The sequence below is a fragment of the Pseudophryne corroboree genome, chromosome 10 (assembly GCF_028390025.1).
Source record: "Pseudophryne corroboree isolate aPseCor3 chromosome 10, aPseCor3.hap2, whole genome shotgun sequence".
NCBI classification, from domain to species: domain Eukaryota; kingdom Metazoa; phylum Chordata; class Amphibia; order Anura; family Myobatrachidae; genus Pseudophryne; species Pseudophryne corroboree.
In genome coordinates, this window is record NC_086453.1 from 314092443 (window position 1) to 314221553 (window position 129111).

The following is a 129111-nucleotide window of genomic DNA, read 5'->3' on the forward strand; positions in this document are numbered from 1 at the left end:
CTGGCAAAGGTGGCCGCAGCATGGACCAATTGCGTATTGGTTTTTTCCCTGATGGTGCCAAGGTTGAGTTGGCGCGGTGTGGAGTACGGACGCGTAATAGATGAGGCCAGGATAAAGGTGAATGGGGCGGTGGCGAAGTGGGTCTTGGCCCACGGAGGCAAAGTGGTTCGCCACCCTAGGATTCGGTTCCGAGACAAACACCTTTTTCGGCCTGATGGTGTACATCTATCCAATGAGGGGATGATGTTTTTCCTGGAGGATCTGTTCCTAGTGTTGCAGGAGTTAGGTTAGGTTATGGTGGCGGTGCGAGGACTCTGGGAGGGAGTCCTTCGCTTTTGGCGGAAAAGAACGGCAGTTTGTAGTTGTATCGCTTATATAGGTAGTAAGTTTCAGTTTATTTGGTTTAGGTGCACTCACCTCCATCGACTTAATGGCCGCTCGACCACCCATCCGGGAGGCAGCGGCAGGGCACCCAGGAGCGGTGGGAAGTCACTGTGGGGGTTGTGTTGACACCTATTACCGGTTTTGATAAGGTGTTGGACGGTTTCGGTCAGTTTACCAATTTAAGTTTACCAATAGTTTAATAGAGCCGTTCTTTTTTCTGCCACCATTTTGCCGGGTGATTCGGCAGCTTAACAAATTTTTCCATTTACAGGTTTGCTATGGTTAGGGTCAAATAAATAGCTAGCAATTTTTCTGCCAAAATCATGTCTCCGTGTCTTTATTTACTGGTATTAGAAGGTAACTAAGGTTTACTTTAATAAAGGGGGTCCACCAAATATCACTAGGATGTTTATGCACCATGATCCCTATGGCTACATGCATTTTATATAAGGTTTCTCCAGTGACGTGCAGTGGGGTGAGGCATGTGAGGCAGAGCCTTTCCTGTCATACTAACGTATAAACCAGAGTTTTGACTATATATATGAAAAATACAAAGAATATATTAGAAATATCTTCTTTGCATTATTCTAATCACTTTTATAGTCAAAACTCTGCAGTAAATAGTAATAGAGTCCACCTGCCTATCTTTTCCACACATCTCTGACCAAAACTCAGCAAATTTCCAGCAGCATGTACTGCTGCACCTGTGTATACTGCCCACATGTATATACTGCTGCACCTGTGTATACTGCCCACATGTATATACTGCTGCACCTGTGTATATTGCCCACATATATATACCGCTGCACCTGTGTATAATGCCCACATATATATACCGCTGCACCTGTGTATAATGTCCACATGAACCCTTTGGCTCATATATTGTGTGTAAATATGGCTCTGGTACTGCCCAGTGCCTCCTGAGAAATTTACCACATCGCACTTACCTGGGTTTCTCGTGGCCACTTACAGTATATGCATACCTCCCAACTGTCCCAATTTTCGCTGGACAGTCCAGTTTTTTTGGGACTGTCCCGCTGTCCCACCCGAGGGCCGCAGTGTCCCGTGGTGGTGTTGGTGGCCAGCTAGCAGAGCATGGGTGAATAGACGCTGTGCTCATGCACACACTGTCTATTCACAGGAGCCAGCAGCTCACAAAGCACTGCCCATGCCCCCACTGTGACGAAAACGGAGGCGTGGCAGGCGGTTGCGGCATTGGCGCGAAGCCATGTCCCCTTTTCGGGTGGGCGCGACTTCGCCGGGCACAAGACTCCCAAGTGTCATATTTTAAAAGTTGGGAGGTATGGTATATGTAACCTCTTGTAAAACACAATACACGAACAAATCCTGAAAAATATCAGTGTCTTTTCTTTAACAGGTAGATCTTACTAACTTTGGGGCTCATTTACATTTGGATGTAAGTCATTTTTATGACAGGCCTCTTAGATGTAGCAGAACATGTCCGCGCTGATAGGTGTTACTGTCACAGTCTCCCTGAAATGCTTTTTTAACAGTAGTCAAGTATGGGTTTATTTGCAGTTTCGCCTGAAAGATATAAAACAGCAGTAACAACTGAATGCAAAACCAAGCCAGCTGTACATTCTAGATACTGCTCAGGGCCGTAACTAGGGGGGGGCCTAAGGGGGCATGCGCCCCGGGTGCAGGATTTGAGGGGGCACCAAGGAGTTACAGAGGAGCAGAGTTTTTTGTTTTGTTTTTTACCGGCAGTGCTGTGCTGCTCCAGTGAGACAGCAGACAGCTCCCAGGGCAATGTCTCTGAACCACCTGTCTGCATGCAGCTGGCTCCAACGCTGTGCGGGTGGGCTCCAGTACCTGGGATCTCTTCTATGCCGGCTACTGTCTTAAATTCTCTTCTTTGCCATGCAGTGCTGCGACTAGCGTGCGGTGCACCGTACAAGCTATAGAAGCGCACTGTGCTCCCAGTTAGCAGTATCAACCTCTGCTTTGCCTCCCAGATGGGGGGATTTGGTGTAGTTTATAAGGGGGTGTAGTGTAGTGATGTAGTGTACCATATAGGGTATTTAGTGTGGTCATGTATTGCAATATATAGGGGCATGTAGTGCACTGATGTGGTGTAGCATATAAGCGGATGTAGCGTAGTGATGTAGTGTAGCATATAGGGTTTGTAGTGCAGTGCATAGGGGCATGTAGTGTAGTGATGTAGTTCAGCGTTTAGCGGATGTAGTATAGTAATGTAGTGCAGTGATGAAGTGTTATGATATAGTGCAATGTATGGGGACACACAGAGGAGCATGTAGTTGAACACGCTGGCGGGGAATGTGATGCACAGGGCATTTGAGGCACATAGGTGAATATTGTCCAATAGTGTTCCCTTTTTAAAAAATTTTGACAATCTGATTATTTAAGTATAACAGGGCTTGTTTGTTTGTTTTGATGTTTATTTATTTATTTTTTGAGGGGGTGCTAAATTACTGCCTTGCCCCGGGTGGCGAAAGTCCTAGTTTCGGCCCTGACTGCCTGCAGGCAAAACTGCTGAAAATTGGTGTCTTTGAATCCCAACACTTAGTAAATACACTCCTTTATCAGTTTAGCCAAGACACTGCTTATCTAATCTGATACTTTGACGCAAGAAGGTTTCGATGAGCGCCACTGGAATTTGAGGAGAATCTGCCCAGCTGAGGAATTGAAAGCTTATTTATTAAAAATGGGAATTAACTACTTTTACAGTATGAGAGAATCTTGTTTGATTGCATGTGCTTAGTGTAAACACACAAATATCAACCTTTATTTAATTTGATTTACATATTTGATTTCATTTATCGGAATAATATTCATATTTATTTACACTGTTATCATAGTTTGGCATTATACAGTATATTTTTAAGGGTTTTTGTAAGTTTATGCTAAACCAGCATTGACCCCTTCACCACTGAGGCTTTTCTCACCCTGGGGCAGACGTATTAAGCCTAGAGAAGTGATAAAGCGGTGATAAGTGCAAGGTGATAACGCACCAGCCAATCCGCTCCTAACTGTCACTTTTCAAACATGTAATGATTGGCTGGTGCGTTATCCCCTTCCACTTATCACTTCTCCAGGCTTAATACATCGGCCCCAGAGCAGATGAGCCTAATTCATGCCCACCGTAGCCATTGCAAATTCATTTGCAATTACGTACACATATGCTGCCTATATGCAAACACGAGGAACATCGGGGCTAAGGGTTATCCTATGGCTACACAGACTGGACACGCCAGAAGCAACGCAGGTGCCATGTTTTTGAATGTATGAGCTTGCAGCTGACGGCAGATATATGCACCGAAAATGCCCATAAGACGTCTGCGTTTTTGCAACCATTCCCCGTTAATGCCTCCACACGATCACTTCCTGTCAATCACCGTGTCATGAAATTCTCATTGCAGATGCATCTGGCTACGTGCGCAGTGCAATCGCAGCACATGCGTGGTCTGCTGTTAAGCGCTCCGTTGCGTGAACATCAGCCATTGCATACAAACATGGATTAGGCCCCCTGTGCTGAGGGGGTATGGGACTCAGGGTCGACAGTGTCTAGGTCGACACCCATTAGGTCGACACCTATCGGTCGACAGTGGCTAGGTCAACACTAGAAATAGGCCGACACGGCCATTAGGTCAACATGAACAAGGTCAACATAAAAAAAAGGTTGACACGAGTTTGACTTTTTGGGTTCTGTTCACACTCCATTATCCATGCCACTACATATTTTTCTTTTTAGCAATACTCGCTAAAATTCTAACTTTTTTTCTTCTTTAATATCTTGAATTTTCAGAAAATACCATTAGTCTGTTTTTTTTCCCTTCTGATTCCACAACATGGCTAAGATAGTCTCTTAACCACTTAACTGATGATTTATTTCACCAAAAACTGCTCCGAAATTGTCTGGGTTTTTTAATGAGTGATTTAGGTGAAGAACATAAATTTAACCCTATCCCAAATGATTTTAGTAAAAAAAAAAGGACATTTTGTAAATAATATTTTTCAAACATCGGAACATCAATCAGGAACATCGCGACCATCGGAACATTGGGAACATTGTGACCATTGCAGCTTTCATTTTGAAAGCCGGGACAGCCTGCATGTATACGGGGAGGGGGGGGGGGGGGGGGTTTCTGGGGGTGGCTTGGGAGGGTTCATTTACACTCCCCAGTGGCTGCCATTGTCTGCAGCCGCTGGAGGGGAAGATCCTGCCGTGCTGACCGATCAGCAGTGATCGGCATCAAGGCAATCAGTGGGCGAGAGTGCAGGGAGGCAGAGGGACCTTACGGTCCCTCTGACAGCAGCAACGGAGGGAAGTTTCCTTTTATGATTGTCCCAGTGAATGTGGTCTTAACTGAATCCTTTCAGATATGAAATAGCTATCAAGGTGAACAAGTCCTACCAGGCAAAACGCGCATCCTCCCTTGGACACACTAGGTCCTAGGGCACAGGACAAGGTCCCAGAAAATACCGGCAGCTCGATAAGTATTATATAATTTTATTTAAATTGTATCAATTTATTTGTGTTATATCTGTGACTCTATATGTATTGCACACACCCTATATCTTTAACCTTAGTGATTTAAGTACCCATATAGAATTGACTCCCTATTGACATTTTACTTTCAGTGTACGGTGCTCTCCTCATTCCCCTGTGCTGGTTATACCAACAGGTCAGTGAGTGTGAGCTGCCCCGCAACAGCACATTCCCCTACGTTTATCTTTCTCTCACCTCTGGCCCATCCTTTCACACTCTCATCCTCCTGTTCACTGTCCTATTTGGACACACAGGAGGACTTAAGAAGTGAGGGTGGACCATATGAGCCTGTCACATACTTCTTTGCTCTTTCAATTAACAAATACTGGGCCTAATTAAGATCTGATTGCTGTTGTGCGAAATCGCACAGTGGCCGATTATCGAATGACTGCGCATGTGTATAGATCGTAATGCACAGTCACTAGGCCAAACTGCAAAAAAATCCTGCATATTTTTATCGCTAGGCGAACGTTGGCTGATTTACAAGAAGCGGGCGTTTGGGGGTGGCAACTGCCCATTTCCTGGGAATGTCTGGAAAAACGCAGACGTTCCCAAGCATTTTAAGGGCAGGTGTGTGACGTCAGCTCCGGGCCGAATAGCCTGTTTGTATCATACTGCAGGAGTAAGTCCTGTGCTACACACAGACTGAAAAAATAATTTGATGGTGAGTTGCGAATGGATTTGCAGATGTCCGCTGTCTGGCAAAGTATTCACATGGCGTACGCATGCATTTGCACACTTGCACGGGGCAGGTTTTCACTCTGTCTGGGCAGCAGCTATCTGATCGCAGACCTCTGCAATATCACAGAAGAGCGATCAGGTCTGAATTAGGCCCCTAGATTGATACATGGCTTCATCGTAGCATAGCGCGGTTTTTCATTTTATTTGGACAATTAAGAAACATTCCTGACATTTGCATGTAGATTGTTGACATAAAAATTCACTTATATCTGTATAATTATTATTATTGTGATTTATTGTTCTACTTACATGCACTGTTCAAATCCAATTGTATATTTTCGCCTATGTTCAAGCACTTATGATGTCTTGTCTCATCTTTGGAATTTTATATTTCTTCCAATAAAAACAGCTTTGAAGAAAGGGCCTAATTCAGAGTTGATCGCAGCAGCAAATTTGTTAGCAGTTGAGCAAAACCATGTGCACTGCAGGTGGGGCAGATGTAACATGTGCAGAGAGAGTTAGATTTGGGTGGGGTGTGTTCAAACTGAAATCTAAATTGCAGTGTAAAAATAAAGCAGCCAGTATTTACCCTGCACAGAAACAAGATATACCCACCCAAAGCTCACGCTCTCTGCACATGTTATATCTGCCCCCCTGCAGTGCACATGGTTTTGCCCTACTACTAACAAATTTGCTGCTGCGATCAACTCTGAATTACCCCCAATAAGTGGTTAACCGGACAATGAACTAGTCCAATATTGAAAATCACTAACATCATTGGTTGGCACATACATGCGGGATGTAGTTGTGTGACCGGCGGTCAGGAGACAGCTGGTCACATTACCGACACCTGCATCCCGCTACCCTAAATCCCAATAGTCTACATGCCGACTAGCAGGGACTATTCCAACTCGTGGGTGTCCATGACACCCAGAGAGTGGGAATAGAACCTGTGGCGAGCGCAGCTGGTCACTGTGCCCGCAACGAGCCCGCAAGGGGCTTCGTTGCCCCCTCTGCGGGCATTCTGCTACCGGGACCCCACGTTTGGTACTCTGACCGCTCGGATCCCCAGTGCCGGTACAGCACACCCAACCCATATATGAAGACAGACTTTGAACCTTCAATCAGGATCTGTATTGGAAACTCTGTAAACCATTTATTGTGTATGTTGCTTTGACAACACTAGGGGGGGAATGTAATAGGGTTTGAGAATCAGAAAGTGAGAGATTTTGGGAGAGTTCTCCTGTTCTGTTTTTTTTGGGTGTTTTTTTTTTTTTAAGTGGCAGTCATTTACCTGACAAGACCAGGTTGATTTTGCCATGTAAATTATTGCCACTTTAAAAAACAAACAAAAAAAAACAGGTGAACTTTCCCAACATCTCTCACTTTCTGATTCTCACACCCTATTACATTCCCCCTATATGTCTTTCCATATTGTACTACCTTGCACTGTATGTTTTGTGAGTACTGAGAGATGACACTTTGCAATTTTTCATGTATATCAATAAAAAAAATTTTGATCAAACTAAGAGTGCCCCAGCCAAAAGAGTCTTCTTTTCTGTCCACAGTTAGCTGTGCAATAATTAGACACCACCAACTTTGTTTAGTTGATCTAATTAGTAATTACATGGTTATGTTGGTTACAGATATCCTATAACATATCAGGTAAATATATTTGAGAATATATCTGTGCGGAATCAACTCCATATCATGTAAGATATGAAATGGTACAAGGCAAGGCTGCCTTTTATTGTAATTAATATTCGTCCAGTGCATGTAAGCATTAGCTATGTTGAACTCTTATATATAGAGATGTGCAGCGGGCATTTTTCGTGTTTTGTGTTTTGGTTTTGGATTCGGTTCCGCGGTCGTGTTTTGGATTCGGTCGCGTTTTGCCAAAACCACCCTTTCGGATTTTTGTCGGATTCGGATGCGTTTTGGATTCTGGTGTTTTTTTAAAAAAAAACCTCAAAAACAGCTTAAATCATAGCATTTGGGGGTAATTTTGATCCTATAGTATTATTATTAACCTCAATAACCATAATTTCCACTCATTTCCAGTCTATTCTGAACACCTCACACCTCACAATATTATTTTTAGTCCTAAAATTTGCACCGAGGTCGCTGGATGACTAAGCTAAGCGACCCAAGTGGGTGGCACAAACACCTGGCCCATCTAGGAGTGGCACTGCAGTGTCAGACAGGATGGCACTTAAAAAAATAGTCCCCAAACAGCACATGATACAAAGAAAAATAAAAAAAAGAGGTGCAAGATGGAATTGTCCTTGGGCCCTCCCACCCACCCTTATGTTGTATAAACAGGACATGCACACTTTAACAAATGAATCATTTCAGTGTCAGGGTCTGCCACACGACTGTGACTGAAATGACTGGTTGGTTTGGGCCCCTACCAAAAAAGAAACAATCAATCTCTCCTTGCACAAACTGGCTCTACAGAGGCAACTTAGGTAAAATAAAGCCAGTTTGTGCAAGGGCCTCCAAATTGCCTCTTTTTCCTGCCAGTATACGTACCGACTGTCTGACATGCCTACACTGATGCTGTCACTCCACCATTCTTTCAATGGTGACAGAGTCATATGCAGTGACAGTAGACGACATGTCAGTAATCGTTGGCAGGTCCTTCAGTCCGGACCAGATTTCAGCACTTGCTCCTGACTGCCCTGCATCACCGCCAGCGGTGGTTTTGGAAATGTTATCCTTTTCCTGGCAGCTCCAATGGCGGTAGAAAATGAAGGAGGAGCTGTTGGCGGGTCACGTTCCGCTTGACTTGACAATTGTCTCACCAGCAGGTCTTTGAACCTCTGCAGACTTGTGTCTGCCGGAAAGAGAGATACAACGTAGGCTTTAAACCTAGGATCGAGCATGGTGGCCAAAATGTAGTGCTCTGATTTCAACAGATTGACCACCCGTGAATCCTGGTTAAGCGAATGAAGGGCTCCATCCACAAGTCCCACATGCCTAGTGGAATCGCTCCGTTTTAGCTCCTCCTTCAATCTCTCCAGCTGCTTCTGCAAAAGCCTGATGAGGGGAATGACCTGACTTAGGCTGACAGTGTCTGAACTGACTTCACGTGTGGCAAGTTCAAAGGGTTGCAGAACCTTGCACAACATGGAAATCATTCTCCGCTGCGCTTGAGTCAGGTGCATTCCCCCTCCATTGCCTATATCGTAGGCAGATTTATAGGCTTGAATGGCCTTTTGCTGCTCCTCCATCCTCTGAAGCATATAGAGTGTTGAATTCCACCTCGTTAGCACCTCTTGCTTCAGCTCATGGCAGGGCATGTTCATGAGTGTTTGCTGGCGCTCCAGTCTTCGGCACATGGTGGCTGAATGCCGAAAGTGGCCCGCAATTTTTCAAGCCACCGACAGCATCTCCTGCACACCCCTCACGTTTTTCAAAAAATTATGCACCACCAAATTAATTGTATGTGCAAAACATGGGACGTGCTAGAATTTGCCCACATGTAATGCACGCACAATATTGGTGGCGTTGTCCGATATCACAAATCCTCAGGAGAGTCCAATTGGGGTAAGCCGATCTGCGATGATGTTCCTCAGTTTCCGTAAGAGGTTATCAGCTGTGTGCCTCTTATGGAAAGCGGTGATACAAAGCAGAGCCTGCCTAGGAACGAGTTGGCGTTTGCGAGATGCTGCTACTGGTGCCGCCACTGTTGTTGCTGCGGGAGGCAATACATCTACCCAGTGGGCTGTCACAGTCATATAGTCCTGAGTCTGCCCTGCTCCACTTGTCCACATTCCGTGGCTAAGTGGACAGTGGGTACAACTGCATTTTTTAGGACACTGAGGACACTTTTTCTGACGTCTGTGTACATTCTCGGTATCGCCTGCCTAGAGAAGTGGAACCTAGATGGGATTTGGTACCGGGGACACACTACCTCAAGCAATTCTCTAAGTCCCTGTGACCTAACGGTGGATACCGGACGCACGTCCAACACCAACATAGTTGTCAAGGCCTGAGTTATCCGCTTTGCAACAGGATGACTGCTGTGATATTTCATCTTCCTCGCAAAGGACTGTTGGACAGTCAATTGCTTATTGGAAGTAATACAAGTGGTCTTCCGACTTCCCCTCTGGGAGGACGATCGACTCCCAGCAGCAACAACAGCGGCGCCAGCAGCAACAGCAGCAATAGACGTTACACTCAAGGATCCATCGGAGGAATCCCAGTTAGGAGAGGACTCGTCAGACTTTCCAGTGACATGGCCTGCAGGACTATTGGCGTTCCTGTCTAAGGAGGAAATTGACATTGAGGGAGTTGGTGGTGTGGTTTGCAGGAGCTTGGGTACAAGAGGAAGAAGGGATTTAGTTGTCAGTGGACTGCTTCCCCTGTCACCCAAAGTTTTTGAACTTGTCAATGACTTCTGATGAATGCGCTCCAGGTGACGTATAAGGGAGGATGTTCCTAGGTGGTTAACGTCCTTACCCCTACTTATTACAGCTTGACAAAAGCAACACACGGCTTGACACCTGTTGTCCGCATTTCTGTTGAAATAATAATAATTCCACACAGAAGAGGTGATTTTATTTGTATTTTGACCAGGCATGTCAATGGCCATATTCATCCCATGGACAACAGGTGTCTCCCCGGGTGCCTGACTTAAACAAACCACCTCTCCATCAGAATCCTCCTTGTCAATTTCCTCCTCAGCGCCAGCAACACCCATATCCTCATCCTGGTGTACTTCAACAGTGACATCTTCAATTTGAATATCAGGAACTGGACTGTGGGTGCTCCTTCTAACACTTGCAGGGGGCGTGCAAATGATGGAAGGAGCCACCTCTTCCCGTCCAGTGTTAGGAAGGTCAGGCATCGCAACCGACACAATTGGACTCTCCTTGGGGATTTGTGATTTAGAAGAACGCACAGTTCTTTGCTGTGCTTTTGCCAGCTTAACTTTTTTCATTTTTCTAGCGGGAGGATGAGTGCTTCCATCGTCATGTGAAGCTGAACCACTAGTCATGAGGAACATAGGAGAGGGCCTTAGCAGTTCCTTGCCACTCCGTGTCGTAAATGGCATATTGGCAAGTTTAAGCTTCTCCTCAGACGATTTTAATTTAGATTTTTGGGTCATTTTACTGAACTTTTGCTTTTTGGATTTTACATGCTCTCTACTATGACATTGGGCATTGGCCTTGGCAGACGACGTTGATGGCATTTCATCGTATCTGCCATGACTAGTGGCAGCAGCTTCAGCACTAGGTGGAAGTGGATCTTGATCTTTCCCTATTTTACCCTCCAAATTTTTGTTTTCCATTTTTTAATGTGTGGCATTATATGCCAGTAATATATCTGGAATTAGATGGCAGTAATGTCTGGAATTAGATACCACTAGATAGAAACCATATACCACTCTGACTGGAATAATGATGACCTATGCTCAGTGACAGGACACTACCACAGCACCCTACAGCAGCAAGATGCAGCACAAGACACTGTACTAGTATTAGTAATGTAGTATTACTGAGCACCACAAGACACTGAGCACTGATTATACTGAGCACTGATTATACTGAGCACTGATTATACTGAGCACTGATGATACTGAGCACTGATGATACTCAGCACTGATACTGAGCACATATGATACTGAGCACTGATTATACTGAGCACTGATTATACTGAGCACTGATGATACTTAGCACTGATACTGAGCACTGATGATACTGAGCACTGATGATACTGAGCACTGATTATCCTGAGCACTGATTATCCTGAGCACTGATTGTACTGAGCACTGATACTGAGCACTGATGATACTGAGCACTGATGATACTGAGCACTGATATTGAGCACTGATGATACTGAGCACTGATGATACTGAGCACTGATACTGAGCACGGATGATACGGAGTACTGATGATACTGAGCACTGATTATACTGAGCACTGATGATACTGAGCACTGATTATACTGAGCACTGATTATACTGAGCACTGATACTGAGCACAGATGATACTGAGCACTGATACTGAGCACTGATTATACTGAGCACTGATTATACTGAGCACTGATTATACTGAGCACTGATACTGAGCACTGATGATACTGAGCACTGATTGTACTGAGCACTGATACTGAGCACTGATGATACTGAGCACTGATACTGAGCACTGATGATACTGAGCACTGATGATACTGAGCACTGATGATACTATGGAGAACTGACACTGAGCAGCACGATTAGTATTAGTAATGTAGTATTACTGAGGAGCACTGATTATACTGAGCACTGATGATACTGAGCACTGATTATACTGAGCACTGATTATACTGAGCACTGATGATACTGAGCACTGATACTGAGCACTGATGATACTGAGCACTGATGATACTGAGCACTGATTGTACTGAGCACTGATGATACTGAGCACTGATGATACTGAGCACTGATGACACTGAGCACTGATACTGAGCACGGATGATACTGAGCACTGATGATACTGAGCACTTGAGCACTGATGATACTACGGAGAACTGACACTGAGCAGCACGATTAGCACAAGACACTGTACTAGTATTAGTGAGCAGCACAAAAGCACTCTGGAATTGTCACCCCCCCAGATACCACTGTGACTGGAATGATGATGACCGATACACAGTCACAGGACACTACTACCACAGCACCCTACAGCAGCAAGATGCAGCACAAGAGAGACAATGGGGGTAATTCCAAGTTGATCGCAGCAGGAATTTTTTTTAGCAGTTGGGCAAAACCATGTGCACTGCAGGGGAGGCAGATATAACATGTGCAGAGAGAGTTAGATTTGGGTGGGTTATTTTGTTTCTGTGCAGGGTAAATACTGTCTGCTTTATTTTTACACTGCAATTTAGATTGCAGATTGAACACACCACACCCAAATCTAACTCTCTCTGCACATGTTATATCTGCCCCACCTGCAGTGCACATGGTTTCGCCCAACTGCTAACAAAATTCCTGCTGCGATCAACTTGGAATTAGGCCCTCTGTACTAGTGTTACTGTGCAGCAATAAGCACTGATACTGAGCAGTGATACTGAGATTTGACACTGAGAGAACGTAGCCACATCCTCTCTGTACCCTCTACAATGCACGAGTGAAAATGGCGGCGACGCACGGCTCTTTATATGGAATCCGAATCTCGTGAGAATCCGACAGCGGGATGATGACGTTTTGCCTCGTTCGGGTTTTCCGAGTCAGGCGGAACAAAACACGTGGAGTTCGGGGGGGTTCGGTTCTTGGAGAACTGAACCCGCTCATCTCTACTTATATACATGGTGTTTCGGTTGAAGGGATGGAACATAAACTAGCTTAACCTACAATCTCTTTTCCAAATCTTTCCTGGGAGTTTTAGAGATTTGGCTGTTTATCGAATTTTAAGATTCATTTTTCCAAATCGGTAGCTATAAGTCACCAACACACATTTCCTTATATGTTGCACCCCTCCCAACAGAGATACTTGGGTGTGGTGCTCACCAAGCGCCTAATTCAGACCTGATCACTAGCAAGCGATTTCTCTTACATCCTAGAGGATGCTGGGGACTCCGTAAGGACCATGGGGTATAGACGGGCTCCGCAGGAGATAGGGCACCTAAAAAGAACTTTGACTATGGGTGTGCACTGGCTCCTCCCTCTATGCCCCTCCTGCAGACCTCAGTTAGATCTTGTGCCCAGAGGAGAATGGGTGCACTGCAGAGAGCTCTCCAGAGTTTTCTGTGGAAAAAGAATTTTGTTAGGTTTTTTATTTTCAGGGAGTCCTGTTGGCAACAGGCTCCCTGCATCGTGGGACCGAGGAGAGAGAAGCAGAGCTGGCTTGTAAAGTTGGGCACTGTTTCTAGGCTACTGGACACCATTAGCTCCAGAGGGAGTCGGAACACAGGTCTCACCTGGGGTTCGTCCCGGGGCCACGCCGCCACCGTCCTCCTCACAGATGCCGAAGATAGAAGCCGGGTGAGTATTGAGGAAAAGACTTCAGGCGGCAGAAGACATCAGATCTTCATGAGGTAAGCGCGCAGCAGTAAGCTGCGCGCCATTGCTCCCAGTCACACACACAAAGCAGGCACTGAAGGGTGCAGGGCGCAGGGGGGGGGGGGGGGGGGGGGGCGCCCTGGGCAGCAATAAACCTCGTTTTGGCCATAAATAAGGTGGATTAGGCTGGGGGACAGTAAATCCGCGGACCCCCGCCATTTTATTAATATATGATGAAGGGACCGAAGCCCGTCGTCGGGTGGGCGGGGCTTGATCCTCAGCACTAACCAGCGCCATTTTCTCCACAGAGGCTGCATGAGAAAACGCTGGCTCCCTGTTCTCTCCCCTGCTGAGCTTCACAGGTTGGAAAAAGGAGGAGGGGGCACTTTGAGACGCAGTGAGTGGAGATTACGATTATAAACATATAAAAGCGCTATCTGGTCATATATTCCAGTGTTTTTAAGCGCTGGGTGTGTGCTGGCATACTCTATCTCTCTGTCTCTCCTTAGGGGCCTGGTTGGGGTTTTGTCCCCTTATAGGTAAATCCCTGTGTGTGTGGGGTGTCGGTACGTGTGTGTCGACATGTCTGAGGCGGAAGGCTTCTCCAAGGAGGAGGTGGAGCAAATGAGTGGTGTGTCCCCGTCGGTTGTGCCGACTCCTGATTGGATGGACATGTGGCATACGTTGCATGCAAGTGTGGCATCTTTACATAAAAGGCTTGATAAGGCTGGTTTAGGGGGGACATCAGGCGGTCAATCCTCAGATTGGACCGACTCACAGGGCCCGTTGGGGTCTCAAAAGCGTCCCTTAACACAAGACACTACTACCGACACGGATTCTGATTCCAGTGTCGACTATGACAAAGTAAAATTGCACCCTAGGGTGACTAAAACTATTCAGTGTATGATTGTGGCAATAAGGGATGTGTTGCATATTGTGGATGAACCCTCAGTCCCCGACACAAGGGTACACATGTTTAAGGAAAAGAAACAGATTATTAATTTTCCCACATCTCATGAATTAAATTAGTTCTTTGGAAAAGCTTTGGAGACTCCGGATAAGAGACCGCAGATCCCCAAAAGAATTTTTATGGCATACCCTTTCCCTAAGCAGGACAGGGAGAGTTGGGAATTACCCCCCACTGTGGACAAGGCCCTGACGCGCTTATCCAAGAAAGTGGCGCTACAGTCTCCTGACACAGCGGCCCTTAAAGACCCAGCAGATCGCAGGCAAGAAACTACCTTAAAAGGTATTTATTCTCATACGGGTGCTGTGCTAAGACCGACGTTTGCGTCGGCATGGGTGTGTAGCGCAATTGCAGCTTGGACAGATGAGCTGACAGATCAATTTGATACTATGGATAAGGATACTATATTCCTAACTCTAGCCCATATAAAAGACGCAGCCTTATTTATGAGGGATGCTCAAAGGGACATTGGTTTGCTAGCTTCTAGGGCCAATGCCATGGCTGTCTCAGCGAGAAGATCCTTATGGACTCGCCAATGGACGGGTGATGCGGATTCCAAGAAACATATGGAAGTACTACCCTATAAGGGTGATGTATTGTTTGGGGATGGGCTGACGGACCTGGTTTCCACAGCTACAGCAGGTAAATCAAATTTTTTACCATATATTCCCCAACAGCAAAAGAAAGTAACACCCTATCAGATGCCGTCCTTTCGGTCGCACAAGTCCAAAGGAGGTCGGGGATCCTCTTTCCTCGCCAGAGGTAAGGGCAGAGGCAAGAGAGCACCTGCTGCGGCAGGTGCCCAGGAACAAAAGTCCTCCCCGGCTGCTCCAAAACCCACAGCATGACGCTGGGGCTCCCCTGAGGGAGTCCGCACCGGTGGGGGCACGTCTTCGACTTTTCAGTCAGACCTGGGTCAGTTCGGACCTGAATCCCTGGGTGTTGGAAATAGTTTCCCAGGGTTACAAACTGGAATTCAAGGAGGTGCCCCCGCGCCGATTTTTCAAATCGGCCCTACCAGCTTCCACATCGGAAAGGGATGTAGTGTTAGCTGCAATTCAAACGCTGTGTATACAGCAAGTGATAATCAAGGTTCCCCTGCACCAGCAGGGAAGAGGTTACTACTCAATTTTATTTGTGGTCCCGAAACCGGACGGTTCGGTCAGACCGATTTTGAATCTGAAATCCCTAAACCTGTACATAAAAAAGATTCAAATTTAAAATGGAATCACTCAGAGCGATAATAGCCAACATGGAGGAGGGGGAGTTTATGGTGTCTCTGGACATAAAGGATGCGTACCTTCATGTCCCCATATATGCCCCCCATCAGGAATACCTGAGATTCGCTGTACAGGATTGTCATTACCAATTTCAGACGTTGCCGTTTGGACTTTCCACGGCCCCGAGGATTTTCACCAAAATAATGGCGGAAATGATGGTGGTCCTGCACAAGCATGGAGTCACAATTATCCCATACTTGGACGGACGATCTCCTGATAAAAGCGAGATCAAGGGAGAAATTGCTGAGCAGTGTGGCGCTCTCTCTGAGAGTGCTCCAGCAACACGGTTGGATTCTAAATCTGCCACAGTCACAGTTGATTCCGACAACTCGACTACCGTTCCTAGGTATGATACTGGATACGGAACAAATGAAGGTCTTTCTCCCAATAGAGAAGGCCCAAGACATCCAGAACATGGTCAGAGAACTGCTAAAACCGAAAAGGGTGTCAGTTCACCAATGCACTCGAGTTCTGGGAAAAATGGTGGCGGCCTACGAGGCCATTCCCTTCGGAAGGTTCCATGCACGGACTTTTCAATGGGACCTTCTGGACAAGTGGTCAGGGTCCCATCTGCACTTACATCGGAAAATAACTCTGTCCCCAGGAACCAGAGTGTCCCTCCTGTGGTGGTTGCAAAGTGCTCACCTACTGGAGGGTCACCGGTTCGGGATTCAGGACTGGATCCTGGTTACCACAGACGCGAGCCTCCGAGGATGGGGAGCAGTCACACAGGGAAAGACTTTTCAGGGTCTTTGGTCAGACCAGGAGTCCTGTCTACACATCAATGTGTTGGAACTCAGGGCCATTTACAACGGCCTTCGACAAGCGGAGAGTTTTCTTCGAAACCTACCGGTTCTGATTCAATCAGACAATGTCACAGCAGTGGCTCATGTGAACCGCCAAGGCGGGACAAGAAGCAGAGTCGCGATGACGGAAGCCACAAGGATTCTTCGCTGGGCGGAAAATCATGTAAGCGCTCTGTCGGCTGTCTTCATTCCGGGAGTAGACAACTGGGAAGCAGACTTCCTCAGCAGACACGATCTCCATCCAGGAGAGTGGGGACTTCATCAAGAAGTCTTTGCAGACGTGACACATCTTTGGGGAACCCCTCAAATAGACATGATGGCGTCACGCCTCAACAAAAAACTTCGGAGGTATTGCGCAAGGTCTCGGGACCCTCAGGCAGTAGCAGTAGACGCACTGGTAACACCGTGGGTGTTCGAATCGGTCTACGTGTTCCCTCCTCTTCCTCTCATCACGAAAGTGTTGAGGATCATAAGACGAAGAAGAGTACAGACGATACTCGTTGTCCCAGACTGGCCTCGAAGGGCCTGGTACTCGGATCTACAAGAGATGCTCACAGGAGACCCCTGGCCTCTTCCTCTGAGGGAAGACCTGTTGCAGCAGGGGCCATGTGTATTTCAAGACTTACCGCGGTTACGTTTGACGGCATGGCGGTTGAACGCAGAATCCTAGCAAAAAAGGGGATTCCGGAAGAGGTCATCCCTACTTTAATAAAGGCTAGGAAGGAGGTGACGATAAAACATTATCACCGTATCTGGCGAAAGTATGTGTCTTGGTGTGAGACCAAGAATGCACCTACGGAAGATTTTCATCTGGGTCGTTTTCTCCACTTCCAACAGACAGGAGTGGATATGGGCCTGAAATTAGGCTCGGTTAAGGTACAGATTTCGGCCCTCTCGATTTTCTTTCAGAAGGAATTGGCTTCTCTTCCAGAAGTCCAGACGTTTGTAAAGGGAGTGCTACACATCCAGCCCCCTTTTGTGCCTCCAGTGGCACCATGGGACCTGAACGTGGTGTTGCAGTTCCTAAAATCACACTGGTTTGAACCGCTTAACAAGGTTGAGTTGAAATTTCTTACTTGGAAGGTGGTCATGTTGTTGGCCTTAGCATCAGCAAGGCGAGTGTCAGAATTGGCGGCTCTCTCACACAAGAGCCCCTGCTTGATTTTTCATGTGGATCGAGCTGAATTGAGGACACGTCCGCAATTTTTGCCTAAAGTGGTTTCTCCGTTCCATATGAATCAACCTATTGTGGTGCCTGTGGCTACCGGTGACCTGGGAGATTCCAGATCCCTAGACGTAGTCAGGGCCTTAAAGATTTATGTAGCCAGGACGGCTAGAATTAGGAAAACAGAGGCTCTGTTTGTCCTGTATGCGGCCAATAAGATTGGCGTGCCTGCTTCGAAGCAGACTATTGCTCGCTGGATCTGTAATAGATTCAGCAGGCTCACTCTACGGCTGGATTGCCGGTACCAAATTCGGTTAAGGCCTATTCCACTAGGAAGGTGGGCTCTTCTTGGGCGGCTGCCCGAGGCATCTCGGCTTTACAACTTTGCCGAGCGGCGACTTGGTCGGGGTCAAACACTTTTGCTAAATTCTACAAGTTTAATACCCTGGCTGATGAGGACCTAGCGTTTGCTCAGTCGGTGCTGCAGAGTCATACGCACTCTCCCGCCCGATTGGATGCTTTGGTATAAACCCCATGGTCCTTACGGAGTCCCCAGCATCCTCTAGGAAGTAAGAGAAAATAAGATTTTAAACCTACCGGTAAATCTATTTCTCCTAGTCCGTAGAGGATGCTGGGCGCCCGTCCCAGTGCGGAAACTCTGCAAGACTTGTATATAGTTGTTGCTTACATAAGGGTTATGTTACAGTTGACATCGGTCTTGGACCGTTACTGTTGTTGTTGTTCATACTGTTAACTGGTTATGTATGTTCCAGGTTACATGGTATGATTGGTGTGGGCTGGTATGAATCTTGCCCTTGGATTGCTAAATCCTGCCTTGTATTGTCCATCTCCTCTGGGCACAGTTCTCTAACTGAGGTCTGGAGGAGGGGCATAGAGGGAGGAGCCAGTGCACACCCATTGTCAAAGTTCTTTTTAGGTGCCCTATCTCCTGCGGAGCCCATCTATACCCCATGGTCCTTACGGAGTCCCCAGCATCCTCTACGGACTAGGAGAAATAGATTTACCGGTAGGTTTAAAATCTTATTTTTTGCACTGCTGCGATCAGATAGTCGCCGCCTACAGGGGAGGGTATTTTAGCTGTGCAAGTGTGTGAACGCATGTGTAGCAGAGCTGTACAAACAGATCTTGTGCAGTCTCTGAGCAGCCCAGGACTTACTCAGCCGCTGCGATCACTTCAGCCTGTCCGGAACCGGAATAGATGTCAGACACCCGCCTTGCAAACGCATGGACACGCCTGTGTTTTTCCAGACACTCCCTGAAAATGGTCAGTTGACACCCACAAATGCCTTCTTCCTGTCAATCTCCTTGCGATCGCCCGTGCGAATGGATCCGTCGCACAAACCCATCGCTTAGCGGCGATCTGCTTTGTACCCGTGCGATGCACCTGCGCATTGCGGTGCATGTGCAGTTTGGACCTGATCGCCCGCTGTGCGAAAACGCAGCCTAGCAATCAGGTCTGCATTACCCAAGTGGCCTAATGCCTTTTTTAAGGTGAATGTTGATCCTGCCCTTTTGAAAACCTAACTGAAAGAAAAGTTGGAAAGATTTTAATATGTCATCGCTTGGTAGGGTAAATATCATTGAAGATAACACTGTTCCCAAATCTTTTCTGATTCAGGTTCCTCTGGATTTTTCATGAGCTTTGTGGGGTAATTAGTCCTTCTGTGTGTTGAGGATGGCACCCCAGACTGAGTATGGCAGTCCTTTGTAGACGTAAGTATCAGGGGGGCCTTCAATAGTCTGACTTTCTGCAGTACTACTTAACAACAAACTTGAACAGGATATAATGACCTGGGGGGTCATTCTGACCTGATCGCTCGCTGTAGTTGATCACAGTGCAGCGATCACGTCAGAACTGCGCATGCGCCATCGTATGGCTGACAGCCGATGGCTGTCATTGCCTAGCGATTGCCGTTTTGTGGGCGAGGTCCGGCAAACACAGGTGTGGCCGGACCGTGCGGGGGGGGGGGGCGGGCCTCAGCGGCCGCGTGACGTCACATGCAGCCGCTGCGAGCCGGGCAGCGACGAGTAGCTGCCGGCCAGAACGCAAAAGCTGCGCTGGCCGGGAGCTACTTCTGAAGTGCAAAAGCATCGCAGCTGGGCAATGCTTTTGCACCTCAGCGACGGGGCAGGGACTGACATGCGGACTAGCCCTATACTGGGCGTCCCCCCGCATGTCAGTGTGAATGATCGTAGCTGTGCTAAATTTAGCACAGCTACGATCAACTAGGAATCACCCCCCTGGTCTTGTACCACCACTGAGAAGCATAGAGCATGCTTCTCTTTCATTTGCGATAGGGGCGCTGCCTTGTAACCCACATTTATCTTTTCATCTCACAACCCTTTATCACACCCACCCTGAAATGCTGTCAGAAACTTAGTCAACTGCCAAGTACCCCCATAACTTTTTGAAATGTATGAATCTCAATTCCCCCCAGGCCAAGTTGAGACTCAACGAGTGACAGACCTTTGTGGGTTCGTCGGCTGGTGACTTAAGGAATGTGTAGTCAGTTTAAAAACACAACCAGCTCTCCCTAAGGAATATTGGGGGTCATTCCGAGTTGATCGCTCGCTAGCAGTTTTTAGCAGCCATGCAAACGCTATGCCGCCGCCCACTGGGAGTGTATTTTAGCTTAGCAGAAGTGCGAACGCATGTGCAGCCGAGCTCTGCAAAACCAGTTTGTGCAGTTTCTGAGTAGCTCTGTACCTACTTAGCGCTTGCGATCACTTCAGCCTATTCGTGTCCGGATTTGACGTCATACACCCGCTCAGCCACACCTGCGTTTTTTCAGACACGCCTGCGTTTTTGCAAACACTCCCTGAAAACGGTCAGTTGACACCCAGAAACGCCGCCTTCCTGTCAATCTTCTTGCGGCTGTCAGTGCGAAGGAAAACTTCGCTAGAACCTGTGCACAACAACAAAGAGCTTTGTACCCGTACGTCGCGCGTGCGCATTGCGGGGAATTAATGCTGTTTTTTTCCACCTGATCGCTGCGCTGCAAAAATCGGCAGCGAGCGATCAACTCGGAATAACCCCCATTGTACTTACTGTAAACTTAAACACAATTTGGCTGCTTAGGCTAAAACCAATGAATTTAGGACTGAGGTAACATTCTTTGAGTCCTGGTGTACTTCTACGATGCCTATCTGCCATTCTATTTCCCTAATTTAGTAATTTTTAGTTAGTAAATATTATTCCTCCCTCCTGAGCTCTACCCAAACTTGGAAGAGCAAATGTAATTTTAACTTGATGAAACTCAGCGGCGGAACCTCTTCCAGTTCATGCATGTCAGCTCACAAAGCACCTCTGTAATTGCAGTGCATCCGCTGGTATAGAAGCCCTTATGTTTTACATAAAATAATTCCTTCTGTACTGGATACTTGTTGGAGGCGTGGTCAACACCTGGGAACACCTTTCCATATTTGGTGGGACTGCCCTGGGATCATAGCCAGATTAAGGGGGGGATGCAGGGCATACAGTACCCCGGGCCCCACTCTGTCAAGGGGCCCCCCAATCAGAGCACACTGATATCACTAGCCCTCCCTCTTGTGCAGCAGCAGAACCAGGCTGCCAGGATGTGAGAAGGACAGTAGGCATTGCAGGCATAGACACAGTAGTATCAGGTTTCATGAGATACCGACGGATCTTCTTGACCAGAGGAGAGATAGCAGAGGGTAGAGAGCTGTAAGTGACCCAGGGATCCCAGCTTCTCCTCCTCCCGTCTGGTGTCAGGGCCCTGTGCAACCTGTTATCTAATGAGAGCGTTCACGTCTAGAGAGAGAGACACACAGAGCATCCTCCTGAGTCCTGTCCCAGTGTGTTAGCAGTAGAGGCTGCAGCTGCTGTATTTTTGCAAGATAAATTATAGATTTTATTTTTCTATGTGTATTTTAATTTTGTTTAAGTTGTCTTTGTTCCACTACAGGAAAACATTATAAAATATTTGTATCTCTATTAGGTGGAGATATAAACAGTACCCAGGCTTTATTAAACTATTAGTTTAAATCTAATATACACCATTGGTTTATATTTAATATACACAATCTATACCTCCCATTCCAGGAGGGATAAAATGTTCTCTACCTGGACTTCCCTCTTAATTATGATTGTAATCATTTTTGTTGAAATACCTTTTTTTTTTTATATCAATGAAATAGTTCAACACATGTGATGCCAGTCATATATGAAAAGGGAAGTCCATGTAGAGAGCATTTTGTCCCTCCCAGAAGGATTCATGTTGAGAGGTATGCACAATCTAATATACACTCTCCCCCTCCACCAGGGCCCTCCTGTCTTAAGTGCCCCAGGCCTCCCCAAGGCTTAATCCGGCCCTGGCTGGGATGACTGCTTTCTTGCAAAAGGTGCTTGAAAGGTGACCCAGCATATGTAAGAGAGCGGCAGTGGGCAGTGAGCAATCAGAGGTGACCCAGCATATGTAAGAGAGCGGCAGTGGGCAGTGAGCAATCAGAGGTGACCCAGCATATGTAAGAGAGCGGCAGTGGGCAGTGAGCAATCAGTGGTGACCCAGCATATGTAAGAGAGCGGCAGTGGGCAGTGAGCAATCAGAGGTGACCCAGCATATGTAAGAGAGCGGCAGTGGGCAGTGAGCAATCAGTGGTGACCCAGCATATGTAAGAGAGCGGCAGTGGGCAGTGAGCAATCAGAGGTGACCCAGCATATGTAAGAGAGCGGCAGTGGGCAGTGAGCAATCAGAGGTGACCCAGCATATGTAAGAGAGCGGCAGCGGACAATAAGAGGGTCACTTCAACAAGAGGGAAAGCAGGGGCAGATTTTTTTGATCTGCTGCTTTCTCCTGGGCTCATATGATTGGCTGCTCAAACAGAAGGGGGCTGTGGACAGGAACACTGTAGTCTTCGCTGCTCTTCTCCCATAAGGGAGTCTACTTACGCCATCCTGAGATGGCAAATTTTTTTTTTTTTGAGAAGTGACACTGAGCTTTCCATGCTTCTATGAATCGCTCTCCCCATACTACTGTATGGGAAAATGATCCTGAACCAGAGCTGGGACATCGCTGGAGAAATCAGAGACTTCTAAACGGTAACTCCTTCTCTGAATAGGATGAAGAAGTGAAAAGCCCTGTTATCACTGATTAAAGGCTTTTCACTGCTGCATAAATAGCCCACAAAGTCAGTTTTGGGAACTTAAGGGGTCTATTTACTAAGCCCTGGATGGAGATAAAGTGGACAGAGATAAAATACGAACCAATCAGCTCCTAACTGTCATTTTTTAAACCCAGCCTGTGACATGGCGGATAGACACTGATTGGCTGGTACTTTATCTCCATCCAAGGCTTAGTAAATAGACCAGTAAGTTACAAATCAAATAGATGCTAGGATTTGACGTACAGCCCATGTGCTAAATATACTTCTTTCCCAGCAATGGTACTTTGGTGTTGTTCCCCGATCTCCCGCCAGGAAAGCAGGACCCTGAAACACACAAATACCCAGGAGTACGGCCAATCACCATCGATGCAACAGAGCTATGTACGGTAGCAGATCATCCCTAACACAGTGGCTCTAATTTAAAGCCAGAGCTTTTGTTATGAAGAAACCCAAGGGCCCAAGGTGATCCTATAGCTAGGCCCCCTGATTAATAAAGCATACATTGGGTGTCCTGTGGCGGGACCCCCACAAATACACCATTTTTGGGTAGACAGGGGGTCATTTTAAGTAGAACCCGCCCCTTTTAAGTATATTTGTAGATCCAAAATAAATCTCACACACACGTTCGTTTATATTTTTTATTTATTTGAAATTAAATAACCACCAAAAGGTGTTAAGCCGTGTCTCCATTTATACCACTGTAAAGAAGGAAGTACCATGTCATACGTGTTTTGCCATAAGGATTATGCATGTAAATAATATTAAAATGATTTGAATATAACTGTTCTCCTGAATCATCTTTTAGCACATACATCCAAAAACCACAATACCGTTCCCCGTCTAAGGACATGGCTCTTCTTAGTGTTGTTTAAGTCAATTTGTTATATTTCTTTCTACGTATTTTCCTGTGCAAGTCTCTCTGAGTTAAATAGTTCTTTTTATGTGACCCCTTTGAGTGAAATATGAGTTGGAGAAAATACCTCTGGGAAGAAAGCTTCACAATTTACTTTGTTCCTTTTTTATATTCACTTAACAGGAAAGAAATAGAATCCTCCAAACACTGCAAAAGAGGGGAAAGAGGGGAAAATATATACAGCAAGTGTCAAAGGAAGGGGAAGAAAGAAATCCACAGAGGAAACAGTATAGAGTTAATTCAATGGGAGTTTAATTAAAAGTTGATAAAGATTATCTGCCAACGAGAAAACGGAGAAGAGTGAATATAGGTTGCGAAGGGTAATTGGGGATTCAGATAATATTGTGCTAAGATACTGTACTCCCCATCTTTAAGAAAAGGTCAAATACTTTGATGTGAAAGAACTTTTTCCAGGGGGGTAAATTACAGCATATTATCTAAGGCGGATGGAACAAGGCAACAGAAACAGGTTGGGAGGGGAACATAAGAAGCTAAATATATATACGTGAAGGAGCTCAATAGATAATAAAATAAATTATGCGCATTGTTATTAATATAATGAATAAACATTTAAAAGGTGAACATCATATATATATATATATAATTTATGATCTGCACTCTTGTCCCAATAAATACATCCACTAGGTGGCTCCTCGCTGGCCGACAGCAATAGTTCAGTAATGCACAAAATCTAGATTTGGATGCTGTCTGTTTGGCTGTTGCTTTTGTGCTGTAGACACTGACAATTAGGGAAGCTAGGTGGCCGCCCCATCGCCCCGCACACATAACTCACCATATACCGGGGGTGGGCGGGTGGGGAACAACCTCTCATCGCTGCTGGCGGCTCCCTGTAGCAGCTGACAGCTCTCACGCTGCGCTGGGGAGCCGGAAGAAGGAAGCCGGGCAGCGTCTGAGCGTCCTGTGGACGTACAACGCTGATCCCTCAATCCCCGGGATTAGAGCTTCCATTCCCGGGATTGAATCCCGGCCATTTTTGGCCCTAAATCCCGGGATACCGATCCTGGGATTGGCCACCATACTGACAATGGTCCATGAGAACAGAAACATTAATCAATACCCTTTCACAGGCTTGACCGCATATTGGCGATATACAGTATTATTAAAGTGCTGTTTCTCTGATTTTTAATTCTGGCCACTCTATTATATATATATATATATATATATATATATATATATTCAGTAATTTGCCTCTGAAATTCATCTGATGTCACTGTGTTGGGAAGCAGAGTGGGAATTTTGGAGCATCTGGAATCCTTGTGGTCAACCTATCAGAATTGTACTTTTTGGGGAGAGCAGGGATAGGGTGAGATGGACAAAAAAATAAACAACAATTCCCTAGATAAAAGTGTGGCAATCCTGCTGATATAATGTGCTTAGTTACAGATATATAAAGCACTATCTAAAGCACATTGTAAATCCGGACAATTGCCCTGCAGTAGAAAGCTTTGATACTGTTTATTCAACGACCCTTTGGTTTCCTGTAGCTAGTGTGTGTGACCTGACCAGTTGTGATCACTGTTTATTAGTGCAATTGTTAATGCTTAGAACATGCGTATACCAGGTGCTACACGTCAGGCAAGAGGGTAGATACTAGCTGCATGAGGGGGACATTTAAATCCATCATCAAAAGGTGAGACTGTGACTTCTATTCTTTAAAAGATAATCTCTCACAATTGACTACCAGAGGGGGCTCCAGTGCATAGCTATTTTTAGACATAAAAGGGAATTAAAAAGTAACATATATAAAAGACAATGAAATCAATAAAAACAACAACAAAAAACAAAACTGTAGATAGAGCCTCTATACATAAATAATATATATCTATTACTAAAAGTCATTTGATTTTTGGTTCTACATAAAATTTGACTCCGTCGTGGACATTATATGAATGTAATGCTCGTGTGCTGAATTTCAACTCTTCGGGCCCAAAAGGGGCCTCGTGGTCCAAGTAGTAAAGCCGCATGTTGTTCGTGGACAGCTGTAGTAAAGTCTTAAGTTGCTTTTTGAATTCAGCCACGGTCTGATCGAGCCGGATACTTATGTTCTGTACTTTCTCCTCAAAGTGAATGTCAACACTGGCTTTGTTCTGTGGACGGAGGTCAACCTCAGCTAGGGGCTCCAGCTTGCCGTACTTCCTAACCAGCTCCTGGTACCTGCAGGACAAAGTCACGTTCAATAAAATCCACTTACCCTGTACAAGTTCTATATTTGCTACACAGTTGCAAGTATTTCATCTCTCACCAACAGAGAGGAATTAATTTCACAGAAGGATTAATATGCGACCGGCAGGCAAGATTAAGTGGTCAACCATGAACATGCAACCAAAGCTGACCTGTCTTTCCCTTTAGCATTCACAATACAGAAATGCAAAAGTGTAAAATGGCATCAAATGTTAACTGCGATCTTTTCCCTTCTTTCTCTTGGGATTGTTATTCCGCTAGCCCTTATGATCAGGTATTTCACAATGTCCATTTTTAAGCCTCACTGGAAGAGTTTTCCAGCATATCTTAATCAGAAACTTCATGGGAAGGTTTAACATAAAATTGACACAAAGTTGAGGGAACCCGCACTGTGTAAGTCAGTAATATGAGGATTCACAGGGGAGAATGACCCAGCCATTTGCAACCGGAGATGGAGGTAGTTTGGAATCACACACTGGTTCTATGAACTGGAAAGACTCAACCATTAATCACTGCACAAGACCTATTGGTGTCTCTTTTTCACATTGCACAGATGGAGAGACATGAATAAAGGATTCATTGACAGCAGAGAGCTTGGGCTCTGCGTAGAGTCTCAGAGCTTGCAGCAGCTTATTTGCTGATTAGAAGTGATGCCTCCCTTATGAGGCATACAGTGAGGAAAGACTAAATCTGGATCCTAATTGCAGCATCTCTTCCAGAAACACTGATTACTATAGGAATTAGTGTCATACATTTATTAAAGTCATTTGTATTGTTTTTTATGTATTCCGCCAAATACCTGTTTTAAGACCTCAGCGCAAGGATCCACAAAAAACATATTACACTATATGGCCCTATGCTGACCGTAGAGGTCATCTGAACTGTCACTTCTTGGCTGCACCAGGCTCAGTCTTCTACTAGGAGGACTAAGCCTTCACAGCACTGAACAACATTGGATCCTTGAGAGCGGGCCAACCTTCTGATGCCCCAACATCACATTTACATGTACTGTGTTATGGCTTATTGGGAACTCAATGCTACAGGAGCTCTGCCTTGAGAAAAGTGTTTGTAGTGCTCTTATTCCCAGAGACAGCAGGAAGGTGGCATGTGACTGGAGCTTAAGGACATGAGCACCCAGGTGGGAATCTTACGTTATCTCCACCGTGGTGTCTTACCAGTCAACGACAACAGGGTAGGGAATCTTGGGTCTGGGACTCCAGGTCGACAACAAAAAGGTCGACACACCTTACGTCGACGCCAATTGGTCGACACACCTTAGGTCGACATGGACAAAAGGTCGACAGGAACAAGGTCGACATGGAAAAAGGTCGACATGAGTTTTTAATGTTTTTTTGGTGTCGTTTTCTTCGTAGAGTGACCGGGAACCCCAATTAGTGCACCGCGTCCCCTCGCATGGCTCGATTTGCTCGCCATGCTTCGGGCATGGTGCTTTCGCTCCGCTACCGCTTGGCACAGATTACCGTTCCAATCGTAGTCCACGTGGATCGTTAAGTATGAAAAGGTTCCAAAAAAGAAAAAAATTGTGAAAAACTCCTGTCGACCCTTTTCCATGTCGACCTTGTTCCTGTCGACCTTTTGTCCATGTTGTCCTAAGGTGTGTCGACCAATTGGCGTCGACCTAAGGTGTGTCGACCTTTTTGTTGTCGACCTGGAGTCCGGATACCGGGAATCTTTGTGCTATTTACCAAAATTTGTATATGAAGAGGTGTTGAGTACAGGTGCACTTCATAGCAAAGGTGTTGGAAACAATGGAGCCTGTTTACAGCTTAAGCCAGGCACAGGGCTGTGGTATCACTGCACAATGGCCCTCATTCCGAGTTGATCGGTCGCAAGGCGAATTTAGCAGAGTTACACACGCTAAGCCGCCGCCTACTGGGAGTGTATCTTAGCATCTTAAAATTGCGACCGATGTATTCGCAATATTGCGATCACAAACTACTTAGCAGTTTTAGAGTAGCTCCACACTTACTCTGCCTGTGCGATCAGTTCAGTGCTTGTCGTTCCTGGATTGACGTCACAAACACACCCAGCGTTCGCCCAACCACTCCCCCGTTTCTCCGGCCACTCCTGCGTTTTTTCCGGAAACGGTAGCGTTTTCAGCCACACGCCCATAAAACGCTGTGTTTCCGCCCAGTAACACCCATTTCCTGTCAATCACATTACGATCGCCGGAGCGATGAAAAAGCCGTGAGTAAAAATACTATCTTCATAGCAAAGATACTTGGCGCAGTCGCAGTGCGAATATTGCGCATGCGCACTATGCGGAATTTCACTGCGATGCGATGAAAAATACCGAGCGACCGACTCGGAATGAGGGCCAATGTATGGCAGGCACTCGGAGCATGGTACTTTTGTGCACTGTATGGCAGACACTGGAGTAGTGTCTCTGTATCCAAGCTATGGGGTGCTACTTTCCTTAATTGCCTGATTTTGATAAAGTTTTACTCTGTGTTCCTCATCTGAAAATACCTGAAAACTACAATTTATACATTTTAAATTGTTCTTTCACTTTGCACACTATTGTTGGGAGCTTGGAAGCCAGCCTAATAACCACACAGGTCAGGATATTGCTCTGCATGGGATGCGGTCATCGTCCTGGTGCACTGGTTGCCGGCGGTCAGGTGGCCGACCCCGGAACAAAATCCCGGTGCCGGAACCCCGATGGACAGCATTCCGATGGTAAGTGTTGGGATGAGGGTTAAGACCTTGGACGTGCAGGTTAGGGTTACGCACCGGAGGGAGGGTTAGCCGTAGCTGACGCCCCATGTCCTTAGCCCTAGCCGCCCCCCCCCCCCTGTGATTAGCTGTAGCGGACACCCCCTGTGGCCTTAGCCCTAGCCGCCACCTCAGGTGGGTTAGGGTAGGGGAGGGGTAAATTAATTCCCCCGTCTCCTGACAACATTCTAAAGGTCAGGATGCTGCAGTCGGTCATGTATTTATGGTGGCACTCCATCTACAGTTATACTGCTTAGGAGGAAAAGAAAGTGTGGACTTGGCCCTCCTTGTTTTTACTGAATATTTTCTTTATAGTATTTTTCATTAGTGTTTAAGAAATTGTCACATTATAAACCTCAGTTTATTACTCCTTTATTGTCAGGAACACCACCACAAAATAAAGATACCCTAATGTGAGGATCACTGTCTGTACACGTGTGAGTTGGGTATGGCCACTTTTGTTTCCCTTCCATCATACATGATTAACCATTATACATACTGCTTGATGTTGCAAGTTACTTCTTGGTGGCAAAAAAACGTATGTGCCATATACCTAAAGAAACTGCTATGAGTGTTATACAATATACATACTCCATTTATGTGAGTACGGTACGCATCTAACACTTTTTATGTGGCGTATAGTTACTATCACGCCTTAATCTCAGAAATGATTTTTTTATTTAATTACAGTATATTTATTTGTTTATGGCAATTCATTACACATTGTCCATTCTTAAATATTTTATACTAGCTGAATACCCAGTGCTTCGCTACGGAATTTCAAGTATAATTACAAAGAGAAGAAAAGCGCTGCCGCTGAGGAGAATAATTTGCCTCCTTCTCTGCCCCGTCCCGCCTCTGATGCTGCCCTACTCAGTGCTGTAAATGCTGGGATGACAGTTCAAGCTCCACCCGCTGTATGTTAATTATTTGCCTTTTATCTCAGCGACCCAAAAAACTTTTGATTTTTACATGTCACCCCCTTCCCACCCCCACCCCTAGGGGTGCTAGGGTGTCTTTTTCCAGATTGTAAGTCATATGTGTACCAAGTTTGGTGTAAATTGCTCCAGGCATTCCAGAGTTATGCTGGAACATACATACACACATACATACATTTTTATATATATAGACTGACATCATCACGAGAAATTCTGAGGAAGAGACTTTTTGAAAAAAATTGATAAACAAGAGAATAACCAACACCCTGGGCGAAGGCCTTCTGAACATTCGTGAAAGATACTTTTATGAGCCTTAAACAAACCAGCTCTATGTGAGTACCTCTCCACTTAAGACTTTGGGGGTAATTCAGACTGGATCGCTGCCTCTGAATTACTGCGCATGTGCAGCCAGTGAGATGCTATCAGCATCTCTCTGGTGCGATCGCCTTTGCCTGATTGACAGGCAGAGGTGGTCGCGGGGCGGGAGGGGGTGTGCCAACGGCATTAGAACGCCGTTGGCAGGGTGTGGTCTCGACAACAGAGGCGTGTCCAGACCATTGGGGGGGGGGGGGGGGGGCCTCGGCGGCTGCGTGACGTCACATGCAGCATAAATTTAGCACATCTACGATCAAATCTGAATTACCCCCTTTGTTACAAACTTTGCATTGTATTTTTTGGTTGTTGTTGTTGTTACATGTACTCATTTCAGAGTGAGAGTAAACCATTGAGGAATATCCCCAGAAGAATCATCTGGTTTGGTATAGGTATTTGCCCTCAAGGAACTGTGATAATCTGTTTTATACACTGTCTCCGTTCAGGATACCGGCGTTCGGCATCCCAGCAGTCGGAATGCCGAAGACAGAATCCCAACACTGGCATCCCGACATAGATTGAAATGCCGGCACCAGGATCCTGAATGCCAGAATCCCGCTCGAGCCCTGTCGAGACTCCTGCTTGGTTAAGCTGCTGGGGCTGGAGGTTAGGTTTAGGCTGCGGTGGGAAGGGTTAGGGTTAGTCTGCGGGGAAGGAAGGGTTAGGCTGCGGGGAAGGGGGGCAGGGGGAAGGGTTAACATACTTACCCGACCCCTGTCGGGATTCTCTGCTTTGGGATGCCAATGTCGGGATATCGTATTTATCCCCTGTACACCTATTGATTGTTTTAGTTGCGCCGTTGACCTATCTTCATCTATTTGCATTTACATCATCTCTTTTCCTGTTTGGGCAGGCTAAGGTTTTAGCTTGGGCAACAACTATCTGCGCTAGAGTTCTCCCATTTCCTTTTCATACAGTACTCTGCCTTTTGTATTCCTGTTTAAAAGAACAAATGGCAATCTTTTTTAGTGTGCGGGACGATTGTAATGAATTGAAAAAAGGTGTCATAGCCGCCATAGAGACAGATGCATAAAACTTCTTCGTACACATGCACAGATGAAAAACCCACAATGAATCAGTAGTGGGCCCCCGTGTTGTGCTGTCATGCGCTGCAGTTGAAACAGGGCAGACAGGCGTGGAGGTGCCCTAACAGCAGATGCTGCTTTTATCTGCTTTCTGAGAGCCATTGTGCATGTTCTCTCATTTCCCATTCACTACCCTGTACAACGGGAAACAGCAGAGTCAGCAAATTATAAGTGCTTCCCACTTTCACTATACTCTGACTTCAGTACAAGGCTATACAGCTGATTGTTTACAATTATAATACTGTCAAATGTAATAAGGGTCTAAAACCAGTATAAAAAGTAGACTTATTAAGCTTTTCATCTTACAAAACAGACCCTGATTACAGGTTATATTATATTATGCTTAAACCTGGGATATACTGAGCACATGCTTTATCTGAAACATGTGGGGGTAAATTTACTAAGATGGGAGTTCTATTTAAGATGGGATGTTGCCCATAGCAACCAATCAGATTTCAGGTATTATCTTCTAGAAGGTGCTAGATAAATGAGAAGTAGAATCTGATTGGTTGCTATGGGCAACATCCCATCTTAAATAGAACTCCCATCTTAGTAAATTTACCCCGTGGTCTTTTATGATCTGCCTGTGACTACTTTATGCCCTTATACTGCTGATCAAGTTTCTGCATACACACCTATTAAGCAATTATCCTCAAAGGCAGTGTCACTAGCATACACATTTTTGTGCTCCGTTATATACAAGTATTATCATACTCTGGCTTCTATTTAACATTCCCGGACTCGGAGAGGCAGATTTATTATTCATTTTGAAACATACTGTTCATTTAATTATTGTGAGTAGGTGTCCTCAGGGCCGTAGAGAGCCTTGGCGGGCCCCGGTACTGTTTTGGGGGTGGGTGGCCTAATTGTAGAGGCGTGGCTGAACCCAATTACAAAAAAAAGTGTTTTAAAATGTATTTGCAGTGACGTGCGCTCCACAGGGGGGCTCCGTGTGCCCCTCTGATGGGCTAAGGACACAGGCTGCTGTGCTGCCGCTGACAGGCAATGTAAAGTGGGGTAATTAGTACACGCTCACCCCCCCCCCCCCCTTCGGTGACCCATGGGTCTGTGCCCTCTCTCTCTGCCCCCTGTCCTTGTGTGCCTTCGCTCAGCTTCCCTGCACTCCCGGTGTTCTGCCCCCTATCTGTGCAGTGAGTGTAGCAGGGCGGCATTGGTGACAATACTGTGAGTCTGGGCTGCTGGACGCAGGAGAGGGAGGACTGCAGCAGCTGCCATATACTCCCTATCCCTGCCACATGTGCACGGCATTAATGCTTGTTATGGGGGTAAGGTTGCGGGATCCGCCCGTACCTGCTCCCCTCCCTCTTTCTCGGTGCCACTGGGTGTCCTTTATTTTAATCTGAGTGTCCTTTGACTTTTTCTTATTTTTTATATTGTTGCTTTCTCTCACAGATCTTTTATGTTGTGAGAATGCTCTGGCAATAAGAGACTCTCATTGTCTTTTTATACTTTGAGAGCAATTAGCCCAGTGTTACGCCATGTGCCACACAATGCCTAGCGGGAGTGAGCCGACAGGTCAGCACTGAGCACTGAGCACTGCACAAGAAGACTTTACTGAATCCTATATAATAAAATGCTAAAGCCGCTCCCCACCTCTATGAAGGGAATTCAAGGTCCAGTGACCTGGGACATCCAACCCGGGTTGGTCCGGAAAGGACACGGGGTTGCAGGGCAGTGTGAACAGTCAGACCCAGGTCTACAGATCCTAAGGCGATATCAGGAAGGACAGAAACCTCTCGTGGAGCAGAGGGCATTCACAGCATTGGGAGAGCCGCATCTCCAAGCACCAGCAGAAGAGTTCCACTGCACCCGTGTGCAGTGTAAATAGCACCAACCCGGGAATAACACGGGTCAGCTCTGTGCTGTGAAAGGGGTCTGTCCCAGTTTCGACCCATGGCCAAAATGTATCATGCCTTGGAGAGTGATACATTGCACGGTGATAAAAGTACCAACCAATCAGATCCTGTCATTTTTCAAACACAGCCTGTAACATAGCAGTTAGGAGCTGATTGGCTGGTACTTTATCACCATGCTATTTATCAATCTCCAAGGCTTGATAAATCTGGGCCCATTTTCTAAATTCTGGGTCAGACCTGGGACTTTGGTGTGAAAGGGGTATAACTGTGTTCCTTGTATTGCTACACACTTCATGTTTCATGTTTATTTTGTTCATTGCTATTCTGTGGATGCAAATGAAGTATGGAATTTATTATGAAAACCTATGTATAGAGTCAATTTTTATGATATGGAAAGGTGAACTGATGCCAAAGCAAGAACCAGCAAGTATTTTGAGGTGATATTCAGATTAAAAAAAATACACATATTTGCTTTTAGTACACAGATACCTTTCAGTATCAATAAAAACAAACCCTTTTTTCTGTCATTTTGTCTAGATTGCCTTTGCCACATCAGCGGGTACAGTGCATTTTGTTACGTCACAGCGTTATTCCAAAATGGAATAAATTCATTTTTTCCCTCAAAATTCTACATACAATACCCCATAATAACAACGTGAAAAAAGATTTTTTTTGAGATGTTTGCAAATTTATTAAAAATAAAAAACTATGAAATCATATGTACATAAGTATTCACAGCCTTTGCCATGAAGCTCAAAATTGAGCTCAGGTGCCTCCTGTTTCCACTGATCATCCTTGAGATGTTCCTACAGCTTAATTGGAGTCCACCTGTGGTAAATTCAGTTGATTGAACATGATTTGGAAAGGCACACACCTGTCTATATAAGGTCCCACACTTGACAGTGCACGTCTGAGCACAAACCAAGCATGAAGTCAAAGGAATTGTCTGTAGACCTCTGGACAGGATTGCCTCGAGACACAAATCTGGGGAAGGGTACAGAATAATATCTGCTGCTTTAAAGGTCCCAAAGAGCACAGTGGCCTCCATCATCCAGAAATGGAAGAAGTTCAGAACCACCAGGATTCTTCCTAGAGATGGCCAGCTGTCCTAAACTGAGCGATCGGGGGGAAAGGGCCCTAGTCAGGGAGTTGACCAAGAACCCAATGGTCACTTTGTCAGAGCTACAGCATTCCTCTGTGGAGAGAGGAGAACCTTCCAGAAGGACAACCATCTCTGCAGCAATCCACCAATCAGGCCTGTATGGTAGGGTGGCCAGACGGATGTCACTCCTTAGTAAAAAGCACATGGCAACCCGCCTGGAGTTTGTCAAAATGCACCTTAAGGACTCTCAGACCATGAGGAACAAAATTCTCTGGTCTGATGAGACAAAGATTGAATTCTTCAGGCGTCCTGTTTGGAGGAAACCACAGCACCGCTCATCACCAGGCCAATACCATCCCTACAGTGAAGCATGGTGGTGGCAGCATCATGCTGTGGGGATGTTTTTCAGCGTCAGGAACTGTGAGACTAGTCAGGATAGAGAGAAAGATGAATGCAGCAATGTACAGAGACATCCTGGATGAAAACCTGCTCCAGAGCGCTCTTGACCTCAGACTGGGGTTACAGTTCATCTTTCAGCAGGACAACGACACTAAGCACAGTGCCGAGATATCAAAGGAGTGGCTTCAGGACAACTCTGTGAATGTCCTTGAGTGGCCCAGCCAGAGCCCAGACTTGAATCTGATTGAACATCTCTGGAGAGATCTGAAAATAGCTGTGCACCAACGCTTCCCTTCCAACCTGATGGAGCTTGAGAGGTGTTGCAAAGAGGAATTGTCGAAACTGCCCAAAGATAGGTGTGCCAAGTTTGTGACATCATATTTAAAAAGACTTGAGGCTGTAATTGCCGCCAAAGGTGCATCAACAAAGTATTGAGCAAAGGCTATGAATACTTATGTACATATGATTTCTTAATTTTTTTTATATTTCTAATAAATTTGCAAAAATCTCAAAAAAGCTATTTCACGTTGTCATTATTGGGTATTGTGTGTAGAATTTTGAGGGAAAAAAATAAGATTTTACTTACCGGTAAATCTATTTCTCGTAGTCCGTAGTGGATGCTGGGAACTCCGTAAGGACCATGGGGAATAGACGGGCTCTGCAGGAGACAGGGCACTTTAAGAAAGAATTTGGATACTGGTGTGCTCTGGCTCCTCCCTCTATGTCCCTCCTCCAGACCTCAGTTAGAGAAACGGTGCCCGGAAGAGCTGACAGTACAAGAAAAGGATTTTGGAATCCAGGGCAAGACTCATACCAGTCACACCAATCACACCGTATAACTTGTGATAAACTTACCCAGTTAACAGTATGAACAACAACGGAGCATCAGATCAACCCTGATGCAACCACAACATAACCCTTATTTAAGCAATAACTATATACAAGTATTGCAGAAGAAGTCCGCACTTGGGACGGGCGCCCAGCATCCACTACGGACTACGAGAAATAGATTTACCGGTAAGTAAAATCTTATTTTCTCTAACGTCCTAGTTGATGCTGGGGACTCCGTAAGGACCATGGGGATTATACCAAAGCTCCCAAACGGGCGGAAGAGTGCGGATGACTCTGCAGCACCGAATGAGCAAACACAAGGTCCTCCTCAGCCAGGGTATCAAACTTGTAAAACTTTGCAAAAGTGTTCGAACCTGACCAAGTAGCTGCTCGGCAAAGCTGTAATGCCGAGACCCCTCGGGCAGCCGCCCAAGAAGAGCCCACCTTCCTTGTGGAGTGGGCTTTTACTGATTTTGGAAGCGGCAATCCAGCTGCAGAATGAGCCTGCTGAATCGTGTTACAGATCCAGCGAGCAATAGTTTGCTTTGAAGCAGGAGCACCCAGCTTGTTGGATGCATACAGGATAAACAGCGACTCAGTTTTCCTGACTCTAGCCGTTCTGGCTACATAAACCTTCAAAGCCCTGACCACATCTAGTAACTCGGAATCCTCCAAGTCACGAGTAGCCACAGGCACCACAATAGGTTGGTCATATGAAAAGATGACACTACTTTTGGCAGAAATTGTGGACGGGTCCGCAATTCTGCCCTGTCCATATGGAAAACCAGATAGGGGCTTTTATGTGACAAAGCCGCTAATTCTGACACACGCCTAGCTGAAGCCAAGGCTAATAGCATGACCACCTTCCACGTGAGAAATTTTAATTCCATGGTTTTGAGTGGCTCAAACCAGTGAGACTTCAGGAAACTCAACACCACGTTAAGATCCCAAGGTGCCACTGGAGGCACAAAAGGGGGCTGAATATGCAGCACTCCCTTTACAAACGTCTGAACTTCAGGTAGAGAAGCCAGTTCTTTTTGAAAGAAAATGAATAAGGCCGAAATCTGGACCTTAATGGAACCCAATTTCAGGCCCAAAGTCACTCCCGACTGTAGGAAGTGAAGGAAACGGCCCAGCTGGAATTCCTCCGTAGGGGCATTCCTGGCCTCACACCAAGCAACATATTTTCGCCATATACGGTGATAATGTTTAGCCGTCACGTCCTTCCTAGCCTTTATCAGCGTAGGAATAACCTCAACCGGAACGCCTTTTTCTGCTAGGATCCGGCGTTCAACCGCCATGCCGTCAAACGCAGCCGCGGTAAGTCTTGGAACAGACAGGGCCCCTGTTGCAACAAGTCCTGTCTTAGAGGCAGAGGCCATGGGTCCTCTGTGAGCATTTCTTGCAGATCTGGATACCAAGTCCTTCTTGGCCAATCCGGAACAATGAGTATTGTTCTCACTCCTCTTTTTCTTATGATTCTCAGCACCTTGGGTATGAGAGGAAGAGGAGGAAATACATAAACCGACTGGAGCACCCACGGTGTCACTAGTGCGTCTACAGCTATCGCCTGAGGGTCTCTTGACCTGGCGCAATACCTCTGTAGCTTTTTGTTGAGGCGGGATGCCATCATGTCCACCTGTGGCAGTTCCCGCCGACTTGCAATCTGCGTGAAGACTTCTTGATGAAGTCCCCACTCTCCCGGGTGGAGGTCGTGCCTGCTGAGGAAGTCTGCTTCCCAGTTGTCCACTCCCGGAATGAACACTGCTGACAGTGCTCTTACGTGATTCTCCGCCCAGCGAAGAATTCTGGTGGCTTCCGCCATCGCCACCCTGCTCCTTGTGCTGCCTTGGCGGTTTACATGAGCCACTGCGGTGATGTTGTCTGACTGAATCAGTACCGATTGGTCGCGAAGCAGGGTCTCCGCTTGACTTAGGGCGTTGTATATGGCCCTTAGTTCCAGGATATTGATGTGAAGGCAAGTCTCCTGACTTGACCACAGCCCTTGGAAATTTCTTCCCTGTGTGACTGCCCCCCACCCTCGGAGGCTTGCATCCGTGGTCACCAGGACCCAGTCCTGAATGCCGAATCTGCGGCCCTTGAGAAGGTGAGCACTCTGCAGCCACCACAGGAGAGACACCCTGGCCCTGGGGGATAGGGTGATCAGCCGATGCATCTGTAGATGTGATCCGGACCACTTGTCCAACAGATCCCATTGAAAGGTCCTCGCATGGAACCTGCCGAAGGGAATGGCCTCGTATGATGCCACCATCTTTCCCAGGACTCGCGTGCAGTGATGCACCGACACCAGTTTTGGTTTTAATAGGTCACTGACCAGTGTCATGAGCTCCTGAGCTTTCTCCATCGGGAGATAAACCCTCTTCTGGTCTGTGTCCAGAATCATGCCCAGGAAGGGCAGACGAGTCGTAGGAATCAACTGCGACTTTGGAATATTTAGAATCCAGCCGTGCTGTTGCAACACTTCCCGAGAGCGTGCTACGCTGATCAGCAACTGCTCTCTGGACCTCGCCTTTATGAGGAGATCGTCCAAGTATGGGATAATCGTGACCCCTTGCTTTCGCAGGAGCACCATCATTTCCGCCATTACCTTGGTAAATATTCTCGGTGCCGTGGAGAGACCAAACGGCAACGTCTGGAATTGGTAATGACAATCCTATACCACAAATCTGAGGTACGCCTGATGAGGTGGATAAATGGGGACATGAAGGTATGCATCCTTTATGTCCAGAGACACCATAAAATCCCCCCCTTCCAGGCTTGCGATGACCGCTCTGAGCGATTCCATCTTGAACTTGAACCTTTTCAGGTATATGTTCAGGGATTTTAAATTCAATATGGGTCTGACCGAACCGTCCGGTTTCGGTACCACAAACATGGTCGAATAATAACCCTTTCCTCGTTGAAGGAGGGGAACCTTGACCACCACCTGTTGAAGATACAATTTGTGAATTGCAGCTAACACTATTTCCCTCTCTAAGGGGGAAGCTGGCAGGGCCGATTTGAGGTATCGGTGAGGGGCATCTCTTCGAATTCCAGCTTGTATCCCTGAGACACAATCTTTAGTGCCCAGGGATCCACCTGGGAGTGAACCCACTTGTGGCTGAAATTTCAGAGACGCGCCCCCACCGGGCCTAGCTCCGCCTGTGGAGCCCCAGCGTCATGCGGTGGATTTAGTGGAAGCCGGGGAGGCCTCCGGTACCTGGGAACTAGCTGTGTTGTGCAGCTTCTTTCCTCTGCCCCTGCCTCTGGCAAGAAAGGACGCACCTCGGACTTTCTTGCCTTTTTGTGATCGAAAGGACTGCATTTGGTAATACGGTGCTTTCTTAGGTTGTGAGGGAACATATGGCAAAAAATTTGACTTTCCAGCAGTAGCTGTGGAGACCAGGTCCGAGAGACCCTCCCCAAACAACTCCTCACCCTTGTAAGGTAAAACTTCCATGTGCCTTTTTGAGTCGGCATCGCCTGTCCATTGCCGAGTCCACAGGACCCTTCTGGCAGAAATCGACATTGCATTTATTCTAGAGCCCAGAAGGCTAATGTCTCTTTGAGCATCTCTCATATATAGGACAGCGTCTTTTATATGCCCCAGGGTCATTAATATAGTATCCTTGTCCAAGGTATCAAGTTCCTCAGATAAGGTTTCCGTCCATGCTGCTACAGCACTACACACCCAGGCCGACGCAATTGCTGGCCTTAGTAAGGTACCTGAATGTATATAAATGGACTTCAGGGTACCCTCTTGCTCTCTATCCGCAGCATCTTTTAGGGTGGCCGTATCCTGTGACGGCAGGGCTACCCTCTTGGATAAGCGTGTGAGAGCTTTGTCCACCCTAGGGGAGGATTCCCAGCGTAACCTGTCCGTTGGCAGGAAGGGATACGCCATAAGCAACCCTTTGGAAATCTGCAGTTTTTTATCTGGAGATTCCCAAGCCTTTTCACATAACTCATTTAGCTCATGTGAAGGGGGAAAGGTCACCACCTGCCTTTTTTCCCCATACATATGAACCCTCTTGTCAGGGACTGGGATTTCCTCTGTGATGTGCAACACATCCTTTATTGCTATAATCATATAACGGATGGCTTTAGCCAATTTAGGCTGTAACTTTGCATCAACGCCATCGACACTGGAGTCAGAATCCGTGTCGATATCTGTGTCAACAATTTGGGATAGTGGGCGCTTCTGAGAATCTGACGGCCTCTGCGACATAGGATCAGGCATGGGCTGAGACCCCGACTGTCCTAAGGTTTCAGCTTTATCCAACCTTTTAGGCAAGGAATTAACATTATCATTTAAAACCTTCCACATATCCATCCAATCAGGTGTCGGCGCCGTCGGCGGCGACCCCGCATTCATTTGCTCCCGCTCTGCTTCCACATAGCCTTCCTCGTCAAACATGTCGACACAAGCGTACCGACACACCACACACACACACAGGGGATGCTCTTTTTGAAGACAGTTCCCCCACAAGGCCTTTTGGAGAGACAGAGAGAGAGTATGCCAGCACACACCCCAGTGCTATATGTCCCAGGAATCACACAGTAACTTAGTGTTAACCCAGTAGCTGCTGTATATAATATTTTTGCGCCTAATTTATGTGCCCCCCCCTCTCTTTTTACCCTCTTCTACCGTGAATCTGCAGGGGAGAACCTGGGGAGCTTCCTCTCAGCGGAGCTGTGGAGAGAAAATGGCGCTGGTGAGTGCTGAGGAAGAAGCCCCGCCCCCTCAGCGGCGGGCTTCTGTCCCGCGTTTCTGTGTAAAATTATGGCGGGGGCTCATGCATATATACAGTGCCCAACTGTATATATGCCCAACTTTTGCCAAGAGGTCCTAATTGCTGCCCAGGGCGCCCCCCCTCTGCGCCCTGCACCCTACAGTGACCGGAGTATGTGGGTTTAATGTGGGAGCAATGGCGCACAGCTGCAGTGCTGTGCGCTACCTCAGTTTGAAGACTGGAGTCTTCTGCCGCCGATTTTGAAGTCTTCTTGCTTCTTTCACCCGGCTTCTGTCTTCCGGCTCTGCGAGGGGGACGGCGGTGCGGCTCCGGGATCGGACGACAAAGGGTGAGATCCTGTGTACGATCCCTCTGGAGCTAATGGTGTCCAGTAGCCTAAGAAGCAGGACCTATCTTCAGTGAGTAGGGCTGCTTCTCTCCCCTCAGTCCCACGCTGCAGAGAGTCTGTTGCCAGCAGATCTCTCTGAAAATAAAAAAACCTAACAAAATACTTTCTTATAGCAAGCTCAGGAGAGCTCACTAAGTAGCACCCAGCTCGTCCGGGCACAGATTCTAACTGAGGTCTGGAGGAGTGACATAGAGGGAGGAGCCAGAGCACACCAGTATCCAAATTCTTTCTTAAAGTGCCCTGTCTCCTGCGGAGCCCGTCTATTCCCCATGGTCCTTACGGAGTCCCCACCATCCACTAGGACGTTAGAGAAATGAATTTATTCCATTTTGGAATAAGGCTGTAACATAACAAAATGTGGAAAAAGTGAAGTGCTGTGAATACGTTCCGGATGCACTGTATATGTAAAGTAATGGTATTTTCTGAAAATTCACAGGAGTGAACAAGGTATACAGTAATTTGTGTGGGTAAACAAATCTGCTGACAAAAAATTATGTCACCTCGTTGGCATGTAGTGACCTCTGACCCTTCCTACCAGTGTCAGTGGTATTACTTCCAAAGAATCCGGTATAACACACATCTACAGTCTCCAAACACTGCTGCTATTGCCCGTACTAATTGTTCATTACAGATCGCCTCATGATTAACACAAAGATACTCATACCAATTAACCAATAACAACATCACAACATTATTCCACAATCAAAAATGTACAAGAGTATAGAAGAAATGAAAAAGGCACACATGGATGAACAGGCCACATACAGAGAAAAATAAACACTCTTAAGGGAAGAAAAAAGCGAGGACACCTCAAAAAAATACAAAAGCAAAAAATAAAACGAAAAAGATAACGCTCAGGATAATCTGTTTAAGAATTCAAACGCTGATAAAAAATGGTTTTCGCGTGCAAGATGGAGTTAACATGTGTGTTGCACGCCTTCCACCAAGTCTTATTGAAAAGAAGTAAAAATGTAACACATTGTTAAGTTTAAAAACAAAAATTCAGTCGGTCCGCCTTAGATGCACATGAAAGAGATGCAGAAACAGAGGGGCATGAGAGAAGCAGAGATGCAAAAACAGAGAGGCAGGGTAGAAGCAGAGGCAAAGAAACAGAAGTTCAAGAGAGAAACAGAGACACAGAAACAGAGAGGCATGAGAGAATCAGTGACGCAGAAACAGAGAGGCATAAGAGAAGTAGAGACGTAGAAACAGGGGTATGAGAAAAGCAGAGACGCAGAAACAGAAAGGCATGAGAAATGCAGAGACGCATAAACAGAGAGGCATGAGAAACGCAGAGACGCAGAAACAGAGGGGTATGAGAAAAGCAGAGATGCAGAAACAGAGAGGCATGAGAGAAGTAGAGACGTAGAAACAGAGGGGTATGAAAGAAGCAGAGAAGTAGAAACAGAGGAGTATGAGAAAAGCAGAGATGCAGAAACAAATGGGTATGAGAGAAGCAGAGATGCAGAAACAGAGAGGCATGAGAGAAGTAGAGACGTAGAAACAGAGGGGTATGAAAGAAGCAGAGAAGCAGAAACAGAGGGGTATGAGAGAAGCAGAGATGCAGAAACAGAGAGGCATGAGAGAAGTAGAGACGTAGAAACAGAGGGGTATGAAAGAAGCAGAGAAGCAGAAACAGAGGGGTATGAGAGAAGCAGAGATGCAGAAACAGAGAGGCATGAGAGAAGTAGAGACGTAGAAACAGAGGGGTATGAAAGAAGCAGAGAAGCAGAAACAGAGGAGTATGAGAAAAGCAGAGATGCAGAAACAAATGGGTATGAGAGAAGCAGAGATGCAGAAACAGAGAGGCATGAGAGAAGTAGAGACGTAGAAACAGGTATGAGAAAAGCAGAGATGCAGAAACAAATGGGTATGAGAGAAGCAGAGACGCAGAAACAGAGAGGCATGAGAGAAGCAGAGACGTAGAAACAGGTATGAGAAAAGCAGAGATGCAGAAACAAAGGGGTATGAGAGAAGCAGAGAGAGTAACATGAGAGAAGCAGAGACGCAGAAACAAAGGGGTAAGAGAGAAGTAGAAACAGAGGAGCATGAGAGAAGCAGAGACACAGAAACAAAGGGGTATGAGAGAAGCAGAGACACAGAAACAAAGGGGTATGAGAGAAGCAGAAACAGAGGACCATGAGAGAAGCAAAGATGCAGGAACAAGGGGTTATGAGTTAAGCAGAGATGCAGGAACAAGGGGTTAAGAGTTAAGCAGAGATGCAGAAACAAAGAGGTATGAGAGAAGCAGAGACACAGAAACAAAGGGGTATGAGAGAAGCAGAGACACAGAAACAAAGGGGTATGAGAGAAGCAGAAACAGAGGAGCATGAGAGAAGCAAAGACACAGAAACAAAGGGGTATGAGAGAAGCAGAAACAGAGGAGCATGAGAGAAGCAAAGACACAGAAACAAAGGGGTATGAGAGAAGCAGAAACAGAGGAGCATGAGAGAAGCAAAGATGCAGGAACAAGGGGTTATGAGTTAAGCAGAGATGCAGAAACAAGGGGTTATGAGTTAAGCAGAGATGCAGAAAATAAGATTTTACTCACCGGTAAATCTATTTCTCGTAGTCCGTAGTGGATGCTGGGAACTCCGTAAGGACCATGGGGAATAGACGGGCTCCACAGGAGACTGGGCACTCTAAAAGAAAGATTAGGTACTATCTGGTGTGCACTGGCTCCTCCCACTATGACCCTCCTCCAGACCTCAGTTAGGATACTGTGCCCGGAAGAGCTGACACAATAAGGAAGGATTTTGAATCCCGGGTAAGACTCATACCAGCCACACCAATCACACCGTATAACTTGTGATACTATACCCAGTTAACAGTATGAAATATAACTGAGCCTCTCAACAGATGGCTCTACAATAACCCTTAGTTAGATAATAACTACATACAAGTATTGCAGACAATCCGCACTTGGGATGGGCGCCCAGCATCCACTACGGACTACGAGAAATAGATTTACCGGTGAGTAAAATCTTATTTTCTCTGACGTCCTAGTGGATGCTGGGAACTCCGTAAGGACCATGGGGATTATACCAAAGCTCCCAAACGGGCGGGAGAGTGCGGATGACTCTGCAGCACCGAATGAGAGAACTCAAGGTCCTCCTCAGCCTGGGTATCAATTTTGTAGAATTTAGCAAACGTGTTTGCCCCTGACCAAGTTGCAGCTCGGCAAAATTGTAAAGCCGAGACCCCTCGGGCAGCCGCCCAAGATGAGCCCACTTTCCTCGTGGAATGGGCTTTTACTAATTTAGGATGCGGCAATCCAGCCGCAGAATGCTCCAGCTGAATTGTGCTACAAATTCAGCGAGCAATAGTCTGCTTAGAAGCAGGAGCACCTATTTTGTTGGGTGCCTACAGGATAAAAAGCGAGTCAGTTTTCCTGACTCCAGCCGTCCTGGAAATATAAATTTTTAAGGCCCTGACTACGTCCAGTAACTTGGAATCTTCCAAGTCCCTAGTAGCCGCAGGCACTACAATAGGTTGGTTCAAGTGAAAAGCTGATACCACCTTAGGGAGAAACTGGGGACGAGTCCTCAATTCTGCCCTATCCATATGGAAAATCAGATAAGGGCTTTTACATGACAAAGCCGCCAATTCTGACACACGCCTGGCCGAAGCCAAGGCCAATAACATGACCACTTTCCACGTGAGATATTTCAAATCCACAGTTTTAAGTGGCTCAAACCAATGTGATTTTAAGAAACTCAACACCACGTTGAGATCCCAAGGTGCCACAGGAGGCACAAAAGGGGGCTGAATATGTAGCACTCCCTTTACAAATGTCTGAACTCCAGGCAGTGAAGCCAGTTCTTTCTGGAAGAAAATCGACAGAGCCGAAATCTGGACCTTAATGGAACCCAGTTTTAGGCCCATAGTCACCCCTGACTGTAGGAAGTGCAGAAAACGACCCAGCTGAAATTCCTCTGTCTTCCTGGCCTCACACCACGCAACATATTTTCGCCAAATACGGTGATAATGGTTTGCGGTTACTTCTTTCCTGGCTTTTATCAGCGTAGGAATGACTTCTTCCGGAATGCCCTTTTCCTTTAGGATCCGGAATTCAACCGCCATGCCGTCAAACGCAGCCACGGTAAGTCTTGGAACAGACAGGGCCCCTGCTGTAGCAGATCCTGTCTGAGCGGTAGAGGCCATGGGTCCTCTGATATCATTTCTTGAAGTTCTGTGTACCAAGCTCTTCTTGGCCCATCCGGAACCACGAGTATCGTTCTTACTCCTCGTTTTCTTATTATTCTCAGTACCTTTGGTATGAGAGGCAGAGGAGGGAATACATAAACCGACTGGTACACCCACGGTGTCACTAGAGCGTCCACAGCTATTGCCTGAGGGTCCCTTGACCTGGCGCAATATCTAGTTTTTTGTTTAGGCGGGACGCCATCATGTCCACCTGTGGCCTTTCCCAACGTTTTACCAACAGTTGGAAGACTTCTGGATGAAGTCCCCACTCTCCCGGGTGTAGGTCGTGTCTGCTGAGGAAGTCTGCTTCCCAGTTGTCCACTCCCGGAATGAACACTGCTGACAGTGCTAAGACGTGATTTTCCGCCCATCGGAGAATCCTTGTGGCTTTTGCCATCGCCATCCTGCTTCTTGTGCCGCCCTGTCGGTTTACATGGGCGACTGCCGTGATGTTGTCTGATTGGATCAGTACCGGCTGGTTTTGAAGCAGAGGCCTTGCCAGACTTAGGGCATTGTAAATGGCCCTCAGTTCCAGAATATTTATGTGTAGGGACGACTCCTGACTTGACCAAAGTCCTTGAAAATTTCTTCCCTGTGTGACTGCCCCCCAGCCTCGAAGGCTGGCATCCGTGGTTACCAGGACCCAGTCCTGTATGCCGAATCTGCGGCCCTCTTGAAGATGAGCACTCTGCAGCCACCACAGTAGAGATACCCTGGTCCTTGGAGACAGGGTTATCAGCCGATGCATCTGAAGATGCGATCCCGACCACTTATCCAAGAGGTCCCACTGAAAGGTTCTTGCATGGAACCTGCCGAATGGAATTTTGCTTCGTAAGAAACTACCATTTTTCCCAGGACTCGTGTGCAGTGATGCACCGATACCTGTTTTGGTTTCAGGAGGTCTCTGACTAGAGATGACAGCTCCTTGGCTTTCTCCTGCTGGAGAAACACTTTTTTCTGTTCTGTGTCCAGAACCATCCCCAGGAACAGTAGGCGTGTGGTAGGAACCAGCTGTGACTTTGGAATGTATAGAATCCATCCGTGCTGTTGTAGCACCTCCCGAGATAGTGCTACTCCGACCAACAACTGCTCCTTGGACCTCGCCTTTATAAGGAGATCGTCCAATTACGGGATAATTAAAACTCCCTTTTTTCGAAGGAGTATCATCATTTCTGCCATTACCTTGGTAAAGACCCTCGGTGCCGTGGACAGTCCAAACGGCAGTGTTTGGAATTGGTAATGGCAATCCTGTACCACAAATCTGAGGTACTCCTGGTGAGGATGGTAAATGGGGACATGTAGGTAATCATCCTTGATGTCCAGGGATACCATGTAATCCCCCTCCTCCAGGCTTGCAATAACCGCCCTGAGCGATTCCATCTTGAATTTTTTTATGTATGTGTTCAAGGATTTCAAATTTAAAATGGGTCTCACCGAACCGTCCGGTTTCGGTACCACAAACAGTGTGGAATAGTAACCCCGTCCTTGTTGAAGTAGGGGCACCTTGACTATCACCTGCTGGGAATACAGCTTGTGAATTGCCTCTAGCACAGCCTCCCTGCCTGAGGGAGTTGTCGGCAAGGCAGATTTGAGGAAACGGCGGGGGGGGGAGACGCCTCGAATTCCAGCTTGTACCCCTGAGATACTACTTGAAGGATCCAGGGATCCACCTGTGAGCGAGCCCACTGATCGCTGAAATTTTTGAGGCGGCCCCCCACCGTACCTGGCTACGCCTGTGGAGCCCCCGCGTCATGCGGTGGACTCAGAGGAAGCGGAGGAAGAATTTTGATTCTGGGAACTGGCTGACTGGTGCAGCTTTTTCCCTCTTCCCTCGTCTCTGTGCAGAAAGGAAGCGCCTTTGACCCGCTTGCTTTTCTGAAGCCGAAAGGACTGTACCTGATAATACAGTGCTTTCTTAGGCTGTGAGGAAACCTGAGGTAAAAAATTTTCTTCCCAGCTGTTGCTGTGGATACGAGGTCCCAGAGACCATCCCCAAACAATTCCTCACCCTTATAAGGCTCTATGTGCCTTTTAAAGTCAGCATCACCTGTGCCTTTTAAAGTCAGCATCACCTGTCCAGTGTCGGGTCTCTAATACCCTCCTGACAGAATGGACATTGCATTAATTCTGGATGCCAGCCGGCAAAATATCCCTCTGTGCATCCCTCATATATAAGACGACGTCTTATGTTCGCAAAATAGTATCCCTGTTTGACAGGGTTACAGACCACGCTGCAGCAGCACTATCTGCAGGTCTCAGTCTAGTACCTGAGTGTGTAAATACAGACTTCAGGATAGCCTCCTGCTTTTTATCAGCAGGTACCTTCAAAGTGGCCGTATCCTAAGACGGCAGTGCCACCTTTTTTGACAAACGTGTGAGCGCCTTATCCACCCTAGGGGATATCTCCCAGCGTAACTTATCCTCTGGCGGGAAAGGGTACGCCATCAGTAACTTTTTAGAAATGACCAGTTTCTTATCGGGGGAACCCACGCTTTTTCACACTTCATTCACTCATTTGATGGGGGAACAAAACACTGCCTGCTTTTTCTCCCCAAACATAAAACCCTTTTTTAGTGGTACTTGGGTTAATGTCAGAAATGTGTAACACATTTTTTATTGCCGGGATCATGTAACGGATGTTCCTAGTGGATTGTGTATATGTCTCAACCTCGTCGACACTGGAGTCAGACTCCGTGCCGACATCTGTGTCTGCCATCTGAGGGAGCGGGCGTTTTTGAGCCCCTGATTGCCTTTGAGACGCCTGGGCAGGCGCGGGCTGAGAAGCCGGCTGTCCCACAGCTGTTACGTCATCCAGCCTTTTATGTAAGGAGTTGACACTGTCGGTTTATACCTTCCACCTATCCATCCACTCTGGTGTCGGCCCCACAGGGGGCGACATCACATTTATCGGCATCTGCTCTGCCATCACATAAGCCTCCTCATCAAACGTGTCGACACAGCCGTACCGACACACCGCACACACACACAGGGAATGCTCTGACTGAGGACAGGACCCCACACAGCCCTTTGGGGAGACAGAGAGAGAGTATGCCAGCACACACCAGAGCGCTATATAATTTTGGGATTAACACTATATTGAGTGAATTTTTCCCAATAGCTGCTTGTATATACAATATTGCGCCTAAATTTTGTGCCCCCCCCCTCTCTTTTTAACCCTTTGAGCCTGAAAACTACAGGGAGAGCCTGGGGAGCTGTCTTCCAGCTGCACTGTGAAGAGAAAATGGCGCCAGTGTGCTGAGGGAGAAGCCCCGCCCCTTTTTCAACTGACTTTCTCCCGCTTTTTCTGGAATACTGGCAGGGGTAATTTTACATCTATATAGCCTCTAGGACTATATATGATGTAGATTTGCCAGCCAAGGTGTCATATATTGCCCTCAGGGCGCCCCCCCCAGCGCCCTGCACCCTCAGTGACCGGAGTGTGAAGTGTGCATGAGGAGCAATGGCGCACAGCTGCAGTGCTGTGCGCTACCTTGGTGAAGACCGAAGTCTTCTGCCGCCGATTTTCCGGACCTCTTCTTGCTTCTGGCTCTGTAAGGGGGACGGCGGCGCGGCTCCGGGAACGAACACCAAGGCCAGTTCCATGCGGTCGATCCCTCTGGAGCTAATGGTGTCCAGTAGCCTAAGAAGCCCAAGCTAGCTGCAAGCAGGTAGGTTTGCTTCTTCTCCCCTTAGTCCCTCGATGCAGTGAGCCTGTTGCCAGCAGGTCTCACTGTAAAATAAAAAACCTAAAATAAACTTTCTTTCTAGGAGCTCAGGAGAGCCCCTAGTGTGCATCCAGCTCGGCCGGGCACAGAAATCTAACTGAGGTCTGGAGGAGGGTCATAGTGGGAGGAGCCAGTGCACACCAGATAGTACCTAATCTTTCTTTTAGAGTGCCCAGTCTCCTGCGGAGCCCGTCTATTCCCCATGGTCCTTACGGAGTTCCCAGCATCCACTAGGACGTCAGAGAAACAAAGAGGTATGAGAGAAGCAGAGACACAGAAACAAAGGGGTATGAGAGAAGCAGAGACACAGAAACAAAGGGGTATGAGAGAAGCAGAAACAGAGGAGCATGAGAGAAGCAAAGACACAGAAACAAAGGGGTATGAGAGAAGCAGAAACAGAGGAGCATGAGAGAAGCAAAGACACAGAAACAAAGGGGTATGAGAGAAGCAGAAACAGAGGAGCATGAGAGAAGCAAAGATGCAGGAACAAGGGGTTATGAGTTAAGCAGAGATGCAGGAACAAGGGGTTATGAGTTAAGCAGAGATGCAGAAACAAAGAGGTATGAGAGAAGCAGAGATGCAGAAACAAAGAGGTATGAGAGAAGCAGAGATGCAGAAACAAAGGGGTATGAGAGAAGCAGAAACAGAGGAGCAGTAGAGAAACACAGAGAAGCAGAATCAGGTAGACAGGAGAGAAGCAGAAACAGAGGGATATGAGAGAAGCAAAGATGCAGAAACAGAGGAGCATGAGAGAATGAGATGCAGAAACAGTAGTACATGAGAGAAACAGATGAAGAAACAAGGGATATGAGAGAAGCAGAGATGCAGACACAGAAGGGTATGAGAGAAACAGATGCAGAAACAGAGACACAGGAGAGAAATAGATGCAGAAACAGAGACACAGGAGAGCAACAGAGATGTAGAAACAGACACACAGGAGAGAAACAGAGATGCAGAAACAGAAACACAGGAGAGAAATAGATGCAGAAACAGAGACACAGGAGAGAAACACATGCAGAAACAGAGACACAGGAGAGCAACAGAGATGTAGAAACAGACACACAGGAGAGAAACAGAGATGCAGAAACAGAGAAGCAGGACAGTGACCAGAGGAAAAAAGAGGAGGGCTGAAGAGACATAGGAAGCAAGAGAGTAGCGGGAGAGAAAAAAAAAGGCAGAGAAAGAGAGGGTCATCGGGAGAAAGCAATAACAGGAAGGAGGAAATAGATGGGGAACAGAAGAAAGAAAAACAACAGCTAGTCACCTATATATATTGGAATATGACCATCCCCCCCCAAAAAAAAGTCAAATTAGGCTCAGCTCGGGGGTGAGAAAGGCAGCACCAATAGTGCAATTCGTTACATTTCTAGTAGTCCATTTCAAGAAAGAGCAGATTAAATTAAAAGCTTTTTTTTCTTAAAAAGTTTGTTATAAAGTGAGCACAACAGCTTCCATTGTAAATATGAGATTTGTTTGTATACTCTTTAGACTTTTCCACAAGACGGTAAATTGTGTCTGGGCATCAGCCCTTCCTGTTACTCCTTTCTTTTCATCCCCTTTTGTCTACGGTCTCACCTTAATGGAACATCTTCCTTTGGGAAATTCATATAGTAACGGAGGAAGAATCTCTCGGAGTCTTCTCTTTCACCTTCAGTGACAACACTGCCATTCAGTTTGGAAACAGACGGCAATCTAGGAGTTCATATGAGAGGAAAAGATTAGCTAGACCATCAACTACACTGTATTAAAGTGAGAGAAGAGAATGCACTGATCTTTCTTTCATGAAATCAATATGCTTTCACCCTCAGATCTCCCTGCCAAAAGACTTAAATGTACTAGAATGACCCTAAGTAACTTTAGTAAGTATGTATATCAACCAGGTCATCTTCAAATTCCACGGCAATTGCGGGATGCTATTTTACCACAGTAAAAAGAAATACATTTAATAACAATTTCAAAATTATTCATAAAGTGATAGTTTTAACCAATTTGACACCAAGATTAAGAAATCCATTAAAACTTTGTAGACTAATAAATTTTTTTAAATAATCTAAAATAAAAAATGGGTCAGAATATAAAAACATTTATTAAAGCACATTAGAAACATGTATGTTCTGGAAGAATACTACACGTGTTTCGGACTGTTCCCAAATCTGCTACAAAGAACTGTAAATGTAACAATTTATTACGGAAGTGATTTGCCAGTCTACAGAAATGCAAAACTTTAATAGACATGAAATTGCCCTCTTTCCTTGCCAACCTCATCATAGGCCGTTTATATTTAAAGGTCACCGTGACTTATTTTTACACTCCATCGAATGATTTTGATCTGACTCTTTGAAAGAGAAAAGTATGTGGGGGAAAAAGTTGTAACCAGCACTTATATTAAGCTTAGTACAGGTAATGCACTTGTAATAACAACTTCTTGTTATCCTAAATATAGAATGAGACCTATTCCAATGTATGAGTTTATACATACAGGGCACAGCTCTTCTGCAGATTCTAGTGTTTGTCCACTATCTGTAATTTTAGAAAAATGGTTATTAAAGGCAGTGCGGCAAATTCAACTGATGGCGGGAAATTAAAAATAAACTTTTTTTCCCTATTAATTACAAGACTGAAAATGAGATGCAGTGATTTTGTATTTTTTCACGCAAGTCTGATTTTTCCTAAAATTGTTCATTTTAGGAAAAATCCCTGGACTTGCTCTGGCAACCCCCTTACGGACTAATTAAACAATTGGAAGTTTCCAATTAGCTTAATTAGCCGTAATTACTCACCGGTATCTTCTCCTCCAGCAATGGGACCTGGTCAGCAGCGGTGAATATGTGAGTGTATAATGGTGGTCATTCCGAGTTGTTCGCTAGCTGTTTTCGGTCGCAGGGCAACGTTCAGGCAAAAAAATCGGCACTTCTGCGCATCCATATGCGGCGCAATGCGCACGCACGAAATTCTTTCACAACGGCCGATGCAGTTTCACATAAGGTCTAGCGAAGCATTTCAGTTGCACTGCTGACCGCAGAGTGATTGACATATAGTGGGCGTTTCTGGGTGTCAACTGACCGTTTTCAGGGAGTGATCGTAAAAACGCAGGCGTGCCTGGAAAAACACAGGCAGGGAGTGTTTGTGACGTCAAAACAGGAACTGAATAGTCTGAAGTGATCGCAAGCGCTGAGTAGGTCTGGAGCTACTCTGAAACTGCTCAAAAATAAGAATTTACTTACCGATAATTCTATTTCTCGTAGTCCGTAGTGGATGCTGGGGACTCCGTAAGGACCATGGGGAATAGCGGCTCCGCAGGAGACAGGGCACAAAAGTAAAAGCTTTAGGATCAGGTGGTGTGCACTGGCTCCTCCCCCTATGACCCTCCTCCAAGCCTCAGTTAGGATACTGTGCCCGGACGAGCGTACACAATAAGGAAGGATCTTGAATCCCGGGTAAGACTCATACCAGCCACACCAATCACACTGTACAACCTGTGATCTGAACCCAGTTAACAGCATTATAACAGCGGAGCCTCTGAAAAGATGGCTCACAACAATAATAACCCGATTTTTGTAACAATAACTATGTACAAGTATTGCAGACAATCCGCACTTGGGATGGGCGCCCAGCATCCACTACGGACTACGAGAAATAGAATTATCGGTAAGTAAATTCTTATTTTCTCTGACGTCCTAAGTGGATGCTGGGGACTCCGTAAGGACCATGGGGATTATACCAAAGCTCCCAAACGGGCGGGAGAGTGCGGATAACTCTGCAACACCGAATGAGAGAACTCCAGGTCCTCCTCAGCCAGGGTATCAAATTTGTAGAATTTTGCAAACGTGTTTGCCCCTGACCAAGTAGCAGCTCGGCAAAGTTGTAAAGCCGAGACCCCTTGGGCAGTCGCCCAAGATGAGCCCACCTTGCTTGTGGAATGGGCAATTACCGATTTTGGCTGTGGCAGGCCTGCCACAGAATGTGCAAGCTGAATTGTACTACAAATCCAACGAGCAATCGTCTGCTTAGAAGCAGGAGCACCCAGTTTGTTGGGTGCATACAGGATAAACAGCGAGTCAGTTTTCCTGACTCCAGCCGTCCTGGAAACATATATTTTCAGGGCCCTGACAACATCTAGCAACTTGGAGTCCTCCAAGTCCCTATTAGCCGCAGGTACCACAATAGGCTGGTTCAGGTGAAACGCTGACACCACCTTAGAGAAAAACTGGGGACGAGTCCGCAGTTCTGCCCTGTCCGAATGGAAAAAGAGATATGGGCTTTTGTGAGACAAAGCCGCCAATTCTGACACTCGCCTGGCCGAGGCCAGGGCCAACCGCATGGTCACTTTCCATGTGAGATATTTCCAATCCACAGATTTGAGCGGTTCAAACCAATGTGATTTGAGGAATCCCAGAACTACGTTGAGATCCCACGGTGCCACTGGAGGCACAAAAGGGGGTTGTATATGCAGTACTCCCTTGACAAACGTCTGGACTTCAGGAACTGAAGCCAATTCTTTCTGGAAGAAAAACGACAGGGCCGAAATTTGAACCTTAATGGACCCCAATTTTAGGCCCATAGACACTCCTGTTTGCAGGAAATGCAGGAATCGACCGAGTTGAAATTTCTTCGTGGGGGCCTTCCTGGCCTCACACCACGCAACATATTTTCGCCACCTGTGGTGATAATGTTGTGCGGTCACCTCCTTCCTGGCTTTGACCAGGGTAGGGATGACCTCTTCCGGAATGCCTTTTTCCCTTAGGATCCGGCGTTCAACCGCCATGCCGTCAAACGCAGCCGCGGTAAGTCTTGGAACAGACATGGTACTTGCTGAAGCAAATCCCTTCTTAGCGGCAGAGGCCATGGGTCCTCTGTGAGCATCTCTTGAAGTTCCGGGTACCAAGTCCTTCTTGGCCAATCCGGAGCCACGAGTATAGTTCTTACTCCTCTACGTCTTATAATTCTCAGTACCTTGGGTATGAGAAGCAGAGGAGGGAACACATACACCGACTGGTACACCCACGGTGTTACCAGAACGTCCACAGCTATTGCCTGAGGGTCTCTTGACCTGGCGCAATACCTGTCCAGTTTTTTGTTCAGGCGGGATGCCATCATGTCCACCTTTGGTCTTTCCCAACGGTTCACAATCATGTGGAAGACTTCCAGATGAAGTCCCCACTCTCCCGGGTGGAGGTCGTGCCTGCTGAGGAAGTCTGCTTCCCAGTTGTCCACTCCCGGAATGAACACTGCTATCACACGATTTTCAGCCCAGCGAAGAATCCTTGCAGTTTCTGCCATTGCCCTCCTGCTTCTTGTGCCGCCCTGTCTGTTTACGTGGGCGACTGCCGTGATGTTATCCGACTGGATCAATACCGGCTGACCTTGAAGCAGAGGTCTTGCTAAGCTTAGAGCATTGTAAATTGCCCTTAGCTCCAGTATATTTATGTGGAGAGAAGTCTCCAGACTTGACCACACTCCCTGGAAATTTTTTCCCTGTGTGACTGCTCCCCAGCCTCTCAGGCTGGCATCCGTGGTCACCAGGACCCAGTCCTGAATGCCGAATCTGCGGCCCTCTAGTAGATGAGCACTCTGCAGCCACCACAGAAGAGGAGACAGGGTTATCCGCTGATGCATCTGAAGATGCGATCCGGACCATTTTTCCAGCAGATCCCACTGAAAAGTTCTTGCGTGAAATCTGCCGAATGGAATCGCTTCGTAAGAAGCCACCATTTTTCCCAGGACCCTTGTGCAATGATGCACTGACACTTTTCCTGGTTTCAGGAGGTTCCTGACTAGCTCGGATAACTCCCTGGCTTTCTCCTCCGGGAGAAACACCTTTTTCTGGACTGTGTCCAGAATCATCCCTAGGAACAGCAGACGTGTCGTCGGGATCAGCTGCGATTTTGGAATATTTAGAATCCACCCGTGCTGTTGTAGCAGTACCCGAGATAGTGCTACTCCGACCTCCAACTGTTCCTTGGACTTTGCCCTTATCAGGAGATCATCCAAGTAAGGGATAATTAAGACGTCTTTTCTTCGAAGAAGAATCATCATTTCGGCCCTTACCTTGGTAAAGACCCGGGGTGCCGTGGACAATCCAAACGGCAGCGTCTGAACTGATAGTGACAGTTCAGTACCACGAACCTGAGGTACCCTTGGTGAGAAGGGCAAATTGGGACATGGAAGTAAGCATCCTTGATGTCCAAGGACACCATATAGTCCCCTCTTCCAGGTTCGCTATCACTGCTCTGAGTGACTCCATCTTGATTTGAACCTTTGTATGTAAGTGTTCAAAGATTTCAGATTTAGAATAGGTCTCACCGAGCCGTCTGGCTTCGGTACCACAAATAGTGTGGAATAATACCCCTTTCCTTGTTGTAGGAGGGGTACTTTGATTATCACCTGCTGGTGAATTGCTTCCAATACTGCCTCCCTGTCGGAGGGAGACGTTGGTAAAGCAGACCTCAGGAACCTGCGAGGAGGCGACGTCTCGAATTCCAATCTGTACCCCTGAGATACTACCTGTAGGATCCAGGGGTCCACTTGCGAGTGAGCCCACTGCGCGCTGAAACTCTTGAGACGACCCCCCACCGCACCTGAGTCCGCTTGTAAGGCCCCAGCGTCATGCTGAGGGCTTGGCAGAAGCGGTGGAGGGCTTCTGTTCCTGGGAAGGGGCTGCCTGCTGCAGTCTTTTTTCCTTTCCTCTACCCCTGGGCAGATATGACTGGCCTTTTGCCCGCTTGCCCTTATGGGGACGAAAGGACTGAGGCTGAAAAGACGGTGTCTTTTTCTGCTGAGAGGTGACTTGGGGTAAAAAGGTGGATTTTTCAGCTGTTGCCGTGGCCACCAGGTCCGATAGACCTACCCCAAATAACTCCTCCCCTTTATACGGCAATACTTCCATGTGCCGTTTGGAATCCGCATCACCTGACCACTGTCGTGTCCATAAACATCTTCTGGCAGAAATGGACATCGCACTTACTCTTGATGCCAGAGTGCAAATATCCCTCTGTGCATCTCGCATATATAGAAATGCATCCTTTAAATGCTCTATAGTCAATAAAATACTGTCCCTGTCAAGGGTATCAATAGTTTCAGTCAGGGAAACCGACCAAGCCACCCCAGCACTGCACATCCAGGCTGAGGCTATCGCTGGTCGCAGTATAACACCAGTATGTGTGTATATACTTTTTAGGATATTTTCCAGCCTCCTATCAGCTGGTTCCTTGAGGGCGGCCGTATCTGGAGACGGTAACGCCACTTGTTTTGATAAGCGTGTGAATGCCTTATCCACCCTAGGGGGTGTTTCCCAACGCGCCCTAACTTCTGGCGGGAAAGGGTATAACGCCAATCATTTCTTAGATATTAGCAATATTTAATTCATCTGATTCAGGAAAAACTACAGGTAGTTTTTTCACACCCCACATAATACCCTTTTTTGTGGTACTTGTAGTATCAGAAATATGTAACACCTCCTTCATTGCCCTTATCATGTAACGTGTGGCCCTACTGGAAAATACGTCTGTTTCTTCACCGTCGACACTGGAGTCAGTGTCCGTGTCTGTGTCTGTGTCGACCGACTGAGGTAATGGCCGTTTTAAAGCCCCTGACGGTGTTTGAGACGCCTGGACAGGTACTAATTGGTTTGCCGGCCGTCTCACGTCGTCAACCGACCTTGCAGCGTGTTGACATTATCACGTAATTCCATAAATAAGCCATCCATTCCGGTGTCGACTCCCTAGGGGGTGACATCACCATTACAGGAAATTTCTCCGCCTCCACACCAACATCGTCCTCATACATGTCGACACACACGTACCGACACACAGCACACACACAGGGAATGCTCTGATAGAGGACAGGACCCCACTAGCCTTTTGGGGAGACAGAGGGAGAGTTTGCCAGCACACACCAAAACGCTATAATTATACAGGGACAACCTTATAATAAGTGTTTTCCCTTATAGCATCTTAATATATTATAATATCGCCACACAAAATGCCCCCCCTCTCTGTTTTAACCCTGTTTCTGTAGTGCAGTGCAGGGGAGAGCCTGGGAGCCTTCCTAGCAGCGGAGCTGTGTAGGAAAATGGCGCTGTGTGCTGAGGAGAATAGGCCCCGCCCACTTTCCGGCGGGCTCTTCTCCCGGTTTTTCTGACAACCTGGCAGGGGTTAAATACATCCATATAGCCTCAGGGGCTATATGTGATGTATTTTTAGCCAGCATAGGTACTTTCATTGCTGCCCAGGGCGCCCCCCCCAGCGCCCTGCACCCTCAGTGACCGTTGGTGTGAAGTGTGCTGAGAGCAATGGCGCACAGCTGCCGTGCTGTGCGCTACCTTAAGAAGACTGGGAAGTCTTCAGCCGCCGATTTCTGGACCTTCTCTCTCTTCAGCATCTGCAAGGGGGTCGGCGGCGCGGCTCCGGTGACCCATCCAGGCTGTACCTGTGATCGTCCCTCTGGAGCTAGTGTCCAGTAGCCTAAGAAGCCAATCCATCCTGCACGCAGGTGAGTTCACTTCTTCTCCCCTAAGTCCCGCGTTGCAGTGAGCCTGTTGCCAGCAGGACTCACTGAAAATAAAAAACCTAACAAAACTTTTACTCTAAGCAGCTCTTTAGGAGAGCCACCTAGATTGCACCCTTCTCGGCCGGGCACAAAAACCTAACTGAGGCTTGGAGGAGGGTCATAGGGGGAGGAGCCAGTGCACACCACCTGATCCTAAAGCTTTTACTTTTGTGCCCTGTCTCCTGCGGAGCCGCTATTCCCCATGGTCCTTACGGAGTCCCCAGCATCCACTTAGGACGTCAGAGAAAATATTTTGTAGTCGCTCTGCGATCCTTTCGGTCGCACTTCTGCTAAGCTAAGATACACTCCCAGTGGGCGGCGGCATAGCGTTTGCACGGCTGCTAAAAGCAGCTAGCGAGCAAACAACTCGGAATGAGGGCCAATGTGTATGAGTGTGTGCAGGAGTATGTGTGTTACCACCCCCCTTCCCTCTATGCAATCACTGCGGAGGCAATGACTGGGAGAACTACTTCTCCCAGCAGCCTCCATGCCTCCCAGCAGCCCTCTCGCCAGTGTAAAGACCACCAGACAGGTGAGAGTATATATTTTTTTTTTAACTTGCGACCATTTTTAAAATTGGATACCGTGGGTATTGGAAGCGCGCATACCTGTGGTAATCCAAAATTGGACAGAAGATAGCAAAGGGTTTTTGTTACCTCATGCCCAATTCACCCCAGTGTATCCATTTTGTCCACTGCGAGATAAAGCCATCAGACAGACAGGCCAATTTTCTGACCTTACCATACACTGTCAGTTAATTGGTCTGTCTGTCTGATGGGTAGATCCACTGTCAGGTCCGAACACCAATTATATCCTCTGTTGGGAATGCTGAAATATTTCCCATGCCCGACAAAGCGATAACTGGTGCTAGGTCGCAGCCGTACGCTGTGCAATTATCCGCCCAATCAGCAGATAACTGGCTGATCGAACCAATAATTGCACAGTGTGTGGCCGCCTTAAGATTGACAAATTAAATATCTCTTTTGATAAAATAAATACCACATCTTGAACTGTCTCTTCCACTAAATACAGTCTAGGGTATAATGAGATTGAAATTTAATATAAGAAACATATTTTATTTAATCACTTATACAGAATGTAATACTTTATGGAATCGATTTAACGACACGTAGCTGTAGCAATGATGTTGAAGCCCTGTCAACTGTAGCCCTGCCCTGTCTCTCCTCCCGCATGGCCTGTTCTCACCCAGGACTCGCAGAGTTTTGTAAGCCCCTGAGGGGCTGTTTAATGAGCAAGAGAGGAGCTATAGTAACTGTGGCAAAAAGCCCCACCTGCATGGATTCGTGGGGCGACCACTACATGTCAGATATACCATGAGACACACGTATGAGACATGTAAATTAAACAATGTGGGCTTGATACTATATATAGTTAAATATAGTCAAAATTATATAGACACAAATCTTGGGAATAGGTATAAAACCTATGCGAAACATGCGGGACCATTGTAGAGATATTGAAAAAGTATAAACCAGTCAGTGTGCCTAGATCAGGCCACCAGCCTAAATGTAGCTGCAGGACAAGAAGGGTGCTTACTATGCAAACTACTGAGGCTAGTCTGACTTAAATGAGCTATGTAACTCAATGTCTACGATGGAAGATAATGTACATGGGTTGTCCACCTCCAAGACATTCCACATAAAAAAAGGCCTTTATGGGAGTCTTGCAAGGAAGAACCGTATACTGCAGAGACATGTCTGGCTAAGTGATGTGTGTGGTGTGACACCAGACAGATAACACCAGCTGAGAAAATAGGATTTTAAATACCTAGCGGTAAATCCATTTCTCGTAGTCCATAAGGGATACTGGGGTCCACTTAGTAGAATGGGGTATAGACGGAGTCCAAAGGATCCGGTGCACTTTAAATTTCTTCAACTGGGTGTGCTGGCTCCTCCCCTCTATGCCCAGTATCCCTTATGGACTACGAGAAAAGGATTTACCGGTAGGTATTTAAAATCCTATTTTCTCCAGCATCCATAAGGGATACTGGGGTTCACTTAGTACGATGGGGACGTCCCAAAGCTTCCAGAAGGGGCGGGAATGTGCGGAGACATCTGCAGCACCGCCTGCCCAAACTGGGTATCCTCTTTGGCCAGGGTATCAAACTTGTAGAACTTCACAAAGGTGTTCTTCCCAGACCATGTAGCAGCTCGGCATAGTTGCAGGGCCGAGACTCCACGAGCAGCCGCCCAGGAAGACCCCACTGATCTTGTAGAGTGGGCCTTCAGAAAATGTGGAACAGGTAAGGCTGCCGACACATAGGCCTGTTGGATAGTCAACTTAAGCCAACGAGCAATGGACTGCTTAGAAGCAGGGCAACCCTTTTCTGTGCATTATATAGCACAAACAGGGAATCCGTCTTTCTAATCCGAGCCATCCTCTTGACGTAGATCTTCAAGGCACGCACAGCATCCAAAGCCTCCGGAGGAGCAGAAGAGCCAGAACTAGACGGAACCACAATAGGTTGGTTTAAATGGAATGCAGAGACAACTTTTGGCAGGAACTGCTGCCTAGTCCTGAGCTCTGCTCTGTCCTCGTTAAAGACCAAGTAAGGACTTTTACACGATAAGGCCCCCAATTCAGAGACATGTCTATCAGAAGCCAGGGCCAATAATATTACCGTCTTCCACGTAGGGTACTTGACTTCTATTTTCATCAGCGGTTCAAACCAGGAGGATTGTAGAAAATCCAAAACCAAATTCAAATCCCAGGGTGCTGTTGGTGGCACAAAGAGAGGCTGTATGCAAGAAGGTCTGAACCTCTGGCAACATAGCCAACTTCTTCTGGAAGAAAATAGAGAGGGCTGAAATCTGGACCTTAAGGGAGCCCAGACGTAAGCCCATATCCACACCCGTCTGCAGGAAACGTAAGAAACGTCCCTGGCTGAATTTCGCAGGAGGATATGTGCGCTCCTCGCACCAAGTGACATATAGTTTCCACATATGATGATAGTGTTTTGACATCACAGGCTTTCTGGCCTGAACCATAGTTGCAATAACCTTTTTGGAAAGGCCTTTGTGAGGTAGGATGTTCCACTCAACCTCCATGCCATCAAACGAAGTCGCCGTAAGTCCGGGTAGACAAAAGGTCCTTGTAAAGGTCTCTTCTCATTGGCAGAGGCCAAGGGTCTATTACGGACATGTCCAGAAGGTCCGCGTACCACGCCCTTCGATGCCAATCTGGGGCAATCAGAATTGCCTGGACTCTTTGATTCCTGATTCGCTTTAGCACCCTCGGGAGCAGAGGAATCGGGAGGAAACAGGTAGACCAGCCGGTAAGGCCAAGACGTCATCAGTCCATCTACTGCCGTCGCCTGAGGGTCCCTGGTTCTCGAACAATACCATTGAAGCTTCTTGTTGAGTTGAGATGCCATCATGTCTATCTGTGGACAGCCCCACAAGATTGATGATCTGTTGGAACACCTGCTGGTGTAGGCCCCACTCCCCCGGGTGGAGATCGTGACGTCTGAGGAAGTCCACCTCCCAGTTGTCCACCTCCAGAATGAAGATGGCCGACATTGCTCTTGTATTTCTTTCCGCCCAGAGGAGTATCCTTGAAATCTTTTGCATGCAGGCTCTGCTTTTTGCTTGATTGATATAAGCCCCGGCTGTGGTGTTGTCCGACTGAAACTGAACAGCTCGATCCTGGAGCAGAGGAGAGGGCTGAAGCAGAGCGTTGTAGATCGCCCGAAGTTCCAGAATGTTGATCGGAAGTAGGGCTTCGTGGGCTGACCACCTGCCCTGGAACTGAGCCCCTTGGGTGACAGCTCCCCATCCCCTCAGACTCGCATCTGTCGTGAGGAGGATCCAATTCTGAATCCCGAAACTCTGACCTACCAGTAGGTTTGAGGACTGCAGCCACCACAGGAGGGAAATCCTGGCCTGAGGTGAGAACCGTATAATCCGATGCATCTGTAGGTGCGATCCGGACCACTTGCTTAGAAGAGCCAATTGAAATGTTCTGGCATGGAACCTTCCGTACTGGATCGCTTCGTATGAGGGTACCATCTTTCCCAACAATCGTATGCAAAGATGGATGGATATCAGAGTCGGCCGTAGGACCGCTCTGACCATTTCCTGAAGCATCCTTGCTTTGTCCTCTGGGAGGAATACTCTCTGATCTACTGTGTTCAGAAACATTCCCTGGAACAGGATCCACTGAGTAGTCTCCAGGTGGGACTTCTGCAAATTGAGAATCCACCCATGATGTAACAGAAGCTGAATAGTACGGTCTATACTGAGCAATAGAAGCTCCTGGGATCTCGCTTTTATCAAGAGATTGTCCAGGTAAGGGACGATGTTTACCCCCTGGACTCGAAGCTGGAACATAATTTCCGCCATTACCTTCGTGTAGACCCTCGGAGCTGTGTACAGTCCGAAGGGTAGCGCCTGGAACTGGTAGTGATCGTTCAGCAGGGCGAACCGCAGGTAAGCCTGGTGAGGCGGCCAAATTGGAATATGGAGATAAGCGTCCTTTATATCCAGCGAGACCATGAACTCCTGTTCTTCCAGACCCGCAATCACTGCTCGCAAGGATTCCATCTTGAACTTGAAAACCTTTAGGTAAGGGTTCAAGGATTTTAGATTCAAAATGAGTCTTACCGAACCGTCCGGTTTCGGTACCACAAACAGATCCTCCTTTATCTCCTCATCAGGTTCTGAGAGTAAAGCAGGGAACCCACGTTTTAGTGACCCTGATCTAGAGAGGGGGGCTGTTGAACATCTGCCCTGGCAGCTAGCTCTGCAACAGCCTGCTGTAGTTGAGTCTTTTGAGTATTAGCATTGAGCTAAGATGACATATCTGACATCATGGATTTTAAGGCTCTTGACCCTTTCCCCCTGCCCCCTCACTGAGTTGTGAGGACTGGCTTCATTGTTCACATGATATGAAACCAGATGTAGAGGGAGAGAATCTGGCATGACATACACTGCATAATTGGTGTTTTACCATGTTTACAGTAGACAACACTTATATACACATACACACAGACAAGTAATATAATAGCAAGCCTGCGCTTACTGTATGTGAAAGGGAGACACAGAGGAAGGAACAGCACACTCAAGCTAAGCAGCCCCAGTGAGACTGCAAGCTGTTTTTGTCCTGTTCAGGACACAATTGTGTACACTAGCAGCTCTCCCCCTTTGCTACACCCCTGTACCAGTATTCCTGCGTATCCTGAGTGTCTGGAGGAGCTGTGTGTGCCTGCTGCTGCAGCTGTAAGCAGAGGAAGGCGCCAAAACGCCACTGGTCCCGTACTGAAGGAAGCTCTACCCCTGTAATGGCATCGGAGCTATATAGATTTTTATACTGCCAATGTCTCCCACAGAGTGTAAAACTAAGTAAAGATACCTATTATCACTACTGGCCAGTGTACATAGGGGGCTATAGCGGATCCCCCCCAGGGAGGGTCCCGTATGCTGCCCCTGCGTTTGCGCCACACCAAGAACCGGGGGACCCCCCTAGCGGGGCCCCCCAGTTTGTACTCACCACTCCTCACCTTCAGGCATCTGTTAGGGGTGTGCGGTAAGCGGTGTGCTGCGATTGCGACAGTTAAGGCACAGTGCCCTGCTGTACAACAACCTCTCAGGACGGTGGTCCTGCAGCGGGGAAGAGGCAGGGGCGGAACTCTGGGAGGCAGTGGAGTCGGCTGCCGCCGGGCTCCTGACCTCAAGGGGGCACATCTCCTCCACTGTCTCCCGCTGCCTGACCCTGAAGATCGTTCGCTGCGAGGAGCTTACGTGACACGGTAGCTGCCTCCTAGTACATACAGAGAGCTGGCTGTGGCTACAGCTAGGGGGAGCTCCAGAACGCAGCTCCTGCCAGGCTCTTCCAGATGAGCTGGCCGAGTGAAGCTCTCTGTTCTTCCGTTGGGCTGATAGCAGCAGGTAGGCACTGGCAGCTCTTGCTTCAAGCTGCACTGGGGAAGGGGGGGGGGGGGGGGGTGTAGTTGGAAAGGGGAGGGGTGCTGGGGGGTCTTTAATAAATGTTGGCAGCACTGTGTTTTATGTGTGCATGTTTAAGTGAGGTGTGTGTGTGTGTAAGTGAAGGAGGCATGTGTTTGTTTTTGTGTGTGTGTTTTTAAGTGAAAGAGGTGTGTGTGCGTGTTAGGGAGACGTGTGTGTGTGTGTGTGTGTGTGTGTTTGTGTGTGTATGTATGTGTGAGAGAGGCATATGTGTGTGTGTAAGTGAAAGAGGCATGTTTGTGAGTTTAAATGAGGGAGGCGTGTGTGTGTGTGTGTGTGAGTTTAAGTGAAGGAAGCATGTGTAAGTGAGAGGCATGCTTGTAAGTGAGAGGCGTTTGTGTTTAAGCGAAGGAGGCATGTGTGTGTTTAAGCTAAGGAGGCGTGTGTGAGAGGCGTGTGTGTGTTTAAGTGAAAGAGGCGTTTGTGTGTTTTTTATATATATACTGTATATCGGCACACCACTATGCCAAAGCACAGAGAGTGCTGGTACCCTGCTAAACAGAGCGAGAGCGGTCTCAGTTGGGGACCCCAGAAAAGAAATATTTGAAAGAGAGAAGATTTAGTACAAGGGTTATTAAAAATGGAACCTACTTTACAGAAAACAAGCTATTTTTATTTGATCGCAAGAACATTTTATTAAAATCAACTAAAACAGTGAGATCATAATCTGGAAACAGTGTATAGACAAATGACTTCATGTATAGGGTACTTTGTTACCGAATGTGGCTAATATCACTGTGTACAGCAGGAAGTATGGCTCTGTATAAAGGTAGTAAAATAAATACCTTGCAACCACTAATTTCCTTCGCTCCTCTGTGCTGTAAGGCTCCACCAGAGGAATACCCAATAACCGCACTTCTTTCAACATGGGTAAAGAATTCAGTTTATCAATGTCCTCCCAGGAATGTATACCTGTTACAAGAGAAGAATATTCAGATTAATATACAGCTTCCTGGAATAATAATCTAAAATACTAGTTGTGTCACAGGACCTGTTATTTTATCTGCTGTTTAAGTTTATTATTCTTGTAATATTATTTACAAGAGTTCCATGAACTGGTCGTATCTTTCAAATAGTGCTAAAGATACTAGTAGAAATATATATCACTGGGATGTACAGTGAAAGCTGTACAGATGTGTTCTTCAGTGGCGGCTGCAGGGGTGGGGCTGCAGTACTGTCCAAAATTCAAATGGGGGAGCCACACCTACCGCCAGTGAGTCTCGGCCGGTGATGCTTTGCACCATTTTGGGGGGAGGGGGCGTAGTTGGTGTGATAAGTGGTGGGGTTGCCCATAGCAACCAATTAGATTTTAGGAAATCTAACCCTAAGACTGGGGTGCACACCAGGATTGAGAGTTTTGAACGGCAATCAGACTGCAATAACTATACGTGTACAGAGACTCTCACCTGATTTATGAAGACTGATTGATCGGAGATTCGGAAACAGCCGTGACAGTGATTCCTCAGAGTTCCCAATCGTCAGACGGTTGTTATTAGCTAAGATAAGAGTATGGAGACATGGAAACATAGAGCCTAATTTACAAATTTCTGACCAGTCCTGCAGATTATTGTCCGTAATATGAAGAAGTTTTAGTGAACGAAAGCAAGCTGGAGAACTCACGATGGTGTCATAGTCATTAAGGCACAAGAACAGTTCCTCCAAGCTGAAAGAGAGAGACTCAATTACTACCCGGGATTGAATACAACTTCAATACATATCAAATGATATAACAAACAATGGGGGAGATGTACTAAGCAGTGAAAACAGTGGAGAAGTGAGCCAATGGAGTAGTTGCCAAGGCAACCAATCAGAATTGATGTACCATTTATAATTTGCATACTATAAAATTATACAGAGCACCTGATTGGTTGCCATTGGCAACTTCTCCACTGGCTCACTTCTCCACTCTTATCACTGCTTAGTATACTGTATCTCCCCCTAAGGGGGTTATTCAGATTTGTTAGCAAACCAAAAAAGTTAGCAATTGGGCAAAACCATGCTGCACTAGAGGTGGGGCAGATGTAACATGTGCAGAGAGATTTAGTTTGGCTCTAAAACCACTGAACTATAGCTTTACTTGCTCTTGGTGTATGACACTATGGGGGAAATCCTATTAACCAAGAACAGCTCGCCGCACTGGAGCTGTTTGCAGCTAACTGGATTCCCCCCTATATTTCATATCAAAGAGAATGGAGTGTATAAACACAATAAATGCATTGTAAAAATGTTTTTCCTGAAAATGTAAACCTCGTCTGGCTTTGAGTAATAAATAAAAATATAAATAAATAAATGATTATTATTAGCTCCTGAGGAAGGAAAGTGTTCCGAAACGCGTTGGTGTTATGAGGACCCCTAAGGATTGAACCCACTACAGTTATATGTATGTTTTGCTATTTTTCAGTTTCGAATATCCCTCTACCCCTTCTGGTTTCCTGGGAGCAGTGTGGGGAGGGGAGGATTCCTCCTATAATTTTCTTTTGAAGCCTTAAGGAATAGAGTGGAATAAACTATATCAGACCATTCAGCGGTGGTTATTAATGTTTTATGATTTTTTTTTTTTTAACTTATATATGTATGGGACCTCTTTTGTCTATAAATAATAAATCTTTGAAAACCATCTTGAAGACCCCAGAACCATGCCTTCTACCTTGACTATTGGAAGTGTATTTCAGGTTTAGGAGGCAAAACCATTAGCTGGGGAGACTGCTGATAAAGAAACCTTTTGATGCACACCTATGACCTAGGTGAGTGTCATTCCCGAGAGAGTGTGAAGCTTGTTATCTAATACCCATTTCACACCACACAAATAACACGGTATCGACCCGTTATATTGCCATGTCGACACGGGTTGCTGTGCGGTGTGAAAGGGTCACTCCAGAAATCGCCTGACCCAGTAATTCAACCCAGGAATAAAGAAGGGTTATTCCCGGGTTATCACCGGGTCAGGTGCAGTGTGAACGGGGTTACCTGGGTCAATGCGACCCGTTACCCATTCACAGCATAGGGAAAGGCGGCACGGAGATGATATCATCTCCCAGCGCTGCCTCCGCATCGGCCCCCGATGCCGCCGCGGTCCGTGCCCCCAATGGCGACCCGGCCCGGCATATTGCCATATAGGGTCAAATGCCGGGTCGCACCTGGGAAGGACCCGTTTCCGATTCCCGGGTGAGACCCGGCATTTACGATCTGAAAGCGGTATAAGAGGGGAGAAAAACAGGGAGAAAAGAAACCTTTATGTGAATGCATCTCACTGAATTGAGGCGAGTCCGAAGGTTCCTTTTACCGTAGTGAAGAACTGATGCACGCTACTGGATAGCTTTATTCCTCTGTTATTCTCCATTTATGTAGAAGTATACAGGACGCCTTAACCAAGACGTCCTTGTGGAAGTCTAGCAGCGCTTGTGGACCACTATCTTTTTGTTTGATATACATAATAGTAGAAGTGATGGAATGACATACCACAGTATTCTACATATACTAGACCGCTCATTATCTGTTTGTTAAAATCTGTAGTTGTACCCTATTGTCCGGGCACGGAAGATGCGGCAGTTTACAGATAAGAATATCTCCCACAATACATGCATTGCCCTCTCATGCTTACTGAGGCAGCTCCAACAGCAGGGTGTGGACCGTTTCCCAAGAAACTTTGCAATTATTGAGAACCAGTTTATGGATACAAGAAAATGCTCTGGCACACTCCTGTTCCAAAACGGACATGTGTAGAGGGTTAGAGCTTAGATTCAGGAACTTCAGCTGAGGCACATTTGACACAATTCGGCTGACCTGTTTAATACATGAAATAGAAAAGACACGGTTGGAAATAAGTATTAGTAATCTGCTACAGCATTAAACTGCTCAAAATAATATGCATTATATTCAGTGAGACTGACCGCTTTCACAGAAATGTATTCCATATAAATAGTATAGATTTGTTGATTATTAATACAGGGGCTATAAAATAATTACCCCCTCTCAGATTGTGATATTTCATTTTTCCATTCTTAAATCATAAAGATTTTTTTTTAATGGATATATGACTATGTATTATTACCCATTTTGCTAACATAGGGCCTAATTCAGACCTGATCGCAGCAGCAAAATTGTTCTCTAATGGGGAAAACCATGTGCACTGCAGGTGGGGCAGATATAATATGTGCAGAGAGAGATTAGATTTGGGTGGGGTGTGTTCAAACTGAACTCTAAATTGCAGCGTAAAAATAAAGCAGCCAGTATTTACCCTGCACAGAAACAATATAACCCACCCAAATCTAACTGTTTCTGCACATGTTACATCCGCCCCACCTGCACTGCACTTGGTTTTGCCCATTAGAGAACAATTTTGCTGCTGCGATAAGGTCTGAATTAGGCCCATAGTCCTGAATAAACCATGCAGCAATCAGATATCTTTAGGTCACACAACTGTTTGGAGAAAATGGGTATGATTAAAGTATTTCAACTGATTACTAAATAAATACATCCCTCTGGGAAAGTTGGATAGCATACTTCTAAGCAAGAGCTTCGTCATGAAGATTAAAGAACATTCAAAGCAAATATGAGAAACCCGCATTAAAGATAGGACAAAGTAGAGTCAATACTGGTCTTCCTAACAATTAAAGATAAGGCTAATTAGAGTCAATATTGGTCTTCCATACACTGCAATTTAAAATTATATCACTGGGTTTAGAATTTAGAATGCAGTGCAACCACTTTCTCATGCTTTAATTAGCTATTAATGTTTCTTTATTATGGACATTTCTGTGTCTTTGAAATAATCCTATGTTCCTATATACTGCGTTATCTAACCTTTTCATGCCATTTGCTAATGCATGAAAAGCACAAAACACAAGAGGGTTGGTATGATCAACCTCAAGGTTTCAGTAGAGGTTGGAGAAGGAAAGGAAATAAATGACCACTGAAAATGCTCCTGTTTTAAACTTCTTATATTTATTATTTATGAACCTGGACCAGTAGGGTCTCCAGTATACCTCATGTAAGACACCAGTAGGGTCTCCAGTATACCTCAGGTAAGACACCAGTAGGGTCCCCAGTTTGCCCCAGCTAAGAAATCAGTAGAGTCTCACATTTACCGCAGCTAAGAAACCAGTAGAGTCTCCCGTATACCTCAACCAAGACACCAGTATGGTCTCCCATATAACTCAGCTAAGACACCGGTAGGGTCTCCCATATACCTCAGCTAAGACACCAGTAAGGTCTCCCATATATCTCAGCTAAGACATCAGTAGGGTCTCCCATATACCTCAGCTAAGACACCAGTATGGTCTACCATATACCTCAGCTAAGACACCAGTAGGGTCTCCCATATACCTCAGCTAAGACACCAGTAGGGTCTCCCATATATCTTGGCTAAGACACAAGTAGGGTCTCCCATATACCTCAGCTAAGACACCAGTAGGGTCTCCCATATACCTCAGCTAAGACACCATTAGGGTCTCCCATATACCTTAGCTAACACACCAGTAGGCTCTCCCATATACCTCAGCTAAGACACCAGTAAGGTCTCCCATATATCTCAGCTAAGACATCAGTAGGGTCTCCCATATACCTCAGCTAAGACACCAGTAGGCTCTCCCATATACCGCAGCTAAGACACCAGTAGGCTCTCCCATATACCTCAGCTAAGACACCAGTAAGGTCTCCCATATATCTCAGCTAAGACACCAGTAGGGTCTCCCATATACCTCAGCTAAGACACCAGTAGGGTCTCCCATATATCTCAGCTAAGACACCAGTAGGGTCTCCCATATACCTCAGCTAAGACACCAGTAGGGTCTCCCATATACCTCAGCTAAGACACCAGTAGGGTCTCCCATATACCTCAGCTAAGACACCAGTAGGCTCTCCCATATACCTCAGGTAATACACCAGTAGGGTCTCCCATATACCTCAGCTAAGATACCAGTAGGCTCTCCCATATACCTCAGGTAATACACCAGTAAGGTCTCCCATATACCTCAGCTAAGACACCAGTAGGCTCTCCCATATACCTCAGGTAATACACCAGTAGGGTCTCCCATATACCTCAGCTAAGACACCAGTAGGGTATTTTTTCAGAGTAAATTGTACAGCTAATTTAACCAATTCTGTTTTCTAATGTATAAAATTTCTGGGTATAGTACATTAGGTTCTGAGCCAACCTTCCTAATGCAAGACAAATGACCAGATGATCACTTCATGTGTGTTGTCTAACCTCCTGCCAGTTGTCCAGCTTGTTCCCGGACAGGTCCAGTTCTGAGATGTGGGAACAAAAGGCAGCAATCTCACTTTCATCTCCAGCATGGCTGATGCCACAACTGTTCAAGACCAGGATACTCGGGAGATTCAAGCGGACTGAGAAGCAGAAAGCATGATGAGTTACTCTTCTAATACAAACATTGGACCGGATATAAGGATACCTGGTCCACGATTTTTTAAAGTGGCAATCACAAGGCAAGTTCATGCCTTGTAACTGTTTGCCCCTTTAAAAAAATTGTTAGAGTTCGGCTGGCAACCCGCACGGCCGCCGAACCTAGGCGTCCTTACAAATAAAACAGTTACGCTGAAACCATGAACCACTTTTATCACCAATATGGGGCAGCTCGTGTTCAATTAATGACAGGCTACGGAGGGTCACAAAATTATAATTTAAAGTATTGTAGCTCACATTTAAATATCAAAAAAATAAATATACCTATGGATATAGACACAGGCCCGTGAGGAAAACGGCCAGAGGGTGGTAGAAACAGCTGTTGGGCACCTGCTGTGATGCCCTGATCCTTATTTTTCTCCAGTAAACATCTCTCCATATGCTAATTGTGAGTGCTGGTCTGTGCATTATCTAGATGCCTGGGGTAAGTGTGTATATACAAGTTTAGCCGCTTGGACCCTGCACCACACCAAATATTTGGAACATTAGAGTGCTGTCTCCTATCACAATCTTCAATTACGGATCTATACCAAAATGTTGGTTCCGTGACTCCCAGGCTCATCTACACATAGCAAAAGCAGAAAAGTCACAACGAAAAAGTACTAACGAAAATACTCAACTGGATAGCATAAAAGATAAAAGTAAAAGCTACAGGTACTACATATTTTTGAGCTTCGCCAATGAGAGTTTTTGAAGCGTATTACATGGAGGCTAAATGCTAATTCTCCAATGCCAATCTGCACCAGGGAAGGTGAGAGAGGGAGGCCAGTTTGTGGCAATCAGTGTCTTACCACTCTATCCTTACCTATTAAGTATGATATCAATTGTGACCTAACTGTGTGTGACTTTTTTTCCTATGCGGAAATAGCAAGATATATAGTGGGTCATTCCGAGTTGATCGCTAGCTGCATTCGTTCGCTGTGCAGCGATGAGGCAAAAAAAGGCACGTCTGCACATGCGGCGCAATGCGCACGCGCGACGTACTATTACAACGACCAATGTAGTTTCACACAGGCTCTAGCGAAGCTTTTCAGTCGCACTGCTGGCCGCAGAGTAATTGACATGAAGTGGGCGTCTCTGGGTGTCATCTGACCGTTTTCAGGTAGTGTTCGAAAAAACTCAAGCGTGCAAGGAAAAATGCAGGTGTGGCTGGGAGAACGCAGGGCGTGTTTGTGATGTCAAAACAGGAACTGAACAGTCGGAAGTGATCGCAAGCGCTGAGTAGGTCTGAAGCTACTCTGAAACTGCACAAAAAAACTTTGTAGCCGCTCTGCGTTCCTTTTGTTTGCACTCCTGCTAAGCGAAGATACACTCCCAGTGGGAGGCGGCATAGCGTTTGCATGGCTGCTAAAAACTGCTAGCGAGCGATCAACTCGGAATGACCACCATAGTGTTTACGTAAAAAAACTCTTTTCAAATTCAGCAATAATCACACAAATTATAAGGTCTTGCAGAACCTTTACCGACTGATTGTGATTAATCAATCAACGACCCAGGGATATAGGTGCACCAATACTTAAGTCCAAACTAGGACCACATATATTGAGGCACGCCGATTACAGTTCAATTCTGGACTACAATTAGAGTACGCATAGTACAGCTATGTTTGCCAAATTTATATACATACTGACTTCTATCAGTTCATTATTTTAAATGGATTTTTTTAGGAGACAATATATTTTAATTGATCAATTAAACGTTATGTTTTATATTCACTAACACTGCATAATTAATACAGGTTGAGTATCCCTTATCCAAAATGCTTGGGACCAGAGGTATTTTGGATATCGGAATTTTACGTATTTTGGAATAATTGCATACCACAATGAGATATCATGGTGATGGGACCTAAATATAAGCACAGAATGCATTTATGTTTCATATACACCTTATACACACAGCCTGAAGGTTATTTTAGACAATATTTTTTATAACTTTGTGCATTAAACAAAGTGTGTCTACATTCACACAATTCATTTATGTTTCATATACACCTTATGTGTATACACACCGATGTGGCTTAACAAAAAGATTAAGGAACTTATGGGCAAGAAAAGGCGAGCATTTAAAAAATACAAATCTGACGGGGAAGCAGAGTCATTTCAGCACTATAAGGAATGTAACAAAATTTGCAAAAAGGAAATAAGAGCGGCTAAAGTAGAAACTGAAAAACTAGTAGCAAAGGAAAGCAAAGCGAATCCCAAAAAATTCTTTAAATACATTAATAGCAAGAGATTAAAGAAGGAGAGTATAGGCCCTTTAAAAGACAAGTTGGGAGTCTTAAGCAAAAATCATAATGACATAGCGGACACACTAAATGAGTTTTTTTCAACAGTATTCACTAGAGAGGACCCAATTCAGGGACTGACACATAATCTCAATAATGAGAATATGACACTGATAGGTACTTATTTAAGCGAGGAAGTAGTCTGTGACCGATTAAAACATTTAAAGATTAATAAATCACCAGGGCCCGATGGCATTCATCCAAGGGTTCTAATGGAGCTTCACTCTGAACTGGCAAAACCGCTATCTTTGATCTTTAAGGATTCAGTTATATCAGGTATGGTTCCCAAAGACTGGCGTGTAGCGGAAGTAGTGCCTATATTCAAAAAGGGAAGTAAAGCTGAACCAGGTAATTATAGACCAGTTAGTCTTACATCTATAGTGGGGAAAGTATTGGAAGGTATTCTAAGAGATAGTATTCAGAAGTTCCTTGAAACCAATAAGGTCATTAAAAGGAATCAACATGGGTTTATGAAGGACAGATCCTGTCAAACCAACTTACTTGGCTTTTATGAAACAGTAAGCGCAAACCTAGATCAGGGTAAAGACGTGGATGTAATCTTTTTAGACTTTGCCAAAGCGTTCGATACTGTACCACACATGAGACTTATCTACAAGCTACAAGAATCAGGGCTAGGAAGCACAATATGCACTTGGGTCAAAAACTGGTTACATAATAGGGAGCAGCGCGTTGTGGTTAATGGATCTTTTTCAACTTGGACTGAAGTGCTAAGTGGTGTGCCGCAAGGCTCAGTATTAGGACCGCTATTGTTCAATATTTTCATTAACGACCTAACAGAAGGTCTAGAGAGCATGGTGTCAATTTTTGCAGATGATACCAAATTGTGTAAGGCTATAAATACAGAGGAGGATGCCGAGTCTCTTCAGAACGACTTAGTTAAATTAGAAGCATGGGCAGCCAAATGGAGAATGCGCTTCAACACAGACAAGTGTAAGGTAATGCACTGTGGTAACAAGAACAAAAATTACACCTACCTACTAAATGGGGTAAAATTAGGGGATTCTGTACTGGAAAAGGACTTAGGTGTCCTCATAGATAGCAAGCTAAGCAGTAGTACCCAAAGTAGGACTGCAGCAAAGAAGGCTAATAAGATATTAGCATGCATAAAACGGGGTATTGATGCTAGGGACGAGAGTATTATACTCCCGTTATATAAATCACTAGTGAGGCTACACCTTGAATACTGTGTACAATTCTGGGCACCGTACTACAAAAAGGATATCCTGGAGCTTGAAAAGGTACAGAGGAGGGCGACCAAACTAATTAAGGGCATGGAGACGATGGAATACAAGGAAAGGCTTGAAAGACTAGGCATGTTTACATTGGAAAAGCGAAGACTAAGAGGGGATATGATCAACATCTACAAAAATATAAGGGGACAATACACAGAGCTTGCGCGGGACCTGTTTTTGGTTAGATCAACACAGAGGACTCGTGGACACTCGCTCAGGTTAGAGGAGAGGAGATTCCGCACAATACGGCGTAAAGGCTTTTTCACGGTAAGGACAATACGTGTTTGGAATTCCCTGCCCGAGGGAGTTGTAATGGCGGAATCTGTCAACACCTTTAAGAATGGGTTAGATAAATTCCTAATGGATAAGGATATCCAGGGGTATGGTGCATAGTCATGCATTATAGTTACTATAAATAGGGATAAAATGCAACGGCTGACAGCAGCATCAGTCAGAAATTTTAGTCAAATCATCATGCATAGGAGACCACAAATAGGTTGAACTCGATGGACAATTGTCTTTTTTCAACCTCAGATACTATGTTACTATGTTATACACACAGTCTAAAGGTAATAAAATACAATATTTTTTAATAACTTTGTGTATTAAACAAAGTTTGTGTACATTGAGCCATCAAAAAACAAAGGTTTCACTATCTCACTCTCACGCAAAAAAGTCCGTATTTCAGAATATTCCGTATTTCGGAATACTTGGATATGGGATACTCAACCTGTACTAACTTACTATACATTTTTCCTAAGAGTGCGCCAAAAAAGAAAGTCCTTTCTTTTCTCTCTCTGTATATTTACTAGGTTATTTACTGACTTTGCAGTGCACCACCAGCAGTATCAATTTGGACAGCCAGTCTTTACAGTTTACGAATGCTGGGGTTTTCTTCCTTGATTTTTCTCTAATTTTGCTGGTACGGAGTCACGCCTATTTCTCTGAGAGGGGGAAGAGGTCTGTAATGAGAGCATGGCACTCTATCCTATTACATAAAGTGATTAAAGTACATAGTAGGTTGATATGAATATATAAAATAACTAGAACTGTACTATAAAAAATGCCACTCTTCCCTTTTACACGAACCCTAAGTGAATGCAATCTGATGTAGCAACCTGCACCAGGAACATGATGGAGACCTCTGATTGCTGCCAATCCGCACATAATACTCTGCTATTCAAACTTGTTTTGAGATAGACAAGACCTACTTGTGCATCTGAAGAGGCTTCCACAGGACATCCAGCATTCAGAAAGAGAACCTCTTTATTTCACTCAAAAATAGGATTTTAATTACCTACCAGTAAATCCTTTTCTCGTAGTCCATAAGGGATATTGGGGAGGCTTAGTACGATGGGGTATACTATAGACGGGGTCCAAAGGAGCCGGTGCACTTTAAATTTCTTCACTGGGTGTGCCGGCTACTCCCCTCTATGCCCCCTCCCACAGGCAGTAATAGGTAAAACGGTGCCCGAAGGAGAAAGGACATACATGAGAGAAGGAACAAGATAACAAAGAGTGGTGAGATTTAATACCAGCACACCACGAACATATAACAACCATCAACTGCTGGTAACAATAACAGCAACAGCTGAACAGGTAACCACAGAACAGAGAACCTGCAGAAAAGTCAACTGACTGAGGCGAGCGCCCCTTATGGACTACGAGAAAAGGATTTACCGGTAGGTAATTAAAATCCTATTTTTTTCTACCATCCATAAGGGATATTGGGGTTCACTTAGTACGATGGGGACGTCCCAAAGCTTCCAGAACGGGCGGGAATGTGCGGAGACTGCTGAAGCACCGCCTGCCCAAACTGGGTATCCTCTTTGGCCAGGGTATCAAACTTGTAGAACTTCACAAAGGTGTCCTCCCCCGACCAGATAGCAGCCGCCCAGGAAGAGCCCACTGATCTTGTAGAGTGGGCCTTCAGAGACTTAGGCCTGTTGGATAGTAAGCCTAAGCCAACGAGCAATGCACTACTTTGAAGCAGGACAACCCCTTTTTCTGCGCATCACAGAGCACGAACAAGGAATCCGTCTTTCTGATCCGATCCATTCGCTTGACATAGATCTTCAAGGCTCGCACAGCATCCAATGCCTCCAGAGGAGCAGAAGTTGCAGAACTGGACGGAACCACAATAGGTTGACTCAGCTGAAACGCAGAGACAGCCTTCGGCAGGAACTGCTGTCTAGCCCTGAGCTCCGCTCTATCCTCGTAAAAGACCAAGTATGAGCTCTTACACGATAAGGCCCCCAATTCTGAGACACGTCTAGCAGAAGCCAGGGCCAGTAACATCATTATGGAAAAAAGTGTTCAGCGCTCTCCTTCCCCCTAATTTGGGTAATCATGCATTTGAATATGAAACTGTAACTGAATGTAGCCTCTTAAAAATGAATACTTCAATAGATAAATTCAAAAAAGAGTTTATTAAAAATGTGTATATAAATAAAACTATACATGCAACAAAAAAGTGGGAATATATTTGAATATATTCTTCATATATTTACACCCTGTAATGGACAATACCTAATACCGGTATACAAAGACAAACAGTTAGCACATATACAAACGGTATCCGTTCACATGGTCGACCATGTTATGGTCGACAGTCATTAGGTCGATCACTATTGGTCGACATTGACATGGTCGACATGGACACATGGTCGACACATGAAAATGGTCGACACATGAAAGGTCGACACATGAAAAGGTTGACATGAGTTTTTTTACTTTTTTTTCTTTTGGGGAACTTTTCCATACTTTACGATCTACATGGACTACGATTGGAACGGTAATCTGTGCCGAGCGAAGCGGTAGCGGAGCGAAGGCACCATGCCCGAAGCATGGCGAGCAAAGCGAGCCATGCGAGGGGACGCGGTGCACTAATTGGGGTTCCCAGTCACTTTACGCAAAAAACGACACCAAAAAAAGTTAAAAAACTCATGTCGACCTTTTCATGTGTCGACCTTTCATGTGTCGACCATTTTCATGTGTCGACCATGTCAATGTCGACCAATAGTGGTCGACCTAATGACTGTCGACCATAACATGGTCGACCATTCATACCGGAACCATACAAACATATATGGAGGATTTTCACCTGTGGGTACACTCCCAACGTTTTACCCCACTAGGTATAGATAGTGCTCAGTCCTGTTAAATCTCTACTGAGTATGGTATGTAATTCCGTGCAGAAACAAAAATAACAAATAAAAAAGTAAAAATCAACATGCAACATGCAGCTCCATGGAGAGAAGCTTCCCCCTTTCCCACAGTGTGGAGTTGCCAAGGAACTGGAGTGAACCTGCATGCATTTTTCGGTGTATCTAATCTCCTCCGTTGTAGGGACTGTGTTGATTTTTACTTTTTTTATTTGTTATTTTTGTTGCTGTTGATTTCCGATCACTGAAGAAAGTAAGTGTACTTGTATAGTAATCATTTGTGTCTTTTTTTTAAACAATTTGGGGAATTTGGACGACAGGGAGAGACCTGGAGACACACAGGATTCAGCAATCCAGCCATCCTGACGAAGCCTAGCATTAGGCGAAACGAGTCGATTGCGGAGAGATCGATCCCTGCACGGAGTCCGGAAGCACTGAGGCACGGAGCAGCGGGTGTCTGCCGGCAGACCACAGAAACACCACACCACCACCAACGGAAACCAGGTACTGAGGACGATTTCCCTGCAAGGAATCTCCACTACCGCCATCCAGGTGATATTAGACTGTTTATAAGGAACTTTTTACACTGCATCATAGACTGCATCTAATAGAAATCAGGAGCCTATCCTGCACGGAATTACATACCATACTCAGTAGAGATTTAACAGGACTGAGCACTATCTATACCTAGTGGGGTAAAACGCTGGGAGTGTACCCACAGGTGAAAATACTCCATCTATGTTTGCATATGAAGAATATATTCAAATATATTCCCACTTTTTTATTGCATGTATAGTTTTATTTATATACACATTTTTAATAAACTCTTTTTGGAATTTATCTATTGAAGTATTCATTTTTAAGAGGCTACATTCAGTTATAGTTTCATATTCAAATGCATGATTACCCAAATTAGAGGGAAGGAGAGCGCTGAACACTTTTTTCCATACTGCACATCAATAGTGGGTGCTTATAGTACCCTCACCACCCGTTCTACAGCCGCTACCAGAACCGTTAAGTTATATATAGGAGTGGCGCAGTCCCTCACCCAAACCTTTTTTCCAGTAACATCATTGTCTTCCACGTGAGGTACTTGTCTTCTACCGTCAGCAAAGGCTCAAACCAGGAGGTCTGTAAAAATTCCAACACCACATTCAAATCCCAGGGTGCCGTAGGCGGCACAAAAGGAGATTGGATGTGGAGTACCCCTTGCAAGAAGGTCTAAACTGCTGGCAACAGTGCAAATTTCTTCTGGAAGAAAATGGAGAGAGCTGAAATCTGGACCTTAGTGCAACCCAGACGCAAGCCCTTATCCACACCAGCCTGCAGGAAACGCAAGAAACTTCCCAAGTGGACGTGGATACGTGCAGGTAGATACGTGTGTTCCTCGCACCAAGAGACATATCTTTTCCAGATATGATGATAGTGTTTTGACGTCACAGGTTTCCTGGCCTGAACCATGAACGCAATAACCTTTTTGGAAAGGCCTTTATGAGCGAGGATGTTCCGCTCAACCTCCATGCCGTCAAACAAAGTTGCCGTAAGTCCGGGTAGACAAACGGTCCCTGTTGAAGAAGATCGCTTCTTAGTGGTAGAGGCCAAGGGTCTTCGACAGACATGTCCAGAAGATCCGCGTACCACGCCCTCCGAGGCCAATCCGGGGCAATCAGAATTGCTTGGACTCCTTGATTTCTCATTTGCTTGAGCACCCTTGGGAGCAACGGAATCGGAGGAAACAGGTAGACCAGCCGGTAAGGCTTAGGCAACGTCAGTGCATCCACTACCCTCGCCTGAGGGTTCCTGGTTCGTGAGCAATACCAGTGAAGCTTCTTGTTGAGACCAGAAGCCATCATGTCTATTTGCGGGCAGCCCCACCGGTGGATGATCTGTTGGAACACCTGATGGTGGAGACCCCACTCCCCCGGGTGGAGATCGTGACGACTCAGGAAGACCGCTTCCCAGTTTTCCACAACCGGAATGAAGATTGCTGACATTGCTCTTGCATTCCTTTCCGCCCAGAGGAGTATCTCTGACACTTCTCGCATGCAGGCTCTGCTTTTTGTCCCTCCTTGTCGATTGATGCACGCCACTGCTGGGTGACAGCACCACATCCTCGCAGACTCACATCCGTCGTGAGGAGGGTTCAATCCTGAATCCCAAAACTCTGGGCCTTCCAGTAAGTTGGAGGACTGCAGTCACTACAGGAGGGAAATCCTGGCCTAAGGTGACAGCCGAATCATCCGGTGCATCTGCAGATGTGATCCGGACCACTTGCTCAGGAGATCCAATTGAAATGTTCTGGCATAGAACCTCCCATATTGGATCGCCTCATAGGAGGCGACCACCTTCCCCAACAATCTGATACAAAGATGGATGGATACTCGAGTAGGTCGGCGCACAACGCAGACCATCTCCTGAAGTGTTCTCGCTTTGTCCTCCGGGAGGAACACCATCTGGGCCACCGTATCCAGCAACATCCCCAGGAACAGGAGCCACTGAGTCGGCTGCAGGTGGGACTTCTGTAGATTGAGAATCCACCCATGACGTGACAGAAGTTGAATAGTGTGGTCGATATGGAGCAATGAAAGCTCTCTGGATCTTGGTTTTATTAGAAGATCATCTAGGTAAGGGACAAAATTGACCCCCTGGACTCGGAGTTGGAGCATCAACTCCGCCATCACGTTTGTGAATACCCTCGGAGCCGTGGACAGGCCAAAGGGTAGTGCCTGGAACTGGTAGTGATCGTCCAGTAGGTCAAACCTCAGATAAGCCTGATGAGGTGGCCAAATTGGAATATGAAGGTAGGCGTCATTGATATCCAATTAAACCAGGAATTCCTGTTCTTCCAGGCCCCCAACCACTGCCCTCAGGGATTCCATGTTGATCTTGAAAACCTTCAGGTAAGGGTTCAAGGACTTTAGATTCAAAATGGGCCGTACTGAGTCTTCTGGGTTTTGGAACCACAAAAAAACCCTGCCTCGTTATGGTATCGGTACTGGAACAATGACGTGGGACTGGACCAACTTTCGGATGGCCTGTTGAAACGTAACCTGCGTATCCTCCAAAGCTGGTAAGTTTGATTTGAAAAATCGTTGGGGAGGAGCACCGTCGAACTCCAGCTTGTAGCCCTGAGAAAGGAGTTCCCTTACCCAGGTATCCTGGCAGGAGCCTTCCCAGATGCAGCTGAAGTGATGCAGTCGAGCTCCTACCTCGAGATCTCCTCAGGGTGGGTGGGCGGGCACCGTCATGCTGAGGACTTAGTGGAAGCAGAACTGGTGCTCTGTTCCTGAGAACCGGTGGTGGCAGGTCTTTCTGACTTACCCCTGGTGCCTCTATTCGCATTGGAGGCACCCCTGGTCCTAGATCGAAATCTGTTCGGCCCCTGGTAGGAATGCCTAGCCGGTGGGGCCTCAGAGGGAAGAAACATGGATTTCCCAGCAGTGACTTTGCAAATCCACGTATCCAACTCAACCCCAAAGAGCCATTCCCCAGAAAAGGGGAGGGATTCCACACTGCACTTTGATTCTGCGTTCGCTATCCACTGACGCAACCACAAAGCCCTGCGCACCAACACTGCCATGGCAGAAGTCCTAGCATTAATATGCCCCATCTCCTTAAGCGAGTCACTCAGGACACGTCTAGTGTCCTTAATGTCCTTGAGGAGAGTCACCATAGTGACCAGAGGCATATCCCCGGAGAGGCCCACCTAAAGTTGAGTAGCCCACGTATGAATGGCATGGGTCATCCATCAACATGCTATGACTGGCCTCTGCGTTACACCTGCTGCCATGGAAATAGATTTGAGTGTAGTCTCTATCTATCTGTCCCCAGGAGCCTTCATGGTAAAGGGGTAGGCAGCACCACCTTTTTGGACAATCGAGAGACTGATACGTCAACCCCCGGGGGTTCTTCGAAGAATTTCCTACCTTCAGGAGCAAATGCGAAAGTGCGCAAAAACTTTTTTGACACAGAATATTTTGTCTGGATTTTTCCAGGCCAACTTGAAAAGGTCATCCAACTCTGTAGAATCAGGGAAAGTGACATTAGGCTTATTTTGTGTAAAGAAAAATGACTGCTGTGATGCAGCGTCCTCTAGAGGGAGCTTTAACACGTCCCGTATAGCCAGAATGAGGGGTTCAATACCCTGAGCAGAATCAGAATCCCCACTAATGGGATCTAAGTCGTCCCCATCCTCCTGTATATCCTCATCTGAATCAGAGAGTAGGGCAGGTAAACCACGCTTCTGTGGACCTGCATGAGAGATAGAGGGCTGTGTAACATCTGCCCTAGCAGCTAAGTCTGCAACAGTCTGTTGTAGCTGAGTTTTCTGAACATTAGCAGTGAGTTGTGATGACATATCAGACATCATAGTTTTAAGAGCCCCTAGCCAGGAGGGCTCTGGACCCTCACCCCCAGCCCCTTCACTGATAGAAACATAGAATTTGACGGCAGATAAGAACCACTTGGCCCATCCAATCTGCCCCTTTTTTTTATCCTTTAGGTAATCTCAAAGCTATTTGAACCTTAATTAATTTTAAGGATATTCATATGCCTATTCCAAGCATGTTTAAATTGCTCTACAGTCTCAGCCTCTACCACCTCTGATGGGAGGCTATTCCACTTATCCACTACCCTTTCTGTGAAGTAATTTTTCCTGATCTGTGAAGATTGGCTGCATTGTTCACATGAAACAGAATCAGTAGATAAAGGAGAGAATCTGGTGTGGCATACACTACAGAGGTTGTGTTTACCCATGTTTACAGTAATCACAATGACATACACATACACACAGACAGTAATACTGATCAAGCCTGCCCTTACTGTATGTGAGAGGAGACACACAGAGAAAGACACCAACACACCCCTAGCTGCACAGCCCCAGTGAGGCTGTCAGCTAACTATAATACAGTGAAACACTAGTAATTTCTGTCCTGTAGAGGACACAGACCGTGTACAATAGCGGCTCTCCCCCCTTTGCTACACCCTGTACCAGTTTTTCAGCATGTCTTGGGAGTCAGGAAGTACTGTGTGTGCTGTTTGCTTCTGCATTAAGCAGAGGAAGGCGCCAAAATGCCTCTGGTCCTGATCTGAGGTAGTTCCGCTTCCCCTCAATGGCGCCGGAGCTACAGTGATTTTAATACTGGCAAAGTCTCCTATCATGCTTAAAAATATCACACTAGTGCTAGTTTAAGCCATCTTGAGCCAGTTCACACGGGGGGCTCTAGCGGGTCACCCCCAGGAGGGTCCATATGCCGCGCCCGCGTTCAGCCGCCCTTTGAGCCGGGTTACCCCCCCTAGCGGGATTCCCGGCTTGTACTCACCCCCGACGTCACCTTCAGGCATATGTTAGGGGTGTGCGGCGTACTGCGATTGCGACAGACAAGGTGCAGTGCACCGCGGAACAAAAATCTCTCAGGGCAGTGGTCCTGCAGCGGGGAAGCGGCTCTGCACCTCGCAAGGCCGGCGACCATCCCCTCCCCCAACTCCCACGGTGCAGGTATGCCTTTGCCCAAACAGCATACCGAAAACAATAAAAGTTTAAAAGAAATTGAAGAAAACTCTCTGGAGCTGCAGAGATGTGCATCCTCTCCTGAGGGCACTTTTTCTAAGCTGCCCGTGGGAGGGGGCATAGAGGAGAGGAGCCAGCACACACAGTGATGAAATTTAAAGTGCACTGGCTCCTTTGGACCCTGTCTATACCCCATTGTACTAAGTCTCCCCAATATCCCTTATGGATGCTAGAGAAACATGCTTTTTATACAATCGCTCTAACAATTTCTCCCACCTCGCTCCCCTCCAATCTGTCCTCAACTCCGCAGCTAGGCTCATCTTCCGCTCCACATCTGCCACTCCCCTACGACCAAATCTACACTGGCTCTTCAGAGCAGGGCCCTCTTTCCTCTTGTCTAAACCCTCTTCTCGACACATTTCACTCAGCAACCATCTTTACCTGCTTTTTCTCCTGCTGGTAAAGGCTCATCTCTATCTATGGCCGCCAGCCCCAAGTAGTACAATGATTACTCCCTCACTACTTACATCTAAGCTGTATTATGTTTTGAGAATTGTGGTGCTCTTTGTTACCTGCACTCTATTTTTGTTATTTATTTACTGTTATGCTGAGTTTTGTCTCTCTGTACTGTCCTTTGTACGGCGCTGTGAAACACTTGTGGCGCCTTATAAATAAAATGTACAGTAATAATAATAATAATAATAACAACAACAACCAATGTGATGATTTCACTACCATGGAACAAAGGGGCGAATTCAGAGATTTACGCAGTATTAGCATAGTTTGGCGCAGCAGCTGTATCCATCCCTGAATCCATCCCAAAAGCCAGTGACACTTTCCTAACTGGGCTTAGTACGATTTACCAACGGACACAATACCGACGGTGATAATCCCGACAGCCATTGACCGACAGTCACAATACCGACCTGGTCAATATACCAATATTCACTATGCTGACATGTTCAAAATGCCGACATGTTCAAAATACCGATATGAGTTTCTTTGGGGGGGGGTATGTCAATGTGGACGTAGGTCCACATGCTTCGGGCATTATTATATTCCCCCTCCAGGTCCACTGGGATGGTAAAGTATGAACAAGCCTGTTTTGGGGCAAAAAATCCTTAAAACGCATGTCAGCATTTTGTCATGTCGGCATTTCAAATGTCGGTATAATGAATGTCGGTATTTTGACCGTAGGGATTATGACCGTCGGTAAATCAATTGCTACCCGCCTGACGATACATCCATACTGTATACGTCACATCCTCTGGCTGGCTCTCCCCTGCTCAGCTCAGGAGGCAGAGTGTAACTCCTTACCTCCAGCACTACACAAGTCCTTCCCTAAAACCATGGTGTCAGGTTATTATGATTATCTGCCTCTAGTTCCTGACTACAACACGGGCCACACTGTGAGTCTCAGTCAAGTGACATATATATATATATATATATATATATACACACACACACATATACAGGTGGCTGCAGCCATTGGTAACAGAGTAACATAGTACAGGTTGAGTATCCCATATCCATATATTCCGAAATACGGAATATTCCGAAATACGGACTTTTTTGAGTGAGAGTGAGATAGTGAAACCTTTGTTTTCTGATGGCTCAATGTACACAAACTTTGTTTAATACACACAGTTATTAAAAATATTGTATTAAATGACCTTCAGGCTGTGTGTATAAGGTGTATATGAAACATAAATGAATTGTGTGAATGTAGACACACTTTGTTTAATGCACAAAGTTATAAAAAATATTGGCTAAAATTACCTTCAGGCTGTGTGTATAAGGTGTGTATGTAACATAAATGCATTCTGTGCTTATATTTAGGTCCCATCACCATGATATCTCATTATGGTATGCAATTATTCCAAAATACGGAAAAATCCCATATCCAAAATACCTCTGGTCCCAAGCATTTTGGATAAGGGATACTCAACCTGTATTCGAGGTTGAAAAGAGGCAAAATATCCATCGCGTTCAACCTGTATTTTGTATTAAGTTGAGTTGATTTTAATGTACCTGCTGAAGAATGTTTTATGGCTAGTTCACAACTGCAAATCATGTTACACCCGGATTAACAACTTCAATATTTTAAATGTTGTAACCTTGGATATCCTTTTCAATCAGAAATGTATCCAATCCCATTTTAAATGCATTGTGTCCACCATTACCACCTTCCCTGGCAGGGAATTCCAAATCCTTATTGCCCTAACTAACAGTGAAGAACCCTTTCCTCCGTTGCGTGTGGAATTTTCTCTCCTCCAGCCTCAGCGAGTGCCCGCGTGTCCTAAACAGAGTTCTTCTAATAAATAATTCCTCTTTGTAGCGTCCCTTTACATATTTCAAGACATTAATAATGTCTCCTCTTAGACGCCTCTTTTCCAGTGTATACATGTTCAACCTGGTAAGCCTTTCCTCGTAATCCAGTCCCTCTAGCCTTTAATCAATTTAGTAGCTCGCATTTGAACCCTTTCGAGCTCACCGATATCTTTTTTATACTGTGGTGCCCAAAACTGAACACAATATTCCAGGTGAGGACGTACCAATGATTTGTACAGCGGCAGAATTACATCCTCGTCCCTTGTCTCAATTCCCCGTTTTATGCACGCTAACACCTTACTTGCCTTCTTTACTGCGCTTTGACATTGTATACGGTTATTACGTTTATTATCAATGAGTACCCCCAAATCCTTTTCCAAAACTGTTACGCCTAGACTTTCCTCTGTTTAATATGTAGGATGCAAGTCTGTTTTTAGTCCCGAAATGCATAACCTTGCATTTTTCTATATTGAACCTCATTCTCCATTTAGACGCCCAGAGTTCAAGTTTAGATAGATCATTCTGCAGAGACTCTACATCTATTCATCTGCAGATTGACACTGTGCTTTCCAGGCCTATTTCTTCGTCACTGATAAATATGTTGAACAGTAGTGGCCCGAGTACAGACCCCTGTGGTATTCCGCTGACTACTGGAGTCCAGCTTGAGGACTTCCCGTTGACCGCTACTCGCTGTACCCTGTTTTCCAGCCAGTTACTTATCCGTGTACAAACAGTTTTTCCAAGGCCAAGCTCTTTTAATTTGATGATTAATCTCCTGTGAGGCATTGTATCGAAGGCTTTTGCAAAATCTAAGTAGACCACATCCACTGCTTTTCCTTGGTCAAGATTCTCGCTCAATTCCTCGTAGAAATTAACTAAGTTAGTTTGACATGATCTGTCCCTCACAAACCCATGCTGGTTCTTGCTAATAATCTTAGTGGTCTGCAGATATTCCTGTATGCCGTCCCTTAGAATTCCTTCCAATATTTTCCCCACTATAGCTGTCAAACTAATCGGCCTAGTTACCCGGATGATTTTTGGATCCCTTTTTAAATAATGGCACTACCTCCGCTATACGCCAATCCTTCGGTACCATGCCAGATCTAACTGAACTATTGAAAATCAAGTATAGGGGTCTCGGTAGCAACGGTCGGTAGAAGGAGGCACACCACAAAGAACATTCCAAAACTTCAGTCTGCGCAAAGGCTAGGCACACATCATTCAACACCGTTATGGGTGCCAGTCCCAAACAAATGAACCTTCACCGACCCTTCAGCTTATACTGAAGAGTGTCTGACATCCTACATAATATAATATATATCTCAATACACGAGTAATGTCTTTGTGTGACTTGCACAACACTGACATCTGCTGGCCACTCAAATATTGGCTCTAGAAAATACTGGCCCTTATTTTTGTATTTATTAACTGTACAAATGGGTTTGCTGGGCATTTCATTGTTGCATTGACTATATTAAGTGGTGTGTTACAGTCCAGTCACAAGGTTGTGTAGCGGCAGCAAAAAGGTTTATAATACAAACAGCACAACAACAAGAGGGTGAAATGCACTTAATCATACTAATAATGTCATAATTGAATAATTGTAATATGTTGATATGTTTATTGTATTACATTCACATGCATGTGGCTATATATATATATATATATATATAAATCCCAAAGAAAAAGGACGGCACTCACAGGATTTTGCAAAGCGTGTATTCTCCAATGATAAATTCTCTTTAAGATTCCATCAACGTTTTGGTGTTAGTACACCGTCATCAGGATGCATATAAACAAAAGAAGTGACAAACATAACACACAGAGTGACTTACCCAGCTTATAAAGGCACCAAGCACCAAACGACCACACCGTGTGTGAGCGCTGGGACGGCAGCCGGCGAGGCGCGACGCACCCCTGTGACGTCACCATCCGGCGCACCACCGTGACGTCGCGCCGTTGCTAAGAGCAACAAGACGCGGCTCCGTCAGTTGCCAGGACGCAACACGCGTCACTGCCCTTCCGAACCCGGTTATGCTGCCCCAACTGCTCCATCACCAGCGCCCACAAGCGAACTGTATTAAAAGAAACACCAAAGTGAACAGCACAGACAAGGGGTTAAAAACACACTGTAAAACAGTGTGTAGGTTGGACTGTAGAAGCCGGAACAAGAATACAGGAAACTATAAGACAACCAGTATACCAAATATAAACCATATATGAACAAAATTCTTAAAAAATAACATAATAAAGATAAAGATAAACCAGTTAAGATAAACTATTCCAGCAGATCTTCTCATTAAGGCCCTTCGGAGCCACAGTGTCCAAACGGATGATCCATCTTGCTTCCATAACTAATAATTTCTGGTTCCTATCACCCCCTCGTCTCAGTTCTGGTAGGTGATCGATGATCATGTATCTCAAACTAGCAAGGCTGTGTCTCCTATCAGCAAAGTGTTGTGCCACCAGTTGTTCACTTTTGCCCGACGCAAGTGCAGCTCGAATTGCTGATCTGTGTTGATTGGCACGTTCCTTAAAGGGACGGATCGTTTTGCCCACATAGTAATAACCACACAGACATCTGATGAAGTACACCACATGCGTAGTTGAACAGGTTACTGCATGTTTGATGGGAATGTACTTCCCGCTGTGTGGATGTCTAAATGCCGTCCCAGTGTCAAGGTGGTTACAAGTAGCACAATGTATACACTTATAACATCCAGCCTTACGAGTAGTAAGAAAACGGGGGGTTGTGCGTCTAAAGTCAGTGATATCAGTCCGTACCACAATATCTCGGATGTTTCTCCCCCTCCGATGGCATGCCATAGGTACCACTGACTTAAACCCACGCAAATCAGTGTCGGTACTCACAATTGGCCACAGAGCTTTAGTAGCTTGTTGTGTAATATTGCTGCTAGTGGTATAGGTCGAGGCCCACAAGATTTTATCTGCGCCTTTGTTTTTACACTTCTTGTTGGCAAGCAGGGTTTCATGTGGAATGGCAAGAACCTTACTTTTTTGTTGCATTAATAACTTCTCAGGATATCCACGGTTTAGGAACTTCAAGACCATTTCCTCAAGTTGAGCCTCCAACAGATCTCTGTTGTTGTTGTTGTCCTCTGTCTATTCAAAACCAACGGACAGAAATACTTTATTAAGGTTCTCAAGTCACCACGCTATTGCACTCAAGTCTGGTTTACCATATTCTCAGATGCTTCGGGTAGCCAGAATTAACAACAACAGAGATCTGTTGGAGGCTCAACTTGAGGAAATGGTCTTGAAGTTCCTAAACCGTGGATATCCTGAGAAGTTATTAATACAACAAAAAAGTAAGGTTCTTGCCATTCCACGTGAAACCCTGCTTGCCAACAAGAAGTGTAAAAACAAAGGCGCAGATAAAATCTTGTGGGCCTCGACCTATACCACTAGCAGCAATATTACACAACAAGCTACTAAAGCTCTGTGGCCAATTGTGAGTACCGACACTGATTTGCGCGGGTTTAAGTCAGTGGTACCTATGGCATGCCATCGGAGGGGGAGAAACATCCGAGATATTGTGGTACGGACTGATATCACTGACTTTAGACGCACAACCCCCCTTTTTCTTACTACTCGTAAGGCTGGATGTTATAAGTGTATACATTGTGCTACTTGTAACCACCTTGACACTGGGACGCATTTAGACATCCACACAGCGGGAAGTACATTCCCATCAAACATGCAGTAACCTGTTCAACTACGCATGTGGTGTACTTCATCAGATGTCCGTGTGGTTATTACTATGTGGGCAAAACGATCCGTCCCTTTAAGGAACGTGCCAATCAACACAGATCAGCAATTCGAGCTGCACTTGCGTCGGGCAAAAGTGAACAACCTGTGGCACAACACTTTGCTGATAGGAGACACAGCCTTGCTAGTTTGAGATACATGATCATCGATCACCTACCAGAATTGAGACGTGGGGGTGACAGGAATCAGAAAATAAGAATTTACTTACCGATAATTCTATTTCTCGGAGTCCGTAGTGGATGCTGGGGTTCCTGAAAGGACCATGGGGAATAGCGGCTCCGCAGGAGACAGGGCACAAAAGTAAAGCTTTCCGATCAGGTGGTGTGCACTGGCTCCTCCCCCTATGACCCTCCTCCAAGCCAGTTAGGTACTGTGCCCGGACGAGCGTACACAATAAGGGAGGAATTTTGAATCCCGGGTAAGACTCATACCAGCCACACCAATCACACCGTACAACTTGTGATCTAAACCCAGTTAACAGTATGATAACAGCGGAGCCTCGGAAAAGATGGCTCACAACAATAATAACCCGATTTTTGTAACTATGTACAAGTATTGCAGATAATCCGCACTTGGGATGGGCGCCCAGCATCCACTACGGACTCCGAGAAATAGAATTATCGGTAAGTAAATTCTTATTTTCTCTATCGTCCTAGTGGATGCTGGGGTTCCTGAAAGGACCATGGGGATTATACCAAAGCTCCCAAACGGGCGGGAGAGTGCGGATGACTCTGCAGCACCGAATGAGAGAACTCCAGGTCCTCCTTAGCCAGGGTATCAAATTTGTAGGATTTTACAAACGTGTTTGCCCCTGACAAAATAACCGCTCGGCAAAGTTGTAAAGCCGAGACCCCTCGGGCAGCCGCCCAAGATGAGCCCACCTTCCTTGTGGAATGGGCATTTACATATTTTGGCTGTGGCAGGCCTGCCACAGAATGTGCAAGCTGAATTGTATTACACATCCAACTAGCAATAGTCTGCTTAAAAGCAAGAGCACCCAGTTTGTTGGGTGCATACAGGATAACAGCAAGTCAGTTTTCCTGACTCCAGCCGTCCTGGAACCTATATTTTCAGGGCCCTGACAACATCTAGCAACTTGGAGTCCTCCAAGTCCCTAGTAGGTGCAAGGCACCACAATAAGCTGGTTCAGGTGAAACACTGACACCACCTTAGGGAGAGAACTGGGGACGAGTCCGCAGCTCTGCCCTGTCCGAATGGACAAACAAATATGGGCTTTTTTGAGAAAAAAACCACCAATTTGACACTCGCCTGGTCCAGGCCAGGGCCAAGAACATGGTCACTTTTCATGTGAGATGCTTCAAATCCACAGATTTGACTGGTTTTAAACCAATGTGATTTGAAGAATCCCAGAACTACGTTGAGATCCCACAGTGCCACTGGAGGCACAAAAGAGGGTTGTATATGCAATACTCCCTTGACAAAGTTCTGGACTTCAGGAACTGAAGCCAATTCTTTCTGGAAGAAAATTGACAGGGCCGAAATTTGAACCTTAATGGACCCCAATTTGAGGCCCATAGACACTCCTGTTTGCAGGAAATGCAGGAATCGACCGAGTTGAAATTTCTTTGTGGGGCCTTCCTGGCCTCACACCACGCAACATATTTTCGCCACATGTGGTGATAATGTTGTGCGGTCACCTCCTTTCTGGCTTTGACCAGGGTAGGAATGACCTCTTCCGGAATGCCTTTTTCCCTTAGGATCCGGCGTTCCACCGCCATGCCAACAAACGCAGCTGCGGTAAGTCTTGGAACAGACATGGTACTTGCTGAAGCAAGTCCCTTCTTAGCGGCAGAGGCCATAAGACCTCTGTAAACATCTCTTGAAGTTCCGGGTACCAAGTCCTTCTTGGCCAATCCGGAGCCATGAGTATAGTTCTTACTCCTCTACGTCTTATAATTCTCAGCACCTTAGGTATGAGAAGCAGAGGAGGGAACACATACACCGACTGGTACACCCACGGTGTTACCAGAACGTCCACAGCTATTGCCTGAGGGTCTCTTGACCTGGCGCAATACCTGTCCCGTTTTTTGTTCAGACGGGACGCCATCATGTCCACCTTTGGTATTTCCCAACGGTTTACAATCATGTGGAAAAAACTTCCCGATGAAGTTTCCACTCTCCCGGGTGGAGGTCGTGCCTGCTGAGGAAGTCTGCTTCCCAGTTTCCATTCCCGGGATGAAACACTGCTGACAGTGCTATCACATGATTTTCCGCCCAGCGAAAAGTCCTTGCAGTTTTTGCCATTGCCCTCCTGCTTCTTGTGTCGCCCTGTCTGTTTACGTGGGCGACTGCCGTGATGTTTTTCCCACTGGATCAATACCGGCTGACCTTGAAGCAGAGGTCTTGCTAAGCTTAGAGCATTATAAATTTACCCTTAGCTCCAGTATATTTATGTGGAGAAAAGTCTCCAGACTTGATCACACTCCCTGGAAATTTTTTCCTTGTGTGACTGCTCCCCAGCCTCTCGGGCTGGGCTCCGTGGTCACCAGCATCCAATCCTGAATGCCGAATCTGCGGCCCTCTAGAAGATGAGCACTCTATAACCACCACAGGAGAGACACCCTTGTCCTTGGATATAGGGTTATCCGCTGATGCATCTGAAGATGCGATCCGGACCATTTGTCCAGCAGATCCCACTGAAAAGTTCTTGCGTGAAATCTGCCGAATGGAATTGCTTCGTAGGAAGCCACCATTTTCTACCAGGACCCTTGTGCAATGATGCACTGTTTTTAGGAGGTTCCTGACTAGCTCGGATAACTCCCTGGCTTTCTCTTTCGGGAGAAACACCTTTTTCTGGACTGTGTCCAGAATCATCCCTAGGCACAGCAGACGTGTCGTCGGGATCAGCTGCGATTTTGGAATATTTAGAATCCACCCGTGCTGTTGTAGCAGTATCCGAGATAGTGCTACTCCTACCTCCAACTGTTCCCTGGACTATGCCCTTATCAGGAGATCGTCCAAGTAAGGGATAATTAAGACGCCTTTTCTTCGAAGAAGAATCATCATTTCGGCCATTACCTTAGTAAAGACCCGGGGTGCCGTGGACAATCCAAACGGCAGCGTCTGAAACTGATAGTGACAGTTCTGCACCACGAACCTGAGGTACCCTTAGTGAGAAGGGCAAATTTGGGACATAGAGGTAAGCATCCCTGATGTCCCGGGACACTATATAGTCCCCTTGTTCCTGTTCGTTATCACTGCTCTGAGTGACTCCATCTTGATTTGAACCTTTGTAAGTGTTCAAAAAATTTTTAGATTTAGAATAAGTCTCACCTAGCCTTCTGGCTTCAGTACCACAATATAGTGTGGAATAATACCCCTTTTCTTGTAGTAGGAGGGGTAATTTAATTATCACCTGCTGGGAATACAGCTTGTGAATTTTTTCCCATACTGCCTCCTTGTCGGAGGGAGACCTTGGTAAAGCAGACTTCAGGAGCCTGCGAAGGGGAAACGTCTCGACATTCCAATCTGTACCCCTGGGATACTACTTGTAGGATCCAGGGGTCCTGTACGGTCTCAGCGCCATGCTGAGAACTTGTCAGAAGCGGTGGAACGCTTCTGTTCCTGGGAATGGGCTGCCTGCTGCAGTCTTCTTCCCTTTCCTCTATCCCTGGGCAGATATGATCTTATAGGGACGAAAGGACTGAGACTGAAAAGACGGTGTCTTTTTCTGCAGAGATGTGACTTAGGGTAAAAACGGTGGATTTTCCAGCAGTTGCCGTGGCCACCAGGTCCGATGGACCGACCCCAAATAACTCCTCTTCCTTTATACGGCAATACACCTTTGTGCCGTTTGGAATCTGCATCACCTGACCCCTGTCGTGTCCATAACATCTTCTGGCAGTTATGGACATCGCATTTACTCTTGATGCCAGAGTGCAAATATCCCTCTGTGCATCTCGCATATATAGAAATGCATCCTTTAAATGCTCTATAGTCAATAAAATACTGTCCCTGTCAAGGGTATCAATATTTTTAGTCAGGGAATCCGACCAAGCCACCCCAGCTCTGCACATCCAGGCTGAGGCGATCGCTGGTCGCAGTATAACACCAGTATGTGTGTATATACTTTTTATGATATTTTCCAGCCTCCTGTCAGCTGGTCCTTGAGGACGGCCCTATCTATAGACGGTACCGCCACTTGTTTTGATAAGCGTGTGAGCGCCTTATCCACCCTAAGGGGTGTTTCCCAACGCGCCCTAACTTCTGGCGGGAAAGGGTATACCGCCCATAATTTTCTATCGGGGGGAACCCACGCATCATCACACACTTTATTTAATTTATCTGATTCAGGAAAAACTATGGTAGTTTTTTCACATCCCACATAATACCCTCTTTTGTGGTACTTGTAGTATCAGAAATATGTAACACCTCCTTCATTGCCTTTAACGTGTGGCCCTAATAAGGAATACGTTTGTTTATTCACCGTCGACACTGGATTCAGTGTCCCTGTCTGTGTCTGTGTCGACCGACTAAAGTAAACGGGCGTTTTAAAACCCCTGACGGTGTTTTTGAGACGTCTGGACCGGTACTAATTGTTTGTCGGCCGTCTCATGTCGTCAACCGACCTTGCAGCGTGTTGACATTATCACGTAATTCCCTAAATAAGCCATCCATTCCGGTGTCGACTCCCTAGAGAGTGACATCACCATTACAGGCAATTGCTCCGCCTCCTCACCAACATCGTCCTCCTACATGTCGACACACACGTACCGACACACAGCACACACACAGGGAATGCTCTGATAGAGGACAGGACCCACTAGCCCTTTGGAGAGACAGAGGGAGAGTTTGCCAGCACACACCAAAAACGCTATAATTATATAGGGACAACCTTATATAAGTGTTTTCCCTTATAGCATCTTTTTTATATATTTCTAACGCCAAATTAGTGCCCCCCCTCTCTGTTTTAACCCTGTTTCTGTAGTGCAGTGCAGGGGAGAGCCTGGGAGCCTTCCCTCCAGCCTTTCTGTGAGGGAAAATGGCGCTGTGTGCTGAGGAGATAGGCCCCGCCCCTTTTTCGGCGGCCTCGTCTCCCGCTCTTAACGGATTCTGGCAGGGGTTAAATATCTCCATATAGCCTCCGGAGGCTATATGTGAGGTATTTTTAGCCAAAATAGGTTTTCATTTGCCTCCCAGGGCGCCCCCCTCCCAGCGCCCTGCACCCTCAGTGACTGCCGTGTGAAGTGTGCTGAGAGGAAAATGGCGCACAGCTGCAGTGCTGTGCGCTACCTTTAGAAGACTGAGGAGTCTTCTGCCGCCGATTCTGGACCTCTTCTTATTTCAGCATCTGCAAGGGGGCCGGCGGCAAGGCTCCGGTGACCATCCAGGCTGTACCTGTGATCGTCCCTCTGGAGCTGATGTCCAGTAGCCAAGAAGCCAATCCATCCTGCACGCAGGTGAGTTCACTTCTTCTCCCCTAAGTCCCTCGTTGCAGTGATCCTGTTGCCAGCAGGACTCACTGTAAAATAAAAAACCTAAGCTAAACTTTTCTAAGCAGCTCTTTAGGAGAGCCACCTAGATTGCACCCTTCTCGGCCGGGCACAAAAATCTAACTGGCTTGGAGGAGGGTCATAGGGGGAGGAGCCAGTGCACACCACCTGATCGGAAAGCTTTACTTTTGTGCCCTGTCTCCTGCGGAGCCGCTATTCCCCATGGTCCTTTCAGGAACCCCAGCATCCACTAGGACGATAGAGAAATTATTAATTATGGAAGCAAGATGGATCATCCGTTTGGACACTGTGGCTCCGAAGGGCCTTAATGAGAAAATCTGCTGGAATAGTTTATCTTAACTGGTTTATCTTTATCTTTATTATGTTATTTTTTAAGAATTTTGCTCATATATGATTTATATTTGGTATACTGGTTGTCTTATAGTTTCCTGTATTCTTGTTCCGGGCTCTACAGTCCAACCTACACACTGTTTTACAGTGTGTTTTTAACCCCTTGTCTGTGCTGTTCACTTTGGTGTTTCTTTTAATACAGTTCGCTTGTGGGCGCTGGTGATGGAGCAGTTGGGGCAGCATAACCGGGTTCGGAAGGGCAGTGACGCGTGTTGCGTCCTGGCAACTGACGGAGCTACGTCTTGTTGCCTTAGCAACGGCGCGACGTCACGGTGGTGCGCCGGATGGTGACGTCACAGGGGTGCGTCGCGCCTCGCCGGCTGCCGTCCCAGCGCTCACACACGGTGGGGTCGTTTGGTGCTTGGTGCCTTTAGAAGCTGGGCAAGTCACTCTGTGTGTTATGTTTGTCACTTCTTTTGTTTATATGCATCCTGATGACGGTGTACTAACACCGAAACATTGATGGAATCTTAAAGAGAATTTATCGTTGGAGAATACACGCTTTGCAAAATCCTGTGAGTGCCGTCCTTTTTCTTTGGGATTTACATGTTCACTGCATATGTGAATGGACTGCAGCACCTAGGTATTTGTCTGTGATTTATTGAGTGCCGATATATGTGGAATTATATATATATATATATATATATATATATATATATATAAATAAAATGCCTTGCTAGTACGCTAGTACAGGAGTATGAGCTAACTGGGTAAGTGTCTGCGATTAAGGTCATTAATAATGTAAAGCCTCGAGCTGTGGCAGGTGTGGATCCTGTATACGGGCTACACCTCTGCGTGTATATATATATAAAAACATTACATTCTTTGGTGTTGCTATAGTAATGCTGCACAAACTTGAAATTATAAAGTGGAGCTAAATCTAAAATGCTGTAATAGCAGCAACTGGCGCAATATGTGACGCCAGTGGGTGACTGCACTGAAAGCCACAGGAACACTGAGGCTAGGGGCACCAAGCAGCGAAAGGAAAGGCCAATGGGCTGTATGCGCTTGTGACGTAGTACAACAGTTAGGATAAAGTAACATCGCCTATTAGCTACTGGGGTGCTAGTTACCTTTCATTGGTGACACCTGTGGTCCAGGGGGAACGTGCACTCCGGCACCAGGACCCCTTCTGTATGGGAAGTTTTCCGGGCTGTACTTCTCACACAACATTTGCATGAAACTCCTGCCGCAAGGTGGTTCCATTTCTGTTACCTGGAAGAGGGTAAATATATATGGATTCACTCTTTGCACTGAAGAATGCATGTTACATCCACAGTAATGTGCTAGATCTCCCAACTGCCAATGCTCTGAAAATATTGTACAGAAGTGTCTCATCATTGCACCAGGGCACCTCTAACGGTTACTATGTTATGCACAGAAGTTACCTCAAAGTGAGGGGAATTGCAACTTTTGTAGCCATAGCAACTCCACTTTTTTCTTCTTTGTTCTGCATTGTGACCAATTTAAGATGTAGGTAACAATCCTGACACATTTTTTATGGCAATAAACTGCCCGGTACCCATTACCTATATTAAGAAATGAATCTCAGAACAGGGATGCTGTTAATTTCCCGACGGTCAGGAGATTGACGCCGGAATCCCGACAGCTGAGGAAACACCGACGGTCGGAATCCCGACAAAGGCTCGGTAATCCCCCTCAGTTGGAGGGTCCACGCCACCAACTGAGGGGGAATACAATAGTGTGGCGAGCGAAGCAAGCCACCAGGCCTGAAGAGTTGGAAGTGCAGCGAGGCCACAAGGGGAGTCAATGCGCCGCTGCTGAGATTCCGGCATTGGTCTCCTGACCGCCGGGATATCATACTGAATCCTCAGCACGTTATCACCAATAGAATTGCCTGGAGGTAGTAGATTGGTGAATTTCGGTGCAGGAATATAACTCATACACCTCCAATGGGTATCAGGAATTCTCAATGAAACAATGGTGGTCATTCCGAGTTGTTCGCTCGGTAATTTTCTTCGCATCGCAGCGATTTTCCGCTAATTGCGCAAGCGCAATGTTCGCACTGCGACTGCACCAAGTAAATTTGCTATGCAGTTAGGAATTTTACTCACGGCATTACGAGGTTTTTTCTTCGTTCTGGTGATCGTAATGTGATTGACATGAAGTGGGTGTTTCTGGGCGGAAACTGGCCGTTTTATGGGTGTGTGTGAGAAAACGCTGCCGTTTCTGGGAAAAACGCGGGAGTGTCTGAAGAAACGGGGGAGTGTCTGGGCGAACGCTGGGAGTGTTTGTGACGTCAAACCAGGAACGAAACTGACTGAACTGATCGCAGTTGCCGAGTAAGTCTGGAGCTACTCAGAAACTGCTAAGAAGTGTCTATTCGCAATTCTGCTAATCTTTCGTTCGCAATTTTACTATGCTAAGATTCACTCCCAGTAGGCGGCGGCCTAGCGTGTGCAATGCTGCTAAAAGCAGCTTGCGAGCGAACAACTCGGAATGAGGGCCAATATGTACAGTAATTACTATCCCATACATTAGATTCATTTATGACCTTCTCTGTAGGAAGGTATGCAACCATGGCGGTTCAGCTGTAAGCAAACTGTGAGTGATGGAGCGGAACTGGGTTGCAACAAGGCACTCTTCCATAGATGAAGCCGGTACAGCCGGCTATGTGGAGTTAGGCCTGGCTACAACCTGACCAGTCACTAAGCTGGTGAAGGTACTCTCTGATAATGACTACGTAACCAGGAGTGGTTAGGATAGAAGTGGCACACATGCAAATTTGTGCAATTAGTTCAATTATAGCCAACTTGCCTTAAACTCTGCACCAGTCCCTGTGGGAGCTATACTGTCAGGCTTACGCCCTCTGTGCCATGCTTTCTGAGCCAACATGGCAGGCCTTTTCCTGGGACGCAGAAGACCGCAATGGATCCAAGAAAAACATGTGCCAAATGCTCAAATTGCTTTGTGGGCATAGAGTCTAATGCAGCTCCTTATACAGCCACAAATAGCGAGGTTTACCAAATTGAGCCAAGGGAAGCCCGCTTCTGACAGGTCTCTTGCACCTACCATGTGGATGCGGCTGTGGGCGGAAGAACAGTGAGCGGAGCGGCTTCCCGCTTGAAGCCTATTGTTAGCCCTATGGGAGCACACATTAGCATAAGGCAGTAAATTAGGTAATCTTCCTGCAAATACAGCCACTTTGTGCCCCAATCAGCCCCTTATTGTACAAGACAGTCCTATTAACGTGAAAGATTAACATTAATGACGCGGGATAAAGAAAGCGCGAAGCAGAGAGAACATTGTTTTACCTAAAGTTCTGTGTGTGGGAGAAAAGGCCGCTATTCTCATCAGCTTCACACTGAGCTTTCGTTTGGTGCTAATGATGTACACAAAATGAAGAATGCAATATAATCTCACGTAATTAACATGTGAAAACAAGGTGGCCAAGAAACCAGCTTGTGCAGAGGTTGCTGTGGAGGAAGGAATTCCACGTGTACAGTGTCCTGCTGGCTATTGTGCTGCTACTGCAGTGACAATGGACACATCACATGGCAAGTGAGCCTGTATAATGAGGGGTAGAGATAGTACAAATAAGGGAATTCCTTTTACCCAAAAGGTCATGGCTTTTAGCTTCAAACCAACCTTTCTTTGTGTGCTATTTGCATATACACAATTAAGAATTGAATGTAATCTCACGTGAAATACAGACATAAATCATGTAGCTACTGTACTGTCCATATTTATTTAGACATTGCGCCAGAAGCAAAGAAACAGCCTCAGTAATACTGCATGTCAATAACTTTATCTATAAAGCACAAAGTTCAGTGCTAGGCAATACAGTGACGGTTGTGTCTATGTTCCCTTCGTGATCAGGACCTGGAAGTGACATAACGAGAGGGCAGTAGCTAACTTCCGCCCTTACAGCACCTAAATGTTTTCTCCGTTCGTTTGAGGTTATTTAGTTTCGGGCTCTGTGTCTCGGTCCGCTCCGCTCGCCACAGGTTAATATTCCAAATAGTCTGTGACATGGACCCAGGGGCTTATGGGAAAGGTCCTCTCCACGAAGGGAAACTAAACGCTGACTTACACACATATCAATAATGTCTTTTCTGCAAACCACTGATCTGATGTATACCCTTGTTCCACTGCCTTGAAAAAACTGTTTTTGTTCACTGGAAAACTGTCCCCCCTAAAAAAAAACGGGTCCAGTTACTCGGGAATCCAACCCGGGCGGGTTAAAGGGCAGTGTAAATGCGTAACCCGGGTCATCTGACCCAGGACCTGTTTATGGCATGTGGAGAGCTCATTCCTCCCGAACTGCAGTGTCCCGCGTGCGGTTGGGAAATTGTGGGACACGTGGCATGCTGTCTGCCATGCTGCGCAGAGAGCAGCGATGCCGGGTGAAAGTGCACGCCGGAGGCTGGGGGCAGTCCAGCAGCTGCCAGAGTGCTGTGCTTTACCCCAGCGTGACGTGGGGCGACTTCAATTAGGGGCGTGGCCTAACAGGACCAAGGCCACATCCCAGTGTTCTGGATTTCCCATCACTTGGAGATGATGTCATCTCCAAGCGCTGGCCTCAAGAGAATGCATCTATGTGCAGTTTAAATGGCACCAGCCCAGGAATATCCCAGGTCAGCGCCGCAGTGGGAAAGGTGCAAGTTCCAGGTCTAATCTGGCTTGGAACAGTGGCCCTCATTCCGAGTTGTTCGCTCGCAAGCTGCTTTTAGCAGCTTTGCACACGCTAAGCCGCCGCCTACTGGGAGTGAATCTTAGCTTATCAAAATTGCGAACGAAAGATTAGCAAAATTGCGAATAGACACTTCTTAGCAGTTTCTGAGTAGCTCCACACTTACTCGGCATCTGCGATCAGTTCAGTGCTTGTCGTTCCTGGTTTGACGTCACAAACACACCCAGCGTTCGCCCAGACACTCCTCCGTTTCTCCAGCCACTCCCGCGTTTTTCCCAGAAACGGTAGCGTTTTTTCGCACACACCCATAAATTGGCCTGTTTCCGCCCAGAAACACCCACTTCCTGTCAATCACATTACGATCACCAGAACGAAGAAAAAACCTCGTAATGCCGTGAGTAAAATACCTAACTGCATAGCAAATTTACTTGGCGCAGTCGCACTGCGGGCATTGCGCATGCGCATTAGCGACTAATCGCTCTGTTGCGAGAAAAAAATACAGAGCGAACAACTCGGAATGACCCCCAGTGTTCCAAATCCTGGGACTTTGGTGGAAAAAAGGTATTTAGTTAGTGCAATCGCAGAGGCATCGGGACGCACGCGCCGAGCAGTAATAACAACATTAATAGAATAGTGTATAACTCTGAATCAGTCAGATCCCTCCCTCATGGATGCTTATAGAAGACAGAGAAGCGTCAATCACATTAACTTCATCAACTTTCTCTCCCCACCCTGCAGAATGCGTGTAACATGCACGGTAAGGCAATGTGCTGAATAACCCAGTAGCTGATCACAACAAATTGTACAATAAAGTTCCATAACCAGTCCCTGCAATCAATCCCCTCCAATAGTACTAGTACATACTGTATGTTGTTCTCCAGGAGAAATCATGCGTAATAAGTACTTGCACTCAAAGGGGCAAATTCTGAGTTGGGGGCAAAACGAAAAAGTAAGTAATTTATAAACACAGAATTTGATGATAGATAAGAACTATTTGGCCCATGTACATTCTGGGGATAATTTTTGTCGGAAACCAAATAACCTACCAGTATATTTTTGGATTGTGGGAGGAAACCGGAGTACCTGGAGGAAACTCACACACGTATGGGGAGAATATACAAACTCCACACAGCTAGGGCCATGGTGGGAATTGAACCCATGACCTCAGTGCTGTGAGGAAGTAATGCTAGCCATTACCCCATTGTTTTTGCATGCAGGGTAAATACATCTGCACGTAGTGAACAAATGCTGGAGAGCTCTATGTTTACCAAGCAATTTAGATGTGAGTTTGGACACGCCCCTTCCAAATCTACATCTCTCTGCACGTTATATCTGCCCACCTGCAGTGCCGCATGGTTTTACCAAGGCGCACAGTTACTTGCTTTTGTTTTGCTTTGCCCACAATTCAGATTCTGTCCCAAAGTATTAAAACTGCTGAAATGTGTAAATGTACTATGTGAAAGATGCCAAGGGAGAGGGGTTTAAATAATTGAGTATGTTGCAAATGTACAAAAGAAAAAAAAAATAAGTGTAATATACTAAAAACACTGAGCTGCCGGTAACTGTTAGCTGCAAGTTATTAATGATAACAGTAACGGCTACCTTTCCTAGTACTACCTCTCATGTATGCCTGAAGCAATAGCAGCCAGGAAAAAAAAGCAGTTTAAAACCATTTAACTGACAATTTTTCGCTTCAAAACCGTTCATAACATTGTTTTAAAAAAAATGTTTTATTCAATGTAGTTTAAAAAGTTTTTTTTTTTATATTTAAATATTATATTATGCACATCTGCAGACCGGAACTCCTTGTCAAAAACTGGGGGACACAGTGGGGCAGCACAGTGGAATGTGATCTGACCATGCCAGTTAAGTGGTTTTAATATTGTTTGGCTGCTCCCCCCAGCACAGCGAGTGCAAATGCTTTCAGCTGTATTTGCCCCACTGACCCCATGTTAAACTCACCCCATCCGATCCTGCCCTGACAAGGCAAGTAATACCCCTTTTCCACTACTGAGCACGGGTCGCAGCCGGGAGCCTGACACGGGTGCTACCCGGCTGCGGCCCGTGCTTAGCTCCCTTTCCCACTGCGCTCACCAACCCGGCATATTGCCAGGTTGGTGACGCTGCTAGTGACGCGCCAGGGGCGGCGCTGAGAGATCACATGATCTCCCAGCGCCGCCCTTCCATAAAGTGTAAACGGGAGCGGTGTCGCATCGACATGGCTTCCGTTTACACTACAAACTTACCCGAATCATTCCCGTGTCCTACCCAGGTAGTTACCCGGGTAGGATTCACGGGTCACTTGAACCGGGTTTTTGCAGGGGGACCCTTTTCCACTAGCAAAAAACACGGGTAAATGCGCGCCCCCGTACATTTACCCGTGTTTTTTGAACTAGTGGAAAAGGGGTATTAATAAGTGATCTGTAATTTACACTGCATTAGGCAGATATCAACATGAGCTGAACCCTTTTGTTTTGCCTATCTTGCGAAATAGCAAAGGTGACGTCATCGGAACGTAATTTGTTATGAAGGTCATTATAGAAAACAATTAGGGAGATGTCACAGACAGCCAACTGTACTGTAGCTGATTTTTTTTGTTTTTGTGTTGAGAGGAGCTGAAATGTTCTCATCGTGGCATGATACTCATGTCGACCCTTTTGACCTGTCGACCTAGTACGCCCATGTCGGCCTAATGGCAATGTTGACCTTAAGTGGTCGACCTAATGAGTGTGGACCTAAGTTGGGTCGACTCAACGACCCATACCCGGATAGTCAATAGTTTTTTGGGCACCTGGCGCCCGATGGAGCTATTCCATTGGTGTGCCGACCGGGGGCAAATGCACCGGGTGGCCATTACTTTTGCTTGCACCCTCCTGAGGTGGCAAGCAGAAATGTGTAAAAAGCCCGCCCTGCATTTTCGGCAGGGTGCCCAATAGTTTACATGGGTTTAACCACTAAACGCTCATGTGCAGAAAATAAAACAATTGGATATCGTGACGTCATGTTTGATGGGAAATCAGGCACGAGAGGGTGCGCAAAAACAACTGAATTCCCCCCTTAGATTATATAAATAGCCAAACAAACCACAAGCTCAATAGAACAATATAACTATATAGATAACAGAATGAAATCAGCATATAACTGCTGTATATTTTGCTTGCAGAACCCTTGATAAACTTTAATCACTTCAGCAAACAGCACAAGAACAGAAACTATGGGGTCTATTTACTAAGCCTTGGAGAGAGATAAAAATAATGGAGATAAAATACCAGGCAATCAGCTCCTAACTGTCATGTAACAGGCTGTGTTTGAAAAAATGACAGTTGGGAGCTGATTGGCTGGTACTTTATCCCTGGCATAGAAAGCTAAATGTTGGCGTCATATAGCTTTCCAGGAGGGATCATTCCCACATGTGCCTCTCCTCTATGGCACAATATATTGGAGAAACAGGTGTGCATGAGGCTGGGCCCTGAATATCCCTGTATAATAGGGCTACTTGATAAGACTATAGAGTTCTATGGCTATTACAAACAAAGATAAAATACCACGTTTACATTATGTGGCCAAATGACCTTATTAACAAGTATAAGGTGGAACTGTAAAAGGTGACTTACCACATTCCAGGACATAACCTCACTCCAGGACCACATGATAGAACTGCAATGTACTGGCAATGGACTTTAGCTTTCCCCTCTCATCACTGTCCTGATGTGCAGGAAGACGCATGCTACGTTGTTTGTTTGCAGCTGGCAGTTGCAGAGCACATTATGTATTATTCTCCTGTTGCTATGGAGAACCCACAACAACAGCTTCCACCATTCACTTATCCCCCCCTGTCTATACGGCTGGAAGCAGTCTTTCAGGCACCAAGGTCCTCCCACTGACAGTTAATACCACGGCTACACACCTCTTCTCTGTGCATGATAAGGCAGCGTGTGATGACGTGACACATAGTGCCAGTGTTTAAAGGTTCATTCCTTATGTTTGTGTTCTCTCTCATTTACTAACACATTTCCACTTTCCTGTGTATGGCTGTCACAGCCTGACCTGGAGCAGTGTTATATACTGTACACCGCTTAGTAGAGGGAATGAAATCAGAACACTAGAAGGCATGCACAGTACAATGGCACAGCTGTAACAATGTGTATTGTATGTCTGCGTCACTTTTCTTTTGAACAGGTAAAATATAGGTGCTTGGTACTTTGCACTGGTGAATACGGTCAGTAATGTACTATGGGGGTTACTCAGAGATGGACGCAGAACTTTGCATCCACAGCAAGATCTGCGTCCATCTACTCACATGCTGGGGAGCTGTCCAGCACAGGGCATGGCCGCCCAGAATGTGTGTGGCGCCACCCCGCGATGTGATGAGGTGACCGCTGTGGCCGCTGCACGTGCGCAGACTCTCTGAATGCAGCCGCTGCGTACAGACGCGCGGCTGCGTCTGGGTCTGGATAAGGTCCTATATGCATAGAAACATTTCAATTAGAAATGTTTTACTGTAATAATACTGTAAAATAATGAAGGACCCTAAAGGCCCATACACATTGGGCGATTTTGAGCTCACTTTTTGGCATTTTGAGCTACTTTGAGCTCAAACTCGGCCAGTGTGTATGGGTAGGTGATGAGCGGTGATCGCTGATGCACGCTCCCACATCTTCGCTGGCCACCGCCGTCCATTGGGCTGTTTTACCAGCCGAGTGAACCACTTTCCACAGACTCCTACAGTGGAAAGTGCTTCACCCTCCCGTGAACATCGCTGGCACAGGGAAAATCACTCAGTGTGTCTGCATTGAGCTATTTTCCTGCCAGCGATGTTCACGATCATCGATGTGCATACAGGCTGTGCAAAAAACGCCCAGTGTGTATGCACCTTAAGACAGAAACCCATGCTATATAAAACAAAGCAATTGTGTTATAATTCACTCTTAGCATTACTTTTCATTAATAAAAATGTTATCAAGTTGGGTGCTACAATATTTCTTTTACTCCTACTAAACTGACCAACAAAAATAATAGTTATACTATACCCCTTTCACACCGCACAAGTAACCCAGTATCGGCGTGCGGTGTGAAACGGGCATAGCTGAAATCACGGGTCGCCTGACCCTTCAATTCAACCCGGGAAAAAAGCAGTGTTGTACCCGGGTTGAATACCGGGTCAGTGGCTGCATAAATGGGCTCCCGGGACGATGCGTCCCGTGACCCGTTTACTACACAGGGAGAGGTGGCGAGGAGATGATCTCATCTCCCAGTGCCACCTGCACCTCCGCCGCCGACTCCGCCCCCCCCCCCCCCCCCCCCCCCGCTGCTATGGCAACCCGCCCGGATCCCAACCGGGAAGGACCCGATTCCAATTCCCGGGTGGGATCCGTCATTGGCAGTGTGAAAGGGGTATTAGTTATATACAAAGGAAATTTATGTGTCTCCACCACCCCCTCATTACTAAATGATAAAAAGTTCATATTAGGACTCAACGTTTTCAGACGGCTAACATTGTTACAGCTATGATGTGCAGGTTGCCTTTGAGACTACTTAACTGTACATGTAAACACTATTAACACAGGAGATCATTCATTTAAATTCCTTCTGCAGGCCTTCTCTGTACACAGTCTAAGGGGTCTATTCAATTAAAGTCGGAACTGCTGTCTAGTTGAAAAGACGTCAGTTTCCGACTTGTTTAGATCGAATCATGATTCAACCTATTTAATGAGGCTGCCGTTTTTCCGACTTGCCTGAAAACACGTGGATCGGCGAATTAACTGCGGATTTTTGTCGGATTTGCGGCCAAATCCAACAGATTTTAGTCCCGTTTTCGACAATGTCAATCCAACTTTAAAAAAAGTCGGATTGACACTGTCGAAAACGGGCAAAACCAGTCGGATTTGGCCGCAAATTGAATACTGCATTGTCAGATCCACTCCGTCGGAGCGGATCCAACATGCATTGAATAGACCCCTTAAACTATACTGAAGGGGTGAAGCCCTGTTTGAGACTTGGACAAACAATGGAACATGTTTTCCAGTAACATTGTTTTTTTTTTTATACAGGTTGAGTATCCCATATCCAAATATTCCGAAATACAGAATATTCTGAAATACGGAATTTTTCGAGTGAGACTGAGATAGTGAAATCTTTGTTTGATGATGGCTCAATGTACACAAACTTTGTTTAATACACAAAGTTATTCAAAATTTTGTATTAAATGACCTTCAGGCTGTGTGTATAAGGGGGGTCATTCCGAGTTGTTCGCTCGGTAAATTTCTTCGCATCGCAGCGATTTTCTGCTTAGTGCGCATGCGCAATGTCCGCAGTGCGACTGCGCCAAGTAAATTTGCTATGCAGTTAGGAATTTTACTCACGGCTTTTTCATCGTTCTGGTGATCGTAGTGTGATTGACAGGAAGTGGGTGTTACTGGGCGGAAACTGGCCATTTTATGGGTGTGTGCGGAAAAACGCTACCGGTTCTGGGAAAAACGCGGGAGTGGCTGGAGAAACGGAGGAGTGTCTGGGCGAACGCTGGGTGTGTTTATGACGTCAAACCAGGAACGACAAGCACTGAACTGATCGCAGATGCCGAGTAAGGTTGAAGCTACTCAGAAACTGCTAAGAGGTGTGTAATCGCAATTTTGAGAATCTTTCGTTCGCAATTTTAAGATGCTAAGATTCACTCCCAGTAGGCGGCGGCTTAGCGTGTGTAAAGCTGCTAAAAACAGCTTGCGAGCGAACAACTCGGAATGACCCCCAAGGTGTATATGAAATATAAATGAATTGTGTGAATGTACACACACTTTGTTTAATGCACACAGTTGTTAAAAATATTGTCTAGAATTACCTTCAGGCTGTGTGTATAAGGTGTATATGAAACATAAATGCATTCTGTGCTTAGACTTTGGTCCCATCGCCATGATATCTCATTATGGGATGCAATTATTCCAAAATACGGATAAATCCGATATCCAAAATACTTCTGGTCCCAAGCATTTTGGATAAGGGATACTCAATCTGTATTACATTTGCGTCTACTGTATACTGGCCACTTGGAATACTCCAACAGCCTGGATGGCAGCTACAGGATTCAAAACTCACTAGACACCTCTGTCCCTTGCTTTGGAACATATAAAACCACTATGCTCTATATTATATATATATATATATATAGATGTGGACAGCCGGCACTCACTCCAACCAGATAGATAAACACCTAGGTGCCTTCTGTATTGGTTTTGCAACCGAATGTAGGGAAAGAAAGCAGCGGCACTCTCAGGTTTTCGATTCAAAATAAACTGGACACAGTGGTCTCTGGTTCAAACTTCAACGTTTCGATACTTTACTATCGTCATCAGGATAAGAACATAATGAACAAAAAACATTTAAATAGCCACTCACCCCACCTCGTGAAGACAGACCATCGTCGCGGGCACCGGGTCCAGTGACGACACTCCATAGCGCCGCGCACTTCCTGTGCGCCCGGCCGCACAGACGGTCTCCTAGCAACCAAATTAACAAACAAAAAATAAACAAACGTGTGCATTAAAACATCAGAAATATGTCAGCCCACAGCGGATACTGCAATAGTGTACAGCGGACTGTAACAGATATAGGCTTAGTACAAAAAGCGTTGAACATGAAAAGAACTGTCATAATCGGCAGGAATTAAATGAACAACCCACATCCATAATAGTAAATGAGACTAACGGGCAGCACATATCTAGATTATCCCCGGGTAGTAAGAGTGATATCTCAAAAAGCATAACCTGACACATATAGCTATAGGAAGCAATTTAAGGGAAGATACTCATTAAGACCTTTAGGTGCTATGGTACTCAAACGATGTATCCATCTTGCCTCTCTTTGTAGAAGAGCTTTACTCCTATCTCCCCCTCTCAATCGCTTAGGCTCAGCATCAATGATTTTATATCTCAAGGTGGCTAGACTATGATTTAATAATTTAAAATGTCTAGCCACCGGTTGATTCATGGCATCCTTTCCACCCTCTAAGGCATGTCGAATGGCTGACCTGTGGAGCGACATGCGCTCTTTGAACTGTCTAGAGGTCTTCACTACATAGAGAAGACCACACGGACAGCGGATGATATACACCACAAAGGTGCTACTACATGTCAGCACCTGCCGAATGGCTATCCGCTCCCCCGAATGTGGGTGGGAGAAGGAATTGCCATGCTCCAGGTAGCTGCACGTAATGCACCCTGTACACCGGTAGCATCCAGCCTTTCTGGTCAGAAAGGTAGTGGGGCCCACTGCTTTTCTCTCAGAAATGTCATTTTTTACCAGCCAGTCCTTCAAATTGCGATTCCTGGTGTAACTGGCCATCACTTTGGAGTTTTTCAGCATAGAAAGGTCCGGGTCCGAGGTGACTATTGGCCACAGGTTCTTTACTGACTTAGAGATGGTGAGGCTGGCAGTGTTGAACTGTTGGACAAACGGTACAATGTCCCTTTTCTGTTTCTTTGCAGCAACTGTACCAGTCAATGTCTCTATCCGAGGAATGGCCAATACCTTGTCCTTTGCGGCAACCAGGCTCTCATAGTTGTATCCTCTGGCCAAAAACTGTCTGATCATAATGTCTATTTCTTTCACCGTTTCACTGGGATCGTCGGAAATCCGGTGAATCCTTAGAAACTGAGAGAAGGGTAACCCCTTCTTTGTAGAGACAGGATGTTGGCTGCTGTAGTGTAGAATGGTGTTTCTGTCCGTCTCTTTTTTGTGGAGAGCCGTCTTGATTTTGCCATTGGACAAAGAAATTTTGACATCCAAGTAGTTAACATACTGCGTGCTCATTTGGTACGTAAACTTAATAGTGCTCTCGGTAGAATTAATGGTAGTCATCAATTCTGCAAACTCTAGTTCCGAGCCTGTCCATATTAATAGTAAATCATCAATATAGCGTGTGTAAAATAGTATTTTACTGGCAATCTTTTCATCACTGAAGAAGGCTTGTTTTTCCATCTCGAACATATAGCTGTTCGCAAATGCCGGGGCCACGCAAGACCCCATGGCACAGCCTTGCTGTTGTACATACCAGCGGGCATCAAACAAAAAATAATTTCTCTTGAGGGTTAGCTCTAGGAGTTTAATGAAGAACATCAAATCCGGGCCTGAATATAATGGACTGGCAACAAGCAATCGAAAGACAGCCTCCAACCCCCCAGAGTGGGGGATGTTGGTGTATAGACTGACAATGTCTAGTGTGCATAAAAATGCATCGTCGGGCAACCTTGGTAAGTCCTGTAGTAGCATGATGAGTGTCGTGGTGTCCTTAAGATAGGTCTTCTGTGCCTGGACAACCGGCTGAAGGAACATGTCCAAATATTGTGAAATTTTGTGATAAATGGAGTCTCTCGCAGAGATAATCGGGCGACCAGGTGGTGTCCTGGGATTTTTATGCATTTTTGGCAGTGTATATAACACTGGCACCACCGGTTTATCTTGTAATAATGTATGCATCACTGGCCGTGTGATGTGCCCATTTAACACTGCTTCCTCCAATACACTTTTAAGCTCAGTGTTAAATCTTGTTGTTGGATCTATTGGCAATTCTTTATATACCGTAGTATCTGCCAACTGTCGGTAAATTTCATTTCTATACATTTGTATATCTTGTATCACAATGCCGCCCCCCTTGTCGGCAGGGCGGATAATGATACTCTCGTCTTGACTTAAACTCTTCAAAGCAGTCCAGTCAGTTTTGGACATATTGGATTTGACAGGTTTGAACGATTTGATCACATCCTTTACTGCCAGGTCCAAGGACCGATTGAAACATCTCAATGAGGGATTCATGCTCATTGGGTCAAATGTTGATGTACTCTGTATTTTCTGTAAAGGATTCACACGTATAGGTTTAACCTCGCTACTCTCCCCGAAGTGCTCACGCAATCTTAATTTGCGGTTAAACCGATAGGAGTCCAGTTTCCATTGAAAGTCATTGAAGTTGCTAGTCGGCACAAATGAAAGGCCTTTTGTTAACAACATTTTTTCCTCAGTTGTTAACACCTTGTTCGACAAATTAAAAATGATTTCCGTTTTGCCGCTTTGTTCTTGCGTTTTGAAGACCCTTTGCCATTGTCGTCCTCTTCGGGTAAAATGTCTCCCGTGGCTTCTCGCTGAGCGCGAGTACTTACCCCTAAAGGGGGCTTACCGGTGTTGGATCTGGCCGATGCTTCTCCCTCACTTTGTGACGACCGCCCGCCACTGGAGGTTTCAGTATCCCCGGCAAATTTCCTGAATCGTCTCTGGCGTGTTCTATATTCCCTTTTATGTCCAGGGAACACTGCCCAAGGATAAACTCTGCCTTCTGTGTAGTCTTTCTGAACCAAAGTGAGTTTGTTCCGTTTAAATTTCACAAGGTCATTACGGTATGACTCCACTTGTGTCGTGAGCTTGGCAAGCCAATCAGTGCTGAAATCCTGTTTGAGGGTAGCAAGATGCTTGGTTTCAAATTCTGCTTTTTTGGTTTTAATTTCTTTTAATTCTCTAGCAGATTCCGCTATTACCAACAGAATAAGGTCTAGACTGCACTTATTCAATATAGCAGCCCATTTTCGACAAAATTCTGCATTGAATTTTCCTATAGTCGGCGAATTTCTCACCCGGAATCCTCTGGGAATCTGACCACTGCGGTGGTAATCGGAGAGGGTCACCCCATGTAGATAGTAATCTATCTCTTTCTTAGATAGCCTTAATAGTTGTACATATAATTGTTCAGTGGATTCCTTGTTTTCTGACTGTTCAAAATGATCAGAAAATCGTATGCTTTCCGCATCAGCGTCGGAGAAACTCCAAGTCTCTCCTGTGGGTAATGAGATATTTCTGATGCCAGTGTTGTCCTGCATCACAGCAGGATAATTAAAAGCAAGCAAACCGTGCCGATCCTGCACGGGGTGAACAGATGAGATAAATACTTGAATTCTCAGGCGGTGCCTTGCCAAAAATGCACAAATGAAAACATTGCAGTATCCGCTGTGGGCTGACATATTTCTGATGTTTTTATGCACACGTTTGTTTATTTTTTGTTTGTTAATTTGGTTGCTAGGAGACCGTCTGTGCGGCCGGGCGCACAGGAAGTGCGCGGCGCTATGGAGTGTCGTCACTGGACCCGGTGCCCGCGACGATGGTCTGTCTACACGAGGTGGGGTGAGTGGCTATTTAAATGTTTTTTGTTCATTATGTTCTTATCCTGATGACGATAGTAAAGTATCGAAACGTTGAAGTTTGAACCAGAGACCACTGTGTCCAGTTTATTTTGAATCGAAAACCTGAGAGTGCCGCTGCTTTCTTTCCCTACATTCGGTTGCAAAACCAATACAGAAGGCACCTAGGTGTTTATCTATCTGGTTGGAGTGAGTGCCGGCTGTCCACATCTATATACCACATTGTACACTGACTGCAAGACGTCTTTTGGACAGACTGTTTTCATTTGTGCATTTTTGGCAAGGCACCGCCTGAGAATTCAAGTATTTATCTCATCTGTTCACCCCGTGCAGGATCGGCACGGTTTGCTTGCTTTTAATTATCCTGCTGTGATGCAGGACAACACTGGCATCAGAAATATCTCATTACCCACAGGAGAGACTTGGAGTTTCTCCGACGCTGATGCGGAAAGCATACGATTTTCTGATCATTTTGAACAGTCGGAAAACAAGGAATCCACTGAACAATTATATGTACAACTATTAAGGCTATCTAAGAAAGAGATAGATTACTATCTACATGGGGTGACCCTCTCCGATTACCACCGCAGTGGTCAGATTCCCAGAGGATTCCGGGTGAGAAATTCGCCGACTATAGGAAAATTCAATGCAGAATTTTGCCGAAAATGGGCTGCTATATTGAATAAGTGCAGTCTAGACCTTATTCTGTTGGTAATAGCGGAATCTGCTAGAGAATTAAAAGAAATTAAAACCAAAAAAGCAGAATTTGAAACCAAGCATCTTGCTACCCTCAAACAGGATTTCAGCACTGATTGGCTTGCCAAGCTCACGACACAAGTGGAGTCATACCGTAATGACCTTGTGAAATTTAAACGGAACAAACTCACTTTGGTTCAGAAAGACTACACAGAAGGCAGAGTTTATCCTTGGGCAGTGTTCCCTGGACATAAAAGGGAATATAGACCACGCCAGAGACGATTCAGGAAATTTGCCGGGGATACTGAAACCTCCAGTGGCGGGCGGTCGTCACAAAGTGAGGGAGAAGCATCGGCCAGATCCAACACCGGTAAGCCCCCTTTAGGGGTAAGTACTCGCGCTCAGCGAGAAGCCACGGGAGACCTTTTACCCGAAGAGGACGACAATGGCAAAGGGTCTTCAAAACGCAAGAACAAAGCAGCAAAACGGAAATAATTTTTAATTTGTCGAACAAGGTGTTAACAACTGAGGAAAAAATGTTGTTAACAAAAGGCCTTTCATTTGTGCCGACTAGCAACTTCAATGACTTTCAATGGAAACTGGACTCCTATCGGTTTAACCGCAAATTAAGATTGCGTGAGCACTTCGGGGAGAGTAGCGAGGTTAAACCTATACGTGTGAATCCTTTACAGAAAATACAGAGTACATCAACATTTGACCCAATGAGCATGAATCCCTCATTGAGATGTTTCAATCGGTCCTTGGACCTGGCAGTAAAGGATGTGATCAAATCGTTCAAACCTGTCAAATCCAATATGTCCAAAACTGACTGGACTGCTTTGAAGAGTTTAAGTCAAGACGAGAGTATCATTATCCGCCCTGCCGACAAGGGGGGCGGCATTGTGATACAAGATATACAAATGTATAGAAATGAAATTTACCGACAGTTGGCAGATACTACGGTATATAAAGAATTGCCAATAGATCCAACAACAAGATTTAACACTGAGCTTAAAAGTGTATTGGAGGAAGCAGTGTTAAATGGGCACATCACACGGCCAGTGATGCATACATTATTACAAGATAAACCGGTGGTGCCAGTGTTATATACACTGCCAAAAATGCATAAAAATCCCAGGACACCACCTGGTCGCCCGATTATCTCTGCGAGAGACTCCATTTATCACAAAATTTCACAATATTTGGACATGTTCCTTCAGCCGGTTGTCCAGGCACAGAAGACCTATCTTAAGGACACCACGACACTCATCATGCTACTACAGGACTTACCAAGGTTGCCCGACGATGCATTTTTATGCACACTAGACATTGTCAGTCTATACACCAACATCCCCCACTCTGGGGGGTTGGAGGCTGTCTTTCGATTGCTTGTTGCCAGTCCATTATATTCAGGCCCGGATTTGATGTTCTTCATTAAACTCCTAGAGCTAACCCTCAAGAGAAATTATTTTTTGTTTGATGCCCGCTGGTATGTACAACAGCAAGGCTGTGCCATGGGGTCTTGCGTGGCCCCGGCATTTGCGAACAGCTATATGTTCGAGATGGAAAAACAAGCCTTCTTCAGTGATGAAAAGATTGCCAGTAAAATACTATTTTACACACGCTATATTGATGATTTACTATTAATATGGACAGGCTCGGAACTAGAGTTTGCAGAATTGATGACTACCATTAATTCTACCGAGAGCACTATTAAGTTTACGTACCAAATGAGCACGCAGTATGTTAACTACTTGGATGTCAAAATTTCTTTGTCCAATGGCAAAATCAAGACGGCTCTCCACAAAAAAGAGACGGACAGAAACACCATTCTACACTACAGCAGCCAACATCCTGTCTCTACAAAGAAGGGGTTACCCTTCTCTCAGTTTCTAAGGATTCACCGGATTTCCGACGATCCCAGTGAAACGGTGAAAGAAATAGACATTATGATCAGACAGTTTTTGGCCAGAGGATACAACTATGAGAGCCTGGTTGCCGCAAAGGACAAGGTATTGGCCATTCCTCGGATAGAGACATTGACTGGTACAGTTGCTGCAAAGAAACAGAAAAGGGACATTGTACCGTTTGTCCAACAGTTCAACACTGCCAGCCTCACCATCTCTAAGTCAGTAAAGAACCTGTGGCCAATAGTCACCTCGGACCCGGACCTTTCTATGCTGAAAAACTCCAAAGTGATGGCCAGTTACACCAGGAATCGCAATTTGAAGGACTGGCTGGTAAAAAATGACATTTCTGAGAGAAAAGCAGTGGGCCCCACTACCTTTCTGACCAGAAAGGCTGGATGCTACCGGTGTACAGGGTGCATTACGTGCAGCTACCTGGAGCATGGCAATTCCTTCTCCCACCCACATTCGGGGGAGCGGATAGCCATTCGGCAGGTGCTGACATGTAGTAGCACCTTTGTGGTGTATATCATCCGCTGTCCGTGTGGTCTTCTCTATGTAGGGAAGACCACTAGACAGTTCAAAGAGCGCATGTCGCTCCACAGGTCAGCCATTCGACATGCCTTAGAGGGTGGAAAGGATGCCATGAATCAACCGGTGGCTAGACATTTTAAATTATTAAATCATAGTCTAGCCACCTTGAGATATAAAATCATTGATGCTGAGCCTAAGCGATTGAGAGGGGGAGATAGGAGTAAAGCTCTTCTACAAAGAGAGGCAAGATGGATACATCGTTTGAGTACCATAGCACCTAAAGGTCTTAATGAGTATCTTCCCTTAAATTGCTTCCTATAGCTATATGTGTCAGGTTATGCTTTTTGAGATATCACTCTTACTACCCGGGGATAATCTAGATATGTGCTGCCCGTTAGTCTCATTTACTATTATGGATGTGGGTTGTTCATTTAATTCCTGCCGATTATGACAGTTCTTTTCATGTTCAACGCTTTTTGTACTAAGCCTATATCTGTTACAGTCCGCTGTACACTATTGCAGTATCCGCTGTGGGCTGACATATTTCTGATGTTTTAATGCACACGTTTGTTTATTTTTTGTTTGTTAATTTGGTTGCTAGGAGACCGTCTGTGCGGCCGGGCGCACAGGAAGTGCGCGGCGCTATGGAGTGTCGTCACTGGACCCGGTGCCCGCGACGATGGTCTGTCTACACGAGGTGGGGTGAGTGGCTATTTAAATGTTTTTTGTTCATTATGTTCTTATCCTGATGACGATAGTAAAGTATCGAAACGTTGAAGTTTGAACCAGAGACCACTGTGTCCAGTTTATTTTGAATCGAAAACCTGAGAGTGCCGCTGCTTTCTTTCCCTATATATATATATATATATATATATATATATATATATTTATTCATAACTGCATCAAAAAAGGGGTCAAATAGTAATATGGTAGGTATGACTCCAAATATGTGAAGATCAGTGCATCATCTAAAATAAATAAATAGATAAAAAATATGTACACAGCTGCAGATGAAATGTAGACAGTGGTACTGAAGCATTTATAGCAGTGATCAGTGTACATTGGCCCTCATTCCGAGTTGATCGCTCGCTACTTTTAGCAGCCGTACAAACGCATAGTCGCCGCCCACGGGGGAGTGTATTTTCGCTTTGCAAGTGTGCGAACGGCTTTGCAGCGGAGCTCTGCAAAAATAGTTTGTGCAGATTCAGAGTAGCTCTGGACTTACTCAGCCCTTGCGATCACTTCAGTCTTTTTGGTCCCGGAATTGACGTCAGACACCCGCCCTGCAAACGCTTGGACACGCCTGCGTTTTCCCTACCACTCCCAGAAAACGGACAGTTGACACCCACAAACACCCACTTTCTGTCAACTGTGCGAACGGAATCGTTGTAGAAGCCATCACTGGGTAACGAACCACTGTGTACTCGTACGACGCGCCTGCGCATTGCGGTGCATGCGCAGATTAGGCCCGTTCTGCCATGATTGCTGCGCTGCAAAAATCCGTAGCGAGCGATCAACTCGGAATGACCCCCATTGCCAGGGACTAAAGAAAACAAATCTCACTCCAAAACTACAAACTGACAATGTATCGCTGAGACGCCCGCACACTGTCGCTTTATTGCATGTGGACCTCTGAACTCTCGGTTCCACAGCACGGGATGAAAGCGGAAAGTTGGGGATTTCAAACCCTAGTTTTACTGTCTGTCCGCATTCCTCTTACTCTGGCTTACTGATCTTATATAGGCATACAATCAATAATTGGGGGTTCAAGAAATGGGGTAACCTGATTTGGCAACGAGAGCACACACACAGATCTTGACACGGCCAGTCCACACCTCCCACCCCTATAAAAACATTGGGGGTAATTCAGACCTGATCGCTGCTGTGCGTTTTTGTACAGCGGGCGATCGGGTCCAAACTGCGCATGCGTATGCACCGCAATGCGCAGGCGCGTCGCACTGGCACAAAGCGGATCGCCGCTCAGCGTTGGGTTTGTGCGACGGTTCCGTTCGCACGGGCTTTTGCAAGGAGATTGACAGGAAGAGGGCGTTTGTGGGTGGCAACTGACCGTTTTCTGGGAGTGTCTGGAAAAACACAGGCGTGTCCAAGCGTTTGCAGGGAGGGTTCCTGACGTAATTTCCGGTCCCAGACAGGCTGATGTGATCGCAGCGGCTGAGTAAGTCCTGGGCTGTGCAGAGACTGCACAAAATCTGTTTGTACAGCTCTGCTACACATGCGAGCCGATCGCACACTTGCACAGCTAAAATACACTCCCCCTGTAGGTGGCGACTATCTGATCGCAGCAGTGCAAAAATCACCTGCTAGCGATCAGGTCTGAATTAGGCCCATTGTACAGAATACTTACCCAGACAGCAGAGTTCCGGTCTGTGCACACTTGCTGATTGCTGTTGGTAGTTTGGTAATGCTTGGCCAGTTCTCTCCTTTGTGTTATAAAGTGGGCTATGTATGGTGAGAACCATGAGACCCTGCTGCCAGGTGCGAGCGCCAAGGCGCAAATTCAGCGGCCTATATGGCTATACATGTAGGTGGCCAAACTAAACTGGGGGCAACTGTCCCTCCCCCTAACAGGCATCACCGCCATCCTCTGACCATTTATAAATACAATGATGGCGTAAAGGTATCGGTCTGGCTTTGTGGTTGTTTTTTTTAGCAACACTGATACATGGAGATGATGGTAAAACAGTGGGGTCACAAAGACAAATAACAGCAGCACAAAAGCCAAAGACATCTCCAGAAACAGGAGAGGAAGGAGGTTCCGTTACAGCAAATGCTGAAGTCATGGCAGCCAGCAGCTGTCTTACGACTTATACACTGATCAATTCCACTGCCTCTCATTATCCTCCGCACCCCACTGGTAGCTACACAGAAATACCAGCAGATGGTGCTTCTGCCTTCCCGTCACTATATACACTTTCCCCATTACAAACTACAGCTGTTATTCTGCTAGCCTATCTCTGCATCGCTTCTTAGATTGCAAGCTCATATGGGCAGAGTCATCTTTACCTTCTGTTTCTTGTCAATTTATAATACTTCTCTGTGTTAATGAACAATGCTTAATATGTTGGCACTGTATACATGATAATATTACATAGAAAGCACATAAAAAATGTGTGAAAGCTGCAATTAATACAGTTTCCATCTGAAAGTGACACTTTAATGGGCAGAGCTGAGTTTGACGCTGACCTGTGAAATAGAAGGCTGCCTGCTGTATAAATAGCAGCTTAGTGCTTCCTTCCATAAGGCATTGCCAGTGTCAGCATTAGCAGTGACCTTTTAACTGGACAATGGGGTTCAGTATGATTTACCGACGGACACAATACCGATGGTCATAATCCCGACAGCCACTGGCCTACAGTCAAAATACCGATATTCATTATGCCGACATGTTCATAATGCCGACAGTCAGAATTCTGCCATTTGAAATGCAGACATGTCAAAATACCGACATACATTTCTCTGTTTTGTTTTTTTGTCTATGTCGACATGGACACCGTCTAAGTGTACCGCGTCCCCTCGCATGGCTTGCTGCGCTCGCCAGGTCCACTGGGATGGTAAAGTATGAACACGTCTGTTTTGGGGCAAAAATTCCTTAAAACCGCATATCGGCATTTTGACGTGTCGGCATCTCAAATGTCGGTATTCTGCCTATGTCAGCATTTTGAACATGTCGGCATAGTGAATGTCGGTATTTTGACTGTCGGTCAATGGCTGTCGGGATTATAACCGTTGGTAAATTAACTGCTACCTGGACAATGGCAGCTTGTGTCAAGTTGGTTGGTTGGACAAATTTGGGCAAGTGACAGAGGGGGAAAGGGGTTTTCATTATAAATACTATTATTTTACTTGAATATTATAATATACCACAGCAATATACAGAGAATGTCTATCCAGCTGCTGAACCGGTGGAGCTTACAGTCTAATTACATTGTTATGGACACACATACAAAACAGTCACAATGTAGCTAAAAGCCAACAAAGCCTCTTTGTGGGAGAACAAGGAGGAACCCACAAACACACGGTCGGTCATACACACGCCACACAGAGGGCACGATTCTGCTGTGGTTAGTATTGCACGCCTGCAAGGAAGTGGCTGTACAATACCGTACAATAAATATTCTAATGCTGCAGGTGGCGCCTGTAGGAAGCAGACGCCTCCGCTCCTGCCAGCATCTGCAATCTGAGTGCTGCGTCTTCGGATCACAATCGCAACCATCAGTCGTGACGATCGCAGTCCTCAGCTAGTCTGTGCACGACAAAGCTTGTTGAGACAGGCCGTTGACCCTGGGCTCGGCACGCCTACAAAATGGGGTTGACACTCCCCAGTTTTGTAGAACAGTCCTGGCTGCCGCAAATGCATTCTCAGCCGCAAATGTGTATGCGGTGGCTGTGCGAAAATATGCAAATGTCGCTGCCGCTTAGATTTGTATTGAGATGCCCACCGGTGGCTTTGCAAATCCCAGCAGCTGCAAAGAAGCAGCAGCCATCGCAGATCAGTCAATTATCAAAATAGCACAAAGGTGGCGCAGCATGGCTGCAGTAAGAAAGACATTACACCTGTTTCTCGGATCGCAGTCTCAAACGGGATCCGGTCTGAAGATCGACAGTGTCTAGGTCGGCAATGTTTAGGTTGACAACTATAGGTCGACAGTCACTAGGTCGACAGGGTTTCTAGGTCGACAGATCAAAAGGTCAACATGAGTTTTTCAATTTTTTTTCTTTTTTTTAAACTTTTTCATACTTAACGATCCACGTGGACTACAATTGGGAATAGTAACCTGTGCCGAGCGCGGCAGTAGCGGAGCGAGGCATCTTGCCTGAAGCATGGCGAGCAAAGCGAGCCATGCGAGGGGACACAGTGAACTAATTGGGCTTCCCGGTCACTGTACGGAGAAAAGAACACCCCAAAAAAACGAAGGGGAAAAAAACTCATGTCGACCCTTTGACCTGTCGACCTAGAGCATGTCGACCTTCAAACCCTGTCAACCTATAGTGGTCGACCTAAACATTGTCGACCTAGACACTGTCCATCTAATGATCCACACCCATCTCTCAAATATGCCCTGAAAATGGTCATGACAATTTTGCAGGCTCTCCTCATTACCTGTCAATCACTTTGCAAATAAATCCTCTCTGCGTCCGCCATCACAAGACCAGCGCAGCATATGCGTGGTGCAACTTAGACAAATGTGCAGACCAAGATAATCGCTCAACTGCGAAAAAATCAGGTTAGCGTCCAACTTTGAATCAGGCCCATAGTTGTCAGCTTTATTATAACACTTTCAATTACAGCAACTAATTGTCCTGGTTTAATGGATCATTACATTTATTTTTCCCTGATGTTATAAAGACAAGGCTAAAATACATGTAAAATAGCAATGCACTTAATAAAAGATGCAGGACATATACAAGCCTACAAATTAATTTAATATGAAGGTGGAAAAAAGGTTGTTGTTTTTTAAAACTCTGGGGCCCATTTATCATTGATCGCATCTGCAATGTGATATGGGCGTGATAATTGCACCCAGGATCGCATTGCAGAATGCGATCACATCAGTCGGGTGTATGCAGAGTGTAGTGCCGCGGCTGCTGCACATGCGCCATCCCCGCTGACCTCACATGCACAGCGACCACTTCCGGGGGAACCCTCTGCAAATCAGCCCCTACGGAGGGTCAATTTCCGGAATGCTTTGCATTCTGGCAGCATGGCATCCCCCTTAGAAACCTATGGGGGTTGCGGCTGCCTACAGGAATGAAAGGATCGGAACAGGTTTCGGAGGTGCACAGGTGTATTCACTCACTACTCACTGACATATTTTAGAAGATCCACAGGTGGAGCTAATTATTTCACGTGTGACTTTGTGAGCAGACCTGGAAAACGTGAACTGTTTGGGGTCCTGAAGAGATTGAGAACCGGTGCTCTATATATGATCAGAATTGGAATGAAACTGCATGTGAGAGCTCACAGGTCACAATCACCGCTGTAACTTATGGGCCCTACACACTTAGCGACATTGACGGGCGATATAAACGACAGTGTTCAGAAATGAACGCTATCTCGTCATATCGTTTAGCGCCGGTGCACCGACGATGAACGATGCGCGTCTCGTTGGTTTTCCGGCGTTTTTTATTTAATGCAAATCAATTTGGATGATAACAATCATCATTCAGAACGCTCATCGTCCAAATCGCTGACATCGCCAAGTGTGTGGGGCCCATAAGCTCTCATCTAATCACTGGATGTCACAACAGCTCACACTGCACAGGAACTTCTATATTATCCTGGCTAGCAGACAAAAGTGCACTTTACAGTATATAAAGATGGAGCCAGGCTCATCATTGCCGCGATACATACGCACGGGCATACACATCGCGGCAAAGTAAGTACGCACCCCACTGCAACTAAGTACAGCCGGCAATCGCACCATAGAAGGCTATGGCATGCGCGTGTATATGCCCGTGTGTGCCATAGACGTGGGCGAACTAGTCGCACGTGAGTAGCCCATAGGTCACAGCGGGCTGCCGTTATCTTCAGACGGCGGTAGCTGTGTGGGTTAATCTCTGGGATTCAATGGAACGTGATAAACAAAAAATGTCTGCAGATCCTCTATAAATGCTATAAAATGAGTTCCCAGGATGCCTACAGCTAATGCTAAGCTGCTAATGATGGCACATAATGAATGGCTATATTGCAGCCTCCGCCATGCACAGCTGCGCACAGTACGACGCTGCGACCGCTTGGCCTTTGATAGCAGTAAGCAAAATATAATAGACTAAAACCAATGTCAGTGGATGGTGGGCCCACGAGATACAGTAAGTGCCTGGGTGGTGCTGGGCCTTGGTACATAGGATGGATGCAAGCAGCACCATAACAGCAGCAAACGCAGACCAAAAGCCTCTCACCCACAGACAACTGTTGTTGTTGTTGTTATTATTGCTGGGTCTGCATTTGCAGAGATGCTGCAACCATGTCACTGACCTGGCAGCAGGGCAGATCTTATTATCTTGCAAGCAATACTTTATCTATGTGTGTATGTACATATGCTGTGTGTGTATATAATGTGCACTGAGCCATGTGACCAGCAACCGCATCCCAGCCGATAGTAAACGGTACTTAGATAAATACCTGCACCTCCCGGGGACTCACCGTCCTCACCGCGCATGCGTCGCCAGGACGGCCAGTATCGCGAGCTCTCCCGGCAGATGCGCCAATGATGGTGACGGTGTCGGCGGCTGCAGAGCTCGCGCAGGGTATCTGCCAGCAACGCAGGAGCGTTCCGGCCACTGCGCAAGCGCACTGAGCTCGCACAGAGCATCCGTCAGACAGGCTCGCTCCGGCCACCACGCATGCGCACTGAGCTCGCACGGTGCTCCTGCCAGACACAGGACGGACTGAGCGTCGCGGTCAATGCGCATGATTGCCTAGGAGCTGCAGTTGCAATGCATGCATCACCACAGCCTGCTGGTGTATATAATTATAATACCTCCCAACATGACCCTCTCCAGGAGGGACAGATTGCTCTGCTCTTGGACTTCCCTCTTAATTTATGATTGCCATCACCTGTGCTGAAACACCTTTCTCATCTATTAATCCATTCAACACAGGTGCCGGCAATAATAAATTAGGAGAAAAGTCCAGAAGCAGAGTATTGTGTCCCTCCTGGAGAGGGTCATGTTGGGAGGTATGATATATAGTGGCACAGTTTTGTTGAAATACCATGTTCAGAACACAGCAGCCACCTGTCAGAGCACAGCAGCCACTTGTCAGAGCACAGCAGCCACCTGTCAGAGCACAGCAGCCACTTTTCAGAGCACAGCAGCCACCTGTAAGAGCACTGCACAGCAGCCATTTGTCAGGGCACAGCAGCCACCTGTCAGAGCACAGCAGCCAATTGTCAGCACAGCAGCCACTTGTCAGAGCACAGCAGCCACCTGTCAGAGCACAGCAGCCATTTGTCAGGGCACAGCAGCCACCTGTCAGAGCACAGCAGCCACTTGTCAGAGCACAGCAGCCACTTGTCAGAGCACAGCAGCCACCTGTCAGAGCACAGCAGCCACTTGTCAGAGCACAGCAGCCACCTGTCAGAGCACTGCACAGCAGCCACTTGTCAGGGCACAGCAGCCACCTGTCAGAGCAGAGCAGCCACCTGTCAGAGCACTGCAGTCACTTGTCAGAGCACAGCAGCCACCTGTCAGAGCACAGCAGACACTTGTCAGAGCACAGCAGCTACCTGTCTGATCACAGCATCCACTTGTCTCACGTTTTAAGGGGCATTCCCACCATGTTATTTTCTCTTACGTCCTAGAGGATGCTGGGGACTCCGTAAGGACCATGGGGTATAGACGGGCTCCGCAGGAGATAGGGCACCTAAAAAGAACTTTGACTATGGGTGTGCACTGGCTCCTCCCTCTATGCCCCTCCTCCAGACCTCAGTTAGATCTTGTGCCCAGAGGAGAATGGGTGCACTGCAGAGAGCTCTCCAGAGTTTTCTGTTGAAGAAGAATTCTGTTAGGTTTTTTATTTTCAGGGAGTCCTGTTGGCAACAGGCTCCCTGCATCGTGGGACCGAGGAGAGAGAAGCAGAGCTGGCTTGTCAAGTTGGGCACTGCTTCTAAGGCTACTGGACACCATTAGCTCCAGAGGGAGTCGGAACACAGGTCTCACCTGGGGTTCGTCCCGGAGCCGCGCCGCCGTCCTCCTCACAGATGCCGAAGATAGAAGCCGGATAGAGAAGGCAGAAGACATCTTAGGCGGCAGAAGACATCAGATCTTCATGAGGTAAGTACCGCTCCATTGCTCCCAGTCACACACACACAGAGCAGCACTGAAGGGTGCAGGGGGGGGGGGGTGCCCTGGGCAGCAATAAGCCTCACATTTGGGCAAATACAATACAGTTTGATTAGGCTGCGGAGGCAGTAAATCTATGATCCCCCGCCATTTTTATTGAAAAATCACTGGGACCGAAGCCCGCCGTCGGGTAGGCGGGGCTTGATCCTCAGCACTAACCAGCGCCATTTTCTCCACAGAAGCTGCATGAGGAAAACGCTGGCTCCCTGGTCTCTCCCCTGCTGAACTTCACAGGCTGGAAAAAAGAGGAGGGGGGCACATTAGCGACGCAGTGAGTGGGAATTGGCATATTATATATAGAAAAGCGCTATCTGGACATATTTTTCCAGTGTTTTTAAGCGCTGGTGTGTGCTGGCATACTCTCTCTCTGTCTCTCCTTAGGGCCTGGTTGGGGTTTTGTCCCCTTATAGGTTAATCCCTGTGTGTGTGGGGTGTCGGTACGTGTGTGTCGACATGTCTGAGGCGGAAGGCTTCTCCAAGGAGGAGGTGAAGCAAATGAGTGGTGTGTCCCCGTCGGTTGTGCCGACTCCAGATTGGATGGACATGTGGCATATGTTGAATGCAAGTGTGGCATCTTTACATAAAAGGCTTGATAAGGCTGAATTAGGGGGGACATCAGGTGGTCAATCCTCGGATTGGACCGACTCACAGGGCCCGTCAGGGTCTCAAAAGCGTCCCTTAACACAAGACACTATTACTGACACGGATTCTGATTCCAGTGTCGACTATGACGAAGTAAAATTGCACCCTAGGGTGACTAAAAACATTCAGTGTATGATTGTGGCAATAAGGGATGTGTTGCATATTGTGGATGAACCCTCGGTCCCCGACACAAGGGTACACATGTTTAAGGAAAAGAAACAGATTATTAACTTTCCCACATCTCATGAATTAAATGAATTCTTTGGAAAAGCTTGGGAGACTCCGGATAAGAGACCGCAGATCCCCAAAAGAATTTATATGGCATACCCTTTCCCTAAGCAGGACAGGGAGATTTGGGAATCACCCCCCACTGTGGACAAGGCCCTGACGCGCTTGTTCAAGAAAGTGGCGCTACCGTCTCCTGACACAGCAGCCCTTAAGGACCCTGCAGATCGCAGGCAAGAAACTACCTTAAAGTGTATTTATTCTCATACGGGTGCTGTGCTAAGACCGACAATTGCGTCGGCATGGGTGTGTAGAGCAATTGCAGCTTGGACAGATGAGCTGACAGATCAATTTGATAATATGGATAAGGATACTATATTCCTAACTCTAGCCCATATTAAAGACGCAGTCTTATTTATGAGGGATGCTCAAAGGGACATTGGATTGCTAGCTTCTAGGGCCAATGCCATGTCTGTCTCAGCGATAAGATCCTTATGGACTCGCCAATGGACGGGTGATGCGGATTCCAAAAAACATATGGAAGTACTACCCTATAAGGGTGATGTATTGTTTGGGGATGGGCTGACGGACCTGGTTTCCACAGCTACAGCAGGTAAATCAAATTTTTTACCATATATTCCCCAACAGCAAAAGAAAGTAACACCTGTTAAAGTCGAAAAATATTGTAATGCATATGCCTTGTACTAACCCCATGCACATGCCCGCTGCTCGTGCACTCAGTCCTCCGTGCGTGCACATATCCGCAATTTGCGTAGGATCGCTCCGGCGATCATGCGCGTGATATGGGTATTTACGGCGGAGTTTGTGAGCGCGTAGAGGGTTATTAGAACATTACATATTTAACCCAAATAGTTTACATTTTAGATATAACTCCCCTACACCACATCAGCGAGTAGTAATAGTTTAAACAGTTCCTGGACTAAGAGATTCGCCTTTGCATGATAGGAAGGGTCAGATAAAGGTTGGAAGGTGATGTCTAGTATCCAGCTGTAGGGTATTTTGAGGGTAACATTCCGGTGTTGGTTAGAGAAAGATCGCATGTTCCTGCGTATAGTTATGTGCAAAAGTAGAATATGAACATTAACTGTATTTACTGTATATTATGTATGCGGCAGGAATCCAGAGGATACCACCCACAAGAGCAGTTGGGGAAAGACATCGCCCATCTATTCAAATCCACCTATGACCTCTTCTGTAATGTAAAGACACATCCCTGTGTCCAATGGACAATGAGATTACAGTGACCATTGTATTGTGTATGCATGTTGTGTATAAAAAGCCCATTGTTGCCTGGCCGGTCAGAAGACTCTGAACGCTTTCTATCTGACTAGCGGAGGACCGGCCGGGTTGCGCTTGCGAACATTCTCACGTATGTACATTCTCTGTAGCCATTATTCTGTTTAGATTTATCTTGTTGGCCTGTAGTTCAGGGGTGGGCAATTATTTCAGCTGGGGGGCCGCTTAACACTTCCAGCGAATATTCGAGGGCCACATACAAAATATCTTGTATATACAAAATCTATCACAAAAATGCTGTTAGATTTTGATAAAAAAATATTTTATTATATGAAGCAAACAGAATAAGAAAATGAACACTGATACAATATAGAACACAGTAAATGTCTAGGTAGGAGTAAAAGGAACAGAAATGGAGGAAGAGGAGGAGAAGACAGAAAGAAGACAGAAAACAAGAGAGAGAGAAAATAACAAACACTCAAGCCTTCGTACAGTCAAATGGAGTGTCCGTTTAAAAAAAAAAAAGACTAACAATCAAAGGTGGAATTAACAATTACATAAAAGAGTCAGTGAGATGATTGAAACCTCTGATGCGCATTAACCAGAGAAGCGAAGTCAGGCATCATCTCTGTTGTCGCAATCCGAAGCACAGCTGCAAGGTGCTCATCATTCATGGAAGATCTGTGTTTTGACTTGTTAAATTTCATCACAGAAAATGCCTGCTCGCATATGTAGGTTGAACCAAATAGCACAAGCATCTTCCACGCATGAGCCTTGATCTTTGGAAAGTTTTGACCATTGAGAGAGGCATAAAACCGTGGAAGAGGTTCTGATTTGAATTGCTCTTTAAGCAAAGTGACAAAGCCTAATATATATCCTATATTAAACACGCTAAAAGGTTAAGAGACTCAGTACGCTATTGGAGTATGTGGTACCGTAAGGGTACATACTCAGCGTAGCGGACGCTTAGCCGTGGACGAGACGCACGAGCGGCACGTTCGCTCACGGCTTAATGCGTAAAGGCAAGCACGCTATAGGCTGCCGATTACCGTAATGATACGCTATCAGCGTAGCGGACGCTCGAGACCACGAGGAGATCACGAGCGGCGCTGACGCTCACAGAGTTAAACCTTTGTAACAATATCATAAACAATGTACTTATATTGTAAACCTTTGTGCAGTGATAAGGTGTAAATGCAACACAGTGTAACCTTGTTAGTTAGAAAGCTGTATGAGCGATTCTTACGCTCTGAGAACCCTTTAGCAATACAATAAACACTCAAATACCGGTCTAAGGGTCTAACACCTTTTAAGGGAATGAATGAACGTTCAATTGCAAAAGAATACACAATACAAGTTATACACTACCAAACTAACATAAAATACCTAACCGAGTTACTACACGTTAAAATACAATCAAAGACACAATTACATTTTAGGGGGAAGGAGAGAGAGAATGGCTTACAACAAAATAGGAGATAAATATGGTTGCAGAGAACTTACGCACAAGGGGAACAATCGCAAGCGCCTTTCTGGATATCCAGCTCCCGATTATCAGTGATGAGAACCGTTGAGAAGAGTAGAGAGCTGGCCCAGGTCGGCTTGTCTTTATATACACTTACACACAGTACAGTACAATGGTCCCTACATTCTTATTGTTCATTGGACACAGGAATCCGTCTCCGCATTATAACAAAAGGTCATAGGTTGGTTCATACAGGTGGGCTGTGACTATTTCAAACTGCTCAGGTGGGAGGGAAACTGGGTTTCCCGCCGCATGGGTAATAAAGTGCAAATATAGTAAATGTCCATAAACTTCTTATGTCCATAACTATACGCACGAGCGAGTAATCCGCTTCAAACCAACACCGGAATATTGCTAATTATATTCTCTTCCGATGGATACTAAACACCACTGTGTAACCCCTGTCTGACCCTTCGTATCAAACAAAGAGGAATCTCTTTGTCCCCGAACATGCTACATTAACTAAACTTTCAGATTCTATCAAAGGGACCATAATCTACAAAATACATTATATGACTAAATTATGTTACGATTGAGTCGCCCGCTAGACGCACACAAACTCTACCGTAAATGCGCATACCGTGCGCCTGCGAGTGCACGCGACCGCGAGTATACGCCCGCACGGGAGAGCTCATGCTCGTGCAGCGGGCACACGCATGAGGTGCATATATGGCAATGTGCAGCGTGATATTTTTCTGACTTTGACAGTCCACCCTTTGGCAGTCACCAATAACTGCCACTTCCTAAAACAGTTCAAAAAGAGAAAAATATATGTCATGTATAATACATTTCTATGATTGGGTAGGGGAGAAGAGAAGAAGGTGGGAAAACGGTATGACCTAGTGAGATAGTAGAAGCATGTGTGTATGACTCCATGTTTGGGGGGGTCATGTATCATCGTGCCGTACGTGTTTTAAATCAAGCTTCGAGGTATTGCGAAGTATACATTTGAATTCCTTCTTATCCCGTGGTACGGGTCTGTGGATGGGCTGTCAAACTTTACCGAGCTCTTTTCGGCTTTTGGTTGCAACAAAATGGGGGAGCACATTTTAGTTGATGATACATGAATGGGGGGATATGTGAGTGCTGATATCTGTGCCTATATTCCCTATCGACTATGTGTGTCATTACCTGAAGGTTGTAGAAATGAAGATAAGGAGCAATTATGGTAAATGCAGTCATAAACTATGTGAGTTTAATATACATTTGCCGATTGAGGTCTTGTCTTGTGTCTTGTCTCGATGTACATGTTGACTGTAGTCTCCCGATGCTTTTGCTATAAACGGTGTGCAAAAAGCTTTTTCAATGTCCATAGACTTACAAAAAATGTTGGGCTAGCGTAAAGTTAAAGTTACTAGGGATATTGGGGGTCTATGGCATAGTCCATCAGTTGTCTGTGTAAAAGGTTGTCAAATTCTTCTTCCAAGCGGATGTCTTTGTACCTTGGAGAAAAACAAAGGAGAAACGGGTGAAAGAAACGGACCGTGGAATCACATTTTCATCACAACATTGTCTCAATGGTTGGGTCGTAAATCAAATCAGTCGTTGTTATTACAGTATCTTCACTTCTTAAACTCATCACTCGGGCGCTACGTTTACACTTTGTTAAAACCCGAACGCATCTAAATATCAGACCGACCACTATGATGACACCCAGAATACACAAAAGAAATTTCCCTACATCCATGATAATTCCTTGAGCCCATTCTCCTAAACCAGAGAACCAATTTCGCGGGTTCAACCATGACACCCAACCTGGTCAGCTTATTACCCACAGCATCAAGGGTGAGATTGTGTTTCCTTCGGAACTCCCATTTTAATTGCAAAATGTCATCCATCTTTTGGTCTATGACCTCGGCCGGGTCCTTGGTGCTATTCGTAATATAAGTGCAGCACTTTATTCCATACTGAGTCGCTAGGGTAACACAATACCCGCCTGTCACAGCTGTGAGATAATTGAGAATCATCCTATGCTGAACCAGTTCTGTTTTATAAGCTTGGAGCTCCCTTCCGGTATACCTGAATGTGTCATCATACATTTCAGTGATATTGTCTAATAAATTTGCAAGCGCAGATATATATTTATAATTTATCACTCCTCTGGCGGTACGAGTGATATCTAACGCGATTAGGAATTGAATCCCGGTGGATTCATGGATCAGGTCAGAGGCCGGATGCTCTGTTCTTTCTATCAGGTGCCGTTTAACGATGTGCTCGTAATGAGTGTGAGTATAAGGAGCTTGGGCACTGCGGTGAATATCCTTCATTTTAGTGTGGGATACGGTCATTACCTCAGGCAGTACTTTTCCAATATAACATAACCCTTCTGAGTTTGGGGCAAGCCACTTATACGCCTTCCTCCCGCATATGAAGTATGCATCATCGGGGAGAACATATGGGACGGAGTAGGACATAACCATATTACACATTTTCCATATGAAATCTCCTAACCCTAATTCTCCCATCTGTTTAGTACACGTATCAGTTTGTACGATATGTGCACAGTATCCTGGTGATACTTCTCCAACTCTTATGATCCTACTTCCTAGGGTATACCTATATCAGAAATATTTTCCACTACCGGCTATGTGGCGTATAAGTTCTGTATCTGTAGGCATTCTATCGGCTCTGTATGAAAAGGTCATGGTTTGGTTATTCCATGACACTTCCCAATTTCCCGGCTTTCGGGGATTGGAAATGTTAAAACATACTAGGGATCTATCCACATGATATTGGTGGAGCTTCAAACTAGGAGGACTAGAGATATTAAACCTCTTGTCCACCGGCCTCCCACCACTTAACTCAAGTACCTCCCCTATCGTTATAGGAAATGGTACTAGTCCTGACTTGCTGTGACCTTGAGGTACTTGAGAGCATACCCAACAGTCTGTTTGGTTTAACACCTTACCCACTAATGAGTGATAGTCACCCAATGGATGCCGGTCCATGTTAATGTTAAAACTGGACTGATATTTCTTGATGCACCCATCCTCAACTAAGTTATCACAATGCCTACAGATGCAATTCTCTTTAGCTAACAATCCTTTACAATGTTTACGAATAACATGGCTGCTAGATCGTTTTCCGGTACTCGCCTTTGCTCGGTGATTATGTTATTCTTGGAAATCTACGCCTCCATCTCTGTCATCAGAACCTTTCTGGATCCTTTCTCGACCTCACTGGTACTCTCACCGAAACAGACTGCTCAGGTCAATCATCATGGTCAACAGGAAAATCCGTATCACAGTCTCTTGGGGCAAGTCCATCTTACAGGAGGAGAAGGGAGAAATTTGTAATGGGGGTACAGAAAAACAGTTTGAGGGGGAGAGAAACTTGTTACGATAATTAGTTCTCTAGTCTTGTTGTTCTTCTTGTTCTGCTGTCATCTCAAAGGTGCTGTCTCTCAGTCTTCTAAACATTCTGGTGATACAATATTTCTTCTAGCTCAGCGCTCTTTCTGTAAGGAGAATAAATATTGCATTACCATTTGTCCAACTAATGTGTGACATACCATCTGTAACGTTATGAGAACATGAGAAAGAAGAGAGAGAGAGAAAAAAAACAACAAGAGAGAGAGAACCGTTCATATATATATGCATCACATAAATCAACAATAAACAACAACAGAAAAAAAAACATTTTTCAAACATTTTTTTCAAGAGAGAAAAAAAATAATTGTCAGTTCTTCCGTTCATCATCAGGCTGTCACACCTGCATGTCCAATGGTATCTTTGCGCAGTCCCTCCCACCAGCATTTCCAAACCCCACCCTTTGTATCTGGCCAGGATACATTGATGCGGGTAGGTCATGCTGGGGTTTGGTAGACTTCTGCAAAGACCAAGTAGCTATGTAATGTTTGAGTCCTGCCGATGACCGTCAGAGATGGGGAGAAAAAAAAAAACATTTTACAGATACTTTACAAATTTTACCCCGGTCATTCCTGTGTCTTCAGGGAATGACCTCCCAATTTATTAACCGTTACCTCAGGCTCATCATCAGTCCTAAT

The 129111-nt window shown here is 45.9% G+C and overlaps 1 protein-coding gene across 3 annotated transcripts; it reads right to left on the reverse strand.

The window, feature by feature from the left end:
* Window positions 1–23570: 23570 nt before the first annotated feature.
* On the reverse strand, window positions 23571–119865 carry TBCEL (tubulin folding cofactor E like). Of its 3 annotated transcripts, none has more exons than XM_063943498.1 (8): window positions 119736–119865; window positions 94700–94841; window positions 69214–69353; window positions 66607–66788; window positions 64412–64668; window positions 63791–63917; window positions 50050–50166; window positions 23571–26034 (listed from the first exon to the last, which is right to left on the reverse strand). In XM_063943498.1, the coding sequence occupies exons 2-8, from the start codon at window positions 94830–94832 to the stop codon at window positions 25716–25718; spliced, it is 1275 nt and encodes a 424-aa protein (XP_063799568.1). In that variant the 5' UTR covers window positions 94833–94841; window positions 119736–119865; the 3' UTR covers window positions 23571–25715. The 3 variants fall into 3 exon arrangements, with proteins under 3 accessions (XP_063799568.1, XP_063799569.1, XP_063799567.1); XM_063943499.1 differs by having other exon boundaries at window positions 119757–119863; XM_063943497.1 differs by lacking the exon at window positions 119736–119865 and adding an exon at window positions 101895–102093.
* Window positions 119866–129111: the final 9246 nt, after the last annotated feature.

Bases quoted from the DNA above. Each gene is read 5' to 3' on its own strand.
- TBCEL (XM_063943497.1), bottom strand. From the start codon at position 101,930: ATGTGGTCCTGGAGTGAGGTTATGTCCTGGAATGTG. The intron at 66,789-69,213 runs GTTAGACAACAC...TGTATTAAACAG, and splicing joins AGCTGGACAACTGGCAGGAG to GTCAGCCGAATTGTGTCAAA. The intron at 63,918-64,411 runs GTGAGAGTCTCT...CTCTTGTAACAG, and splicing joins AATCAGTCTTCATAAATCAG to GTATACATTCCTGGGAGGAC.